Raw genomic sequence first — 144,179 nt, forward strand, 5'->3', positions numbered from 1 at the left:
CTCATCACCATTTTATTAGTAGGTATTGTGCTTGGCATATCAGGTTGTCAATATTTTTGTTTGTTTGTTTGTTTTTTGAGATGACCTCACCTGTTGCCCAGGCTGGAATGCAGTGGTGTGATCATAGCTCACTGCAGCCTTGAACTCCTGGGCTCAAGCAACCCTCCTGCTTCAGCCTCCTGAGTAGCTAGCAATACAGGCACACCACTGTGCCTGGCTAATTTTTTACTTTTATTTTTGTACAGATAGGATCTTACTGTGCTGTCCAGGCTGGTCTCAAACTCCTGGCCTTAAGCAGTTCTCCTGCTTTAGCCTCCCATAGTGCTGGGATTATAGGTATGAGCCACCACACTCGATCGATATCTTTGAAATAATTAATGTGAATATGAATAATTGAACTCTTTGAGCTAGGCTTGGTATTTCTGAGTGTTACTCAAGTTTTCTAGATTTTGCTAGTTTAGCTATCTCAGAAGACTGGATATAATTGTTTTTTTACTGTCTTCATTTTTGCAAACCTGAAGATAGTGGGTTAAGAGGGAAAAGTCACAATTCCCAAGTAAACGTCCTTTATGCTCTCAAAAGCTAAGGGAGGTAATCTGGTTTTAAGATGCCATTTATTTAACTTTTCAGATAGTTTCTTAAACATTTTTTTGCACATATTAAATGTCCTGTTAGAGTGCTTTGGGAGAAGTTGAGATCTAACAAAGTCAGTAATCATATGTAAATTTTTGGTTGTATAACCAACAATCCATTTCTTACAATTCAGATTCCTCAGTGACCATAAATGACTTTGAAAGGAAGAGTACTCATCACCAACTAGTACAGGGAAATCTCCAATGGACACTTTGCACAGTGAAGATTAGAAATGGCTGGTAAATCTTTAATGGACAGTTGGCTTTATTCTTCATGGGTTTATGAGAACAGCTGCACCAAACTTACTAAATTAAAATATTCTGTATTCTGCTGAGAAGGGTCAACTTTTCTTTCCTTTCACCCTCCCTTCTTCTGTCACTCCCTTCCTTTTCCTTCTTTCTTTCTATTTTACCTGTAATATTTCCTTTTTTTTTTTTTCCGGAGACGGAGTCTTGCTCTGTCACCCGGGCTGCAGTTCAATGGGGCGATCTCAGCTCACTGCAAATTCCGCCTTCCAAGTTCAAGTGATTCTCATGCCTCAGCCTCCCAAGCAGCTGAGATTACAGGCATGTGCCACCACACCCAGCTGATTTTTGTATTTTTAGTAGAGACGGGGTTTTGTCATGTTGGCCAGGCTGGTCTTGAACTCCCGACCCCAAATGATCCTCCCACTTTGGCCTCCTAAAGTGTTGGGATTACAGGCATGAGCCACCACCCCGGCCCATTCCCTATAATATTTCTAAGCCAACGTGTCTTTAACCTTCAACTAGATTTGCACAGAAGTAGTTGTTTTTATGACTGGCATATGTGGGGGTGAGAAGAATACTTATTTCTGGTTGTTTAAACCTCATCCATATCCAATTCAGCTATACATAGGAGCAAAATTCTTTTCAGGATAAAGAATAAAATCCAAGAAATATACTTAATAATATGCGACTTCCTCTGGGTACATGCCTTCCTTTCATCAGACACCAAACAGTTATTATATGTCGTCAGGGTAAAAACCAAAATTCATCTAGCGCATGCAATATTTGATCTTTATTAACTTGGATTCATCACTTCAAGACGGCACAGTCAATAGGAAGGGTGAGAGTTAGATGTTGTTCCTTTATGTTAGATTTGGGGAAGTTTATTTAACTATAGTTTTGAAATCTGGGGCAAGCATATATTCAATGTGTTTTTTTATTTCTTCTTCCTTTTCCCTTAGTTTTGACAGTGGATCTTCCAAACATTCGACGAGAAAATTGGATTATCAAAAAAAGTCTATTAAACAACTAATTGCCTATGTCATTGACATACTGACTGCATTTATAGCACATTAAAAAAGTCTCTATTATATCTAAAATATGCAAAAAGGACTGAGGATTTCACAGTGAACTTTTGTGCATGCAAGTCCTAATTTCATTTATCAATTCACAGCCAATTGTAATTTATCTAAACTCTCACCCACTTCCCCTTAGGTTAAATTATTTTGAAGCAGATCCTAGACATTGTGGTATTTCTTTCATCAGTGTTTCTATGTGGATATACAAAAGATAAGATTCCTTTAAAAAAGCCATAATCACCACATCATCATCACACCTACAATTATCAGTAATTCCTTAATATTATCAATTATGATCTCTTCAGATTTACCCATTTTTAAAAACATTTCTTTTATTAAAGATCTAAATAAATCCAAATATTGGAATTGGTTGCTATAATTTTAACTTTTAATCTAAAGATGGCTCTTCTCTCTCTTTTTTAAAAAATGTATTTGTGACAGAAATTGAGTTTTTCATCTTGTGAGTCTCCCTTCGTCTTTATTTTGCTTATTGCATCCCTGCAGTGTCATTTAACATGTTCCTACCTCCCCTGTCTTTCCTGTAAATTGGTAGTTGGATCTGGAGGAGGTTTAATCTACTTCTTAGATGGTGGTGTGTGCTTCTATTAGGTGACGCCTAATGTCTAGTTTTCTTTCTTTTGTTATAGCATGCATTTTAACACTTGATCATACAACTTATTTTTTATTTATTTCATTAATGAATATTCAGTCTGGCAAAGGAGATTTTAAGTGCCTTTAGGGTGAGATTGGTTTCTTTGATATCCTGTGTAGTGCTTTTCTAAGGTTAGACTCACAGAATGTGGGCTACATTCTGTTTACTGACTTGCTGCATGCCTTCCAAACAAGAATGGGGCATACCTGTTGGCAAACATGGCAGATAAGTGGACTTAATTTCACTCATTATTAAGAGGCTTAAGCAGGAAGACAGATGAATTCAACAACTGCTGTTCACTAAAGAGGAACAAAGTGAATGCTACCAAACCTTGCACTCTTTTAAAGAACAACTCTTCTGCAAGCATTCAATGTGCAATTGAGACCTTATTTGTTTCTTTGCATCTATATGTGGTGACTGTATGATGCTCTAACTCCATTTTAAATTTAATTATCAGTGCCAATGAAGAAGAGACTTGTTATTTGTGTATTTGGAGAAATTCCAAATTCCACGGACTGAAGACTTGTTGTGATGAATTGACCAGCACTGTTTGTTCTGACAAATAAGATTTCTGCTGCTTCATCTCTTTTAGCCCTACAATTGGATGCACTTAGGGTCTGGTATCAAAGTGATTGGTATTGATGGATAAAAATTTTGTTTGGAGTAAAATAAATAGAAAAGACAGATGCTTTTAGTTTTTCTCTTCCTCTTTTTTTTTTTTTTTTTTTTTTTGAGATGAAGTCTTGCTCTGTCACCCAGACTGGAGTGTAGTGGCACTATCTCGGCTCACTGCAAGCTCTGCCTCCCAGGTTCACGCCATTCTCCTGCCTCAGCCTCTCGAGTAGCTGGGACTGCAGGCGCCCACCACCACACTCGGCTAATTTTTTGTACTTTTAGTAGAGACGGGGTTTCACCTTGTTAGCCATGATGGTCTTGATCTCCTGACCTCGTGATCCGCCCACCTCGGCCTCCCAAAGTGCTGGGATTACAGGCGTGAGCCACCACGCCCGGCCAGTTTTTCTTAAATAGTAGTAAGAAATACGTTAATAATTAACATATATGGATATGAATGGTTTGGAAGCACAGAAAATATCAAATAAATATTTGCTGATTTAGAAGAGGGAAAAATAGTAAGTGACTAATTTGTATTGCCAGTCTCTATGTCTGAGGGTCTTTGCCACATGTGTTATGTATGTTAATGTACAAAGTGCTGTGATGGGTAGATTTTTTTTTTTTTTTCTTGAGACGGAGTCTCGCTCTGTCGCCCAGGCTGGAGTGCAGTGGCGCGATCTCGGCTGACTGCAAGCTCCGCCTCCTGGGTTCACGCCATTCTCCTGGATGGCTAGATTCTAACTTGTATTTTACAGATAGGGAAACTACAGTTCAGAGATTAAATAATATGCCAAAGTCTTCCCAGCTACTACCTGGTAGAGACTTAGCTGAAATCCGAAGCTATCTGATTCCCAAGCCTATGCACTTTCCACCCTACCAGCTTTTCCAAAGTGTCTAGAGAAGGCCAGTGCTGAGAAATGCTCCCTGAGTAAAGGATTATGTCACCTTATGAATTGAGAAGACTCTGAATAGCAAACCCATTTCTTAGCAAATTCCCAATGCATATAATAAAGTTTCTGAGAAGTCTTATAGAAATTAAACTAAATTAAGTTTGTTAAATCCAGCATTGGATTATGAAAACTTTTCTCTTTTCCTTATAATTTTTTGGGAAATACATACTTTACTGAGCTGGACTGAGAATCAGTGGTCCTGGACGCTTTACCAGCTAAGTAGGTAAAACTGTTTACCTGGAGATAAGTTACATTACCTCTCTGGGCCTAGAATTCGACATTTATAAAATAAAACTCTGGCTAGATATTTTCTAAGATCCTTCTTGAGTATAAATGCTTGATGACTCCAACCCATTTCCATAAGAACAAAACCCATTATGCTTTGTTTAGATTACCAACAAGATACCTGAAATCTCCACTCAATTTCCTACAGACATCTCAAATTCATTATGTACCAACGTGTTCTTATCCATTCCACCTCCCCATCCTCCTGCATTTCTTTATCTCTGTCACATTACCAGGCACTTAAGTTGTTTAATCCAGAAACCTAGTAGTGATCCTGGACTCCTTTTTCCTTTGTCACCATCACATCCAATCAGTATAGCTTAGCAATTAAATGTGTGGGCTTCAGTACTGGAGACTACAAATCCTGGCTCTACTTGCAGGAAAATTAGAAAGCAGCTTGAATTCTCTGTGTCTCAGATTCTTTATAAATAAAATGCATACAATAATTCCAAGATATAAATTTATTGTGAAAATTACACAAGAGATAATCACATGCATAATGGAAATTCAATAAATGGTTCCTTCCTATTATTCTATCTTTAAATCTCTTATGCTCTTCCCCTCTTCTCCATCCTGAGTAATACCATCCTAACCCGGACCTCATTATCTTTTACTGATATTGCAATAGTCACCTAATTGGGCTGTCTAACTCTTGTCTAGTCCCTCCCACTTTATCCTTTGCATTTTTGACTGGGTGATCTTTTTGAAACAAATTCTGTCATATTACTCTGCCCTTGAGTCTTGTGGTCCAGTGACAGCAAATGACTTGAAGTTCCAAGAAGAAGCTGTGCTACTTCATGCTTTGGTATTTTGCTTTGTTACTTCCTAAGGTGACCCGGAGTGCTCTTACCACTGCCCTTTGTTTGGCTAGCAGATATCTATTCATCTTTCAACTTAAATAATGTTTCTGGTCCCAGATGAATTTCTAGAATCTTGCTACTCCTCTGAAGAGATGGAACCTATTTTCTCTCCCTTTAAATCTAGATAGAGCTTTCAGCTTGCCTCAGCAAATGAAATGCAGTGGTAGTGATACTCTTTAGCCCCTGAGGCTAGGACATTAGAGGCAATGGGATTTCAGCCTGGCTTTCTTTCTTTATTGGGATGCTTGCCCTTGCATACCAACCACCAAGCTTGGAAGAAGCTCAAAGTAGCCCATCTAGGGAGACAGTATGAAGAGACCATCTGGGATGCAACTCCCATGTGGAGAGTCTTCTAGATGACAGCTAGCATCAACTGCTGGCTGGGACTTCATATTTTTACACGTGTGTGTATCTGTATTTGTGTGTATATATGGATATATGTATATACACGTGTGTGTGTGTGTGTGTGTGTGTGTGTGTGTGTATCTTCATAAAAATCTCTGCCTTCATGGACCTCATATTCTTTGTAGCCTTGTGGCCATGTATTGGAAAGGTAGTGAAAGACACATCTCTGATGAGGCAAGAGGACATACCTCAGGAAACTGTTCTGTTAGGTAGACTTCCTCACTAATGTGAAAATCCACTTACTACTTAGCATGAATTAGAAGAGAAAGCTTGAACGAGAGGGTCCCTTTGAATTGTTCCACCTGCTTATCTAGCCAGTGAACTTCATGGCCAGTTCTACATTCAAGCTTCTTGGTAATTTAAACGTTCTCTTGTGTGTTGCATATGGCAATCTGGGCTAGCCGTCTGGGATGTGACTCCTGCTTCAAGAGCAATGAAAAAGTTTCTAGCACTCACTGTCGATGTGGGAAGCAGACTGTTGTTGAAGTGTTATTATTAATGAGAATTACTGCTGGACAGCTTGAACTAGAGGATAATTTATTCTCCGTGAACTTCTAATTGCAGTAAAATGGTTTATTCACTGCCATGCTTGTCCATCTTGTTTGTTCTTGTCTTTCAGGCACAGTTGACTGCAATGAAATAAGGCAGAACTGAACAAGTTGCACTAGAAACAAAAATCTGTATTTCTGGAGACACAGTGGAAACTGGTCAGGCAGGGTTAGCTTGTGGAAGAGATGCTTGGGAAAATGGTAAAAAGCAGTATGGCATGCTCAAGGTGGAGCCAGTCATAGTCAACTCAGATGAAGCAAGACACCTACTATGTGTTATGCCTTATGCCAAAATGGGAAATCAGTATTTCCAGATGGCTACTCGCTGCTCTTACTTTTGAAGTTCTCACTTCCCCTCGGCATTTCTGACAGAGAGCTCTTTCACTTATTTTAAAATTTGGCATGTCTTCTCCACTATCCTCATTTTGCTTCTATTGATGGCTTTGGGAAAATAAAAACTGACCATGATGAGGAGATGTAGGTTTTCCTGGTAATATCTTTAATGTTCTGGTGTCTTCCCCCCGATTTTTGCCAAATCTCTGCCTCCCATTGATCTCATTCTTCTCCATTTTGTTTCCCTGGTAGAACCACTGCCTTTCTCTTTGCGTAAATGTCATTAAATGTGCTCCTGATTTGCTGCTACCATGGTAATAGGTGCTTGTCATAGGCTATTGACTCATTACTGTATTTATATGAGATTTGGTCACTTGTGGTTTAGCAAGCTAAAGAAACAAACTGACTCTCAGCCAGGAAATGGATTCGAACCTGTCTGTGATGAACGATAGATTAGGGTTTGGGTGCTATTATTATTTAATAGTTAGTAAAGCCTCTGAGTGGACTAGGGACAGTGCGTTGCCTGGGGAAATGGTCCTGGCTGTCACATAGCATCTATTTTACTGTAGACAGCCTTAGTGGAGCACACAGCCAGAGAGAAGAGGAGAGAGAGGGAGTGAGAGAGAGAGAGAGGGAAAGAGAGAAAGTCTTATCACTATCTTTGAATATCCCTGGAGAACAGGGTGGGAGGACAGGTCTGGAGGAATCCAGGAAATGTCAGGAATGTCTGCATAGATGTTATGGAAACAGAGAACCTAGTTGACCTCTTGATCTAACTGTGACTGTTTCAGATGAGAAACAGAGGGCTTACATTACGATTTGAGGAACACTAGAAAAGTATGCCTACAACAATTCTTAAATAGATGTGCCCACTTGCTGCCACAGAACCTGACGTTTTGCCCCAAGGGCCATGCCTTTGGATCCCTTCTTTAACTTCCTCACTGTACACACCATTTAACAAACTCTTTTCCTTGCCTTACAATAACGATTCCCACCTCAGATCACCCAACCATGCGTCTTCTCTCATCTTACTGAATGTTGCTGGTAAAATATTTCTTCTCAGAATATCTGTCTACTTTCACATGTAAGCAGGAGATAGTAATTATTTTTGACAGGGGAGGAAGGGGGACAATATAGGAATGTTGAGAATCAGTGTTGTTTCAACCTGGTAATTACCAGTGGAAGAGGTCATATTCTTATGTGTTGAGACAGAAAAAGACTGAGATCCATTAAGCTTAGGCACTGTCTTCCCTGGAATTCAGTTCCCCTGGGAGTATAGAAAAACCTCCTATAGATAACAGCTGTACTGAAAGACAGTTATGTAGAGAGGAATGGCCCCCAGATTTTGTAGACAAATGTCCTGGGTCCAAACCTTGACTCTGCCCATACTGTCCGCATAACCCTTGGAAAGTTATTAGCTCCTGTATCTTTCATATTTCTTATCTATAAAATAAAATTAACCATTGTATTAACTCATGGGGTTACTGTGATGATTAAATGAGCATATGCCTTGAAAACACTTAGAACAATGGCTTCAACTTAACAAGTACTACAGAAGTCTTCATAATTTTTAATACTCTTTTCAGGGTACATTTGTTTTCCTCAAATTGACTTTTCTTTTCTTTTCTTTTCTTTTCTTTTTTTTTTTTTGAGATGGAGTCTTGCTCTGTCTCCAAGGGTGGAGTGCAGTGACGCGATCTTGGCTCATTGCAACCTCCGCCTCCCGGGTTCAAGCGATTCTTCTGCCTCAGCCTCCAGAGTAGCTGGGACTACAGGCGTGCGCCACCATGCCCGACTAAGTTTTGTATTTTTAGTAGAGATGGGGTTTTACCATATTGGCCAGGCTGGTCTTGAACTCTTGACCTCATGATCTGCCCACCTCAGCCTCCCAAAGTGCTGGAATTACAGGCATGAGCCACCGTGCCTGGCCCTCAAATTGCCTTTTCTAAGGCAGTTTGCAACTGACTGTAGCACAGCCAAGTCAGTTTGATGAAAAGAGAAATAAAGGATGGTTTTGACATTGATAACACCTCCCTTGCCATTGTCTTCAATCTGGGTAGGTCTTTTCTGGGACCGTTTCTGATATCCTGAGGTCCATGTCAGGAAACTGTATGGCTCCACAGGGAGAGCTGAGTGAGGGAGAAGAGATGCTAAAAAGATGTTTGCTTTTTGTTACCCATTTTGTCAGAGTCTGTAACCTTGACATAATCTTTCCTCCCATTCTTGTTCCCTTTTGAATGATGTAGAGAGTGTTTCACCTAAGTGGCTGGGGAATGATCCAGTGTTGGTGACTTTATGGGTATTGTTGTAGAAGGAGCTAGCACTTTAGCGACACACAGACCAAGGTTCAAGTCCTGTGTGTGCCACCTACTATCTCTGTGGCTCTTGATAAATCACTGAAGGTGTCAAGAGTTGCAATTTCTCATTTACAAAATGGGCATGCTAAAATGTGCCTACCTCCCAGAGTGGTGGTGCTAATCAAATGTGATAATATGTGCGACAGCAACTTGTAAACTATAAAAGGTGACATAGATGTGAGTTGTTACTGTTAGTGGTTCTTTTAATTTCCCTGCTCTCTACAAGCAGACCTGAATTCTAGCAGCACCTGTGTGCTGTCATCACTTGGCTGCTGATTTTATTTGAAGGCTTTACTCATAAGTCTGGGACCAATAATTGTACGCTGGCTTCTCTTGTAGTGAGAGAATGGTAGATGGTGGATGCCTATCACCCGACTGGCTAAGAGTACCAGTGTGGAAGCTTTGTTTTCATAGAACAAGGGATCCTGACAGTTTTCAGAAAGGATTATTTTCTCTCTTTCAATGTGTAAATCGTGCAATGTTATAATAGGAAACTTTTTGGGATTACGAGCTGTTATTTGGTGATATTGTTACTCTGATAGTTGATAAAACACTTTCAGAAACCAAGAGAATTAAAGGTTGGCTAGGGTGGAATGAATGCTATAAATCAAGATTACCTGAAGGGGATATGTATGAGAGATAAGGGATTAAACTGAATAAAGAGGAAATAAGGAGAAATATCCACGGAGCTTGGGAACATTTACCTACTTTCAGGAGCAGATCTCTGAATGTTATTTTGTGCTATTAAAGAAGTCACTCTGATGAAAATCATCTTCACTTATAAATTTGTGTAATGAGAGTATAGTTTTCTTAATTTTGTATATAGGGTCAATGTAGTGACTTTTGGCTACAATGGATTGAAGTGTTACAAGGAAAAAAAGGAAGAGAAACGAGATGTTACTGTCAGATGTGAACAGAATCAGATGGGGTCAGACCTGTGCTCTGCGGGTCACAGAAAACATTTTCAAATACCTTGCGTTTCAGGCCTTGATCATGGACAGAAATAGAGCACAGAAGGTGCTTCTTAGGGAAGTCTTCACTTTTCCAACCTTTTGCCACAAGTAAAAAATGGAGCAAATGAGTGGCTGGGTACAGACCCTTGGCACCAAGTGGCTGGAGTAAATGGAACACTGCAGGGACACAGAACTTCCCCCGCCACTGAGCATATTACTGGAGAAATACAGTACGAAACCCAGCAGGCTTCTGCAAACAACGCATCCCTTTAAGTTAATTGGTGTTATATAGAAGCTGAAATGCTCCGCTTATTTACAAAGCTACAGATTTATGTAAAGCAAAACCAATTACACTTAATGCCTAAACTATTCCAGGTGCTCAATGATAATGTTGCTAGGCAGTAGAGAAGAAACTGCTGTGTGAATGCATCCTGTTCCGAATGGAAGCCTGTGTAGTTACTGCAATTTAGCTAATCACGAGTGTCAACGCCAACGTGAGGATTCTAAGCTCTTTTGGTGGTTGCTTTGGGTCAACTTTATAATTCTGTAGATCTTTCAGCTCTAAGGACAAGTGAAGCCGTAATGAGCACCTTTTTCTATTATGATGTAGAAATTAAGGAGATGAAGGCAAATTTGTGGGGAGGGGGAGAACAAAATAAAGCAGGCTCCTTTTGTATCAGTAAGAGGGACTAGAGCTTCTCACTTGTACCGAGGTGAAGTGTTTAAAGATTTCTTGCTCTTGTGGGTGTTCATTAAACCCAAATTGCAAACTTGGCATTTAACCTTTTGCAGCAAGGAAAGGTTCTAAGGAATATTAGGGGTCTGCCTCACTGTTTTGCCAGGAAACAATTGCTAAACAGAAAGGATTTGAAAAAGTTGCAGGAAACGAATTTATGCCTGTACCAGCAAGTCTTTTCATTTGTCCTCAAACAAAAAATAGTTTGAGTAACAGAAACACCTGGTGCTTTACAGCTCCTCTTTTGCAATTAAAAATGCGTAGCATATCTAATCAAGTTGAGTAAATCTTTTATTCTACAGACCTAAAATATTTTATGTATACACAAGGGAGGTGCATAATTGCAGAATAATTTGCAGTCAGCTGATAAACTCACCTGTCCTATCCAACATGAATTGTCCTGGAAAGCAATGGCTTTTAAACTTTAGGGAACATGAGAATGATTTGGGTGTGCTTATTAAAACCACCAATTGCTGGACCCCAATCTCAAAAAAAGATTTGAGTTAAGGCAGTCTGTGTAGGGGCCAGAAAGATTCACCTGTAGCAAGTTGTCCTCAACCAAATGTTGACAAATACTACTACTGAGAAACAGACTTTAATTTTATTTGATTTTTTAAAAAATGAGTTTCCACATATTTTTGCTTATGAAAGAAGAAACTCTTAGAAGATAATTTTCTGAATGCATCTGAATTGGCAGTGGAGACCGAAAGATGTTATTCGTATAATTCCTTTAAGCATCTCTATTTGGTTTGGTCACTTACCCTCCTCTCAGCCCTCATTTTCTCTTCCCTAATTTCCTTCTTTCTTTTAATTCCAACAATTCCATAACTTACATTTATTTTTCAACTTTTTTAGTATGCGGACATTCTCTTTGTTAAGGACATCTATTTTAGTAATACTGCTTTTAAATTCAGAGAAAATGTCCTTAATGAAGTCATATTTTGATAGCATAATATTAACAGCAAATATAGAAAATCATGTATATGTTTATTATTTACTCAGTTATATACAGTATATGGTCACAATGTAATAAGGTCGCGTGTAATAAGGGATCACTAAGTGTATTGAAAGAGAGTATATTAAAATACTGTCATTTTGCTTCTAATGACTCATTAAAACTCCAAAAAAAAGGCCATACGCTTTCAGTGGCTGAACCATTGTAGAAAGCTGTAAGGTATTATTGGTGTATAGAAAACTGTCATTTTTTTTGTCATAGAGTAATCACCGAGACTTTGAAATTATTTTATTAATTCTAATGCTATAACATGTTAATGCAAAAGCATGACAGTTTACTAGAAAATTCATAATTAGTCTTTGTAAATAAAGTATACAGATGATATTTGTAAAATCACCTCCGTATATATTGGCTTTTACACTAAAACACATAAAATGCTCAACTGAAGAAGAAAACAATGAATACTGTTCTCATAAGACAGGTAGACTCAAACACAGTTGCATAGGGCTGTCTCCCAAAGATCAATACTTGAAGAAAATTCCTGTATACTGCCATAAAATTTCAGAGATTTTTCGTGGAGGAGAAGTGTTTCTTCAAGATTACTTCCACGGATGTTCTGGGCATTAAAATGATTTAGATTACAATATCTAAAAAAGAAAGAAAGAAAGCTTTTCTTAGGACCAGATGTAGATGAATTGATAAATCATTTGCTTCCCTCCTGCGCTTGTCTACCTTTTATGATGGGCTCATAGATACTGGCACAACAGTGACGATTATTTAAGAGCGCTGCTCACCAAAACAGCCTTTTTAAAAGGACAAAAGGAGTTTTTGTGACTTAGTAAAGTGTCTCATAAGGACCTTTAGGTGGCGCTTTTTAACAACCTGCTACGCTGTCTTCAGTGCTGACAGAGAGATGGTGAGAAGGCTGAAAGCCTATTGACTTGACAGATTTCATGGCGGTCAGGATGCATAAGAGGTTTACTGGGAATTTGTAAATTCAGTGCTGAGATTATGTGGAAAGCACCATTGTCAAAGAAGGAGTCTATGAATATATTTCTAGAATGTGCACTCTCCATCCCCAACCTCCAGAAAAACCTGCCTTTCCAGTGTCTTCTAAGTACCAGCCCCATGCAAGGGTGGGATAGAATCATCCCATTTCACAGATTAAGAAACTGAAGTTTCCAAGAGATTAAATAACTTGCTTAAGGTTCATAGAAATAGTAGTTGGCAGAGTTTGGATTTGGAACCAGAACTTGATTATTCTGAATCCTGGCGCTTTTCCTCCATGGCATACTGCCTCTAAAGACAAATTACTTTCTTAAACACTTTCGGGTAAGTTCCAGCAAAATAGGAACTTCAAATTGCTTTATTCACTCCTTTATTCCCAGTGATTGATACATAGTAGATGTTCAATAAATATCTGTCAAATGAACAAATGAATATCGGCTATAAGTTTAATTTTATCACATACACATAAGTTTCAAAAATAGATGGGGTCAGTCATCTATTTTTGATGTGTGAAGGTTTCAAAAGTTAATTTTACCTTCTTTTCCTTCTCAATACATTACTAAAAATAACTGTAACTGTAACTCTAAGAGAATGAATACTGCCTGAACAACTCTGGTCATTTGTCTCTGATTTATGTTACTTTCAATAATTCTTACAGCATAGACACAAACGATTACTGGAATATTTGACAAAACAAGTGCAATATCAACTTTATAACATGTGTTTCACAACACTGGAAGGACAGTGGTGTTAGTTATAAAAACAAACACTCTCTGCCCCCTCCCTCTCAAAACACCTGAAATTTCTTTTTATTTTAGCACCAAATGTGGGATAGAATACATATTTATATAAAGCACTGTAGACATATTTACTTTCATCTACCTACTTCCTTCACCCCTAAACTGGAAAGCCTCGAGTATGACATGTCACTAATGCAGTATTTCAAATTTGATTGTGGAGGGGTTGTTTTCAGTTTGTTTGATGTGGTACATGTGACAGGTAAGTCTGGCCTTATATTTATGGATAATTCCTAGCTTTATGCAGCTGGGGATTTGAGATAATGTCCCAGTAACCCTCACAAGATTGGTTTGGTTCTAGGACTTAACAATAAGATTGTATCAGACTAATATGAACTTGGCTGTGGGGGTGTCTAGGGTGCTAAAACAGACCTCATCCTACCTGTATTTTGGTGAGGATGTTGTTTCATAATTAATACACTGTCCTCAAGATCTTGAGGACAAGAATAAGTTGAGACTGCCTTGTTCTTGATAGATTTGCCACTATTACCTGGCTCTGAACAGATACACCTTTGGGTTTGATAAAAAATGGGATTGTGATTGCATATGTGCTGAGATTAAATATGATTTGACTTGTAAGTAATATGTTTCAATAATGCTGTCCCTGGGACATCGGTACTTTTCCCCATTTCTTTGCATGCTTATTGTTCATTAGTGTTTGACAAAAATAATCAGTATAGAAAAAAATCGGAATCATGGGCTCCTCACTGCAGACACTGGTCTTTCTCTCTCAGGTTTCATACTGTGTCTTGCTTAACTCTTCTGACTTGGCCTGTCCAATCCCAATGGCCAATAGGTCCCCAAGGCAGCATGTGCTTTGGCATTGATGTCATTGGTTCTAGCTGCTTAATCTCTGGAGGCAAATTTTCCAGGATCTCCTTACTTCTGACATGTGACATCCATTCTTTTCCTGTGGGGTGCTCGTCAACAGGTGGTAGTGGGTAGAGTTATTTTAACTGAAGGAAATAGTTTTCTCCAAAACCAAGTTAGGAATTGTCAGAGAGCAAGAAGGCAGCTCTTCTATGGCACCTGGAGGCAGCATAGTATAGAAGTGTAGAAGCATGGGCTTCAGAGACAAATTTGGGGTTGAATCGTAGTTGTGTGAACTTGGTCAGTTTATTTAACTAGCTTTGCACTTTAGTTTTTTGATTTATAATGTAGAATGAGAAGATCTATATGCCAAGAAGGTGGTGGGGAGTAAGTGCAGTTGTTTGTGTGTGTATAGCATGCCACCCAAGAAACACAGGCTGCTCAACACATAGAAAATTAATTTCTTTCCTTCTTGCTTTGTTTCTTCCTCTGTCTCTATCTTTATTCCCTCCCTAAGAAAGTATGCAGGAGAAGAGAAAGTAGATAGGAGATGGAGAAGATTTGGTAAGAATCAGATTTATTTCTGAATGAACTTTACATTTTTACTTAGTCACTTCTCATCTTTGGTTCCTCCAGTCTCTGGTGTGTTGTATATTTTTATTCTTACCTCCTCCTCTGCACTGCACGCCACTATTTCTCACTTCTTTACAGGAACTCACTAGTTCCACAATCAGAGAGATGGAATCACACTTGAATATTTTAATTTGGGCCCTAGATGTTAGCTCCATGTAGACTACAAGTTTGCCTGTTCAACTCTATTTCTCTATTGCCTGGAACAATGCTTAGCATGTTGGTTGAGTGTATATATTAATGAGTAAATCCCTGGGCTAATAGATTCTGGGTCCAGTGCCATTTCTACCTGAACTCTGTCCATGACTGCGGTCATCTTGGCCACACCTCAACGTAAGTCTAGGAGAAGAATAAAAAGGAGGAAGAAGAGAGCATATGGCTAGGCATGAGACCATTATAATTACAATTGCTAACACTTCAGAGCATTTACTCATCCTCACAAAAGCCTTATGATACAGTTACTATTTTTATCATTTCCATTTTTCAAATGAAGTAACTGAGGTTTAGCAAGGTTAAACAGCTTGCTGAAGTTTGTATAGCATGTAAATTGTGAAACTGGACTCAACTTGGGTGACTAAATTATTTTATGAAAGACAAGGATCAAACCTTACCATAGGATACAAAATAAAAATTGAGAGATGGTGCAGGTTTTTGAGAATTGCTGGGTGAGCACCACTTATGTGTCTGGAGGCAGTAGATGGAGGGGAATGAGGCCACGTGAAATCTGTTTTGCTACAATGCTGAGAACATTCCTGTTGGACCTTTCTGCAAAACTTTCTGGTTCTCTAATTTGATTTTCAATCTAAGAATGAGATCAGCATTTAGGAAAAGTATACACTGTGAAGGATCAGTTTGATAATTTATACACTTTGGAGTGTAAGAAATATAAAAATTCAGGGAGCCATTAAGGCTTTTAATTTTGTTATCAATTCTGCCTTGCATGAGGTTTGATTCTTTCTTATGCTGGACCATAAGCCCAATGAGAGCAGAACACTGGTGAAAATAAACCTTTATTGACGTACTGACTTTGACATCTTTCTGGTTTATGACACCACCTATCACATGGCTGATGTTCAAAAAGAGATTTGTTAGGTTAATAAAATAATGACCTAGGCAAAGGTGAAGTGACAATGGATGAGATAATATATGACTAAATGACTAAGGAGATAAATGGATGGAAGGAAGTGAGGAAAATGAAAATCTGCTTAGTTTCTGCTTTGTGACAGACATTGTGATTAGCCCTTTATCAATATTCGTCCCCCTAAAACCCACAAGAGGTTTTTTATTTTACATGTGTAAAAACAGAGGCCCAGAGAGGTTAGAGAATTTTCTCAAAAGTACACAGCTGTACAAGAATATGTCAAGGGGGGAGAGAGAGAAAGAGAGAGAGAGAGAGAGAGAGAGGCTGGCAATGGATGGGTGGATGGATGGTAGATGGTACATATTAAGCCACTCTCAGGTGATCTCAGGTGACAAGCTAAGGGATTTTGTAGTTTTTTTTAATTGACCTTGAAATGGTCACTGCTGATTTAAAAGCCTGAATAGGATCCAGATCTCAAGCATCATTAGATTTCTAGCTATTTGTTTAATGGTATTTGCTTTTAATGGTAATGATTCACTCATTCTTATTATCGATAAGCTTATTTCTAATTCTAAAGTGATGCTACATAGTGGGGAAAAAAATCTTGTGTTAGGACATGTTTTAGAATTTGTAAAGTACTATTTTATTATAAGGATTGATGGAAAAAGTGAAGTTCCAAATTGAAATTTCTTGCCCTGAATAATCTGTTGAATTGCTCTAATATTCTAATTTGTCCAGTCATGGTGTACAGAATTCCCTGGCTCAGTGATGGTTCCCAGACCAATATTTCATGGACTCAGAAATTTTTCATCTTACCACACACTTACTTACCTTTGTGAAACACTCCAGAATCCCAGGACGTTCAACAATGTTAATGATGCCAGGAAGAAGAAGAAGCTTTCTAAATTGCCTTTGTTTAATGTGTTTGGAAACCAATTGCCTGTTTGGAACAAATGTAATTGTTATTCAACTGCAGAGTTGTAAGTTTCTGTGAATATTTTATCATTCCACAATTCATAGAGCTTTGTTCGCTTCAGTAATATCCACAAAGCAAAAAAGCTCATCTGAAACTTGATTGTCAAAATTTATTTAATTCTGTAATTAACAGTAAAATGATAAGCAAAGCACCCCAAATATTTTGAAGGTCACAAAACACTCGTAATTTGCATCGCACAAATATAGGTGTCAGAAGAACTGGGTTGTAAAGGTAATCTTGACTATTCCATTAACTTGCAGGAGCCATGTGTGTATCTTATTTATCCTTATATTTGTAGTATTTAGAACAGTGCCTGGCATGTGGGGATTATTTGGCAAATATATAGTGAATGAATGAAAAGTATTTTCTATGACCACAGAGTCTGTTTCATATGCTAATTGTAAGGATAGTGAGATGATGTATATAGGTGATAGATGTTAGATTATTTTCACAACTTTGATAAATCCAGGGCTACCTTATGATAATATCACAGACCTCATTGGTCAAATTACTTGCAATCTCTGGTTAACATGGAGATTTTCTTTTCACCTAATAAGTAAATTCTTCAATTTGATACCACCAAATATAGGATCTCTACTTCATTATGATGTCATACTGGGTATATATGAGACTATTCAAGATTCAAGGTAATTACTTTAATTTGCTTCTAAGTTTTGACTTTTGCTTTGGATCTGTGCTATAACTCTATCTCTATCTCTGTCTCTGTCTCTGTCCCTGCCTCTGCCTCTGTCTCTATCTCTATCCACATACATACTTTTTATTTCTTCAGTAAATTTTGGGGTATTGTTTAATATATAAAATATAATGCACTATTTTATAAATATTGTATATGTGATACTTAATTTTAGGCAATACTTTAAAAACAGCAAGGAGAACTAGTATTACCAAATGTATTTACATTGCACTACAGAATGCTTAAAAGGGAAAAATCTAACTTAACAGAGCGAATTTAATTTAACTGTAGCTAGCTCTGAATAAGTTGAATTTTTTTAATGTTATGCATTATGAGAACAGGAAATTATCATCTTTGAAGACACCAATGCCAAGGTTTCATCATTTCCTTGCCTTTTTATAGGAACAACTCCTACAATGGGAGGTGAAGAGGGTGTGGGACCAGAGCAATCAGTCTATTGACCCAATAGGACTGGGCTTCACTACCATCTTTGGCACATGGGTTGTAGGGTTGTTTCCTGCAGTAGAAAGTGGTTCTTGGCCTCTCCCTTGACAATGCATACTTTTAAATGGGATTTAACTTAAATATTCTGATCACAGTCAGCAAGTGCATAAGTATGACAATTGTGATTGTGCCACTTCCCATTTAAAGCTGTTTGTCTTCTGTCTTTTACCTACTCAATGACTATTACTATGGATCAACAATGAAAATTAGCTGTGTCTATTATATTCTTGGACCTATATCTGAAAGCTAGCCTAAATAAATTATAGCACAAATAAATAAAACGGTAAAGTGCAACTTACAAAATAGGTATTATTTTGTCAAAAGAACTGGGTTGTAAAGGTAATCCTGATTATGCTATTAATTTGCAATAGCTGTGTGTGTCTTATCCTTATATTTTTAGTATTTAGATCAGTGCCTGACAAATAGGGATTATTTGTTAAAATAATACCAAAATAAGTATTAGGATAGGTATAAATAAGTATTACTATACCTATTTTGTGGTTCCACTTTACCATTTTATTTGGGTTCTATTATAATGAAAATTTATGGTTTTATTGCTACAGTTACATGATGCCTGTATCTGGTGTTTAGATGAGTAAATGAAGTTCACTGAATGTTTCTCTATAAGTCTTGTCTATTGGATATTGTGTAGCCTTTTTGATGTGTATATGTGTGCTTTTGTGTGTGTGCATGTGTGTGTGTGTGTGCCCGTGCGTGTGTGCACACAGGAACTAAACATTTGATTGTACTTGAATGGGGAGAGTTGAGGTGGAGGTCAAGATAAGGTGCAATAACATCCTACTTATTTTCAGGAAGAACTAAACCATCCTTCTAAGCCTATTCAAACAGTGCTATTTTTTCCCCTCTTGAATTAATATCCCAATTGTATTTCTGTCCTTTTCATTTCACATCAGCACTTTGCATGTCATGCGATTATACCTTTTTATCACCATGTTTCTCTGACCAGTGTAAGAGGAGTTTGCACAGAGTATGTGAAGCCTCAGAATTAACATGACATTAATTCTTCTTGGAGCATGAATTCTGGTCCATAATAAGTAATTGAAAAGACGATCTTTATATTATAAGAGAGTCAGATGAGGAAGAAGAATATAAATTCACTAAGATCTTTAAAGGTAAAACATAATATTTTAAAGAAATTGTTTCATTATGGCAAATACCAGCCTTTTGGGGGATACTACTAGATCCCCCTGGGCACACCAGAGCACTCGCATCACTGGGGATGCTGTGGAAAACAGAAATGACAAGTACTGTGACTTGGTATTTGGGAGTTTGTGGGTGACAGGAGAGAAGGACATTTGTACTAGAAAAGTTAGAGAAAGATAGTATAAATCTGTGGATATGGACAAAACATTTTGTGAGTGGGATTATCTTAAAAAAAAAAAAAAGAAAAGAAAACCCCAAACCGAAGATTGCCATATTACGTATTCAAACTTTCTATAATGCTCCTGTATTCATTCTTAAATATCATTTTTAGCATGTGGCTTTCTTTCTAATGCTCATCTTCATTCTAGTCCCACATTTTTTCCATATTTAGATTCATTTAACATTCTCTGTATAGCTAATTTACATGGTAAAGAGAAGCATTGCCTGAATTGATAGCATGGGACAAACACTTGTATCAAGTCAGACAGAAAGATTCTTCAGGACACCTAAAATTTACTTTATTTATATGGAGATTATCTGTCTATGTGAAGAGACAGAATTGGGTATAAAAATATATAGAAAGGGCATGGGCTTTGGAGTCAGGTAGACTGTTAAAGTTAAATCTTGCCTTAACAGTGTAGTCGTTGGGCAAATAACTGGACCACTTAAGCCTCAGTTTCTCTTCTATGAAATGATGATAACAGAATCTCCCTTACTGAGTTGTCATGAGAAGTTAAAGAGATAATGGTTGTCAAGGGCCGGACACAGAGGAGGCACTCCACAAACCTTACATTATCACCTCCTCCTGCCCCCTTTCCAGGTAGCTCATACACCATCATGTAGCCTGAGCTTGATCTTGGGTCTGTCTCCTGTAAGATAGTTCTTCATGTTCTGTATGCCTTTTTTTTTTTTATCATTATCCCAGGACTGGTTGTAAAATGTTCCATTTAACATTGTCAGTTGACTCAGCTCTTAGGTACTATAACTTTATTTTAGTAGCTTATAAACTTTTATTGTCGTAATTCACATTTGTGCCATTTTTCATCTGACATTTCCAGTAGCTGATTGAAATCAGGAGCATCCTTGCAAAGGAGACATAGTGAAGACTTGAGGTCTAGAATGAGACTAACTAAACTTCTCCAGATCGCAGGATAGCTGAACAGGAGCATGAGAAACAGTGTGCCACATAGAGTCTGATGGGTCATTCATTTCCTGCCATTCGTAATGCCCACAGTGCACCCTAGTTAAGTACTTTCATAATACTAACCAGCTAGTTAGTAATAGTGTTCAACTGCTGAAGTAGTAAAGGACTCAAAATATTTAGCATTGCTCAGAATTCCTCCAAATATCTCTTGCTTAGCTAGATGTATTTGTTCATTTGAAAGTCATTTTTTAGAATTTTTTTGTGTACCAGGAAATGTGCATTCCATGCTGCTTAAGAAAAGGAATTCATAAATTAGTAGGGGACAGGCAAAGGGTAATTATTCTGGAGCATTAGGGCTTGTAGACACTAAATAAAATGTTTCTATTTATCTGAAATTATCACAGTCATTTTAGAGACAAAGAATTGTAGAATCATCTAGACTTGTTCTTTATTTTATATATTAATGAGTGAAGGAACAGAGAGGTCAAGTGAAACATCACTCAGCAGAACCCTCATCTTCCTGCTGTTATATCAAATGCACTGCTGTAGTCCACCTCTTGGTGTTTAATGCAACTACCACTTTTATGACTTTCTTTAACATCTTCTCAACAGTTTTAAATGTCTGGATTTCAGTCTTTGAGATCACTTACCTCAAATTCTTTCTAAAATACCTAAGGACAACATTTCTACTCCGGTCCTGAGACTGGCATTCAACCTACTGTGAGATTCTTAGAGCAATTTACACTAAATTTAAAGCTTTTGAAACTGGATTGAGAAACATATATGGTGATACACACATGCTATAACACTATAAGCTACACAAATTTGCTAATATGAAAGAAAAATACAGTTTATTTCTCTTCTATCTAATGCCCTACATTGTAAGGCTCAAAATTTCATTTGCTGCCTTGATGCCTTTGAGCCTCACAGGCCCCAAAGGTCTAACCACATGTTCCCCTGCTTTCATTAGATATGCTCCTCACCCAGAGGGAAGAGCTCCCCACCTGGCTAGTTCCCCTATTAGCCAGGCCAGCTGCACTCCACCCGGGTCTCAACCTAAGAGGTTTCACTTCCCTGCTAGCTCTCAACGTTATTCAAAGCAACCAATCACATTCAGCCGACAGGAACCAGCCTGTCACCACAACCCTTTGTTACTACAAAGCCTGCCCCCCACAGACCCTGCTTGTTCACTGTATGCCTGAGTGCAACCCCAGGTGACCCTGCACATATCAGGGTATTTTCCTTTCCCAGGCTGTGAGTGTATGTGACTAATAAACTGCTGTCAGTCTCATGTGTAGACTGTCTAAAAAAAAAAAAAAAAAAAAAGGATGCATGTTTTCCATAATCTCATACTATTTAGAGTAAGAGGCACCCCCAGGTCACCAATGTGGTGAATAAGAGATGATCAGAACAGACCCTCACCACAGAAATCAGGGTCAGTTCTAGAGAAAATAGTAATAGCTTTTGCTTTAATGCATAATTACTGTTTATTTTTCTTTTGGAAGGAGGAGAAAAGAGAAAGGAACCCTCCCATTCATCCTTCCGTACCACTACTCAGAACCAAGTACCTCTGCTTCTAAACTACATCAGGGAGTGCAACTCCCATGGAATCACAAGACAAGAAGTAATGGGAACAGATATGTAAGGTAATAGATATACAAATTACCTTGATTTGACTATATAAATTTATCAAATGATCACACGTATCTTGAAAACAAGTACACCTAATATGTATCAATAAAAATTTTTTTAAAATAATAAACAAAAGAAGTAATGGGAATAAGACATAGTCATCCAAGAAGTATTGGATGCAGTGCAACCTGCCTGACCAAAAATAAAACATTATAGGTGAGTATGAGTTCTGGGGGGTGCCAGATAGCCATGTATGCTTGACACTGTAGTCTATAATCACTCTATCTAGTCAGAGTGTTAGAAAACCTAAAAATGCTGTAAAGTTCTCATTGTAGCCTAGCAGCCTTGGGTTTAATGGGTCACTTTAACTGTAGACTTTAGCAAAAATATCCACATACACTCTCAGTTAGTAAACACTACTCTCAGCAAATCTCTTCTTTTGAGGATGAATAAACAGAAAAAGGGTCAATATGGGTAAGGAAAAGTGACTACAATACATGTTATAAATGTTGCTTACAGGAAACACCCTGAACACAGAATGACAAAGCTTAAAATAATAATCATATTAATAATAATAATATAATAATGAATGAGAAACTCATAAGACAAAGACAAAAAATACTGGAAAGTACTAATCTCAGCAAAGTTGAATTCAAAGGAAAAACTATTTTAAAGGAACATTGAAAATTTTTTTATATTGATAAAAAACACAATTCAAATTGAAGATATGCCAGTGGATTTCCCTTAAGTAATGAAATCATAAAAAAATCTGTTGTCTTTTGGAAAAAATGATATATAGGTAATTCTTATCAATGACTATAACACACTCTTGCCAGTTTTTGATCAAATTGTCAAAGAAGGGATGTAGAGAATTAAATTAATGTGATTGACAAGTGTTTAATAAAGATCACAACATTGTTTAGTATGAAGAAAGAATATTTCACCCTCTTACAGAAGTTTCAATAACATTAGAAATAAACCAAACCTCCAAGAAATTGAAGATATGCCTCTTGGACATCTAACTGGTCAATGAAGAAATGAAACCCACAATATCAAAGTATTTAGAAAATAAAGAGAATGAGGAAATTGCATTTACACATTTAGAGATACAGATATAAACTCTACCCAGAAGCACATTTAAAGGCACATAGGTTTTCATTTTTAAAGTCAGAATTAAAATAAATCAAATAAACATTCAAGACAAAAAAATTAGGAAATGCATAAAACAAATCTAAGGAAAGTAGGAGTAAGGAAATAGAGATGAGAACAGGAAATCAATATATTAAACATTTTTAGATTTAATAGTTCTAAGAGATGATTCATTGGAGAAAATATGACAAATAAAACTGGCAAATCCAATCAGAATATGTAACAACAGATACAGAGGAGATAACAATGTTTAGTTACGGGTATGCTATTTTACAGTCAAAACTCTTACGGAAATGAGATGAGTACTTAGGTAAACATTAATTGCCAAAGTTGAACCAAGAAGAAATGGAAATACTTAATGACCAATAGTAGTAGGAAAAAGTTACAAAGAATTACATTTTAAAAAGAGACATTAAGATCCCTACCAAAATTCCACTGACACTTTTCACAGAAATAGAAAAAGCAATCCTAAAATTCATATGGAACCACAAAACACTACAAATAGACAAAGTAATCTTGAGCAAAAAACAAAGATGGAGGCATCACACTACCTGACTTCAAAATATACTACAAAGCTATAGTATCAAAACAGCATGGCATAAAAACAGACACATAGACAAATGGACCAGAGTAGAGTCCAGAAATAAATCTGTGCATTTACAGACAACTGATTTTTGACAAGGGTGCCAAGAACAGGCTGATATGTTTAGGCTTTGTGTCCCCACCCAAATCTCATCTTGAATTGTAATCCCCATAATCCCCATGTGTCAAGGGAGAGAGCAGGTGGAGATAGTTGAATCATGGGGGTGGTTTCCCCCATGCTGTTCTCATGATAGTGAGTGAGTTATCAGGAGATCTGATGGTTTTATAAGGGGCTCTTCCCCCTTCACTCAGTATTCTCCTTCCTGATGCCTTTGAAAAAGGTGCCTTGCTTCCCCTTCACCTTTCACCACAATTGTAAGCTTCCTGAGGCCTCCCCAGCCATGCTGAACTGTGAGTCAATTAAACCTCTTTCCTTTATAAATTACCCAGTCTTGGGCAGCTGTTTATAGCAATATGAAAACGGACTAATACCAACAAAGGAGAAAGTACAGTCTCTTCAATAAATGGTGCTGGGAAAACTGTATATCTACATGCAGAAGAATGAAATTGGACACTTATACCAGATACGAACAAATAAACTCAAAATAGATTAAAGGCCTCAATGCAAGACATGAAACTGTAAAACTACTAGAACAGGGGAAAAGCTTCCTGACATTGGTCTAGGTAATGATTTCTTGAATATGACAACAGAAGCATTGACAATAAAAGGAAAAATAGACAAATGAGAATGTGTCAGACTAAAATGTTTCTGCACAGCAAAGGAAATAACAGAGTGAAGAGATAACCCACAGACTAGGAAAAATATTTGCAAATTATATATCAAGTAAGGGCCTAATATCCAAAACATGTAAGGAATTCAAGATACTCAGTAAGAAAAAACCCAAATAGCTAATCGAAAATTGGGCAAATGACCTGAATAGACATTTCCTAGAAGAAGACATACAAATGGCCAACAGGTATATAAAAAACTTTTCAATATCAATGATCATCAGGGAAATGCAAATTAAAACCACAATGAGATATCACCTCACACCAGTGAGAACGTTATGAAAAAGATGAAAGATAAGTGTTGATGAGGATGTGGAGAAAATGAAACCTTAGTACACTGTTGGTGAGAATGCAAATTAGTACATCTATTATGGAAAGCAGTATGGCGGTACCTCAGTAAACTAAAAATAGCATTACCATAGCATTGCCACATGATCCAGCAATGCTACTACTGGATATATATCCGAAGGAGTTGAAATCAGTATATCAAAGAAACTTTTGTAAATTTTAGGATACTCTCAGTTTGTTGCAGTACTGTTCACAATAGCTAAGATATGAACACAACTAAAGTGCGCATCAATTGATTAATACATTTTAAAAAGTGGTATATATACACAATGGAATATTCAGCCTTAAAAAAGAAGAAAATTCTGTCATTTGTGACAATATGGATGAATCTAGAGTACATTATGCTAATTGACATAAGCAAGACACAGAAAGACGAATACCATATCATCTCACTTATATGTGGAATGTAGGAAAGTCAAACTCACAGAAGCAGAGAGTAGAATGTTGGTATTACCAAAGGCTGAAGTGGGGAAGGGGAGTGGGTGGGGGAAGGGGAAATATTGGCCAACAGGTACAAAGTTTGAGTTAGACAGGAGGAATTAGTTCTGGTGATCTATTATACAGCATGGTGACTATAGTCAATAATAATGTATTGTATATATCAAAATTGCTAAAACAGTGGATTTTAAATGTTCTCACCACTAAGAAATGATAATTATGTGAGGTGGTGGACATGCTAATTAGACTGATTTGATCATTCCACAATGTATGCAGGTATTGAAACATTACATTGTACCCCATAGATATATACAATTACTATTTGTCAATTAAAAATAACATGCAATTTAAGAAAAAAGAGAGATATTAGGCATTTTTAAATTTTCACAGAAAAAGTAGATATTTTCTCTGGATCTTTCCAGAACATAGCAAAAGAATCATAATTGCCAACAAGTATTGTTTATTGCACATATATAAAAATGATTTAATATTGAAAAATTTATTAAATGCACCCTAATGATAGGTCCAGTTTCTTATGATTAAGAAATATCATAAGGTGATCTTAATAGCTACTTAAGAAACATTCGATACAATTTAAACTGATTTGTTTACCTCTTAGAAAACAAGAATAAAGTTTTTGTATGATAAGGAATATTCTTTAAGATCACCTTTATAATCCTACAAATATACTTAATAAAAAAATAAGATATCCTCATTAAGATCATGAGCAAGATATGGTGTGACTGTCTTCTGGTATTACCATTGCCCCGTAAGCTCTGGGTCCTGAGAAAGATGCAAAGCATAGGAGTAAATATTGGAAATAAGGATAAAAATTACATGTACCTGAAGATTAATTTTGCTGAAAAAGTAAAAGGGTCAACTGAAATACTCTTATAAATTTACCAAGTTTATTAAATTGGATGCAGATGAAGACATACACATTAATAAACAGTAATAATCTCCCTGTATAACAGTGATCATCTCAGTGAGTTGTAATGAGGGAAAATGAATCAGTTCAAATAGCAAAAAGGAAAAATGTATAAAATGTCTATGATAATTTCAACAAGAAATGATCAGGATTTATATGAATAAAAAACCTTACTGAACTCAATTTTGAAATATTAAATTTAAAAAGTATGTTATATACTTGGATGGACCACTACCTGTTGCAAAAACTTCAGTTTTTCTAAAATTAACTTACAAGTTTTACTCATTTTATTAAAATAAAAATAGGATTGGGGTCTGGGTGCAGTAGCTCACACCTGTAATCCCAGCACTTTGGGAAGCCAAAGTGGGCTGATCACTTGAGGTCAGGAGTTTGAGACTAGCCTGGCTGGCATGGTGAAACCCCGTCTCTACTAAAAAATACAAAAATTAGCCTGGCGTGGTGGCAGAAGCCTGTAATCCCAGCTAGTTGGGAGGCTGAGTTGTGAGAATTGCTTGAACCCGGGAGGCAGAGGTTGCAGCACTCCAACCTAGGCAACAGAGCGAGACACTGTCTCAAAAAAAAAAAAATTGGAGAAAAAATAATAAAAATGTGAAATTCATCTAGAAGTATAAGCCATGGAGAATATGGTTTTCATAAATAAAAGATAACCAAAAAGATAAGTATGAGTAATAACTGATATAAACTATATATCATAAAATTATTATAATAATTAAAAGGAGAGTGATACTAAGCTAAAATAAAGAGGCAGCTGAAAGGAACAGGACAGAAAGCCCTGAAACTCCCAAGATCACCTAAAAATATGTTAAAATATGTAAAACTGATTAGTTTCATTTCACTTACTGTATGGTTGTGAAATATTTAAAGTTTAACCAACTTTTCACAACGTATATTAAATACTGTTGTGAATGTTGGTTATTTGAAGCAAATAAGTATTTTCTTTAATAAAACCAAAATGAAATCCACATGAATAGTAAAATTAATCCAAAATGGGAAACCATTAAAATTATACAACCATAGATAAATGCAATGAAATTAATCATAATGAAAAAGGTGGACAGATTTGATTACATATAGCAGCAAAACTTGTATAAAACAAATTTATGAAATAAAATGTTGAGTTAAAACTGGAAAAATACTAGCAATAAATATGACATAAATCACAATATTCTTAAAGTATCATGAGCATATATAAACTGACAAAAGAAGACCAAAAGAAAAATAGGCCAAGAATATGACTAAGCACATCATAAAAAAGATTAAAATGCTCTATAAACATTAAACATTTCAATTTTACACTCTAAAAAATACAAATTAAAGTAGCAATGGAATGTAATTTTTTCCAATCAAATAGACAAAGATCAAAATATTATGCTAAGGGCTGAAATTAATATCTTGAGGCAAGTATTATCATTTCACAATGACACATAATTGATGCAGTCTTTTAGAAGTCAATTTTGCTTTAATTCTCTATAGTCTTTAAAATATTTATCCTCACTGAAGGAATAATCCCATTTCCAGGATTCTAGTCTAAGGCGGGAATAAGTTATGTACTTAATGATCATAGAAAAGGATGCTTACCTTAGTAATATTTATAGCATGAAAAATTAGAAATAACCTAAATATTCCATAAGAAGGGAAAGGTGCATATATATATATATATATATATACACACACACACACATATATACACATATATACACATGTATATGCACCTTTCCTCACTTCAGCAATATGTCACTCCATCTCCCACCAAAATCAGAGCTTTATCAGATACTTCAAGTGTATGTGGCATTAAGTGCAATAGCATATTGCTTTTGATTCAAGGCAGATTTCTGTTATCTCTCTTTGGAGAAAGATGCAATATTTCCCCTCTTTACAAACTACTGTTTTATTTTGAATGTAATGGAACTATGAAAATCTTAAAATGTGCCTTTTGGAATCTCTTCAAAAGATAGTTGGAGACAGTGAGGAATTATTTCCCTCAGACTTCACTAAATTTTTTTAAGTTATTTTGTAGTGCTGATGTTCTAGCAAAAGTCCAAAATTGTCGAGACAAAACTGAAATGGATTTTATACTCTGCTTTATCTGAGGCATGCCTTCTACTTCACTATGTGCTTTTTGCTTGGGAGCGAAAAAGGGTGCAATTAAAAAGATGTAACAGTCTGTCTCCAGGGTGGATGTGCTTCTGTACCACAGGAAATAAAACTAGTGTAGTAAAAAGAGCTTTGGAATCTGGAATCCACCATTGCTGTGTGATCTGGACAACTTATGCAACTCTCTGACCTCATTTTCCTCTTATATATGATGGGGCTACAAAAATCTACCTCCAAAGAATTGTTGTGAAGATGTAATGAAATAGTATCTTCTTGAAATGCATATAGCAAGGTCTGCATATAACTGACACTTAATAAATGTTAATTTCTTTCCTTCCTCCTTTCAGTAACCTGATTTAAATGCTTCATTTGAGATTCATAGCTCTCCTACCTGAGTTAATTTTTAAAACACATTAATTTTCATGATACCTGAAGGAAATAATACCTAACCACTGTATTCTAACTTTGACTTTTCTACCAGTTTTTCATATTTATCTAATAAGGACTCAAATTTTTATTACCCTCAATTTATAAACAAGAAACAAAGGCACAGAGCGCTGAACTGTTTGCCTAAAGTCATGGAAAGGGGACAGAATAAATATTTGTTGAGTGACTGGATGAGCTGAGATTGGGCCTCAGATCTGTACATGCTCGATACTTTGCTCTAGATAATAATGGCTGCATCACGACTTTAATGTGCATTTCCAGATCTTGGGAACTGTGGATAAAAATGAAGTCAGGTTGCTGTTTCCAGGAAGGAACACTGTGTCTTTCAAAATTGTAGGGAAATTGCTAGGCATTGTTCACCTGAGCTGCAGAGAGAACAGGCATGGGTGATATTTGGCATAACTAGCTTTCTTATAAGGGTGAGTTCATTCTCTTGAAGAGCATTGGGAGGTAAAAACCCATCAAGATAGTGTGTTCTCATGATGATTTCAATGAATTATCATGGAAATGAGTTTTAGAAGAGAGGTAATGCTTTGTGATAATAGCCCGATAATGCCATTAGCTATGAACTGTAATTGTAATAGCATTAGTCAAATGAATATATCTGATATTAATTTGAGTGTCAAATATTTCTATAAGGTTCTTCTTATTAATTAAACATCAGACTTGATATTATTAATTCAGCATCTAGCAGTGCTTGCACATAGTAGGAAACCAATATGTATTTGCAACTGAATTAATAAATCAGTCTATAAGTGGGGTTATTTAAAATAGTAAAATGTTGAATTTAAATAATTTCATGGATATAACAACACTGATTTTTGCCCAGAATCTGCTTATTTGTACAGTCTGTTCTTCATTTGCAACTCTACTAATAGCGAAGATATAATGATTTCATAATTTTAGAAGAAAGCCTTTCTTTTGCATATTTGGAGCAAAATAAACTTTTACCCCAAATTACTTTAAGAGTAGAGTTTGTGCCTTTCATCCTGTGTCTTGTGCTCTTTAGGCTATTTAAAAATCTATCAGACATCTTTATGACTGCATTGAGCTTCTGAATATCACTGGGCAAATTCATGCTTTAGGTAGTTTGGGATCACTCTTCATGATCACCAACATCAACTGGGGCCTTCAACACCACCAGCGATATTTTTTTTTCTTTTTTTTTTTTTTGAGACGGAGTTTTGCTCTTGTTACCCAGGCTCCAGGCTGGAGTGCGGTGGTGCAATCTCGCCTCACTGCAACCTCCGCCTCCAGGGTTCAAGCGATTCTTCTGTCTCATCCTCCCAAGTAGCAGGGATTACAGGTGCACGCCACCACTCCCGGCTAATCTTTGTATTTTTAGTAGAGACAGGTTTCACCATGTTGGCCAGGCTGGTCTCGAACTCCTGACCTCAGGTGATTTGCCCACCTCGGCCTCCCAAAGTGCTGGGATTACAGGCATGAGCCACTGTGCCCGGCCAGCACCAATGATCTTAACACTTGTCTTCTAAATCATCTTTTCATACCTTCATAATAAGTTTGTAATCCTTGCTCTTCCAACTCCCCATTCACATCCTATTCCCTTTGCTCTCACAGATGGCTCACTGCATACCTCATTAAAAAACATGGGGGGTGCCACAGGAAGGCTCCAGGATCTTTCCAGTATCAGAACTATGCATCTGTGTGCACCTGTGCCTATCTTCTCCTTTCTCTCTTCTGTTTCAGTTCAGGAAAGAAGTATCCACCTTCCAATAAGAAGTCACACTCTCTGGGTTGTCCCTGACGGAGTCCAACATTCCTTTCCTCAGGGCATTAGCTCCATAAATTCTCTGTTCTTTCTCTTGCATTTTTAACTTCTCCATTTACACCAGGTATTCTTATCAGAAAAATACACTCAAATGTCTCTCAGAAATAAAGTATTAGGTGTGGTGGCTTTTGCTATATTCCCATCTACTGGGGAGACTGAGGTGGGAGGATCTTTTGAGGCAAGGAGTTTGAGACCAGCTTGGGCAATATAATGAGACCCACATCTCTAAAACAATGCAAAAAAATTAGCCACGCGGTGGTGTGTGCCTACGGTCCTACTCCGGAGACTGAGGCAGGAGGATCCTTTGAGCCCAGGAGTTTAAGGCTGCAGGGAGCTATGATCATGCCACTGCACTCCAGCCTGGATGACAGGGCAAGATCCCATCTCTAAAAAACCTCCCAAAATAAATAAAATGATAAAAAAGTATCTTGAACCCACACTTAAGGTTTTAAATACAAGGTTCCCACTTAAATTTTAATTTCAGAACGAGGAATTATTTTTTAGTATAAGAAGGTGTATGCATTTTTTAGTATAAGGAGGTATGTCCTCAATATTGCATAGGACATTCTTAAAGACCAAAAAGTTATTTGTTTACCTGAAATTCAAATTTAACTATGTATCTTGTATTTTTATTCGCTAAATCTGGCAACTCCACCCACATCCCCTTCTAGCCATCATGCTATCTCTTAAATCTTCTTCAGTTTCTTGTTCTTCAAAAGAGTTCTTTAAACATGATGCCTTTTTTTTTTTTCATGTACTGGACTTCCATCACCCTAATCCAATCGAGTTTTCATTTCACCACTGAAATGGCTCTTATTAAAGGTATCAGTGATCATAGTGTTGCTAAATTTTATGAATACCTTCCATTCTTCATCCTACTTGATTTTATAGTAGCATTTGACACAATTTACCATTCTCTGCTTGAAACCATCTTCTTTCTTATCTTCAGTGAATATACATATGTGCATATACATATATACATACATATACACACATATATGTGTGTATATATACATATATAGTTCCCTCCTTCCAGCTTTCTGGCTGCTATGTATTTTCTGTGGCAAACTAGTTCCTTTCCATCCAACCTCTAATGTTGGGGCTCCTTTTTCTCCTCATTCTTAATACTCACACTATGTAATTTTATTCATTTCCATGGTTTCAAACGTTATTTTTGTGCCATAGAGTTTCATAGTTATATATCTAACAAAGACCTTTTTTTCTGGCCTCCAGATATTTCTATTTGGATGTCTCACAGGTATGTCAAACAATGTGTTAAAAAGCAAATGGATGGCAACTTTTAAAGTCTATTCTTCTTCCAGCTTTTTCCATTTAGTAAATGGAATCTTTGCCCACCCAGTAGCTCATGGCAGAAACTGGAATGCTTTCCTGACACTACCTCCTCCCTCTTGCATCCTACTGTCTCCTGACTTTCTCAAAACCATTGCTAAGACATTGATTCTACATCTAAAATATAGCTTATATCCATTCACTTCGCTCCATCTGCCTACTTCCTCTCTAGTTCATTACTATTCCAGACTTCCCTGGATTACTTCAATTCTACCTCCTTGTTTCTCCCAAATTATTCTTTCTTCCCTCAAAAATCATACTGGATCCATAATGATCTTCCCAAAACACCAGTAGATCATTGGTGTTTTGAATGTTACCATTCTTATAGCATTCAAGTAAAAGTAAAATCCCTGTATTCAAAGATCTCACGTGATTTTGCCCCTAACTCTCCAATGTGACTTCATGCCATTTCCTCCTTTTTTGAATATTTTCAGCTTACTGGCCTTCTCTGGGTTCCTCTTATGCACCTATCAATTCTTTATTTGTGGGCCTTGATATATGGGCTCTCTACCAGAAAAACCTCATTCCTAGGCTTACCAAGCTAAATTGCACTCATCTTTCTAGTTTCAGCTTCAATACCATTTCCAGGTACTCCTAGTATGCGTGTGCATGTGTCTCTAACTCCACCTAGACTTAAAATTTGCCATGCATAGGAGGCTTCATTAATTACATGGGTCCGTGAGGCCAAGAAGAATCTCAGAGCACTTTCTAATTTCTTCTTCTCCCAATCTCCACCTGGAATTGAAGTTGAACAGGACAACTGAACTCTGCAAATATGGAATCTATTCTTTTCTGGAGAATTAAGTGCCATACCAAAACATCATATCTATAATACATCTAGTCCCCCTGGAAGATGTTGAGGTCCCACTCAAATTAAGATAACAACAAAATCATTATTTTTTGTGCACCTACATTTAGCTGGTGATTTTTATCTATTTCTTCTAGTCCTCATAGAAAGCTTGAAAGGTAAGTTACTAGTGAAGACTAGAAAGAGAAACAGCCTCCATTTTAGAGAAGGATAAACTGGGACTCAGTATGGTTAAGTAGTGAGCTCAAGACCTAGGAGCTCATTGAGAGCTGAGTTGAATTGAATTCAGGTTCATCTGACTCAAATGTCTGCCTTTTCTACCTCTCGTGAGCCAATAGCAATGGACTGTTGCTTTCCACAGTCTAAAGCTGGCTCTTTCCTGATGCTATTATAAACTCAAAGTCCTCTGTGCAGCATCAGGGGTTTCTGTGGAGTAAAAGGTTAATGATATAGAACAAATTGTATCTGAAATACATAAAACCATTGTATGAGGGGGGCTTTGCATCTAATTCTGACTGAGGACCATGAGCAGGGTTTGCCTATGGGAGTTATTGGGGCCCTGCTGACTTAGCCACAGGAACAAAGGCACTAAACCAGTTGACAAGTAGAGTGTGGGCCTGGCTAAGGGTGAATTATGGCAGTAGGCCACATATTTTCCCCTCTGAATCTGAAAATCTCTAAACCCAAATCCCATATGAAGTTGGACCCGAGGCATAGATCTGAATTTGAAGAAGCGTATCTCTTAGATAATAGGTATGAGCCCATGAAATGCAGTTGGAATACTTTTCCAGATGCATAAATATTTTCTTCAAGTTTACTGCAACTGCAAATTCCTATTTCAAGAGTGACTCAGTCATTCGTGCCGACATAACCGTCAGTGGCCTCAAAAATCATAGATATTTAAATGAGTCTTTTAGGAGATCTCATTTTTAATTTAAGAGAATCTTGATGGAAATTAAACAGCTACATTCTTTGCCCCTTTCCTGAATTTTGAGGAGAAGGAACTTGTAGGGACAAGAAGATATACCACTTGACTTCTTGATTCTGCCCAATTATCCCTTTTTTTCTTAAATATTTTGCTTCGGATCTTTCAATCGCCTGCATGTCCATAACTAAGATGTCATTTTTTACTGAATTCTGTTTTGTTATTTTTATGAAAAGGTTTAAGTTCGAATTCATGAGTGTGAGGAAATTGATCTTGTTGCTAATGGGATAGAGTCAAAATAAGCAGTCTGACTGACTTCTTCATTCCCTTATATTAGCATTGCTACTTTTAGATAAACTATTCCTGAAATGATTAGTGTAGGAGGATGAGTTTAGTCTTGTATCTTCTCCTTTAAAGCACTCAGAGTTAGAGATCCCAGAAGGATCAGTTTTCTCACTTGTACTGAAAATGTCACTCTAACAGTTATCTGTCTGCACAGTCAAGTTTTGAGAAATCTTTTGAATTTACCGCATTCACACCATTCTCCATTATGGTGCTAAAAATGACTAATGCAGCTTGGAGACTGGAAGACTGTGATAGCTGATCTTCTTTTCCAATCGGGTATACTAACACTCTCACACACTCACATGCACACATGCTCAGCTGACATGAATCCTTAAAGGTTGAAAATATCCTATATACTAAATGAAATGCTGAAGGATGTAGGGTGCCTAAATGTATAATTATAGTGTTTGTTTCATTATGGTCACTTCTGTCAAAAAAATTTGTCTGATTGTTTGAGTGGCCTGATCTTGTTTTTGGCCAAATGAACCATTATAACGTATGACAATTTTATATTTAAAAATAATCTCTGGCATAGAAAATTTTCAAATATCTTATTTAGTTTTATTCTCTCATCCTGTCTGAGAAAAGTGAAGTACAATTTCCTTTTTTTATTAAGAAAAACCAGTTTTAGAGGGATACTGACCTACCCAAAGCCATGCTTATGGTCACTCTCTTTTAGGGCCTTTATTTATTATACCAGTATAGGATTACTATAACCAAATAATCTAAAGGAACCTCATTTCTTTCATTGAGGAATACTATTCTGATGGCTAAAGGGATTGTCACAAAGAGACTTATCCTATTTCCAGAAAAACATATGAAAAGTCTCTTGTGATGTCATTTAGTGAATGATGAAGAAGTATGTGGGCTGAATGATAGTAATTAGGTGAATTGGGAACTGATTATATCCAAAAGGAGAGGATTAATGGGTTGTCATTAACTTGCAATGAGGTCTAGGAATTTTCTGTAAGACTCTTTTTTGGTCCTGTCCAATTCAAAAATTTTATCAATTACCTGGAAGAAGTCTAGGAACTTGCTTACCAAATTTGCAGATGACACAAAGCAAGTAAAGAAGTAAAGATTAGTAATTCCCTGGATGACACAGAATCAATTTTCAAAAATGTCTATTACTTAGGATGATGGGTTGACATTTATTAAAGATAAAAATAAAGTGCTGCATCTAATTAGAAAAAAGAACTGTGAGGAGTAGAACTGAGCTGAAAGCAACTCCTGAAAATTAAAAAAAGTTTCAAATTTTAATTGACCATAAGCAGGATGCAACTGTGAGAAAGTCAGCAAAATCTCCGTTGGCATTCAGAGAGAGAGAGAGTCCAGGTTGATAAAAGTAACATACTTATCCTGATTGTACCCATTTTGTACCCATATTATGTTTGATTTTGGAAGCCATATTTTAAGAAAGATACTGACAAGTTGCTATTTGTTTAATGGATGGAGGGGCCTTGATAGAGAAAAATCAAGGAATCATGCAATATGAAAAGACTGGGGGAGTTTGTCTATGAAATAGAAGGGGTCATGACTGCCATCTTTATTGAACACTTACTATGCATATTAATTGCTTAATCTTCAGAACAACATAATATATTATTTATTATCATTACTGAAATAGAAACTGAGAACACATAGCTAGACTACCTGGATTCAAATTCAGGTGGTCTGACTCCAGAACCTATTCTCTTAACCCCTATACCATATTATTTCTCCAAGTATTTATCAAATGTTTGAAGAGCTGCTATGTGAATGGAGAACTGGACTTACTCTGTAGAACGTAGTGATCAATAGATGGGCACACTCAGGTTATATCTCAAAGTAGAGAATTTTTCTGAGCACTAGATTATGCTACTACATCTTCTATTTTTGGTACTATGTTAGACTAGTTGAGATCTAAGGCAACATTCAACTCTATGATTGTGATTTATTGGGATTACAATTTGATATAACACAGTATTATTATAAACCAGAAAGAATACACTTAAAATAAGATGTAGCTTAAATTGATGAGTGGTAATTTAAATGGTGTTCTCTTGAGCACAGTTTGGAAAGTGCCCCACCCCACAACCCATCTTGCTAAGATGTCCTCACCATATGTCCTTGGTAAATTTCCTTTCATGGGCACCAAATTGTGCCAGAATTATATAAACTTTTGTTTCTCTACCTTTGTACTGTATCTAGAATATTATCAATATTATACAGACCTCTATCCAAGGAGGTTATATTGCAAAAGTAACAAATGTCTTTAAACACCCTTACATCTGGGGATTTCTACAAGTTGCTTGGTGTATTGAAATCAATGTTGGAACTGGTTTCAGAATGCTGAGAAGATTAGATCTCTGTCAGCTACCAGTTGTGATGACTAGAGAACTTGACTTTATTTTTTCTGCCCTAATCGTTACATTTTAAAAATCAGAATAATAATGTAAGGTTGTTGTAATAAATGCAATAATGCATGTAAAAGCTCCTACTATACTATATAGATTCCCAATAAAAATTTAGATTTTCAGTGAAATGCTTTTGTAGGAATAGTTGTGTGATTAAAAAATTTGCCTGGACTGATTCCTGGGAGGTAATCTAAATCCTTTCAACTTCTTGAGTGGTTGGAATGTCTGTTATTTATGGTGGGACCCTCAGTCCCCACCTGATAGTATATGCTAATAAGGCAACTCAGAATGGAGAGGGCCTATAGATAATTTATGCTAATCAGATGACCCGGAATGGAGAGTGGGCAGCCAGGAAGACCAACCACATGATCAGACTTGGAGCTTTGAGCCACATATACCAGCCCAACTTCTGGGGAGCAGAAGGAGGGTGGAGATTGAGCTCACAATGATTTAATCAATGGTGCCTATGTGATAAAGTCTCAACAGAAACACTGGGCACTGAAGCTCAGGTGAGCTCACCTGGTTGGCATTATTCTTATATTGATGTGGTTAGCACATACCTGGGGATGAAGGAAGCTCCACTTTTGGAACCCTCCCAGACCTTTTTCCATGTGCCTCTCCCTTTAGCTCATTCTGATTTGTATTATTTTGCCATAATAAACAGTAATTATAAGTATTGTACTTTTCTAAGTTCTGTGAATTTTTCTAGCAAATTATCATACCTGAGGGAGTCTGTGGGGATCCCCACATTTATAGGCAGCTTGTCAGAGGTGATGACAGCCCTAGGAATCTCCAAACTTGTGGCTAGTATCTACAGTGAGGGTAGTCTTGGCCGGGTGCCGTGGCTCACGCCTGTAATCCCAGCACTTTGGGAGGCCGAGGTGGGCGGATCACGAGGTCAAGAGATTGAGACCATCCTGGCCAATATGGTGAAATCTCATCTCTACTAAAAATACAAAAATTAGCTGGGTGTGGTGGTGTGCACCTGTAGTCCCAGCTACGCGGGAGGCTGAGGCAGGAGAATTGCTTGAATGTGGGAGGCGGAGGTTGCAGTGGGCTGAGATCGTGCCACTGCACTCTAGCCTGGGTGACAGAGTGAGACTCTTTCTCAAAAAAAAAAAAAGTGAGGATAGTCTTGGGGAGAACTTAGCCAAGATTGTTTGGTCTAACTCTGGGTAGGTTGCTTAAGCATGCATATGAAACATTTAGATTTATATAAAAGATAAACTGGTAGTAATATTTGACTTTGCAGTTCTTCCTGTATATGTCAAATGTGATTTGATTCTAGAAATTTTGTTTTAGTAAATTTTTGGAAATATCTTCACTGAGTAATGTAAAGAAAGGAAATATGTTCAACACTGAAAATGTTTCAGGTGTGAATATAGGTAAGACTTCTCAAGGTTATCTTACAAAACCTTAATGCCAGTGCTTTGTCTCTAGCTTATGTATGAAGAATCTGAGCACTAGAGAAGTCAGCAACTTGCTGCCGTTCACACAGTTAGCTATCGCAGTTTGAATTTGAGTTCTTTGAGAACTGGACCATATCTCACACAATTCCATGTAGCACACGGCCCGGTACACAGTAAATATTCAACACACACTTCAGCTTAATTTTCTCAGATAAGTAAGGAAAGGGCAGAGTTTGACCTTGTCAGTCGTCAGTCAAGGATTAGTAGGTTTCTTCCCAAGAACTCTGCTGCTCTATCTATCATTGGCTTTTTCACTTTTAATTTCATTGCTTCCTTGTACCCCTGGAAATTTCCTGAGGGCTTGCAAGTGTTTATTTTGCTTGCCATGGTATCACCAGTGCCCAGTATGGTGCCTGGAACAGAATGGGTCCTTGATAAATATTTTTTGAATGGAGGTTTAGTGTTAAAAGGAGTGTCTCATTCATATAAGTTGATTTTTTCCCATAGTTTGAAAGCAGGTAAATTAAATTTGTCTGTTATAAGAGAATATAAACTAACACTTTCTTTACATCATTTTTAGTGCACGACAATAAGTATTTTTGAAAGTAGAGAATACACTTGTGATCATTTCCATAAAATAAGCAAAAGTACATTAAAATTAAAGATATATCGACATTTTAGAACAAAATTTCAAAAGTCCAGATTTAAAATGCAGCCAAAGTCATATCACTGTGATGACTTATCATTATTGTCATCCTATCTGGCTGTTGTTTTTACCAACATGTGCAACCAAAGAATAGTTCTTTAAAATTTGCTTTAGTCTAATATTTGCTTTAGTAGGTACTTTAATATTTCAAACAATATTTGAATTTTTCAGATTAGTTGTTTCTCCTGACCAAAATCTCTACTGGGAAAATTTTAAAATATCATTTATTATTCACAATTCACAATTTCTCTTGGATTGCATAGACAAGAATTGTGGCAAATCATGAGAAAAATAGATCATTCAGGTACCCTATCCCCTATATTTACACAGGTCTTACTTTTTCTGAGGACTGTCTATGCCAGCTGTGAGGCATTATTGCATATGGTCTCACTGAAAGATCTAATAAGAATATAATGACCAGTTTGTTTTAAAATACACTAAGGACAGCATGACATTCTGTAATTACCTCCTCCTATCAAAAGAAAAACAATTCCCAGAAATTAATGAATACAGCAAGAGTGTACTTCCTATCTTAATTCTATCTTAATTGCAAAAGTGGATCAATTAAAAAAAGACTGCACTGACAAAGCCCCTTTCTTAAGGTTTGGTCTCCCCATTCCCTAGTCATCAACTCAATGTATATAAGCATGCCACGAACCTATTTTTACCTTCTGAGATGAGATATACCAACTTCACCAGCAGTGCCCCTGTGAAACAGCCAAATCCATTGAACAGTGTCAGAAAATTCATGGAGGTTCCTCTGACGTTGCTTGGAACAAATCTGTATGATATTACAGAGACTGAGAGAAAAAGAGAGGTCAGAATTTAGAACTTTCTCCTGAAAATGCTTTCATAGAGACTGTTCAAATTGATGTTGATCATGTATCAAAGAAAATTTACTGATACAGTAAAAATTTGGGTTGGACTTTGTTAAGGTTACTATAGTAAGATATACTGTGTTACAATTTACAGATGTCTTCAAGGAATAAAATATGACAAAAATATACCTTGACCCAGCTACAAGGAGAATTTGATTACTTAGTAGTTGAGTGTCCTAATGTATTCACCCTAATTTCACTCCAAATTGAATATTTCTGATAAATTTTGGATAGAGGTGTGGCCTCTATTAGATAATATCATGACAATCTGTCAATTCTGTGATTCTGTGTAATTCATTAGGTTCCTTATAGAAAACTTGTATTGTATAAAATTTGCATCAAGGTTAAGAGCATGAGCTCTGGAGTTAGACAAGATAGTATTAAAATACCATGTCAGCCATCTACTATCTCTGTGATTTTAGGTAGGTGACTTAAACTTTCCAGCCTCAATGTCCTCCTCTATGAAATGGGAATAATATCATTATTCACTTGCAGAGGTGCTGGGACAGTTACCTGCAATACTACATGTAAAGTGCTTAGTACAATGCTGACTCGTAGGTCCTGGGTCCTGAATAAGGGTTAGGTATTTTTGACAGTATTAATCTTATCAAATTGAGTAGTTCCTACTTGTGCAGGCACTGTACAAAGCCCTTAATATGCATTATCTCATTTCAGGAGAGGTGCTGAGAGAGAGAGAGACAATAGCTTAAGCATTGGTTCTCCAAAGTGGTTATCTTTCCTTCCCAAGTCATTTTTTGGATGCCAGTAATGATAGTAACAAGAGGTTAAAAAAACCACGAAAAAAAATTTTTTTAATTTTCAATTAAAAATAACTTTCTTTTGGAATCAGAAATAGATGAAAATAAGTATATGAGATTTTGTACATGCCATATAAACATAATATTTTAAAATGCATGACAATCTTAGGGATATGTGTTAAAATGTTTGATGTTTATTATAATATGATATTTGGGATTGCTTCAAAATTATACAACCAGAAGGAAAAAAGATGTGAATGAGAGTAGAAATGAAACAAGTTTTGGCTATGAGTTGAAAATTATTGATGCTAGAAGATGGATACAGGGGAGTTTATTATACTAATCTCTATTATATATGTGTGCCAAAAAAAATTGTAAGGAAATACACTAAATAATATTAACAGTCTTAGCTTTGAGTGGTTGAATTACTGGATTTCTAATATTCCTCTTACTCTTTTGTGCTTTGCGAATCTTTCCACAATGAAATCATAAGTAAATATTACAGCTCATTTTAAAAAGAAAAGTGATGATAGAAAACAGATATGCAGTCATGCATGGCTTAATGATGGAGATATGTCCAGAGAAATGTGTCATTAGGTGATTTTGCCATTGTGCAAACATGATCGAGTATACGTACACAAACCTATATGGTCTAGCCTACTACACACCTAGGCTATATGGGTAGCCTATCACTCCTAGGCAACGAATCTGTACAGCGTGTGACTGTACTGAATACTGTTGGCAATTAGAGCACAGTGGTAAGTATTTGTGAAGCTGAACATATCTAAACACAGAAATAGTACAGTAAAATATGATACTATAATCTTATGAAACCGCCGTCATATACGTGATCCATCATTGATCAAAATGTTGTTACGTGTTGCATGACTGTACTGTAAACACTAAACATTTAGTTTCCTTCTCTATGAGAAGTAAGAGATCTTATTATCTCCTCCTGCTCCTCTCGGGAATATTTACCCCTGGTTTTTTGTTTGCTTGTTTGTTTGTTTTTAATAGTTTGCTGCAGCAAAACTCCGCATTTACCAGAACTTTTCCATGATCTTACTAACACATGATGTAAATGTATTAATGCTCCTTCCTTAATGTAAAATTTCTGTTTTACTTTCGGTGTGTCCTGCACATGTCTTGATTTATTTATCCCATAAAGATTTAAAGGAATCCCATTTTGCGCTTCAGGAAAGTGCTCAGTGCTGGAACTGAGAGGTGGGAAAAGACATCAGTTTATCTTTCCTGGACTTTAAATTCTGGAGCAGAAACAGCACATTATTTAATACAAAGGGCAGTGCTAAATGTGCACTTTTCCCACAAACGCTGATTGGAGATGAAGATAATAATGGTGATATGTAAAATACTGTGGAGAAGGGCTTCAAATATTGGTGGCACGGTAACACAGCTCTTTGTGTAGTACCAATCACCAGCAGAAACCTTGGAGTATTTTCAGAAAGGTCCAAATGGGAATATGAGAGGAAGCCTGAATAGGCTTTGGGAATAAATGATTCACAGTTATAAAAAGGATTTGGCTTATAAACTTTCCTTTCCATAAGTACAAGGAGACAAGCAATGAGCAGAAAGAGTAAGTAGGCCTATTTCTTTCACTAAGAAAAAGCAGAACATACAAGCCCATTATTACTCTGCTAGTTAATTATTAATCCTATGCTTTTCTCCTGCTAGAACTTCTGGTACGGTATATAATTCATGAACACACTTTGCCAGCTCTCTGCCTGCTGGTTAATCTCTCTTTGGTGTCATTTTAGTCGTTTTTGAAAACCTCCAGTTCCCTTTTATAGGACTTAGCTTTTCAAGTCCTCGAATCTTCATTTTTAGGCATCTACTTGCATGTTCTGATCTTTTGAAACTTTAGTGATCATCAATTTGATTTTTTTTTAGGTTCCGAGATATTTCTTTTAGCCCATTACAAGGTAGATAATATCAATAAGTCTGTCACTATCGTAAAGTTCCCGTTTTTCTATGAAGACACAATAAAAAATATTCAATGGATACGTGAAAGCTGGTCTTCTTGCCAATGAGCGCTAAAAATGTGCCTCCAGGTAGTAGCTGGTTAGTGCTTGCAAAGATGCCACATCACAGCATATGAGGAATCTTCAAAATATAGGGCCATAACCACCTTCCTAAGGCACCTGGTACTGGGGACTTATTGCTGGAAATTTTTTTTACTCTAGTTGTTCTTAAACAGTTAAAATGTGTTTATTGTGTTTGGTGAAAAGTTATTTTGAACATGTGGAGAAGAAGTACCACAGTCCCAGAAAATGGAACTTTATCCTGTTGCCATTTTTAGACCATTATATCTCCCTTAACCCTAAAAAAGCTTCAGCTTTGAAGCTCATGTTATCAGACTATATCATCTACTTCCCTTTCATGCTGTCATCTGCCAATCTATAGGACATTTTCCTCTTTTTCTCAGAGTTGTCAGTTCCTCTCTCATTGTCACACTCTCTGGTACTACTTCTGCCTTAATACTTGGCAATTTTACTATACATATAGATCATCCTTCCCACCTTGCATCCTTTCAATCTTGGTTGTCCAGTTCCTTGACCTCCAATGTCCTTGATCTCCAATCTACCTCAGCTTCCACTCCACTCACACCCAAGGTCATGGCCTATGCCTTGTACCTCAGACCAGTGGTTGGCCAGCTATGGTCCGGTAATTTTCAGTTTGCCACCTATTTTAATAAAGTTTTATTGGAACACAGCCACGCTCATTTATTATATGTTGTCTATGGCTGCATTCATACCACAATGACATAGTTGAGTAATTGTAACAGAGACTGGCCTGCAAAACCATGTCTTGGATCAATAACTCTACCCACTCCATAATCACAATTTTGTGCACCTTTCTCTGATTAGAGCCTTCTATCTTCCCAACTTACTCTCTACTATTCAACCACAGAGATGCTATAAGCTATAATGGCAGAAATTTTTGTCTTATTTTTTTTAACTGATGTGTCTAAAGCTTCGAGAGCAGTATTAGGCACATTGTAGACACCCACACAGTATTTTTTGAATAAACAAACATAGGGTATGAGACAGCTGAGGTGTACGCTGCTACAATTAAAACATAATTTGAAAAGTTTCCTACTGCTTTTTTTTTTCTAGCTCATCTCCAATGTATAACATGTCTTAGTAGGGTAGACTATGTCTACTGTCATTTATGGAGTGATTCACTGTGTTTCCTTGCTCAATGCCATCAATGTAGGACACTGTCAAAAGTTTGAATAATACATTTTTATTGTACCATATAGAAATAGCCGTAGATTTCATTCATTTGTTTCTTCAATCAAAATGTATTTATTGATCACCTATTTTGTATATGTACTTTTCAGAAAGGAGAAACATACATTGATGTCAGGAGTGTATATTCTTACAGTGAGAGGCAGGCAATACAAATATAAATAAAGTAATTTCAGATTCTGACAAGTGCTATTTAAAAAACCAGGGTAATTAAGTGGAAAGTGATGGAATGCTCAAGGAAGCCCCTCCAAAGAGAAGACCTTTGAGAAAGCTCAATAATGAGAAGCCAGTCATTTGAAAACAGAGGAAAGGGAATTCTGAATAAAGGATAAAGCAAGTACAAAGGACTTGGGGTAGACAGAAATCTAGCATCTTAGAAACACACACATTTCTGGGGATGTGGTCAAGGGGCAGATTGTAACCAAATGTAGATGGAACAACACGTGGAGACCAAATCATGTGGAATATTATTCACCATTGTGAATAATTTATCTCTAAAACTCTACTGTGGAATTTCAATCAGGGGAATGATAGAACTTATGTTTTGAGAAGAACACCACAACTGTTTTGAAGAGAATGGACTCATGGGGCAGGAGAGGAAGCAGGGAGAAAAGTTCAGAGGCTCTGGTCGAATTGGGGCTGGAGATGATGGTGTTGTACACCAGGAGAACAAAGGGGATAGTGAGATGTGGCCAGATTTAAGTTCTATTTCAGAGTAAAAACGAGGACTTGCTGTTGGATTGGAGGGGAGAGGTGAGAGGAAAGAGATGGATCTAGGATGAATCAAGTGAGAGACAGTTCTGCTTATGCTTCCAGGTCTCCCAGCTGTTCAGGTGGTTTATGGCAGAAAGAGCTGGGAACAGGACACCTGTGCTTCTGTTCTGAGTCTGACACTATTAATTCATGTGAAACATGATAATAATATTAGGTTGGTGAAAAAGTAATTGTGGTTTTTGCCATTACTTTTAGTAATGATAACAACACATTATAACTACTAATTATTGAATGCTGTCTATATATGGGGCACTGCGGTTTTTGCTTTACATAAAATCTTCCACTTAGTCCTTTGAACAACTCCCTGTTTTATAGATGATGAGAAAAGCCCAGAAATGAGGAATAATTTTCCCAACATCACAGTTAGTCAGTGACAGAACTGGGTTTGAATTCAGATCTGTCTGACTTTAAGACCATAGAGCCTAACCTCTGTGCTGTACTGTCTCCCAGAAGGGTAATACTTGATTTTATAGTTTGAAATACCCTTTCATATTTTATGTCATTTGATTTTCAAGGAGTAGTCTCTCATTCCCATTGATTCTTACCCTATCAATGCTGTGATATAAAGAAGAATACAATTATTTCTATTTTAAATATCAGAAAAATGAGGATTGGAGGTTAAATGAGTTCCCAAGTTTATGTAGGTAGTAATGGAAAAGCTAGATATCAGACCAAATTCTTTCAGTCCCTGGTCCATGATCCCGATAGCAGATGAGTCAAGTGACTTAGACCTCAGTTAGGCCTGATTTCCTGGAGTAAATCAGGGAGTGGTGGAGTAAGTGATGTGTAGCACATGATCTGCCTTTTTCACAGTCATTGGTTTTCGGTACCTCTCTGGCTTCTGAATGTTGAACCACTATTGCTAAGCTGGCTAGCAATTTCCTCCACATATTCACTCATTACTTTTACTCATTATTTACTCTATACCAGCCCAGAAAATTTTGGCTAACACTTCCAACACATTTTTCGGAATAACATCAGAGAAGATCACAAATATTTGTGTAGTAGCATTGCTTTACACTTCTTTTGTCTTCCTTGCAGTGTTAAACAGTGAGGTCCCCAGTATAAAATCTCATAAAGTAATTTATGTATGCAAAATATATGGAATGAAATGATATACAATTATAAAAAAAGAAGTCTGAGACACACATATATATGAATATACTCCAACTTAATTTTATTTTCATTATTTAATGAATTGTCTTGGTATCATAAGTATGTGTGTGTATAAATACATATTTATTAAATATTTTTCTTTAAGGAGTTTGGAAACAACTTTTAAGATAATAGAATCATTGAAGATTGTAGACACAGATGGAATGGTTAGAATTGTTATTTAGGATGATTACTCTAAAATCCATGTGCCAGTTGATAGAATGGGAGAGATAATGGAGGTCGGAAGATAGTTAGAAGTTATAAAAATATTATCCATAAAGTATAATGGGAGCTTGAGTTACAATCAGGACTCCTACTACACGAAAATTTAAGGAGGATAGAAACATAAGATGTAATCAATTACACAGATAAATAGATGTACACACACATTACTGTATTGCAAGAAGTCACTGAAATATTGTGATAAATTGTAAAGTGGCTAGTTTAATTAATATAAGCAATCTAGATAATTCAGAAACCCTTGATATTTAATAAACTTATTTTGAACCTGTCTTATGAAACATTAGTGATCTCATTTAATCTAGTGTAATTTAATTCAAAGACATCAAGTTATCTGGAAAATTGGCTTACATTTTCATTTCATTTGCATGTTTATATACTCTCAAAGAACATTAAGTGTCATTTTTGGAGGAGTATAAATGAGCTTTTTTTTTTTTTTTTTTTGAGATGGAGTCTCACTCTGTCGCCAGGCTGGAGTGCAGCGGCACAATCTCGGCTCACTGCAACCTCCGCCTCCCAGGTTCAAGTGATTCTCCTGCCTCAGCCTCCTGAGTAGCTGGGACTACAGGCGCCTGCCACCACACCTGGCTAATTTTTTGTATTTTTAGTAGAGATGGGGTTTCACCATGTTGGCCAGGATGGTCTTGATCTCTTGACCTCGTGATCCACCTGCCTTGGCCTCCCAAAGTGCTGGGATTACAGGCGTGAGCCACCGCACCTGGCCTGTGAGTTTATCTATGAGTGAGAGTTGGGGAGGTGAGAGGAGGGAAGGGAGAAGAGAAGAGGCTTTACATCTTAGTGTTCTGGAGTTGTCTTCTGGGTTTTAGCAGAGGTTTTCCTCCTGTGGTGCGTCTGACAAAATGGTTATTGCCTTTAACCAGATTAAAAATCTTTTGTTCCATCTGCATCCAGGCAGAATTGATAATTGTTCTGTGCATGGCAGAGGAATGAGGAGAAATGAAATGTTTGTAAAAAAGTAATAAATAAATTTGCTGGAAGTATTGTGGGAACTCTCTAGGAGGTGAATAGATGACATACCACTTTAATTGTTCTGGTTGAGGTGATGTGTTCTGTGTAAAGTTTCAGTATGTTCTAACATTAGTTGAAAAGGTGTTTACTCACGGGCTGGGTTTACCAACGTTTCTGCCACTCCAAGTAAAACATACTGAAGAATCAGGTAGAAACAGGGCATGGAGGAAACAGTGAGAACTTTTCCTGAAAGGGGCTGCTCCACTGGAGGGAGATGTTTTCGGTGTATTTCAAAGAAGCCAGCTATCATCACAGACAATGCAGCAAAAAGATTTCCAGCAACTGAAGGAAAATAATGCAAAAGAAAAAAAAGTTAAACGAAGAGCTAGAGATTCATGTAATAAGCCATAACATTTCTTACCCATTGACATTAGATGTTTCTTTTTTGTTTGTTTTTATTTTTTTTAAATTTTTTTTATTATACTTTAAGTTCTAGGGTACATGTGTACAATGTGCAGGTTTGTTACATATGTATACATGTGCCATGTTGGTGTGCTGCACCCATTAACTCGTCATTTACAATAGGTATATCTCCTAATGCTATTCCTCCCCCCTCCCCCCACCCCACAACAGGCCCTGGTGTGTGATGTTCCCCTTCCTGTGTCCAAGTGTTCTCATTGTTCAATTCCCACCTGTGAGTGAGAACATGCGGTGTTTGGTTTTTTGTCCTTGCGATAGTTTGCTGAGAATGATGGTTTCCAGCTTCATCCATGTTCCTACAAAGGACATGAACCCATGATTTTTTATGGCTGCATAGTATTCCATGGTGTATATGTGCCACATTTTCTTAATCCAGTCTATCATTGTTGGACATTTGGTTTGGTTCCAAGTCTTTGCTATTGTGAGTAGTGCCGCAATAAACATACATGTGCATGTGTATTTATAGCAGCATGATTTATATTCCTTTGGGTATATACCCAGTAATGGGATGGTTGGGTCAAATGGTATTTCTAGTTCTAGATCCCTGAGGAATGGCCACACTGTCTTCCACAATGGTTGAACTAGTTTACAGTCCCACCAACAGTGGAAAAGTGTTCCTATAGGCAATACCATTCAGGACATAGGCATGGGCAAGGACTTCATGTCTAAAACACCAAAAGCAATGGCAACAAAAGCCAAAATTGGCAAATGGGATCTAATTAAACTAAAGAGCTTCTGCACAGCAAAAGAAACTACCATCAGAGTGAACAGGCAACCTACAGAATGGGAGAAAATTTTTGCAATCTACTTATCTGACAAAGGGCTAATATCCAGAATCTACAAAGAATTCAAACAAATTTACAAGAAGAAAACAACCCCATCAAAAAGTGAGTGAAGGATATGAACAGACACTTCTCAAAAGAAGACATTTATGCAGCCAACAGACACATGAAAAGATGCTCATCATCATGGGCCATCAGAGAAATGCAAATCAAAACCACAATGAGATATCATCTCACGCCAGTTAGAATGGTGATCATTAAAAAGTCAGGAAACAACAGGTGCTGGACATTAGATGTTTCCTCAACATTTGTTTGCCCTCCGGAGATCCAGACGCCAGTGATCTGTGCTGTTTGGCCATCCAGTGCTTAGGCTGTGGCCTCACAAAGGGCTGAGTTGACTTCCTCTTCCCTGACTTCCTACATATAGAACCTCAGGCCAGTAATGTAACCTCATTATCACTTTCCTCAGCTCCAAGGTGGAGTTAATGATGCTTACTTTGTAGAGTGCTTGTGACATTTAAATAAGACAACTGATATCTGCTGGGGATTGGTTCCAAGACCCCAAAGACACCAAAATTCCTGCTGCTCAAGTGTATTATATAAAACGGCTTTGTATTTATTTGCACATAACCTATGCTCCTCTTCCTCTATTCTTTAAATCATTTCTAGGTTACTTATAATCCCTAATACAATGCAAATAGTATGTAAACAGTTGTTACACTATATTGTTTAGGGAATAATGACAAGAAAAAAAGTCTATACATGTTCAATACAGATGCAACCAACTACTTTTTATTCAAGGTTGGTTGAATCTGCAGGTGTGGATCCCTTGAATTAGTAGCAATTATTATTGAAGATAAAGCAATGTTTTAAAACTTTTTTTCCCAGAAAAGAGATATCATCCTAGATAACTTTCATAAAAAAGATATATGAGTCAAAAATTATTTGGAGGAAGTTCAGATATAAGATTATCTTTATATATAGCTTTAATTATTATTTTAAACATGTTTTTGAAATAAACTTAAAGTATTATTGGTCCTCAGTTGTCTGGCATTTCTCTGATTTTCACAGAGAAGGTAAAACAGCTATTAGAGAATTAAGGACTAAAACTTTTGTTTAGAAAAAAATTTCTTAAAGAGATAAATTAGCTAAGTGAAGAGTGTAAATGCCAACAATTATAGTGGTCAAACTCTTCTCTTCCTTTTACTTTTAAGGAATTATCTAAAAGTTTTTTGTTGAAATTGAGTAGGATTTTGTTACCGAGTCTATATCTACTCTAACCATTCCATTTCTCCATTTAGCATTCATATTACTGGACTTAATCCTTTCGTTAGAGTGGAGGCAAACTTTAGCTTGATGGAATTTATTTGAAATTTTCAGATAGTCACATTTTGCTAACTTGCATACAATTTTAGATAAGGCAAAGCTTTCAATTTAGAAAAATCAATCTAATGTTTAAATAGCTTAGTGTTTGTTTTGGTTGATAGAGAAACTGGTAGGTAATTTTTTTGATTATATCTCAGAATTTAAATATATTCATAAAGACTGCTCTTTCCAGGGTCCCCAAGAAATCAAAGGTGTAAAAAAGGAGGAAACCTCAGTTCAAAAATTTGAGGAATTTTTAATTTATTACTATTTTAAATTAAGGACTATAAAGGCTTATTCATAGTAAAGTAGAGATTTTGCTTCTGTAAACGGCTCACATAAAAAATATACATTTCACATATTATCTGACTTTAAGACCAAATTCATTATATAATCACCTTTATCAAGATTATTGGACACATTACAGACTCATCAGAAAGAGTGCTAATATGTCAATTCAATTTAATATTTGCTCTGTTCCTGCTATATGCAAGATAGTATGCTCAGCACCGTGGGGGATAAAAGATGAAAAGAGTCTGTTCCATTGCAGACTCATATTCTATTGGGGAGTATCAGGAGAAGAATTTATTGCTAGTTGGAGAGGTGAGAGACATCATTTTATGCTTTTAAGAAAGAAGGGTTTCAGTACGAAAAGGTGAAAGCAGCACACGTGGCATGAGCAAAGGGACAGCGTTGTGAAAGCATCAGACAGATTTTCAGGATGATGAGACGTTCAAGTTATTTGGGAATCAAGGTAGACGATAGATTGGGGTCAGATCATAAGAAGCATTTAATACACTTTTAAGAAATTTGAAAATTACTCTGAAGATAAGAGAATGAAGATAATAGAATCATTGAAGATTTTAGACACAAGTGAAATGATTACAATTGTTATTTAGGATGATTACTCTAAAGGTCATGTGCTGGTTGGTAGAGTAGGAAAGATATTGGAGGTAGGAAGATAGAAGTGATAAAAATAATCTGGTAACGTATAATGGGGGCTTAAGTTACAATCAGGGCTTCCACTTCTGGAAAATATAAGGAAGGTAGAAACATAAAATGCATTAGAGTGCACTGATAAAACCATAGCAACTGACGCAAAGAGCAAGGAGGAAGCAGAAGTTAGTTATGAATATGAATCCAGGTGACTGGAAAGATGGCAGTGGTAATATAAGTAAGAACTATAGTAGATATGGGAATAACATGAATTTAATTTTGAGTTGAGTTGGAGGTACAAAGCGGTCATCTAAAGAGAAACGATCAGAAGACATTTGAAAATGTGTTATAGCTCAGGAAATTGGGTGAATCAAGAGAGAAAAAATAATGAGTCATCTGCTTAGAGTCAGAGTTTAGGGCCAGATGAAACTGAAAGAGGATTGGGGAGGGACAGCAGAGAATATCTAAGCAGTGCCTTCAAGCATGTTTGCATTTGGGGCAAGACAATGAAGTAAAAGTGCTGAAAGCAAGGTCAGAAAGATAGGTCATGTGTAAGAAAAGGTTTCAAGGAGGAGGATATACAAAGTAGAACTTTTGATCTTTCTCTCTAATTCTTCTCCTTCACTCTCTGATCTCTTCCACATCTGTGGTCCCCTCTCTTCCCCCTACCTCCAAATACATCATTAAGTCCTGTAGATTTTGTTTCCAAAATACACTTGACCCTTGAACAACATGGGTTTGAACTGCTCAGGTACACTTACATGCGGGTTTTCCTCTCCTTCTACCACCTCTGAGACAGCAAGGCCAACCTCTCCTCCTGCTCCTCCTCAGCCTACTCAGTGTGAAGACAGTGAAGTTAAAGACCTCTGTGATGATCCACTTCCACTTAATACAGAGTAAATATATTTTCTCTTCTATATGATTTTCTTAATAACATTTCCTTCTCTGTAGCTGACTTTATTGTAAGAATACACTATGTAATACATATAACATAAAATGTATATTGATTGTTTATGTTATTAATATGGCTTTCCATCAACAGTAGGCTATTAGTAGTTAAGTTTGCAGGGGGTGAAAAGTTACACGTAGATTTTTGACTGTGTGGGGCTTGATGCTCCCAACCCCTGCGTTGTTCAAGGGTCAACTGTGTATTATAAATCAGTTTGCTTCTATCCATAGCCACTGCCATCATTCCAAGCCAAGCCATTCTCATTTTTAACTCAGATTATGTGCAGTAGCATATTAACTGGTCTTCTTGTTTCCACTCTTGTCCACCTCTAACCTATTAAGCACCCAGCAGCCAGATTGAGCTTATGTAAATGTAAATTGAATATTACTCTTCAGCTTAATTCCTTCTATGGGTGTCCACACAGTTAAGAAGAAATCCATAACTTTTAACATGGCCTGTGTGATCTTGCCTATGCTTGTTACTTCAGTCTAATTGCCTGCTACTTTCTACTGTCTGACCAGGTTTCAGCCACAGTAATCTTCGTCTTTCTTGAATATCTTAAACTCTTTCTTTTCCATCTTAGGGACTTTTATTTGCTCTTCACTCTGTCTGAAACCATCCTGTCTAATGCCTCTTTGTCTTTTAGATATGCACTTTATAATCTAAATTAGATCCCATAACATCCATTTTTTTCACTATACTTACTACAATTTGAAATTAAATATTTTTAGTGTGTTCATTTGTACCATGTGTTTCAATTACTTCATTGGAAGATTCACAAGAATTGGATCTAAGTTTGTCTTGTTTATTACTCTTTACTACCAAGAAAAGGGCCCAGGTTCAGAGTAAGCAACACACACACATACACATACACACACACACACACACACACACACAATCTTAAATAAATAAATGACCACGTTTAATATTTTTAATATTTTAAGAGATAGAGGATAATGAAACATGTGACAAGTCTACTGTATTGAAGAATGGATTAGAAGTTACTTTTTACACTCAACAGGACTCCCATGATGAAATCAGAAAGCAAGGGGTTGAACAATGAGTGGGTGGTATGTGTAAGTAGTGTCATCTAATCTTCTAAGAAGTTTGGTGTGCAGAAAAGGAGAAAGCTTTACAAATTGCTTAAGAAGTTAGCAGGATCACAGGAAGCTCTTTTATAAGATGTGAAAGGCTTAGTCATGTTTGTATAGATGGAAGAGGAGTCAATGGAGATGGGAAAAATTAAAGATACATGAGGAAAAAATAAATAATATAGAAGCATCCTGAAGTAGATGAGAGAGAGAAAAGGATTAGGGGCCTAAGTTTAATCCCAGCAAGGAAAGAAAAAAGTTATCCTCTAAAGGAAAAGAAATGTATAGAATGTTTAGAATACGGAGAATATTGACAAATAGAAAAGTGAATTTGAGGACGTATTTATCATATAATCTTATTCTTGCAACTTAGAGAGGCTAGTCACTTGGTGAGAATGAGTAGATGGGAATGAAATTGAGAGGATAGAGAGGTAAGTTTCAACAACCCACTGTTGATGAGTTTAAACAAAAGATAGAGTCTACAGTAAAATTAGAGCTGGTTGCTGAGGTTTGCAGCTTATTTTACTGAGCTCTTTTTTTTTTTGTCCTAATAGTGCAAGAGCTGAACTATCCCAGACAATAGAAGCACAATTTAATACTTGTCCCATAGGCTTTGCTTTTGACATTACAGTAAACAATTAGAATGATGTTAAATTATTCAATTTGTTTACAAAATTTAGATGAATTTTTAATTATTTACACCCAGAGAATAAGGCACTTGAGTATTTTTTATTTTTTAATTCTTAAAAAAGACAAGGCCGGGCGCGGTGGCTCACGCCTGTAATCCCAGCATTTCGGGAGGCCGAGGCGGGTGGATCACGAGGTCAGGAGATCGAGACCATCCTGGCAAACATGGTGAAACCCCATCTCTACTAAAAATACAAAAAAAAAAAAAAAGTAGCCGGGCATGGTGGTGGGCACCTGTAGTCCCAGCTACTCGGGAGGCTGAGGCAGGAGAATGGCGTGAACCCCAAAGGCAGAGCTTGTAGTGAGTTGAGATCGTGCCACTGCACTCCAGCCTAGGCTGCAGAGCAAGACTCCGTCTCAAAAAAAAAGACAAAAAAACTTTACATAATTATGTTCTTCAAGGTTTAGGACCTAGATAATGGCCAAGTATTTTTCTAATTAAATAGTCTCCACCAGTATGATTCTTATTAGTTACATAACTGTGGGCCAGTCACTTTACCTTAAAAATTCTCAAGTATCTTTTGTACAAAATTTGGTATTAGATAATGCATAATCGTGCAAATTCTTTGCAAGTTGGAAAAGAAAGTTGGAAAAAACTATGCAGATTTAGAATACTTTTAAGATCCTATTCCACTAAAAGAAGATTTTTATCTACATTCCAATATCTAGAGCAGTTTAGGGACTTCCAGTTAAGGTGGCTGATTGACCACACAATTTTAATTTTCTTTCTCATGATTCTAGTTAAATGATGGCAAAGCAATTTGGAAAAGGTAAAAAGTCAGAGAAAGAGAAAACAATGGTGGACAAAAATTGAAAAAAATGTAGAAATTGGAAAGAGAAGTGATAACTGATTTAGAAAAATAAATGAGGGAGCTACAATCTAAACTGACAGCTGAGTGAGAGACTGAAGAAGCATGACCCTAATCCTCCTAATCCCCTGAGGAATCATTTAGAAGCTCATGACTTGAAGGCACCAGGTATTTCAGAAGGTGGGGTAACACTCAGAAGGAAAACTGCAAGGACTGGTTGAAAGTCTGTGCACTGAACAGTGAAATTGTCAAGTCTCCAATTCTATCCCCATGAAACAAGGTGAGTATGTGTTCCATCTCCTCCTCTGGTAAGAGACTGGAGATTACTTTGCAGAATTTAAATAGGTGTGACTTTGGATTCAGAGAAGGCTGAGGCTGAAAATGGAAAATGGGTAAAAACTAAGATTTTGAATGATGAGACATCCTCCATTCCTATCTGCACACAGCCACACCTCACTTTCAGCACTAGGAAGTATGCCTCAAAGCAGGAGGCTGAAGAAATCTTCTCTCAATAAGCTGAATAACTCCATTAAAAGATTGCTGCATATAATAGCTGAGGGGAGATTCTCATAATAATATGACTGGTTCCCTTGCCAAATGGCATTCTACAGAGAAACCCCATAAGTCTCACTTATGTACAAAGTCATATCATCCTGAGTAATACTATTATTTTACAATCTATAAGAATAGATATCCCAAGATCACCAGACAGTGGAGAAAAGCTTCCCATGTGAAAAACAAGGAGACAAGCAAACAGGAAGTGGGGGTAATCTGTAGTTAATGCAATCAATAATAAGTAGCTATGAAAAAAGAATAATGGAAATCTTAGAAACCAAATATGACTTCTGAAATACAAAACTCAGCAGAAAATTTGCAGGATGAAGTCAAAGAAATTTCCGAAACAAATAGAGAAACAACAAACCAAAAAAGGCAATAACAATAAAAATCAAACACATTTATAGATTTGAAGAGAAAATATTGAGACTTACTGAGTTATTTTAGGAAGGTCCAACATCTGATCAATAGGAGTTCAAAAGGAAATACAAAGAAAATGGAAGAAAGGAAACTTTTTTAAAAAATAAAATTTTTCTAATTGAAAGAGCCCACCTGGGTCAAAAGTACAATGGTTGAAAAAGACCTTTACCAAAGTACAATAAGATGAAATTTTAGAACAGCATGGAAAGAGAGAAGAGCTTTCCATTTAGGAAAAAAAGATTGTAACACAAGGATAAGCATCAGAAAAGCAATGGACTTCTGGCCAGGTGCAGCAGCTTGTAGCTGTAATCCCAGCACTTTGGGAGGCCGAGGTGGGAGGATCACTTGAGGCCAGGAGTTCAAGACCAGCCTGGGCAACATGACATAACCCCATCTCTACTAAAAATACCAAAATTAGCTGGGTGTGGTGGCACATAACTGTAATCCCAGCTACTCGGGAGGCTGAGGCACAAGAATTGCTTGAACCAAGGAGGTGGAGGTTGCAGTGAGCCAAGATCATGCCACTGTACTTTAGCCTGAGCTACAGAGCTAGACTCTCTAAAAAAGAAAGAAAGAGAGAGGAAGAAAGAAAGAAGGAAAGAAAGAAGAAAAGAAAGAGAGGGAGGGAGGGAGGGAAGGAAGGAGAAAGAAAGGAAGAAAAGCACTAGACCTCTCAACAGTAATTTAAGTTGCTTTCTTTGGTTTTCTTTCAGAATTTGAATTCTGTGAGTATCTTCTAAGATACCCCTTATCCTGACTAATTTGAGGTAATTTAGATTTTAAAACTATCATGCACTTTTATTTTTTTGATTGTTACTTGTGCTATGTAAAAATGCTTATATTTTATGAAGGAAAGTTTGTGGCATTATCAGCAAAAGTTTAGACAAGCATCACTATTTTTTTTCTCTGTAAAAGGCCAGTAATAAGTACTTCAGACTTTGTGAGAAAAACAACAAAATTGAGGATAAGTAGGTACTTATGTAACAAGAGAGAAATAAATTTCTATGATTTTTAAAATTGATAAAATTTAAAATTATTTCTTTTGGAAGGGTGATGCAATTTCAATTAATTAGAGTTCAAAGGTGTTTTCTATTATCAAATCAGTTGCAAATGTTCATCTGTGTAAACCATTCTTACCATGCAGGTCATACAAAAACAGACGGTGGGCCAGATTTGGCCCATGAGCTGTAGTGATTGGCTAACCCCTGGTTTAGTCATCAGCTTTTATTACCTGTTACTGAACTTTCGTTCTGGCCTAGAGAGAAATTATGGCATTTTACCTGGGCCACTGCTGCCTATACACATGCATGAAACTTAAACTATGAGAAGCACTGCTCAAGCATATAACACTGTCAGGCCTGATCTAGCAAAATCCAATGAAAGACTGTTCTCCAGAAAATTTCAAGCAAAGCACACATATTTAGTTTATTGTCTTAGTTTGCTTGTGCTGTTATTCAAAAAAAGTGTGAGACTGAGTAATTTATAAAGAACAGAAATTTCTTTTCTCACAGTTCTAAAAGCTGGAAAATTCAAGGACAAGGTGCTGGTAGGATTGGTTGTCTGGGGAGGGCTGCTTTCTGCTTCCAAGATGGCACGTTCCACATGGCAGAAGGTAGAAGAGCAAATGGAATGAATTCTATCAAGACCTTTTATAAGAGCACCTAATCCCATTTATGACAGTGGAACACTGATGACTCACTCTCCTCCCAAAACCAACACCTCCCAATACTGTTGTACTGGGGATAAATTTCAACATGAATTTTGGAGGGAACAAAAACATACAAACCATAGCACTCTTACCTAGGTATTTTAGGGCAAAGCATATTTTAGAGTATTTAAGGATCTATGTTTGCTTCTTATTTGCTACTGCACTCTGGTGCCAATGAAAACTAACTTTCTTAAAATTTAAAGCAAACTTTGATTCCGACCTAAATTTAATCCACTCCATTTTTAATTCTTAACTTGTATGAGATAATAACACACCCAAAGCAGAGTGCAGTTTATCAGAATGTACACATTTTAAACCTCTAGCAGATCTGTACTTACAAGATAAAGCACAATGGTTGCATAGGAGATATTATATTCAGATAAATAATGTGTGTTTTAATACTGCCTGTGTGGTTGCAGACAAGTCCACAAGAGTCTTGAAGTTCTTATAATTTATGCTATTATTGAACCATGTAATAATTTTCCAAATTAGTCTACAATGAAATAAAAGACATTCCGAATTTATTGAAACATTAGGGTTGCACTTGTGATTTCATAATGAAGCTGAACTTATACTAAAAAAGTGGGCATGTTAAGATTCTTTAGGTATTGGTATAAGATTCTTTAGGTATAAATTTATTTGCTGAGAAAACTATGGGTTTCTATGTGTAGTGTGATGTTTGAGTTTCTGATATGTAAGCTCACAGCCTTAAGTATGAAATTCTATGGAGTCCTTGAGAAATTCCCTTTGGATCCATGATTTTGGCAAATTCCCAGGATAGGAAATTTGCTCAGTGTTAATATATCATTCAGTGTTCATGAACTACTCTCATAAAAACAGCTATAATTTTATTGTCTTATGTATCTGCTGCCTTTGGGGAAGATATTTGTCACTCACTTTTTAGGGTGGCATATGTTTTTTATTTTTATTGTTTTCCCCTATTTGTGGCATGTTTTTATACATAATATATACAAAACACATGACATGTTATAAGTATATATGTGTATATATATGTATATATGTATATGTATATATATGTATATATGTATATGTATATATATGTATATATGTATATGTATATGTACATATATATGACCTTCTATCTTTTGTTTCTCTGTAGACCATTGGAATTCATTTCAGAAGACCCAGCTTCAGTTTATGTTTTATTTCTGAATGTAGAACAGGTAGTCATTTACATAGAGATAAAATATGCAAATGTATCTCTATAAGGCATCAGTTATTTGCTTCAGATTGCATATTAGATGATCTACCTCACTTCTGATTTAATTCCAACTTGATGTTACATTTAAGAATTGAGAATACTAATGTGCTTATATCAAACAAATGTGCAACCGAATGAATGACTTATTCAGGCTAGATGTTTACAATTCATGGTTTACTTCTTTTGGTGTTTACACAGTTCCTCCTATCAAGTATTTTACAATGGGTACATACCATGATGTTTCTTGGGAAAATATATCAGTTTGAAAGCTGTATCAAAAAAGAATTTTCCCTGAGATAATTGTACTTGCAATGAAAATAACTGGATCCTTGACTTGGCTTTTAGCTTAGCAACCACTTTGGTTTCAACCACAAAAAGAACTTTATACAACTGCAAATTATTAGAACTAGTTGAGGTTACTGGTTATGTATACAGGGACCTACACTGACTGTGACTACATCATAAAAGACTTTTAGCTGGAACTTGAATTTTCATGTTTTTATTTTAAAGAAAAAAGGTATTGCAGTTATGTGAATATATTTCATCTACATTTAAATTTAAATGTTATTTAAAAGCCAAGATAATTGCTACCTACTGTGTTGTACACTTCTGCTTTGTGTAAGCCTTAATAACAATCTTAATTAGGCTGATTTTGGTCAGATTAATACTTGTGTGTGTCAGCACTAACTACTGAATGCTCCATACTGCAGGATTTTAATTAATGCTAAGGAAAGGAAATACTCATAGTGTAAACATTTGTGAACTAAAAAAAATATAAAATGAAGTAAACCCAATTATGATAGAAGATAAATTACAATAATATCATTAGTTCTGGATTTGTAGTGAATTAAGGTTGACTTAAACAGATAAATCCACACAAGTGTAATATTAAGAAAATGCAGCCCTTGATAAAACACTCTGAGCCTATGAAGTCTTTGCCTTTCACAGTCTTGGAAGACTTAGAGGTTTTTCTTTTTAATAGTTGGAGACCCTGACATATTTCTTGACCTCCATAGGTGATGAACTCAGGAATGTTGCTTCTTGAATCAGAAACACCTTTGTTATTGCATTGTTTATGAGCTAGATAAAAAAGTAAGTTTATTTTTTCTTTATAAATTTCTAGTTTGACCAGCTGGGTAAGATTTCCCCATCTCTCACTCTTGGTCTGGGCTGTGATTTTGCATGTAAAACATTAGGCGTTGTCATTGACTTTACCATCTGCCTCCTTAAACATGACAGTCCCTGGAAGGAGAATACCTGAATGTGGAAGGGCATGTGACAGTATAAGGAGTAACTGCCCATTGTGATGACAAAAGGAGTTTTTCAGGTATTTCATGGCACTAACTGGAAATATCAATAAGGATGCCAAGCTAACATCAATACATTAACTTCTATAATCTAACAGCTACGTTTAGCCGCTAAGCAGAATAGTAATAGTAATAATAATAATGATAAAGTTATGCGCTTAAAATTAGAAAACCTGTTCAAATGACACTATCTTTGTGACCCTGATCTATTAAATGATGGTTTATCATGAGATTAAATGTAATATGTGTATGAAGGTTCCTAAATTCAAATTAGGAACTCACAAATATATGTTCATTCATAATTCATATACCTATATACTTCACCCACATTTTCAGGCACTTGAGTTCAAAGTGAAAGGTAATTTTAATATTCGACTAATTCAGTTATGTAAATTAGTATCAAAAAGTACCCCAGGTTGGTACTTTTATGTCCTGATAAAACTTGTTAATCTTTCATAATCATAACCAGAATATGGAAAACTTAAGCAAATATCTAGTTTAAAAGACGCATATCATCACACTTTTATATTCCCATAGCAAAACGTTATGCAAATAAACGTACAAGTATGCAAATCAATGAATGAATGGAGTGGGGTTCAGAAACAACTGAAATCAGTATTCTGTACCCAGTGGAACGTAGCTTAGTTTCTTTTGAAGTGAGTCTAGTTTTTCCTTTTTCCTGTGCAATAGGTCTTGTTACCAATCTTGAAGGGGAATATTTAATTCATTAACAACATCAAACAATATACTAAATAACTCTGTCTAACTTTTCTAAATCCAGAAAAAAAGTACTCTTCTTTAGGAAGAGATGTGATTTCAAATATGCAGGAGTAGAGAATTGTCCAAAAGAAAGTTGCTTAACTTTAAAGTGAATTTAAGATTTCTTATTCTCAGGAAGAATTTATTTTAGCCATGTTGTATAGAATATTTTTCTAGGGTACCCAAAATTTTAAAATTTGTGGTAATTAAGCATGATTTGGAAGCTCAGATTGGGGTGTTTCATGACACTGTACAAAACTGCTGAGATTTTTGGCATTTCACAATATGATTTTACTCCTATTTTGTCCTGCATGCATTATGTTTCAATCATGGACTTGCTGAAGGTATATACAAACCATGTCTTACTTTTCCTTTTTTATCTTTATTTTACTGCTAATCCTGGACATTCACCAAATATGTGCTGGCTTTTGGATTTCTACATTGGCAGACAGAAAAGCACTTTTTAAGTCTTAAGGATTGTCAAAACCTAAAGATTTATAGTTTGCTAAAGCCTATTACAATAAATAAAGATGGGGTTACTGGCTTAAGAAATACATCTCAAAAGGTTATATACTAAAGTCCTCCTCTATAATTGAAGATGATAAAATAAACTAAGGTGAGTTTAGTCACTCTTAGTTCTAACCAAAAATAAACCCACTCCATGATGTGATCTTGAGTGATCTGGTAGATAAAGAACAGGAAACACACACAATGAAATGTAACTTCTGTAAACAGAGAAGCAACAAAAAATATCTGTGACTAGAAGACTCCGCCATAGTCTCCTAAGTCTCTTAAGAATAAGAACAGGTTGGCCGGGCATGGTGGCTCACGCCTGTAATCCCAGCACTTTGGGAGGCCGAGGCGGGTGGATCACGAGGTCAGGAGATTGAGACCATCCTGGCTTACACAGTGAAACCCCGTCTCTACTAAAAATGCAAAAAAAAAATTAGCCAGGCGTGGTGGTGGGCACTTGTAGTCCCAGCTACTCGGGAGGCTGAGGCAGGAGAATGGCGTGAACCCGGGAGGAAGAGGTTGCAGTGAGCCGAGATAGCGCCACTGCACTCCAGCCTGGGCGACAGAGCGAGACTCCGTCTTAAAAAAAAAAAAAAAAAAAAAAAAAGAACAGGTTAACCGAGAGAAGAGAATCTTCTATATGCCTGACCTTGACTATTTCAATAGAATTGTTTCTCAAGTAGAGGATAAGACATTAGGTTACCATTGCATGATATTACTTAAGAATTTCAAACTTCCTTTGCTTTCTGTTTATGCTCACCAAACAATTAAATGTGTCCCCTGCACATAATGACTCATAATAATAGCTAACATTTATAGAGCTTTTGCTATGTGTCTGGACTACGTTCTGGGCACTGATGTCATCCTGAGTGATTTCAAAAGTTTTACAGAACAAAATGATCCAAAATTTATCTAGGGTATGTCCCTCAATGAAAAAAAATAAGCAAACTAAAACAAGGAAGTTTCAGTGGCTTTTTAAAAGTCACCAGGAGCAGTTCAATGTCAGAGTTCTCTGATTCTTAGATTGAAACTTGTTTTACTGCACCCCCACTGTTCTCTTGTTCCCTGATGGTGTCGAAGGAAGACAGGCAGAGGAGAATATGATCAGAATGGACTTCCATCCTCTCCCATTTCAATCAGATAAATTTTATTTTATGTCCTATTGATTATGTTCTGAGAATGATATCCTAAATTGCACTTACTATTTGATAAAGTACTGTATTGAAGCTGTAACTTACAATACTAATCCTTAATCAATTTTGTTACCGATTCAGAAATTAAAATGATCTTTTGGAATTAATTAACTGTTTATTTTTAAGAACCTATTTGACATAGACTTAAGGGGTAAGGACTGCCTGACTTTAAGGATAGGTCATTTGGTAGTGCTGGAAATTTCACCATCTCTTTATATCAGGTGTGTCTTCTGAGGAGACATAAACATAAAAGGATGGGAAGAAGATGGGACACATGTCTGGCTAGAGATTTCGGAAGATGGGTGTTATCAGTCACAAATTCACCTGTTTTCCATATTATCAAAATCTGACACTACTCAGGAGCATATAGCTAGTTCGGATCTTAGCAGAATGTTGTTTTAAAAAAGTTTCAAACGATTCGCATGAAATGGTTAAATTGTACTTACTGATGCATGTTGACAGAAATGATCCAACTCTCTTAGAGGGAAACAGGCAGGTGCTGAAATACTCCAGAAAAGGAGCCAGAATTAGTAATGGTAGGCTGCTGATGGCATTCATTACTGCAATCGGCAGAAGAAATCCATCCAAATTCAGGTTGGAATTCATAGTTTGCAGATAATATCCTGAAGGAATTTGTATTCGAGAGGGAAACATCCATGCATTAAGACAGGGGTTTAACTTTGAAGAAAGCATCGTCCACCAGAGGCCTACCCTCTTGCACATACTCTGTGATGGATGAGCTGGATGTTCCCTAGTTTTTCAAGTTCCCAGGTATGAACTGATAAAGGGTCTTCATCTGTGGTGGTAGGAGCTCTGTCTAGTCTATTGACAATAGTACTCATTCCTCATCAAAGACTATCATCATTTAGTCTCTCTTAATTTTTCTATGAAAAGTAATGATGGCCCCAATTTTGTGCTTAAGATGACACATAAAAAGCCAAATAACTTAAATTCTGTAGATAAGCAAAATGACTTTTCTTCATGAACACTAATACAAAACCAGTAAAAAATACTAAAGACGTCTGTTTTTACCCTGATGAAAAAAATGAGGCTAGAATAGATTCTTTAAAAAGCATCTAGTTTGGTGGCAATATAGAAATGACTTTTTCCTAAGAAGAGGGGCCCAATGTGGACACATGTCAATTGCTGTAGGCTGTCTTTGAGGGGGCTATTTAGAGAGGTTTTGTTTCCATTGTGAACTAAGTAACAGGGGGAGGAAAAAAAAAACCTTGTGTCTTTGCCCTCCCTTCAAACTAATTACATGATGCTAGAATTCCACAAAGGAAACAACATGAAAAAGGTTTGCATGATAAAGTGAAAGATACAATTTTTTTTAAAAAAAACCCTGTGCTCCACCCCAAATCCTCAATGTATTGTTAGAATTTCTTCATTTTAAAAATAACCCCAATGCTAACTAAAACTCTAACACTGATTTGGAGCCTCTTAGTGTATTCCAATCCTCTTGGCAACCGGGTGTGATATCAGAACCAAGGGATGATGTCACATGAAAGAGGTGTCTCTTCACTTTTCTAGTACATGAGCTTTGTTACAGCTTCATCAGCTTCATCATGATCTTTTTTATTTTTATTTTTTTTGAGACAGAGTCTCGCTCTGTCACCCAGGCTGGAGTGCAGTGGTGCGATCTCGGCTCACGACAAGCTCCACCTCCCAGGTTCACGCCATTCTCCTGCCTCAGCCTTCCGAGTAGCTGAGACTACAGGCACCCGCCACCACGCCTGGCTAATTTTTCTTTATTTTTAGTAGAGATGAGGTTTCACCGTGTTAGTCAGGATGGTCTCGATCTCCTGACCTCGTGATCTGCCTGCCTCGGCCTCTCAAAGTGCTGGGATTACAGGTGTGAGCCACCGTGCCCGGCCCATCATGATCTCTAGTAGCGCATAGTATTTCTTTAATTCCCAGTGGTACACAAAGCTATTGAGTGTCATAGACAGAAAGTCAACCAAGTCTTCTTGAGGAATGGATCCTCCAAACTCTTATGGTACAAGAGCTGCATTAGGATCCCTGCTTCACCACAATCCTGGGAGAGCAGCCTCGCTCAAATATCCAGATGATAACTTCTCATTTGAAACATTTGCTAACCCCTTCTCTAGACTCAATTGTACAATTCAAGAGGGTATATATGGAGAATCAGTATTATGGTGTCAGTACAGCTGTTACCAAGTCCACCAATTGTAAAATGAGCCTATTGCCATGTTAACTGCGCAAACACAGGACAAGACCACATTTTCACTGAGATTCTTTCTATAGACAACGTGTCCTGGTGATCATTATCTCCCAATCTTTAATTTGACCCTTAGTGTAGTAAACAAGGATTGTTTTGGCTGAGTACAGATGGCAAGAGTTAAAGGAACATTAGTTAGTTCTGCCCTCCTTCAATAAAATTATTAAGCATGGATCCCCCATCGGAGGAAAATGAATGATGTGTTTTAACAAAAAGTGCTGGCAGCGGAACAACTCTAAGACTGAAAGGCTCCCAGCACAACTTGGAAGTTTCTGTTACTGATTTCAAATGAGAATTATTGTTAATAGGAATAAAGTTATTATCGGCATGAATCACAGACACAGAAATCTGTTAACTTAATAATGTGGCAAATGTACTATTAATCTTTAGTGAAGCAATATTAATATATTGCCTAATCTTAGAAAAGGCTGCAGTGTCTTGAAAGCTTGAAATCATTTCTGCCTCTGCCTCAAGTTCTGAAATCATCGCCCTGTAAAATTTTAAATACTTTTATTTCATCCAAGCCTTTGAGTATTCAGAAATAATTGCTGTCAATAGAGATTCATTCTCACCTTTGACTGGCCAGTAATGTCAAATGGCAACCTCATCAGCCGTAATATCAACATATTTTAGATGTATGTCTTGCAACTGAAGGTCAATAATGGCTACTAAATTTAAAATATGTATGAAATTCTATGATGTTTTATTCTTGGTACTTTGATTGCCTTTGTACTGGTGATTATTTCATCTGGGGGCAAAAATCTAAACCCAGCCTATCCTATTGGAAATTCCTCTGCCTTCCTGGCGAAGTATGATCTAAGCATTTTCTTTGAAGTTTCTATCATAACATTACTGTATATAATTTTGGAATCTATGTAGTTTGTATCAGGGACTTTTAACCCAATGCAAGAGTGATATTGAGGATAATAAAGCATGGCGCTTGACACTAATCCTGAGGTGGGATGTTGCTCTGCCACACATTAGCAAGGTGACTGGGAACAAGTTGCAACTTAGTTTCTGAGCCTCAGATTTAGGAGAGTAATAGCCATGTAGCCTTGCTGTGGGGATTAAATTACATACTGTGAAGCCATCTTTTAGAAGCTATGGCACTTAATAGGTGATCAGTAACTGTTAGTTTCTGTGCTTTGCAATAAGTTGCACATCTAGATTTGGTGATATGCTTAAAAATTAGTTCATCAAAATTTATTGTAATTTATGTTAAATTAAAAAATATATGACAGTGTGCAAAGAAGGGTCCAACTTAGTGGAAAGAAATGTCAGGTGTCATTGCATTATGAAGGTAAGGAACTGGTATTCTGTGCTACTTGCACATAAGCTTTTGAGGTTAGCTATGGGCCATGTAGTAATTTTGTACTGTTTATCAGTTCCTCCAATCTAAGATGTTTTATTATATTAATGCTTACATATATGGGTAATATTTCTGCTGTATTCTGTTTTTGTGCCTACTGCTATTGTAGAGTCAAGAGGGAGTTTGAATCTCCTAAATCAGACTAGCTTTCATGCATTATTTAGTCTAGAGGTCAAGAAATTTTCTGTAAAGGGCCAGATAGTAAATATGTCCACATATGGGTTCCGTGGCAATTACTCAACTCTGCTATTTTTGTGCATAAGCAGACATAGATACGACAAAACAAAGAGCATGGCTATGTTCTGATAAAACTTCATTTATGGACACTAAAATTTAAATTTTAATATTTTTCTTTGCTTTTTCTTCTTTTTTTTTTTTTTTTGAGATGGAGTTTCATTCTTGTTTCCCAGGCTGGAGTACAAGGCATGATCTCTGCTCACCGCAACCTCCGCCTCCTGGGTTCAAGCGATTCTCCAGCCTCAGCCTCCCAAGCAGCTGGGATTACAGGCATGGCCACCACACCTGACTAATTATGTATTTTTAGTAGAGACAGGGTTTCTCCATTTTGGTAAAGCTGGTTTCGAATTCCCGACCTCAGGTAATCTGCCTGCCTCGGCCTCCCAAAGTGCTGGGATTACAGGTGTAAGCCACCATGCTGGGCTAAATTTTATATAATTTTCATGTGCTAGAAAATACTATTCTTTTTTTATTTTTTTCAAACATATAAAAATGTAAAAATCTTCTTAGCTTACAGGATGTACAAAAATAGTGGACTGGATTTGGCCTTCAGATAGTGGATGGCTAACCCCTGGTTTAGAGGGGCAGGCACTGTACTGAGAGGCAGAGGACAGATTCCGCTTTCCCTTACACTACTATTAACTGTGACCTACGGTGCCTCACCTCTACCAAAAGAAAGTCACTTAATTTTTCTGAGCCTAAGGTTCCTGTTTAACAAATAAAGTAGTTTATGAAGTTAATCTCTAAATTTTGTTGCAGCTCTATTATTCTATGAGTTCTAAATGTAACTCATTCATGAGTCTTCTAACTTCCAAGTTGGGAGTTAGCAATGAACAAAGTCCCGGATTTGTTCAAAGACTTTTGTAATCATTTATTTTTCTCAGTAAATAAGTTAGTCTTTAACTCTAACCACAGTAAAAAAAAATTTTAAATCACATATATCTATAAAAGGTACTTTGGGCTTAGCATTTTCTCTTGATTTTCTCACAGCACAGGAACGAATTCCCCAAGGAACTAATAGAGTGGGTGGGGAGAGAATCACTTGCTCATTAGTACTTATATTCAAGAGTACAGTGGAGGTGGTACTCAAATCAGTCAATTTAGCTACTCGTTAGTACCACTTTCTAAAGGTTTAATGAGGCAGGAAGGCAAAACCTTTGGCTAAAGGGAAGTTTGGTAATTGCCTACAGATCTGATATGTTCGTGCACTGCTCTTACGCCTTACGACTATGCACTCTGAAGTACTGTCTGCACCTACTGACAGACATTTATAGCTCCACAAAAGAAACACATCCCAGGGTCTCCTCAGGTATGCCTCTGCCTGACCCCGCTTAGCTCTGGAAATCAGAGCCTGTAATGATGAGAAGCTTCTGTGGGATAACTGCCTGCCGACGTATATGGAAAGCGCTCGTTGGGGAGAAAATTCACCTTGACTTGCACTGTTGACATGCAATCACTTTCCTGTTGTTGGGGTAGTACTCATCACCTGTCCTTACCTGCATAATGCACATTCTGTATAGGAGCTGAAAAATGAAGAGAGGGAGAAGGGTGAGGAAAAATGTTGTGTCTTCTACATGGAGCTCACTGTAGCAGCCACCATTTTTTTCTTTGGCATGGTCTAACTGGCTTGTCACGTCTCTGCCAAGATGGCAGTATTGCAGGTGGCATGTTTTCAGTGCACTAACCAACACCCCAACGCTTGTCAGGAGAGAACAACCTGCAAGTAATTGGAGATATTATGTATTAGTATAGGAATTGTTCTCCAGTTTTTCAAGATGCTGATCAGAAAGATAACGATTCAAGGATTCAGGGCAGTGAAGTGTGAAAGTTTTTAGCACCCAAGGGGTCGGACTCAAAGGACCACGCTTCTGACAGTGATTCTGGCATCCTGATGGCCAGCCCATGGTGGCATCTAGCAATTGATGTCAAAAGTATAAAAGGTAAGATCAATGAAAACATATTAAAAGGGAAAGAAAGGTGACAAAATAATACGCCAAAGTTAAGGACTTCAGAATCTCTCAGAAGTCTCTAACTTTAATGCATTAATGAATACAATAAACTGAACTTTCTTTAACATCCTTAACACAAAGAACTAGTACTATTTTTTCATATAAATTATTATATAAATAATCCTCATTTTACTTGGCAGGTAGAGGGTGGCTTCTTATTGTGACATGGAGATGAAGGGAAATGTAATCTCTGCTTTGACTTTATCCTTGGATTTAGAAATAAGGTTAGACTATGAACTCTCTAAATGATTTTATGCATGTTGATAGTGTCATTAAGAGTTCAGATTAGATTAGTTGGCTTTTGACTTTTCCAGTAGTTTCTTCTAGGTTTACATGGCTGTTGCTGCACGATCAGAAGCGCTTTATTGCTTCAGATGGCAGCAGTCACTGCTAGTGATTTGCAACCTCATTGTTGCTTCTTTTATGATCTTTCAGTTCCTACCTTTTCTTTGACTTCATTAGGATTTCCTGATACAATGACAGATAAGAGACCCCCGTTTAGGCAGCAGTTCAGCTGTGCTATCATGATAGTTACAATTTTTCATAGCACTCCCTTTGACCAGATAAATCCCCCCAGAAATTATGTAGACACCAAACTACTGTTGCCAGGTAAATGGCATAATAAATGTGAAAATGTTTGTGTTTCTCCAAAGAAGGCTGCTATAGAAACTCAAAGTATAGTTTGAAAATCATTTTGATTATGTTCAAGTTTCCTATAATAAAATTCTAGATAAAATGCATTCTAATGAAATTCATTTATATGCCATAGAGTCTTGGTTTTTATGTTTAAATAAAGAATATGTATTAATATATTTTTATAGCTATAAAGTGGTTAGATTGATTTGATCTGGTCTTTTCTTCAAGAGTTGTAATAGACCCATTATGTCAGCCTTTGATTAATTGAGGAAGCTGGGGGCCTGGTAATTGAATATGGAGCCTTTCACCTCTAAGTCACTGAATCAAATCCAGCCCAAATTGGTAGTGACCAAGAATGATTACAGCTGTAGCTCTTTGGTGGCCTTTGTGAAGTGTGTTTAGGTCATCTGGGAGTATGTTGGGATACTTGCTAACAGGAGATAGGCTTATATGTATGGTCACTTTTGCCTCTTCTTAGTCACTATTGCCTGAAGTAGATGAAGGCCCAGGTACTGGTAAGGCCAAGAAGACAGAAGCCCCTGTGAGAGGCCAAGATTTGTTTCTCTTAGGAAAGAAGTAATAGGGACTGCTCTTTATTATTAGAGAATGAACTGCTCTATTATGAGACTTTCCTAGCTATTTCAATTAGTTTACTTAAGGTTTAAGTAAGATGAGAACAGAGAATGTGTTGATGAACAGTCTGGAGACTGAATTTGAACAAGCCTGGGCTGGGTGGCTTAACTTCCTGACATTTCCTTACAATCTTGTCTCTATTACTCATCAACCTGTTCTCTGCTAAACTCTTGCAAAGTGGTGCTGGGTAGATAGTAGGGTTATTATGAACACTGATCCAAATTACTTTATGCTTTCAGATAGGTTTGATTATTAAATGATAAGTACTTGCAGGATGAAAGATTATTTCCAAAGATATTTTCCCCAGTTTCCCCCCAATTTTTAAAATTCAGGAATTTGTATTAAATATAATATATTTTAAACTCACTAACCTTTTTTTTTGTATAAACAATCACTATTTTTTGCAAGATAAACTTGGATCTGCTTCTAATACATGACAAATTGATACCTGCAATCTTATTAAATTATTAAATATTGCCATCATTTTATTTCTAATGAGAGGTAGTGGTAGTTCAGATTAGTGCTTTTCAACCTGCGTTAAAAATGAGTTTTTAAAAAATTTCTCAACTATCATGGTCAATTCATTTGTGAAATCCAATAAAAATGAAATATCTAAACATAAAATAGAGACATACAAAATATAAGCCCTGATATTTTTATTATTAGATTCAACAGACATAAGATGTCACTGTCCATAAATATTTCTATATGTTTTCTCTTAGTGTCTGTATTTATTTTGTTGTATACTGGCAACAAGCAGTTCAGAGACCAGCACTGCTCCATGAACCATGCTTTGTGTGAAGCACTGGCTTCAGTTGAATATGTACTTTGAAAAATGAACTTGTTTAAACAAATAAAATTGTATCAGATATAGTGATATGAAGCAACAAAAACAAAATGGTCAAGAAACAAGAAATGAGAACATATGAATGAGGTCTAAAACTCTAGCTAACACAGCAAGGGCATATAATTGATGCCAAAGAAATGTCATTACAATCATTGATTTATTCCACATACTTACTGAGAATCTACTAGGAGTCAGGAAACTGTTTTGGGCCCTGAAAATATAGCAGTGAACGGTACCTACAAACTCCTGATTCTTCTTTGTGGTGGGGGAGACCCTAAAAGCAGGAAAATATTAGGCAAGTTCTATGATGAAAACACAGTGGGCTGTTATGATAGAGACCCATTGTGGGGTAGAGGAGACCTCCTAGAGAGTTGACATATGAACTGAGGATTAAATGACTAGAAACAGGCAAAGAGACCTAAGAAACATACGCCAGGCTTATCATGAAGTAGAAATTAGCCAGGAGGGGTTCAGAAAGCATAAAGGCCAATAGGCAGGAGCTCAGTTAGAGGGAAGATTGCGGGGAGATGAGGTCTAGGAGGTTGTCAGGGGGGTCAGATCATATAGCTCAAAGTAAGGAACTTGATGTTTATCTACAATATTATAGAAAACCATTAAGAAGTTTTAAGTATACTAGAGAGATCTTATGATGTATATTTTAAAATAGTTACCCTGGAACCCGGGTAGCTGCATGGATAATGAATTTTAGGGACCTGGGGAACAGGCAAGAGACAGTGGTGACCCAGACTAGTACAGTAGTAGCCATGAAGAGATATGAAGAGAATAGGATGGTTTTTGAACAATCAGTAAAGTTTTCTGATGGGGAAAGGGGTGAAGAAGTGAGAAAATTTGAAGATGTCTACTTTTTTCCCCCTTAAACAGCTGGGTGTTGGTGACTTTATTGAGAGGGAGAAAACAGGAAGCCAGTGTGTAGTTAGCTGAATCAGGAGTTGTGTTTTGGTCAAATTAAGTTTGAGGAATTATTAGATGATAACCAAGTCAATATGTCAAATAAGAAGTAGAATATATGCTTTTCAAGGTCAGGAGAGAGGTCAATATAACATTGAGTGTTTGGTGTATTAGATGGCATTAAAAGCCATGAGTCCAGAGATTAGTTAAGGAAAGAGGGCAGGAAGAGAAGATTCAGGGTCCCTGGAATGAATCCTAGGGCTGCACATCAGTTAGGAAATTATCACAGGAGAAAGGTTGGTTAAGGAGACTGAGAAGAGGTAGACAATGTGCTAGATGGGTTGTAAGAGGGAAAGAAAGTGGTGAAGTAATAAACCTAAGTTGATCAACTGGACTGAGAGAGACCCAGTAAGTCAGCAAGAGAGTCCAAGAAAAGGAACTGTACAATAATCTGTCTACCCAAAGGGAGTGGCCCTTGTCCCATGAAACTGTAGTTACCACTGAATGTTAGGATGGATACCTGTTGAAAACATTTACATCTAAACATCATACCACTTCCTTGGATTAATCCATTAGACTTAATAGAAAACTCATGCCTTCTATGCAAATAATTTTGGGTGTCATGTAGGCTCAGCCTTTAAAAAAGTCCATTATCATTACAATTCTCAAATTGATTTTCTGTACCAGGAGCAGAAATGGGAAGTTGACGAAAATACTGAAATGAAAAATTCAACTGAGACTTCAAGCTCTGGTTTAAATGTGCATGGCAAACACACCAGGCGTGCACATTTTAAAATAAAACAGATGAGCTATTTTAAGTGTTTTATTGCAAAACTTAAAGATTGTAGTTATTACTATTTTTTTAAAAAAACTTTTAGAGAGCAGTTTTCCTATTCTTTGTGCCTTTAAGTCCTTGGCTCTAATATTCTACTCTTCTGACCTTGATCTAATCATGAATATCTATGCTACTTAATTATAATTAAAAAAAAGCCTACATTGCACTCTAGATGGTAGATGCATATTTTTTCTTCTTTGGTCACCTGCCAGTTCTCAAAATTATAGCAGTGGGAAGAAATGCAAATGAATGCCGTGCTTGACAGCTAAACATAATGAAATGCATGGTCCACATTTGAAAAGTTACCTTAAAATAAAAGGTAGCATATAAAAAATCATTTCTTTAAGGTCACCTATGGCTTTGAATTACAGCTTTGAGGAATTTCCAATTTAGTCATCAGAAAGAAGCCAAAATAAGGATTATACACCTCACTAAAGGAAAGACAGAGTTCTACTTCATCATAGTTGGGTGAGCTTAGAAATAGTAAACAAAACAAGCAAAACAAAGCACAACCCTCAAATATTCATTTTATAGAGCCTTGTATAAAGTCAGCCACTTGAGAACATTTTCTATGCTAATTGTTCCTGTAGCTAATAAAGTTTTTTCTTGTTAACATCCAAAAATAGGTTACCTTATCACATGTTAAAATATGTAATATATGGACTGCAATAGGCTGGCAGTAAACAGAGTTTATTACATAGATCTGTATTAGTTGAAAGAGAATTGTATTTCTTGATTCAGATGAATGTATATTCAAATAGTAGATTAAGAAGCAAATGAATGGATGCTGAACAGTTATTTAGAAAATTTGAATCCAAAAATAGTATATATGAATATATGTATACATATGTGTGCATATGTGTGTGTGTATTCACAAAACTCCAAATTATTTGATAATTAGACACTTGAGAAAGTGCCAAAGTGGTTTTTAGGAAAAATCATATACTTTACATTTTCTTCTTTTTTTGCTATTGGGGACTTTTTGCATATTGACCGCATTCTATAGACTACTAGGAGGATATGTACTGCTAAGTGTGGTCCACAGGCCACAGAGCTCTCAGAAACAGGGCAGAGGCTTCTGTGTATAATATTTTCCATGCTTCACTGCCTCAGTATGTGGTGTAACAGAATGAGCTCCAGCCTAAGAAAAATAGGCTTGGGTTCTCGTTCCACTTCAGCTCTTTTCTGTGACATCTTGAGCAAGTCATTTAATTATATTATGTCTCAGTTTCTGTGCTCAGCTTAACAATAACAAACACTGATTGAACACTTACCATATTCAAGTATTTATAAGACACAGGAATTTCTAATTGTGTTTATAAATAGATAATTTCAACGTATGTGGTAAATAAAATGGTAAAGATGTGTTCAGAGTGCTACAGGAGCAGGGGCAAAGCATCCAGAGTCTAGTCTGCAAAAGGTGCCCTTCCCCACTACATTGTAGGTATATGATAAAAATAAAATAACATTGGTGAATGCGCTTCATTTTTAAAAATGTAACTCATTGCATTACTATTGGTAGTAGCTGTATAGAGAAATAGCAGGAAAAGAAAAATATGTTACGAATTAAGGTCTGAGTTAAACAAGACGAATAGAGAGACTTAACAATGGAACAGAATAGAAACTCCAGAAGTGCAAGCGAAAGTACGCAGTGAAGATGGCATCTAAAATCAGTTTGAAAAACATAGACTTTTTAATAAGTAAGGTTAGGATAAGTTGGTAATAATATGGAAAAAAGATACAGTTGGGTTTATTCTTAAAAGATATTCTAATATAATTTATGAAGGGGTCAGAGAGGTAAAGAAAAGAGGCAATAAAATGAATACTAAAAGAAAATGTGGGTTAATTCTTTTATAACCTGAAAGTGAGTAAAACTTTTTGACCATGACTCAAAATTTAGAAGCAATAAGGGAGAATATTGATGAATTTTATTACAAACATAAGCCCCAATGAAAGACAAAACAAACACATGGAAAACCCTGTGCATAAAAAAATAACACAAGAAGCAAGTTAAAAATATGTGTGATAAATAGGGAATAATATTTGCAACTTTTGTCATGGACAAAGTGTTAATACTCCCAAAATATAATGCTCTAAAAATTGACAAGAAATGAATACAAAACAACCTATTCTTAACAAATTGGACAAAGAAGAAATCACAAGGGAATTTAGAAAATATCTGGACACAGATTAAAACAAAAACACACTATACCAAAACTTATGAGATGCAGCAAGAGTGGTAAATACTAAGAGGAAAGTTTATAATGGCAAATGTTTACATTAATAAAGAAGAATGATCTCAAATCAATAACTTAACCTTACACCTCAAGGAACTAGAGAAAGAACAAACAACACAAAGTCAGAAGAAAGAAGGAAATAATAAAGATTAGAGCAGAGATGAACAAAATAGAGAATGGAAAACAGTAGAAAAAACTCAATGAAAGCATGTTGATTTTTGGAAAGATAAAAAAATTAACAAACCCTTATCTAGACTAAGAAAAATAGAGGAAAGACTCAAATAATTAAAATTAGAAATGAAAGGAGACATTACAAATGATGTCACAGAAATAAAAAGGATTATAGAGGAAGAATTATACACCAACAAATTATATAACCTAGAAGAAATGGATAGCTTTCTATAAACATACAACCTACTAAGACTGAATCATGACAAAATAAAAAATCTGAAAAGACCTAAAACTAGTGAAAAGACTTAAACAGTAATCAAAAACCCCCTAACAAAGAAAAGCCCAAGACCAGATGGATCCACTGGAGAATTGTACCAAACATTTAAAGAAGAATTAACACCTGTTTTTCTTCAACTCTTCCAAAGACTCTAAAAAGAGAAAACATTCCCAACTATTCTGAGGCCAGCATTACTTTGATACCAAAACCAGACAAAGACATAACAAGAAAAGTACAGATCAATAGTTCTGATGAATATTGATATAAAATAGAAACAAACCAAGTTCAATAGCACATTAAACGGATCATAGACCACAGACAAGTGGAATTTATACCTGGAATTCAAAAATAGTTCAACATACAAAAATCAATCAATGTATTACATCAATGTATTACATCACATTAACAAAATGAAGGACAAAAACCACATGATCATCTCAATGGATGCAGGAAAAACATTTGACAAAATTCAACACCCTTTCATGATAAAAACATTAGACAAACTAAGAATAGCGGGAAACTACCTTAACATAATAAAAGTCATATATGAATATCCCACAGCTGACATCATACTCAATGGGAAAGACTGAATGCTTTTCCTCTAAGATTAGGAACAAGGCAAAGATGCCCACTCTTGCTACTATAATTGAACATAGTGCTGAAAGTTTCAGACAGAGAAATAACAAGAGAAAAAACTAAAAAGCATACAAATCAGAATAGAAGAAGGAAAAGCGCCTCTGTTCACAGACGGCATGATCTTATATGTATCAAACACTAAGAATTTGACACAAAAGTCACTAGAATTAATAAAGGAGTTCAGCAGTTTCAGAATACAAGATCAGCACTCAAAAATCAGTTGCATTTCTATAATTAACGATGACTGATCTGAAAGTAAATTAAGGAAACATTCCCATATACTATAGCATTGAAAAGATAAATACTTAGAAATAAACTTAACCAAGAAGGTGAAAGACTTGTATAGTGGACACTATAAAACTTTACTAAAAAAAAATTGAAGAATATACAAATAAATGGAAAGATATCCTGTGCTTGTGAATTGGAAGACTTAATGTTGTTAAAATGTCCATACTAGCCAAAGTGATCTATAGATTCAATGCAATCCCTGTCAAAATCTCAATAGCATTTTTGCAGAAATAGAAAAAAATTCCTGAAATTCATATGGAATATTAATAGTGAAAACAAACTTGAAAAAGAAAATTGAAGTTGGATGTCCCACACTTCTTGATTTTAAAACATACTACAAAGTAACAGCAATTAAGAGTACAAGGTTCTGATATGAAGATAGATATAAGACCAATGGAACAGAGTAGAGAACCCAAAAATACACCTTCGCATATGTTGGCGAATAATTTTCATCAGGGGTGCCAAGACTACGTAAGGGGGAAAGGACAGTCTCTTCAACAAATAGGGCGGGGAAAATCGGATATCCACATGCAAAAGAATGAAGTTGGATCCTTGCTTTAGACCATGTACAAAAATTAACTCAAAATAAATTAAAGACCTAAAACCATTAAACTCCTACAGGAAGAAACTATAGGGCAACAGCTTCAGAAGATTAGCAATGATTTCTTGGACATGACAATAAAACACAGGCAACAAAAAAATTAAAAATAGACAAATGGGGTGACATCAAACATGAAAACGTCTGCATTTTAAAGAAAACAATCCACAGAGTGAAAAGGCAACATATGGAATGGGGGAAAATAATTGCAAAACATATGTCTGATATGGGGCTAATATCCAGAATATATAATGAACTTCTACAACTTAACAAAAATCCCCCCAACCTCAAATAACCTGTTTAAAAAATGACCAAAGGACTTGAATAGAATTTTCTTCAAAGAAGATTTACAGATGGCCAATACACACATGAAAAGATGCTCAACATCACTAATTACTAGGGAAATGCAAATCAAAACCATAATGAGGCTGGGTGCCGTGGCTCACACTTCTAATCCCAGCATTTTGGAAGGATGAGGTGGGAAAATCCTTTGAGCTCAGGAGTTTGAGATCAGCCTAGGCAACATAGGGAGACCCTGTCTTTGAAATAACAATAAGAAGATATCACTTCATAGCCATCATTCAAGGTGGGCAATATTAAAAGATCAGAAAAATACTGCATTGACGAGGATGTGGAGAAATTGTGGGTAACCCTTGTGCACTGTTGGTGGAAATGTAAAATGGTGCAGCCATTGTGGAAAGCAGTAAAAAGAGTTCTCAAAAACTTTAAAGTAGAATTACTACTATATGATTCAGCAATCCCACTTCTGAGTGTATATCCGTAAGAATTCAAAGTGAGATTCTGAGGAAATATTTACATACCCTCATTCATCTCAGCATTATTTATATTTGCCAAGAGCTAGACGCATCCCACATGTCCATTGTTAGACAAGTGAATAAAGAAAATGTGGTATATACATACAATGGAATGTTATGTGGTATTCATATCCTAATATTCTCAAGGTATATCCATGTTGTAGCATGTGACAGGATGCTACAACATGGATAAACGTTGAGGATATTAGGCTAAGTGAGTAGTCATAAAAGGACAAAGACCCTGTCTTTGAAGTAATAATAATAATATGATTCCACTCATATGAAGTAGCTAAAGCAGTCAAAAAAATAGAAACAGAAAGTAGAAGAGCATTTACCAAGGGCTAGGAGGAGTGGGGAGGAGGAATTAGTGTTTAGTGGGTATACAGCTTTAGTGTTGCGGCAAGATGAAAAAGTTCTAGAAATCCAGTGCATAACAATATGAATATACTTAACACTACTGAACTGTACACTTAAAATGATTAAGATGGTTTATTTCACTTAACACAATGTCTTCCAGTTCTACTGGTGTTGCTGCAAATGACAGGATTTCATTCTTTTTATGGCTGAATAGTATTCCATCGTGTATAGATACCACATTTTCTTTATTCATTCATTTGTTGTTGGATGCCTAGACTGATGCCATATCTCAGCTATTGTGAGTAGTGCTGCAATAAATATGAGGGTGCAAATGTCTCTGATGTATTGATTTTCCTTCCTTTGGATAAATGAATGAAACTGCAAGGCATTATGTTAAGTGAAATAAGCCAAGAGAAAGTTAAACATTGCATGTTCTCATTTACACGTGGAAGCCAGAAAAAGCTGATCTCAAAGAAGTAAAACGTAGAACAGAGGATATTAGAGGCTGGGAAGCATAGGGGAAAGGGAGAGATTTATTAAGTGACACAAAATTATAGCTAGGTAGGAGGAATGTGTATTAGTGTTCTATACCACTGTAGGATGACTATAGTTAACAATAAAATATTATATAGTTTTAGATAGCTAGAAGAAGGATATTGAATTTTCCCAACACAAAGAAATGATGTTTGAGATGATGGATCTGCCAATTACCCTGATGTGATTACTATACCTTTTATGTATTGAAACATCACTATGTACCTCGTAAATATGTACAATTATTATTATCAGTTAAAAGCTACAATAAATAGTCCTGATAGCTGAATGCCTGAGCTGAAAATTACATGTTCATCTTATACACTCAGAAAAAAAATGATAAAGATGGTAAATTTTATATTGTATGTTTTTTTACCACAATAAATACCACAACCCTATAGAAAAGTTGAACTAGAAACATGAACAGGTAATTCACTGAAAAAGAAATTCAAAATGCTCTAAGGCAATGAAAAGATGCTCACCTCTTCTCAAAATAAGAAAAATGCAAATTTAAACCACAGCAAGATACCATTTTCCACTCTCAAATTGGCAAAAATCCCAAAGTTTGACAATATACTTTGTTTGAGAGGGTGTGGGGAAAAAGGCATGCTTGTACATTTTTGGTAGAAATACAAAATAGTGCCACAACCACTATAGAAAGGAATTTGGCAACATATAGAAAAATTATATATGGACTTACTTTTGATTTGGCAATATTACTTCTAGGAATCTATCCTAAAGATACACTGGCAAAAAAGAAAAGCAAAGAGAAACATGCACCAAGCTATTTGTTAGAATCTACTTAATATGGCAAATGTAAAAAAACAACCCAAATGTCTATCCATATGGGACTGGTAAAATAAATGATAGTTTGTTACACGGTGAATATACAATTATAAAACGATCCCTAAACTATACTAAGTAAAAAAAAAGTAAGTGAGAAAAGTGTGAATTATATGTTACTTCTTACATCAAAAGGACAGACAATATATATGCCTACATGCACCCACACATATTTTAATATTTGCATTTATTTAAAAATGGAAGGATAATCCATAAAACAAAGGAAGCAATGAAAAACAGCAAGAGGCTTATCTGAACGACTAAGGTACCAACATGAAGGGGACTTCACTGTCCAAATATGGAAACAAATTTGAGAATCACTAGCTGTAGTAGATTAAAATACATAAAAAACGCTTAAGAGCATAAATTCATAATCATAGTTTTTTTAAAAGAAATCCTAATAGTTACATTAGCAGAATGTTGAAATTCAACTCAATAATTTGCAAATCTATAGATAGAAGGAAATAATTAAATGTTTATCTTCTTTTTATTACATATACTATACCTCAATGTAACTAGCTGATGAGGAGATACCTGTCTTTATGAAACTATTTCAGCTAGTAAAAGAGGAAGAAATATAGAATATGATCACCTTGCAATCCTCAATAAAATATTGGATTTGGGCAAAAATCATCAATGAATGCTAACTCTGCAAAAACAGACATTATGCCTCTTAATTAAAGTACATAATGCCACCTATGAAGAAATTTGACCAAAATAAAATCTGAATCTGCAAGTATCTAGGTCTATTAGAAAATTTACAGGAAATACAGAGGGAAAGCACTATGCGGATGCAATTCACAAAATCCCGACTATGGGAAATGCTCTAAGAAATGTTAAGATTTCTTTTTAAAAAATAATAAATTAGGGGCCGGGCGTGGTGGCTCACGCCTGTAATCCCAGTACTTTGGGAGGCTGAGTCGGACAGATCACGAGGTCAGGAGATCGAGACCATCCTGGATAACATGGTGAAACCCCGTCTCTACTAAAAATACAAAAAATTAGCCGGGCGTGGTGGCGGGCGCCTGTAGTCCCAGCTACTCGGGAGGCTGAGGCAGGTGAATGGCATGAACCTGGGAGTCGGAGCTTGCAGTGAGCGGAGATCGCACCACTGCACTCCAGCCTGGACGACAGAGAGAGGCTCCGTCTCAAAAAATAATAATAATAATAATAAATTAAATAGAGATAGAGATGCATGGGGAATAGATAGATAGATAGATAGTTAGTTTCTGGACATATCTGGCATTTGGAATGTTTAAACCTTTTTTGGATTTGATTTGAACAAACTATAAGACAAAAAAACAAATTTCAAAAAGGAAACAATCAGGGAGATTTTAACAGTGACTAGATATTTGATGGTGTTAAGAAATTTTCTTCCTCCACAAACACATGTGGGTGTGTGTGACAGAGAGAGACAGATTGATAATGACATTGTGGTTATGTTTTTCAAATGGAATTTAACTTTTATGTATGCATACACCTACATAATATATTACATATTAATAAATATAACAAAATACAAGAATAAGAAATGCTATAATATTTAGTTTTTGCTTGAAAATTACCCGGGTGAGAAGAAGAAAAAGTGAGTGAAGATGAGTTGATAATTGCTGAAGCTCAGAGCTACCTAGGTGAGGTTCATGTATAGTCTTTATCTACTTTTGTTTATGCTTAAGATATTCCATTATTAAAACTTTTTCAACCAGGGAAAAAAGAAAGATGGGGAGAAGAGGAATCTCTACCTCTCAACTTTTCATTGGGTCTAAATCTTGCCATTAGAATCCAATTGCAAAGAAGCAGTCTTAATTTTTACTTAAAAATATTCTTGCAGACCATTGCTTTATCAAGGGTAATATCTGACACAATTTTCAAATTCTGAGTTGAAAGAGAAGTTATAAAGAATCAAAGAGAAAGGAGATCTGTCAAGAAAACAATATAAACCCAGAAATTAATGTAACGCATAATTTACTTACGTTTTTCTGACTGATAAATTAGATTGTAGTGTATCATATGAAGAGTTATCACAGCCATAAGCATAGACATAAAAGGAATAAGTAAAACAAGGGCCCAGGCCTGTGAGTGCTGGATGTAAGATATTCCCAGAAACACAATAGTTGCATTTAGGTTCATGAGCCAATAAAACCTGGGGTATACAGACAGACAAAAATAAAAATACCATTGAATTGCTTTAGATAACTATTGCTAATTTTAATGCTTCTAATCAAATGTAAACTACCAAATGATGGCATGTTAACTGAACCCAACTTTGCAAATATTGTTTATCAGATTTCTTAACAAGTATATAAACATCAGCCCTGACTTAGCAGTTTCATTATCTTTGTTTTATCCTTGTTTAGAATCGATATAGAAAGAAGGTGCTCTCTTTCATCTAAATCAGAGGTTGGCAAAATTTTTCTCTAAAGGGCTGAATAGATAGTAAATATTTTAGGCTTTGCAGGCCATACAGTCTCTGTAGCACTGTGGTGCTAAAGAAGCTATAGACAACACTTAATCATTCATATACCCCTAATGAAACTGGAAGGATTAAAAAGTTAATCCTTCCTGTATATTCCAGTTTTCAAAGTATAGGAAAACACAAATACTCAGAAATATCTGGGTTATACTTAGAATAGCATGTAACTGAAGAAATGAGTGACATTTGAATAAAACTTTCCATTTTTCTTCCCAATGATTAGTATCACAGAGAGGTACCTACCCCAGTAGTCTGGTTTGCAAGTTCTGGGAAAATCATCTCTACCTCTCAACCTTTCACTGGGTATAAATCTTGCCATTAGAATCCCATTGCAAAGAAGAGATCATAACTTTTACTTAAAAAATTGACATAAAATTAAATACAATAAAATTTACTCATTTACATATATAACATATACATATTAGTTTTTTTAAGTGTTTCAGTTGTGCAAGCCTTAGTACACTTACACTATCATTAAAATTTTAGATAAGGCTTAGTACACTTACACTATCATTACAATTTAAAGGGCTTATGTGATTAGATGAGACCCACCCAGTATAATCTGGGCTCTGATCAACTCAAATCAACTGATGAGAAACCCCAATTATCTCTGCAAAATCATTTCACCTTTGCCATATAACATAATTAGGGGAGTGATATCCCATAATCTTTCCCATATTCTATTGGTTAGAATCGGGTTACAGGTTGTGCCTGCACTCAGGGGGATGGGTCCAAACAAGTGTGGTCCACTGGGGGTCATCCTGGGGCATGTCTGCCACATCTTCTTTTTCTTTTTTTTTTTCTTTTTCTTTTTCTTTTCTTTCTTTCTTTCCTTTTTTTTTTTTTTTTTTTTTTTGCGACAAAGTCTTACTCTGTCACTCAGGCTGGAATGCAGCGGTGCAATCATGGCTCACTGCAGCTTTGACCTCCCAGGCTGAAGCAATCTTACTGCCTCAGCTTCTCTCAAGTAGCTGGGACCACAGGCACGCACTACCATACCTGGTAATTTTTTTTTTTTTTTTTTAGTAGAGATGAGGTCTCACCGTGTTGCCCAGGCTGCACATCTGATTCCTCTCTCCTCTCCTCTCCTCTCCTCTCCTCTCTTCTCCCCTCCCCTCCCCGCCCCTCCCCTTTTCTTTTTCCTTTCCTTCATTCTTTCCCTCCCTCCTTTCCTCCCTCACTCCCTCCCTCTCTTCTCTCCTTCCTTCCTTCCTTGTTCCTTCCTTCTTTCCTTCCTTCCTCCCTCCCTCCCCCACTTCCTCCCTCCTTCCTTCCCTTATTTCCCTCTATTTCCTCTAAGTAAAAGGAGAAGTACAGACAACAGGTAGAACTGGCTATGGAAAGGGAATATTGAAGGTTTGAGAAGAAAGAAAATGTTTAGAAATTGTAATCTGAAGGAGAAGGAGAGAAATTGGGCATCATATACTTGCTAGGCAATGATAAGGAACCAGTTTGGTGGTCATGAACTTAATGCGATCATAGTATAATTTTGCATTTTTCTCAGACTTGTTGCTGTGTGAGTACAATAATGGAATATGTGGAGAGTTGAATTTTAACTAAGATTATTTCCTCCATCACACAGGAGAGTATGACAAAGTAAGCTGGGGGGATGGGGAGGGAAAAATAATTGAAGACATGGAATATTATTGCTAATTAATTGGAGACTAGCCTTGCTGCATACTTTCTGGTTGAGAATGGAGGCTCAACTCCCTGCTGTACCCAGCTGACACCGCCCAGGGGGGTAAATTAGAGCACTTCCAGTTTCTGCTGGGCAGGAGATCCAAGACAAGCTCCTCACTTGGCCTCAGCAACATCACCGGACTTGGGAATCAGAGTGTTCCTGTGTGATTCTCCAAGTGTTTATGTAAAATATTAAGTCTTGCTCATGTCTGCTGAAACTATTAGGCCAGGAATATGCAGGGGAGGCAGTGTTTTTAATAGTGTTTGGCTACAGAAGGACAGATATTGTCAAAAATATTTTCTCCTGTGTTAGTCTACCTTTTCCCTAATACTTTGTGTAAGGGGAGCAGGACTTTTTTTGGAGCTGCCCATTACTTGCCACACCTCGGCTCTTACCCGTCTGTACCTGGTTCCAGGTTCTAGGTTTCTCCATAGCCCTACTGATAACAAAAGGAAAACCCAGGAAATTCATTATTGTCCTTCCTCAAGTTCAAAGGCCCCTAGGAAGAGACTGTCTTCTTTCCACCTTTTGGAATCTCCCTACGTTCGTTTGTTGTGTTAAGTTCGGGTTTTTTCAATGTAAGAAGTACTTGGGAGAAATAGGGCTCTTCTCATATTGGCTAATACTGGAAATCCTCTTATTTTATTTTTTATCGGGTAGTTTCTTTTCCTATCATTGATTTGTCAAAGGTCTTCATATATTTTGGATGCATGTCATCTGTCAGATACATGTTCTACAAATGTTTTCTTATAATATGAGGTTTTCCTTTTCATTTTCTCAATGATATCTTTTGATAAGAAAAAGTTTAAAATTTTAATAGACTTTAGTCTATCAATTTTTATCTTTATTGGTTCATACTTTTTGTGTCCCATGTAAAGAATACTTTCTAAACCTAAGTCACAAGTATTTTCCCTTTTTTTTAAAAATCACTTTTATGGGTTTTGATCTCATATAAAGTTAATAATCTAATTTGAATTAATTTTTAGTAGAGTGTCATGGGGTAATTATTTCCTATATGGATATTCAGTTATTACAATACCATTTATTGAGAAGATGATCTTTTCCTCAGTGATCTTTTGACACTTTTGTTGAAAATCAATTGACCATACAAATGTAGGTGTATTTTCTGACTCTCAGTTCTGTTCCACTAATCTATCCTCATGCCAATACCATACTGTCTTGGTTACTGTTACTTTCTTTTCTCTTGTTTTTTTTTTTTAAGAGCTTTATTGAGATATAATTGAGATGCAGTAAACTGCATATATTTGAAGTGTGCAATTTTATGTTTTGAATATGTATGTACACACAAAATAATTACCACATTCAAGATAACAAACATATCCATTGCTTCTAAAGCTCAGTCACATCCCTTTGTCATCCTTCCTCTTACCCCTTCTCATTTCCCCTTCCTCATCTCCAGGAAACCACTGATCTTTTTTCTGTCACTATAAATTAGTTTGCAATTCATAGATTTAAAAAAAATATTAAATTATCTGTATTTTTTAATCTGGCTTCTTTCACTTAGCATAATTATTTTGAGATTCATCCATGTTAGTATATTTATCTGTACCCATTCCTCTCTGTTGCCAAGTACTATTCCATTATGTAAATGTACCACTGTTTGTTTATGCATTTATCTGTTAATAGACTTTTTCAGCTTATTGCTATTACAAATAATGCTGTTAAGAACATTCATGTACAAGCCTTTGAACAGACATAGACATTAATTTCTCTTGGTTAAAACCTAGGAGTGTAATGGCTGGGTGATATGATAGATGTATATTTAATATTTTAAGAAAATATCAAATAGTTTTTAAGTAGTTGTAACATTTTTACGTTATCACAACATGTGTATGAGAGTTCTAATCTCTTCATATCCCTGCCAAAACTTGGTATAGTACATGTGTACTGGTATATCATTGTGGTTTTATTTTGCATTTCCCTAATGACTAATGATATTGAGCATCTTTTCATGTGCTTATTGACCATCTGCATATCTTCTTTGGTGAAATTTCTGTCCTTATGTATTCTGGCTATAAGTCCTTTCTCAATTATGTGATTTGTAAGTATTTTCTCCCAGTCTATGGCTTGTCTTTTCATTCTATTAAAAGTGTCTTTTGAAAAGCAGAAATTCTTAATTGTGATGAAGTCCTATTATAATTTTTTTCATGGATCGTCCTTTTAGAATTGTTTCTCAGAAATCATTGCCTAAACTGAGGTCGGAAAACTTTTCTCCCTCTCTTTCAGAGAAGAAATCTGAACTTGGAGAACTGAAATGACTCATCCAAATTCACACAGCTGTGTTGCTTGTAGAGCCATGAGCAGAAGCCATCATCCTGGTACAGGGCTAATTGGGCTAAATATCCTGTTAATACTTCTTTCTGCATCTTTGCAGTTATCAATTTCATGACACTATCATTGTCTTGTTAATCCAGCCTTTAACATTTGAAATTACCTTTCATTCCTCTCATTCCTCTCATCACATTTTGTATATCAACCATTAACTGTAAATGTTGTCCTGCCTCTTCAGACTGGTAGTCCAAAGACATGAGTTAGAGTCACAAAATCTGAAAATCACATGGTCTGTGATCTTCTACTCTCTGGAACTTTAAAAATTGGAATCACACCCTCTAAACAAGGTTTTTTGTTAAGAATTTTAATGAAGAACATTACATGAAGAACATGGATTATAACTACATGGTGCTAAGCAAATGTCATCATCAAATGTTCATTTTTCTCCAACCCTGATTTCAGGAACAAAAAAAGCAGTGAAGTTGGAACATAGTGAGTGATGTGGTTTAGCTCTCTGTCCCCATCCAAATCTCAACTTGTAGCTCTCATAATTCCCACATGTTGTGGGAGGGACCCAATTGGAGATGATTGAATCATGGGGGCGGGTCTTTTCTGTGATGCTCTCGTGATAGGGAATGGGTCTAACAAGATATGATGGTTTTAAAAATGGGAGTTTCTCTGCACAGCTCCCTCTTTGCCTGCTGTCATCTATATAAGATGTGACTTGCTCCTCCTTGCCTTCTCCCATGATTGTGAGGTCTCTCCAGCCATGTGTAACTGTAAGTCCAGTTAAACCTCTTTCTTTTGTAAATTGCCCAGTCTCAGGTATGTCTTTATCAGCAGTGTGAAAGCAGAATAATACAGTAAATTGGTACCAGTAGCATGGGGCACTGCTGAAAAGATACCTGCAAATGCGCAAGTGACTTTGGAACTGGGTAACAGGCAGAGGATGGAACAGTTTGGAGGGCTCAGAAGACAGGAAAATGTGGGAAAGTTTGGAATGCCCTGGAGACTTGTTGAATGGCTTTGACCAAAATGCTAATAATGACATGGACAATGAAATCCAGGTTGAAGTGGTCTCAGATGGAGATGAGACACTTGGAAGCTGGAACAAAGGTGACTCTTGTTATGTTTTAGCAGAGACTGGCACCATTTTGCCCCTGCCCTAGAGATTTGTGGAACTTTGAACTTGAGAGAGATGATTTAGGGCATCTGGCAGAAAAAATGTCTAAGCAGCAAAGCATTCAAGTGGTGACTTGGGTGCTGTTAAAGGCATTCAGTTTTATAAGGGAAGCAGAGCATAAAAGTTTGGAAAATTTGCAGCCTGACAATGCAATAGAAAAGAAAATCCCATTTTCTTAGGAGAAATTCAAGCCCGCTGCAGAAATTTGCATAAGTAACAAGAAACCAAATGTTAATCCCCCAGACAATGGGGAAAATGTCTCTCCAGGGCATGTCAGAGGTCTTCATGGCAACCCCTCCCATCACAGGCCCAGAGTTCTAAGAGGCAAAAATGGTTTTGTGGGCCAGGCCTAGGGTCCCTGTGCTATGTGTAGTCCAGGGACTTGGTGCCCTGTGTCCCAGCTGCTCCAGCCATAACTAAAAGGGGCCAAGGTACAGCTCAGGCTGCTGTTTCAGAGGATGGAAACCCCAAGCCTTGGCAGCTTCCATGTGTTGTTGAGCCTGTGGGTGCACAGAGGTCAAGAACTGAGGTTTGGGAACCTCCACCTAGGTTTCAGAAGATGTATGGAAACACCTGGATGTCCAGGCAGAAGTTTGCTGCAGGGGCAGGGCCCTCTTGGACAACCTCTGCTGGGGCAGTGTGGAACAGAAATGTGGGATCAGAGCACCCACACAGAGTTCCTAATGGGGCATTGCCTACTGGAGCTGTGAGAAGAGAACCACTGGCCTCCAGACCCCAGAATGGTAGATCCACTGACAGCTTGCACCGTGTGCCTGGAAAAGCAGCAGACACTGGATGCCAGCCCGTGAAGGCAGCTGGGAGGGAAGCAGTACCCTGCAAAGCCACAGGGGCGGAGCTGCTGAAGGCCATGGGAACCCACCTCTTGCATTAGCATGACCTAAATGTGAGACATGAAGTCAAAGGAGATCATTTTGGAGGTTTAAGATTTGACTGCCCTGCTGCATTTTGGACTTCCATTGGGCCTGTAGCCCCTTTGTTTTGGCTAATTTCTCCCATTTGGAATGGTTGTATTTACCCAATACCTGTACCCCCATTATATCTAGGAAGTAACTAAATTGTTTTCAATTTTACAGGCTCATAGATGGAAGGGACTTGCTTTGTCTCAGATGAGACTTTGGACTGTGGACTTTTGAGTTAATGCTGAAATGAGTTGATACTTTGGGGGACTGTTGGGAAGGCACGATTGGTTTTGAAATGTGAGGATATGAGATTTGGGAGGGGCCAGAGGCAGAATGATATTGTTTGGCTCTGTGTCCCCATCCAAATTTCATCTTATAGCTCCCATATTTTCCACATGTTGTGGGAGGGACCAGGTGGGAGATGATAGAATCATGGGGGCACATCTTTCCCATGCTGTTCTCGTGATAGTGAATAGGTCTTACAAGATCTGATGGTTTTAAAAAGGGAAGTTTCTTTGCACAAGCTCTCTCTTCGCTTGCTGCCATCTGTGTAAGACATGATTTGCTCCTCCTTGCCTTCCACCATGATTATGAGGCTTCTCCAGACACATGGAACTGTAAGTCAAATTAAACCTCTTTCTTTTGTAAATTTCCTAGTCTTGGGTATGTCTTTATCAGCAGCATGAAAGTGGACTAATACAGTGATTAAGGGATGAAATATTAGAAGAAAAGATAAAGCAGGAAGTGTGGTCCAGGTCATTTAGGGCCTTGAAGTTCATGGCAAGAAGTTTAGGTTTTATTTTCAGTGCATTGGGAAGTCATTTGAAGGGAATTGAGCAGGGGTCTCATATGATCTTGTTTTCAGTGGAAAGATTATTGTGTCAGCTTCATGAATTGCAGATGCGGCAAGGTAGGGAGAAAATCACAGCTATTGTAGCAAGGTATGGAGAAAATCACAGCTATTGTAAGTCTGGATGAGAGCTAAGAGCAAACTGGGCCATGGTGGTAGCAAAGGAAAGAGATAGAAGTGGATAGATATGTGGTATGTGTTTGGAAAGAAGATGTGTGAAGTTGAGCTAGTCTGCTCACTGTCCCAGAAACAGACCTACTCATGTTTGTCTCCTTAACTTGTCCTATTTCTTGGCTTGCCCTGTCTCACTTTCAAAGTCCTATATTCAGTCTCTTTTCCTTCATTAAATACTTTCTTGAATATTCTGCTTGTTCTCTCCTGTAAACTTTTTTGTTTTTTGAGACATTATCTCACTCTGTTGACTAGGCTGGAGTACAGCAGCATGACCTTGACTCACTGCAGCCTTGATCTCTTGGGCTCAAGTGATCCTCTTGCCTCAGCCTCCCGAGTAGCTGGCACCACAGGTGCACACCACCATGCCTAGCTATTTTTTTTGTATTTTTTGTAGAGATGGGGTTTTGCCATTTTGCCTGGGCTGGTCTTGAACTCCTGAGCTCAAGCAATCCACCCGCTTTGGCCTCCCAAAGTGCTGGGACTAGAAACATGAGCCACTACACCCAGCTTCTTCTCTGAACTTCTAAAGAAAATGCTCTTTCTTCAATTATTTCATTTTTGTCAGTTTTGCTTTTCATTTATAGATTGTGAAGCTCCTTGAGGATAAGATTTTATTCTTTATTTCTTTATCTCCATGAGACCTAGCACAGTACTAGATTCAAAATAAATGGAGATTAAATAACAGATTAATAATATGGCATCTCATAAAAATCAATTAATCAAACAAACACAACGTAAAAAAACTAAAACCTCTCAATAATTGGCCTAGAAAGTAATAGAACATGGAACGTGACCACACTGAGCAAACTGATTTACTGTGATCCACTAAATGTATTTATCATAAGGTAGGTGAGGTACAAAAACTTATAATTTTCTAGGATAACTGGGTGGAGTCCCTAGGCTCAGCCACAGGTTGTCCTTTCTTACTGCTGCAAGCTGTACACTTGACTTGTGGCTGTAGCAACACAGAGAATCTGGAGCCAAAAGCACTGTTACAGTGCTTTCAGTCTTTAGGAAACTCTTTTTAAAATGTTAAGCATTGTTGAGAAAATCTCAGAGAACACTGTGTGACTCTTCAGTATACCACATGGTGATGTAAACTGCATTGCTCTAAAGAGGGTCAAGGAAAATTACAACTATTCCAAGACTTAAATCTTGTGAAATGTAGTTAGAAACCAAAAATTATAGTACTGAATATCTATGTCTAGGAAGAGATTTTACATGAAGTACTAAATGTATTTTAACAAATGCCACCCAACATATTTGATTGTGTAATTTTCTGAAAGAATTACCTAGTACAGTCATGTTTTATATATGTCTTTGTTGATCCATGGACAGGACAAGCCACAGATAATTAAGGATGAAATTGTATATGTATCATCTATAAAAAAAAGAAATAAAAACCCACAGTCTTCAAACTTACCATTAAGACTCCTTTCATCTCATAGCTCACTAGCAAATTGAATTTATAAAGCACCTCTCACACAAAAAGTCAGAGAGCAAAGCACTAAAGCAAAACAAATACCAGTGATTAAGGAAAATTGAAAGCAGCAGTGAAAATATGTTTCTTTAGCCTACTTTTAAATACAGACTGGGAACTGCAAATAATTGGGAGTATATATAAGTGGTAATTTTTTTGTCTTCATGATTGCATGGTATTGAATACAAATGAGAAAAATTGTTGCTGCAAAACTCAGCAATCCTTATGAGATTATTTTAAATATTCACTTAATTAATTTAGTAATAAATTTAAATTACTCAAATATTTTGTCATTTCTTAGACTGGCCAGTTTTGATGTGCTTCATGTTTACTTTTGGTGATTTGAAGAGAAATTATTTAAATGGTCTTTCCTAATCTGAGACAGTATCAAAGAAAGAAGGCAAATTTTCTGTAAGTTTCAGGTCTTCATAGCATTAGTGTACCATTTAAATATTCCAGAGAAAGTATTTTATTTTACATTGATCAATGTTCAGATAATTTTCCAGGGGATTTGTGACTCTTCAATGGGATAAAACTGAACTATTTAGAGGAGTCAGTGAAATAAAATACTTGGGCACTGATTTCATGGTGGATGGCTGTTGTCAATCATTGCCTCTTTTAGCATAACCATTGGCCACTGAAGTACTTCAAAGAATATTCTGGCAGCCAAACATTTGGAGAAAGAGGGGGAAAATAGAAACTTTAGAGTTCTTTTTTATCTGTAAATACATATTTTTTTCCCAGCAAAGCTGTTAAAGACAATTTAACAAAATATTGATTTTGGTAACTAGACATTAGGATTGAAGAAGTTAAGTTTTTAATTTAAAAATTTGGGGGACTGCTTTACTCTCTCTCCCAAGCTCTCCCTACCTCTCTTAAAGCTGTTTCATTCCCTTTCTGTCCTTTCCCATTCCCTCTCCCTCCTTTCCCATTCCCTCATTCTTTTGCCAACAACCGCCGCCCACCCCCTACCTTTTTTTTTTTTTTTTTTTTTTTTTGAGATAGGGTCTCACTCTGTCACCCAGGCTAGACTGGTGCAGGGTGTTCATAGCTCACTGTAATCTCAGCCTCCTGAGCTCAAGCGATTCTTCCGCTTCAGCCTCTCAAGTACATGCGACTACAGGTTCACCCCACCATGCCTGGGTAATTAAAAAAAAATTTTTTTTTTGGTAGAGATGGGGTTACTCAGGCTTGTCTCGAACCCCTGGCCTTGAGTGATCCTCCTGCCTAGGCCTCCCAGAGCCCAGGGATTCAGGTGTGAGTCACCGTGCCTGGCCAACACCCAAATTTTAACAGTTGTCCTGACTCATGTACCTTTCAAGCTTAAAAGAGAACATGTGCCCGGCTCCGTGGCTCACGCCTGTAATCCTGGCACTTTGGAGGCCAACGTGGGCGGATTGCCTGAGCTCAGGGATTTGAGACCAGCCTGGGCAACATGGTGAAACCCCATCTCTACTAAAATGCAAAAAAATTAGCTGGCGTGGTGGTATGAACCTGTAGTCCCAGCTACTTGGGAGGCTGAGGCAGGAGAATTGCTTGAACCCGGGAGATGGAGGTTGCAGTGAGCTCAGATCGCAAAGGTAAAGAAGGAAGTGCTTGTTGTTATTAAGGTGAGAGGGTAGCATTTGTTAAACTTGGCTAGAGCCAGTGCAAATAGAATTTGGGAAGGTCTGGTGATTTTTTCATAGCTATTTACAAGCTACTACTCCTCAGGATGCAACTCAAAGGACATTTTGAGTATTAATAAGATTATTTCATGAACTGCTTTGATTTTGTTTGCTGAAATGTACCTTATAAATTACGATTTTACGATTGAAGAATATATGTAGATTTATATTTTTTTCTCTCTCTTTTCAGAATTATGTTGAATTTCTCAATCAGGCAGATTTCTAAATGTGAGATAATTGCTATAAAATTGTCAGAAAGTTCCAAAGCAGTCTGAAACACAGTAGTGGGTTCAATCAATGATTAGTTTCATTTCTTTTCAAAGGCATCACTAGATTTTCCTTATGGCTCTGGAATTGTTTTCAAACTTTGTTCTTCTGAATCACCTGAAGTACTTGATATGGTAGGAATATTTCTGTCCCCTCAAATTTCATATGTTGAAATCTTAACTTGGTATTAGGTGTTATACCTCCTATAACAATGGTATTAGGGAGTGGTGTATTTGGGAGGTGGGGCTTTTGATCATAGGGGTGGAGCCCTTCTGAATGGGATTAGTTCCTTTATAAAAGAGACCTCCGAGAGCTCCTTTGCCCCTTCCACCATGTGAAGACACAGTGAGAAGCCAGCAGTCTTACAGCCAGGAAGAGAACCCTCACCAGAACCCTGATCTCAGAATTCTGGCCTCCAGAGCTGTGAAAAATAAATTTCTACTATTTATAAGCCAGCCAATCTATGCTGATTTGTTATTGCAGCCTGAATAGACTAAGACAGTACTTGTTTAAAATGTGCATTTCCTACCTGTCCTCCCAGAAAATTCTGATCCAGGAGGTTCGAGGTGGGACCTGGGAAACATTTTCAACAAGGTTCTCAAGTGATAATTAAAATGAGCAACACTGCGTTGGAACAGTGGTTCTCAACTCTAACTGGGCAGCTTTAAAAAATCCTGGTCCCTGGGTCCTACCTCTAACCAATGTAATCAGAATCTTTGGTGGCAGGATCCAGGCGTTTGTACTTTTTAAAAAAGAATCCTCAGGTGGCTTTAATATGCACCTAGGATTGACAATCATTGTTCTCAATGTTCTTGTGAATATTAAAATAGATTCTGGAAAAATGCTGTGGGATAATACATTTTTACCTCTAGTGCTTCCCTAAGATAAAATATATTTAATTTGAGTAAGTGTTAAAATCAGAATATTTCAGATACCATGTAGAGTCAATTTGAGTACCAGATAGTCAACATTTCTGGGGTGAAATAAGTCAGTCTCTAGACTTTCTTCAAGAACTTTACCAATATTCTATTTGGGCTTTTAATCATGTATATAATTCACCCTAGTAACCCCTTAGCAACAGACTGTGATATGCAGATAGGATGCAAATTATCAGGTGAAGAAAGTAGAGAAATGCAGAAGCAAGATTTGAGGTTAATTGTGGTAGAATTTAAAATTGTGGCCAGGAACAGACTTCGTTATCCTCCTTCTTTTTGCTTCCAGAAAAGAATCTGCACAGGTGTATTTACCTAGGTGATCTCCAGTATGGCGATTCTTAATTGTCCATCTCAGCTTTTGGAATATGTGGAAAGCCAGGCTCTGATCTGGATAATGACACAAGGATGTTGGCAGATTTTTATGTCTCTTGATTTCAGGGAGTTTAGCTTTATTTTTGTAGTGAGGTGCATTAGTTGAGGAAGATCCAGTACCAGATGGTAATGTTGGCTGGGAGTGGTTTTCTCACCTACATTTGGCAGCTTTACTCGGAAGTGGTGCTTTCAGTGCCTGAGACTTCCAGTCTATGCTACTTAACATGATCATTGGGAAGCTTTAGGTGGTATAGAAGCAATGACACATCTCATTAAAGGTCCCATAACTATGAACATCTGACATCTGTGCTGCAAATAGGACTGAATAAAGCCTTCAAGTGGTTACAGATTCAAGGGGTATGTTGTTTTTTAAAGGCACGGCTGAAATTCGTTATATTTACCAGTCTTGTAATTTCTAGAGGCATTTTTGACTGGAAGACATAGATTACACATTAATAAACTGCTCCTTTCAAAGATGACCTCCTCCTAAATGGGTTCCCTCTTTCCCAGCATTTAGACAATGGTTTCAGCTGATGGCTTATCCATGATTTAGCAATAATCATAACAATAGCTATCATAATTTGAATACCTATAATATGCTAGGATACTTCATATATAGGTGATACAATAGCTCTCCAAGATATTCCCACTTTGTGGATGAGGAACCTGGGGCTCTGAGGAATTAAGGAACTTGCCAAAGACCACAAAACTCCTAAGTGACAGAGCCAGGATTCTGCCAGCTGTCTGGTTGCCCAGTGGAGTCTCTGTCCATCTTGTCACCAGCCCCCGCACTGTGTACAGGAATGGAATCAGCATTCATTGCTATAAACTGCAGTAAGGTAAGTGAACATTCATAAAAGTTGGCCTGTAGTTTAGTATTTAAACTGGAAAAATAAAAAAGGTAAGACAACCAGATTCAGCCTTCAAGGCTCTTACCATCCAGTTCTTTTATCACATTAAAAAATCACAGCCTGATTCTTTATACACATTTCTAGATGCTTTAAATTTTCAAAATACTGAGCTGTTTAGTGAAATCAGAAAATAATTTTTAAAAATCTAAATATGTTCATCCTAAATTTGTCCTGGTTCCTTACAGCTGCAGAAATTCATTTTCACCCCATTCCCCATCCCCCTTCCTGAAGCCCTAAAGCACAAACCCAGTGGGAGTCCCCTCTGTTTCCCAAAGGAAATATTTCATTCATATAATGTCTCCTTTGTAATCAACACTGAGAAATGTCACTTTGATTAAACACAACTCTGAATGACTAAGACCACAGTACAATAAATTCTCCAGAGCTATCTTTCAGAACAACTGATTGCTCTCCAGTCTTAATCCTCCAGAGTCTTATTTAATCAAAATGATGTTGCTAATTAAGGATTAAAACCTCCGAATAGAATAAAAAAGAAGGATTTTTCTTTCTCCTTTGGGCAGGTCAAGGAGGCAGAATTTGCTGCAAGGAAATAAAGAGTCCCTTCTACCTTTGGTAAGACTGCATTGTTCTCTGACATTAGGACTTAATCCAAAATAGGGCTGAGTGCTTTGTAATATTAATATAATTGGAGAAAGAAAAAAGGGGAGCAAGAGAAAGAAAAAGAAAGAAAGAGAGAGAAAAGAGGAACTGCCTCGGATAGCTACATATGCCTATACATACACATATAGACACTATTTACTCTAAAAATGGACAATGTAGCTCACATCTGTTTGACATCCACTGATAGATAGATAACAAAGAATAACAAAGAAGTTTTATACTAAATTCTTAACTACCCTCCCTTAAGATCCATATATTAATTTGTTTTCTTGAATTTGTATTTGGTAATATAAATTGTTTCCTTAAAAAACACAAAAACCGACGAACTCCATAAGAACTCGTTGGGAGAGACAAAGATTCACAGGAAGGCTGTTTGATTTTCATGGAATATAAACTCTTTTAGGTGTTGGGAGCGAACTGGATGAGAAACAGAGATGCTGGGTGATGCTTTAACAAATTGCAAAATACTTCTTTCATCTTTGCATCTTCTCTCTGCATTGGCCTAGAAATTTATAATCTCTGCCAAATTAGTCTATTACAATACAGATATACTAACAGCTACCATTTTTTGATCACTTACTATGTGCCAAGTTCTTTGCCAGTAATACACATGGTGTTACCTCTAATAAAACTGGAGAAGAGGAGGTATTATCCCCCTTCAGAAATGAATAAACTGAAGTAGAGAATAAATGACTAGGTCAATGTCAGTCAGCTTGTGTTAAGCAGAGTCCAGACTTCCACCCAGGTCTCTTTGGTTCCAAAACCACGTTCTATTCTGCAGGACAAGGCACTTCAAATCTTTTTACCTGGAGGATAAATGTATCCGCGTGTGTTGGGAAGGTGCTGGTGAGCTGTACTGGTCTGCATGAGACTTAGAAGCTCCTGTGATTACTGACTGAATCATCATCACAGATTCATCACATCATCACTTAGCCCAATTCATCACAAAGACTGAGCAACTACTACCCAAGTGGAATCAGAAAGTAAACAGTGAGAATGGTCATAAGCCTCTTTTCTCTCCTAGCCAGTGCTACTTACCAGTTAAAAAAAGACATCGTTTTTTGTGATCCATACTCCTGAAGGCCAAAAGCACCCAGTGGACAGACGATGGCTCTTATGCCTCCAACCCCAAGGCAAATGGTCAGCAGTGCTACATAAAACAGCCTGTGCTGCTCTGTTTTTGGTATGTTGTTAACTGCATGGTAAGTGCCCAGATAGAAATCTTCCAAGGGAAAAGCCACCACAGATAACAAAGCAGTGCCTGTAGGTAGAGAAAAAAAAAAGAATAAATGTAGCATAGAACAATTGGATCACCAAATCACATTTTAAACAGGGTTTTTCTCTGACAGTGGCATCATTTTGTGATTGTCTTATCCAAACATTTATGGTAGTCATTGCAATTTCAGGGATAGCCTGATGTTTTCCAATTGTAAAAACTTCCTTCAATATGTGTCTTAACTAATCCGGAGTTTTAGGTTTTTTTTTTCCCTCAAGCTTGAACTATGTTTTCTCTCAGAATGTATGAGCAAATCATGTTTATTTTGCCAAAATTAAAATAACTCAGGAAAGCATTGTATAAAAAATGAAGCTGTTAATATTCCCACCCCCAGAGAAAACCACTGTTAATAAAGGTTATTTGTTCTTAATCAATCGAGTGACAGAAAACACCATGATCTCACACATCTCAGAAGCTTATTACCTAAAAGCTTTGAAGAAGAACATTATCATAGTTAGAGGAGAACACAGCCTTTTTTTTTTCTTTCCTACTTCTGTTTCTCCTTGTAATGTCTTTCTTATTTCTCTTATTTTTCACACAGCTGGATGGAGCCTTCTTTGCCACAAACAGAGTTGAGAAAGCTGGGGACAGAGGAGTGTGAGTGGAAGGAGAGGGGACCTAAAGTGACAAAAGAAGGTCGAGTATCCTTCTCTCTTCCACCTTGCAGGGACCACACTTGATGACTTTCCTTGTCTAATAAAAATTACTATACAATTCCATGCTTTTGCTAAGCTCTTTATATTTTGCCAAGCATGCTCATGGACTATATTGTTTCATCTTGGAAAAACTTTGTGATGTGAGTGGATAGATTTTCTTATTCAATTTTTTTTTTAAAGAAATAAGTTCAGTGAGATTAAGTGGCTTGCCCAATGTTATAAAGTAACCCAGTTGTAATCTCCCTCTTCTTGGACCTCCTACCATCAAGTGGTCAAATAAATTTTTTTTTTTTTGGAAATAGCATTCCCCCCTATCAGATTACAAAAGTAATACATTCTTACTTCAGAAAATTTGAAAAATAGAGGAAAGCACTCAGAATAATACAAAAGGCCCATGATCTCATGACTCAGAGATCATCTTTACATGTATAGTTTTACTTTTATAAAATAAAATATTTTATAAATATTTATATTTTACTTAAATATATATAAATATATTTTATAAATGTATTTTACTTAAATAAATTGAGGTTACACTGTTGAGTTTTTAATGTAACCAAATAATATGAACAATTTTTAAAATACCTTTATACTTTTCCAACATGATTTCTAGTGATGATGTGATATTCTAATCATAATGTGTTTTAAAATACCTTTTCAGTTATTTTAAATGAATACCGTAAAATACCCTGACACATAAGTTTTGTGCACATCTTTATTAGCCTAAGTTCTCAGTCAAAGGCATTCCTATTTTTATTGCTTCTTAATACCACTGGCAAATGTTGTTTAACAATGCAACAAGTTAATCTCCTACCATCATTGTATGAGAAGATCTTCATTCATACTGGTTACCATCATTAATTTTTTTGTTTTGATGATTCGATTAGTGAAAAATGTCTCCTCCATGTTCATTTTGCTCTTCATTTTATTAATTTGGCATTAATGTTATTTGGTATAAATGTTTATACAGTTATTTCATGTGGTTTGTTTTCTCAATTAGATTATAAATTCCTTACAGATAAAAATTTGGTCTAATGCTTCCATCTCCCCTACAGAGGCTTTCACAATGTAAAGACTATATGCCCTTAATAGCTATTTGGCAACAGATTCATTTACCATGAGGTGAGCCCTTTAAATTATTGAGTTTGAAATGTTCCCTTTTAAGGTTAGCCAGATATGAAACTAACTGCTCTCTTTCTACCACTTAGTCTTCTCTTCTGTAGATGTGACGTGAGGCCTGGCTAGACAAAGGGATGGCCAAAGAGGAGGGACAGGACAAATATTTCATGCAGCAACTATTTACTTAGGAACAAGGCACTTTTATTTGAATGATGTATTTGTGTAACTTAGAAACACACTCTACTACCATCTTTTGAGAAAATGTCATAATAGGCTGATTGTGTTACATCAAAACTTTATCCCTATCTGTTGTAAAACGATGCAGTAAATAGACAAAACAATGACATATATGAAGAAAAGTCTCCTCTGTGATGTGTGCAATTGTGTATCTCATCATCAGTATGCCTGCATTTAGTAGCTCTGTAGAAGCACCATGATGTGTCATACCCCCTGCCAGGTGATGGGGGTCCGCTGGCTCTTCTCTCCAGGAAATGTTGAGTCCATCAGAGAAGTCAGCCATGCAGGTGGACAATTATATTATAAAGTGATGGATGCAATCGTATAAGTATTATATGGGTGTGGTTGAACACAGAGAAGCTAGCAACAAACACTATTTGGTTCTTGAAAGAATAGCAGGAGTTTTCCAGTCATGGATAAGGGATGGAAAGATAAGGGAAGGTGACAATTTCAGAAAGAGAGAAGAGCATGTACAAGATTAGAAAACTAGGGAAGGAGGCCAGGAGAAGTTAGCAAGGTTGGGGTTGCATGTTGAACAACAAGTCTAGAGAGGTGAACTTAGAATAGGTTGGTAAAGTTGTTGTATGCTAAATTAATAAATTTGGATTTAATTTTTTAGATAATAGAACCAATATAGAGATTTATTTGTTCAGGAAGTCAGTGTTGTTGGTAGAATGGAGTACAAACTGGAGACTGACTGACAACTGGCAGCCGAGTAAGTAGGCCATTGGAATGGTTAAAAACAAGAAAGCTGCATTTTTTCAGCTAGGGTAGTAGCAATTCAGACAGAAGACTTTTTTTTATATATAACCTCTGATATTTAGTGACAGTTGGAATTTGATGGCAGCTGTAAGTGGAGGGCAACAAAGAAATAACTTTTAGTAAAAAAAATGAATGGATGTAGAGTTGACTTAAGTCTTTTGTTTGCCAGATTCCAAAGTTGGGATTTCCATCCTGTCTGATGACTGACCTCAGAATTTAGACTGATAGCAATTACCATGTTAAACAAGAAGTCAACAAATGCTACTGGTGTGGCCTGTTACCAAGGTAAGCAGAGTAAATTAGTCTGGGATTTGCTTAAATGTCTTCTTATCAGAAAACTTTTTCTCGGTACCAAGTAGCAGCCTCATCACCATCCATTCCATCCTGTCCCCCTACCCAGCTTTATTTTTCCATCCTAACTCATTGCCACATGACATCATATCTATTTCATCTTTTATTTTCTCTCTCCCTGCACCAAAAAGTCAACTTTAGCAGGAACAGATGACTTTCTTCTCTATTGCATTTCCAGACCCGGAATAATGTCTGGTACAGAGTAGTCAATAAGAAATATTTGTTGAATGTTGAGTGATTATTTGCCATGCAGTGACTTAGTTTTTATTCCACAGAACTAAAGCTGCAAAGTTTCCAGGTTTGACTTAAACTCCAATGGATTCTCTAAATGGTAATTTACTACCTGCCTGAGATTGTGTGATATGTTGAGTACCTGATATCTATCCATCTCTTTCTCATCTGTCCCCCTACCAACACTCATTTCGGCTGTACCTCTCATTATTGGTGAACAGCATGCTATATTCCCAAGTTGCTCAGATCAGAAACTTGGAGCTAATTTTTGACCCCCGTCACATTTGTACCTTTATTTAGTTGCCTTATAGCTTTTCACTTGTTCTCTCCTGAATTGGCACTTTATTGCTTAAACCATCATCCTGAGATTTTCTGATCTCTCTCTATTTAATCCCTCACTGTGGTTGTCCATCCTGTATTGCAGAATAGCATTTCTCAAATGTTGTTTTCATGATATTTTCAGAGACTTCTTGTTGCTTAAGAAGAATAACTTGAACTTTTCAGTCTAAAATTCTAGTCTGTTCTTCAAGTTGCTCTCTATTCCTTATTAAACTATCTTGGTATTTTCCCAGCATTTCTCGCAATCGGTCCCAAACTTTTGCAGATATGTATTAGTATATATGTAAAGACGCACACTGTAGTGTCCAATTTACTCATTTCTAAAGCATATAATCATAGTTAATAATACAGAAATCATGACATCATATGCAATCTTAATTACTATATGACTAATTAAAAGACCACCTTTGGATAAACACATTTCTCAATTATTTTACATGAACTTCGAAAACCTTTTTTAGCACATTTCATCTTAGTTGTGAAGCAGATACATTTCACGTTTCTGAGGGAATTTGTCATGAATTTGGGCTTGAGGTAAAAAGGTTTTGGGAAAGGAGGGCATTCTAAGGAGTAAGATAGATATGTAAAGGAGTAATTATAATAAAATATAAATGCAATGATATAGGCATCAAAGCATTCTCTAACACACACACACACACACACACACACACACACACAGACTTACTAGCATTCTTCCAATAGTACAAAGAATGAAATACATTGAAACCACATTCTTACTTCATTTATCACATTTTATGCTAAGAGCAGAGTGAAGATAATATAAACTAAAAATTCTAACAAAAATCTACTTAATTAAGTCACAAAACAATCCAGTCAGCAGAGGACACTCACCTAGAAAATGTAGAAACAAGCAAATATACACCAGTTTGTTTCTTCCTAAATAGACATCAGTGAGCCATCCGACAAACACAGGGGTAAGTATTGAAGTTCCAATAAAACACAAGTTTAAGATGGCTGCTTGGCAATTGTGATAGCCAAGCTTGATAGTGCAAAAGGGGATCATGTTGCAGACGACTTCAAAGAACGTGAACCTCTCACACAGCTCCACCAGAAGCAAGCAGATTCCAACCTGAATTTTTTTCACAGAGTGTGAGGAACACAAATCGCCAATATGTCTTACAGTTTTCTCCTTCTCAATGCTGTGATGTAAGTGTACTTTCTCATCAGTTATGGTAAAGTCTGTAACAGACATGACTACCCTCCTTGAACACAACTTATGTTAGCGGTTTGAACTTGGTGATATTTTGAGCCCCATCCCTCTGATGAAAAAATAAGAACGTTGCTTTGAATTTCACATCTCCATGCTAGAATTTCATAAGGTTTGTTTTTTGCACATGGACGTTGTTCCTTTTGATGATCCAAGAGCATGAGTATTTAAATGTTCACGGTAGCTCAGTGTAGCCAAATCTGATTTGTTTGCTTAATTACTTAGCGGCTAAATTAGGATCGTCCTCCAAAATTGTATTGAATTACATGAATCCAGTTGCAAACATGTGGAAACTCATCTGCCTCATACTGATAAAGGTTTAAATATTGAGGCAGAAGAAGCAGTTTTTCGGGAGAATTTGAGCACTAGATCAAGAAATAATTTGAGTCTAATAATTTCTGATACTTTAATTAAACAAGCCAGAACAGTACCAAGAGATAAAGCGCAAAAGGAAACCTGTTTTGAGGGGCACGATATCTTATCATTATTACACTTCTTGTTATTTTTGGTTGGAATTCTGATAAGAAACTTAATTAGGTAACAAAAGTGCTAGTACATTTAGGTAACAAGCAGAGTTTACAAGAAAGTAATTTAAGTGCACTAATGAAAGGAGAAAATATTAAACGAAACCCTGCTTCCTTTTAGTTGACCCCATGCTTGTAGAACAGCCTCTCAGAGGAAATCAGAATCAAAAGGTGCTATTTAACTCCTTTATTATTAATCAGTAGTCAGGGATACAGCAACCAGCCTACACAGGCTTTGGGGAATATTGGATCTGGTATCACCCTGACCCTTCAGCTGGGTGAATGGGTGTTAGCATTCTATTTTGGAAAGCAGGAGGGCCAATTAAGCTAAAAAAGCAGCAGTGAAAGAGAACACCTTAACATTTAGTGGCTTAGCTGCAAGGACATAGAAAGAAAAGGGACCGGAACTATTGGGTCAAAGTCATAATTCAACACTTGAGTATAGGAATGTTATTCTCATGCTGGAGTCAAAACCTAAAGACCAATAGGGACTTTTGACTCTGGTTCTCATCTTTTGGTTGTGAGAGACTGGGGGCAAAATACTCTGTTTTGACCCCTTCTAATAGCCTCATTGTAATGGTAGCTATTTGTCTCTGCTCAGCATTGCTACTTTGGTAACAATGCCCTAAATTTCCTTTGTGTAAATTGATCATGCAATTTATGATCCAAACTTGGACAGTTTTGTGCAGGTGAAAAGTGATGCTATTTATGGTTACTCCTAAAAAAAAAACAGTTATAAACTGGGACTGTCCAGGGCAACATTCTAACACGTGTTCACCCTACCTTTGGAGAATGACTCCTATCTATTACCTGAGATCATGGTGGGGCTGTTGATCAGGATATCCCTTTTCTTCTAGCCAAGGGGGTCAACACCCAGTCTAAGATAGTCCTTTTACTTTTCTCCTGTGGAATTTTAATCTTGAGTGGAATGACTTAAGAATGGGCATGGTGGCAGCTGAGTTATTCAGATGGCAGTGTATTAGTCTGTTTTCATGCTGCTAATAAAGACATATCCAAGACTGGATAATTATAAAGGAAAGAGGTTTAATGGACTTACAGTTTCACCTGGCTGGGGTGGCCTCACAATCATGATGGAAGGCGAAAGGTGTTATCTTACATGGCAGCAGGCAAGAGAGAAAAATCATAGCCAAGCGAAAAGGGAAACCCCTTATAAAACCATCAGATCTAGTGAGACTTATTCACTACCATGAGAACAGTGTGGGGGAAACTGCCTCCATGACGAAAATACCTCCCACTAGGTCCCTCCACAATACTTGGGAATTATGGGAGTTACAATTCAAGATGAGACTTGGGTGGGGACACAGTCAAATCATATCAGCAGTACCCAAAAGGGACTGCCCATGAGGCCCTGATAAACTCAGCACCTCCCTGATTCTTTTTCTTCTGGAGCCACGATTACTTTTTCCTTCTGTAGAAGGCTCAAAGAATTCCCATTAATTTTAGTTTGATTTAGTTAGCCCCATTTGGCTTCTGTGGCTTACAAAGAACCCTAAATGATACTTTACTTTTTTGTCTACCTAGATGCAAGGGCAAGCTGTTCTCTAGCCACTGGCTGATTTCTTTAGACCCTGACAAAGTGCTCCTTCCTAGGCAGAGTAGCACTGCTCTTTCCCAGGGCCTGATGATGATCCCATCTGGATTGTTTGGCTCCTCTCTGTATACTTGCTCAAGATCAGGCTCCATTTGCATTGGAGCCTGATCTTGAGCAAGTATACAGACAGGAGCCAAACAATTCAGACTGGCCATCAGAGAAATGCAAATCAAAACCACAGTGAAATCTCACACCAGTTAGAATGGTGATCATTAAAAAGTCAGGAAACAACAGGTGCTGGGGAGGATGTGGAGAAATAGGAACACTTTTACACTGTTGGTGGGACTGTAAACTAGTTCAACCATTGTGGAAGTCAGTGTGGCGATTCCTCAGGGATCTAGAACTATGAACACCATTTGACCCAGCCATCCCATTACTGGGTATATACCCAAAGGATTATAAATCTGCTGCTATAAAGACACATGCACACGTATGTTTATTGCGGCACTATTCACAATAGCGAAGACTTGGAACCAAGCCAAATGTCCAACAATGATAGACTGGATTAAGAAAATGTGGCACACATACACCATGGAATACTATGCAGCCGTAAAAAATGATGAGTACATGTCCTTTGTAGGGACATGGATGAAACTGGAAACCATCATTCTCAGCAAACTGTCGCAAGGACAAAAAACCAAACACCGCATGGTCTCACTCATAGGTGGGAATTGACCAATGAGAACACATGGACACAGGAAGGGGAACATCACACACTGGGGCCTGTTGTGGGGTGGGGGGAGGGGGGAGGGATAGCATTAGGAGATATACCTAATGCTAAATGATGAGTTAATGGGTGCAGCACACCAACATGGCACATGTATACATATGTAACAAAACCTGCACGTTGTGCACATGTACCCTAAAACTTAAAGTATAATTAAAAAAAAAAAAAGCATTACAAATCAGCAAGAAAAAAAAAAAAAGATCAGGCTCCAGGTGGTGGTACCTGTGGTTTGGGGACACTTGAGTCAGTAAGAGCAACAGCATTTGCCTTCTTTGGAGGGGATATTTTGGTAACCCTCCAAGAGAGCCACCTATTTAGAAATAAAGTTTATTTTAGTTATCTGTAAGGGGGAAAAATCTGACTTCAATAGGGACATAATAGTTAGCAAATAGGATATTCATTTAAGTGGGAGTTAGGAGAACTAAGTTATATTCCTGCCCCTTTATCACTTAAGGCAAATTTCTTCCTGTCTATGAGCCTATTACATTAACTGCAAAATACAAACAGTAAAGCCTGTCTCAGAAGATCATTTCTGAGGCTTGGTATAAAAAAGGGCTTATGAAATGTCAAGAATTGCACATGGAAATGCCTTTGTTATTACTTGCTTCTATATTCCTGCATTTTCTAGCTACTCTAAGCAATGAGCCATAAAGAAATGTCATGGAACCACTTCCAAATTCCAGTTTGCACAAGAGACAGACTTAGGAGGCCTGGATTATGCGGAATAGAGTTGAAGCAATGGGAAACCACCCCCTTTTTATTTGTCACATCCCTACTAGTTCTCAGTACAAAGTTCACAGTGAGCTCAAAGGACAAGTAGTAATTCCATTTGAGAATAATACTTGGCAGGGTATATTGAATGTCATCATCTTTATCAACAGACTTGGGCCCTTGAGTAAGACTTATGCATACTTTAGTTTTATGTAAACCCCTCCCCCATTCCAACCCAGGCTTGTTCTCTGTCCCTGCCTCTTCTCTCTGTTATAAAGTGATATTTTTCTCCTTTATAGAGGCAATGTATGGAATGTATGTAAATTGGATACAATTTGGAAAATATCTAAAAATAGAAGAAAAACCATGGAAGTTTTTGAAGCATTTTGTTGGATGTTTTCTCCCCATGGCGTGTTCTCTTTATTAGTAGATTTAAAATATTTAAATTGTATAATTGTATACAATTATTGTTCAATACATTTTCTACCCCATTTGTAGGTACTGTTAAAAAGCATTTTAACCTGCCATCATGAACTCTTTGTAAACATAGTTTTTTATGGTTGCATTAATGGAGACATAGTTTACTTAACTATTCTTCCATCGTTGGTTAGTTATATTTGTTTCAGATTGGTTATAAGCCAGCCTTTGTCAAACATTTGACCATGAACCCACAGTTGAGAGAAAAAAAAACCTTTATAAATAATGCTGAAATGAATATTTGTGCATAAAGCTTTCCCCATTCCCTGATTATATCCTTAGGCTGGTTTTTCAGAAGCAATATCACTGGCTAAAAGTATGAGAAAGTGTTTCGGTTTCTTGATATATAATGCAAAATTACAATATAAACTTCAGGAATTTTTTAAAATTGGAAAGCCTACATTGTTTTTGGAAGGCAAAGACTATACTTATCACTAGAATTCTTCATTGGAAAGACAAAGTCACAAATGAAACATAGGGAGTAATAATGTTGACCATACTTGTACATGTTGGCAAATGCATCTTATTTAATAGAGAAAATTAGTCAGATGCTCATTTCATGAGCTGATGACATCCATGTTTTTTTCTGAGGACCCAGAGCATGGATACATCAGATCTTGTAAGGATTGTTTAGGGAACACACTAGGAATGCAAGCCCTGCTTCTAAGGAGGCTATTTTTAAATATTCAGGATTAGAAAGAATCTCTATAAGCTACCTCCAATATGATTATACATTCTGAGAAAATGGTGGTGCCTTTTAAAATGTTTGTACAGTGGGTTGCTGCAATGCTTTTCCATTTGTGTATGTATTTTCAGAATAACTTTTCATAGGTCCTCTAAACAGTAAGTATTTTTAAGGGAAGAGCTTTTCTAGCTCAGTAATTCTCTGTAAATGGTATACACAAAGGTCATTTGAAGATATTTATTCTTTTAGGCCTATCGATTCCATTTAATTCCATTGACTATGAGGTTTGGTAGCTGGTTTGAAAGCTTTGTCAAGAACATGAGGATTGGCTTCCCTATAATTTAATTGTTAAAAATGGCACATCAGAGGCTTGGAGTGAAATTTTTGCTTCATTGTTCAAGGTGTAAAGCAGAAATGAAAAGGTAACATATTGGGCTTTACTTTTTGCTTTGTAAAGAAGATATTCTCTGTGTAAACCTCTACTCGTCCATTATAAAGAGGCTATGGCAATTATATGATATCTATACCTTGATCCTTCTGTCCAGTGTGAAAGAGAATTACTTCAGCCCTGATACGGTTTGGCTCTTTGTTCCCATCCAAATTTTCTGTTGAATTGTAATCCCCAGTGCTGGGGGAGGGACCTGCTGGGAGGTGATTGGATCATGGAGGTGGTTTTCCCTTGCCTTTCCTGTGACAGTGAGTGAGTTCTCATGAGATCTTATGCTTTAAAAGTGTGGCTCTTCCCCCTTCTCTCTCTCTCTGTCTCCTACTCTGTGATGGGAAGATGTGCTTGCTTCCCCTTCACCTTCTGCCATGATTGTAAGTTTCCTGAGGCCTCCCACTCATGCTTCCTGTTAAGCCCGCAGAACTGTGGGTCAATTAAATCTCTTTTCTCCATAAATTACCCAGTCTCAGGTAGTTTTTTGTAGCAGTGTGAAAATGGACTAATGCAAGCCCCTAGCAGAAAATAACTCATATAGTCCCAAGAATATATAAGATATTCAATTCTCTAATATAGTGTGTTTTTTCCTTTTTCCTGGGGACAATTAAGAATGAAGGGTATTTTTCTCCTGTTTTTCCCTCCACACTATGCAATGACCATTACAAACCTTGCTATTTTGTTGAATTCTACATGCAAGATAAATCAGTATAAAGTAAGTAAAGTGGGAATGAGTCATCACATGAACACCATAATGATTAATTTTATGTATCAACTTGGCTGGGCAATAGGGCCCAGATATTTGGTCAAATATTATTCTGGATGATTCTGTGTGTTTTTGGATGAAATTTGCATTTAAGTGAGTGGACTTTGAGTAAAGTAGATTGCCTCATCTAATTGATTGAAGGCCTGAATAGAACAAGAGGCTGAGGCTGAGCATACCCCCGCTTTCAGCAAGAGGGAATTCTCCAGCAGACTGCAAACTTCCTTTGCAACATCAGTTCTACCTGGTTTCCTAGCAGACTGCCTTTGGACTCAACTGCCGCTCTTTCCTGAATCTCCATACTGTCAAACTCACATCAGATTTTGGACTTGCCAAGCCTCCACAATCACATGAGCCAATTCCTTAAAATCCATTGATATATACACACTAGCATATTCTGTTGGTTGTTTCTGTGGAGAACACGAATATAGACACTGCCCATATCATCCCTATTGTTCATTCTGTTCATTCTTTTTTTTCTCTATTTGATCATAAAGGAAAAAAGATTTAAATACAACACTGGTAGCTTTCACATTGATGTGTGGAATTGAGACTTCTTGAGTTTTTGGTAGGTGGGTACACACTTCCACCTAGCTTTCATGTCGAAAATTCAAACTCATCCTGTTCCAAGCTTAACTCATCATCTTCTTGCCTGATCCTACTCCTCTTTTTCCTTCTCTTAATGGTTCATGGCATCACCACTTATCCACATATTCAAGGTAAAAAACTGAGATGGCCTAGTCTCTTTCTTCACTTCTTTGCCTATTATATTTACCTTTTTCAGGAAAATATTTATTGGGTCCCTAACATGTGCTAGGCTATTTTATACTTGGTGGTGGTGGGGAGGGGCAGTGCTGTCAGTTCAACATTCTTAATATTTTACAAATCCATCCTTTTTCTTTGCCTTCTACTCTGCTGTAGTTTGAGTCCTTTAGCTTGTCTCCTTTGCACTGCTGCCTCAGGCATTGCTTCCATCTTTCTTATACCTTAGTCACTTGTACATCATTTTCATCAGTTTGCCCTAGCTGCCTACCTCTTGCCCCTCTGACTGGCCTGATTTTTGCCATATGTTATATAGTTTTCTTTTTTTGCCTTATTTCCTAAATAGTGTTATTTAAAATGGCTTACTTTTAAAAATCAAGTAAGTTTATTTAACAAGGAAACTTTTATTTTAGATGCGGGGGTACATCTGCAGGTTTGCTACCTGGCCATATTGCATGATGCTGGGGTTTGGGGTACAAATAAGCCCATCACCTTGGTAGTGAGCATAGTACCCAATAGTTTTTCAATCCTTGCCTTCTCCCTCCCACTCTCCAGTAGTCACCAGTTTCTATTGTTGCTATCTTTATATCCATGAGTACCCAGTGTTTAGCTCCCACTTACAAGCGAGAACACACAGTATATGGTTTTCTGTTTCTGGGTTAATTTGCTAGGGATAATGGCCTCTAGCTATATCCATGTTATTGCAAAGGACATGCTCTCATTATTATTTTTTATTTTTATTTTTTCCCAAGACGAAGTCTCGCTGTGTCGCCTGGGCTGGAGTGCAGTGGTGCTATCTCGGCTCACTGCAACCTCAGCCTCCTGGGCTCAAGCAGTTCTCCTGCCTCAGCCTCCCTAGTAGCTGGGATTATAGGCATGCACCACCACGCCCAGCTAATTTTTGTATTTTTAGTGGAGATGGGGTTTCACCATGTTGGCCAGACTGGTCTTAAACTCCTGACCTCAAGTGATCCACCTGCCTCAGCCTCCCAAGCTCTCATTCTTTATTGTGATTTCATAGTTCCAAGGTATATATGTACCACATTTTCTTTATTCACTCTACTGTTGATGGGCACCTAGACTGATTCCATGTCTTTGCTATTGTGGATAGTGTTGTGATGAACAGGTGAGAGCATGTGTCTTTTTGGTAGAAAGATTTGGTTTCTTTCAGATATATACCCAGTAATGAGATTGCTGGATTGAATAGTAGTTCTAAGTTCTTTGAAGAATCTCCAAACTGCTCTCCACAATGGCTGAATGAATTTACATCCCCACCAGCAGTGTCTAAGCATTCCCTTTTCTCCACAGCCTCACCAGCATCTGTTGTTTTTTTGACTTTTTAATAATAGCCATTCTGACTCATGTGAGATAGCTCATTGTGGTTTTGATTTACATTTAGCTGACGATTAGTGATGAGCATTTTTAATGTTTTTTTTGGGGGGGGGCCACTTGTATGTCTTCTTTTGAGAAGTATCTGTTCATGTCTTTTTGCCTTTTCTTTAATGGGTTTGTTTGTTTTCTGCTTGTTCAGTTGCTTAAGTTCCTTATAGATTCTGGATACTAGACCTTTGTCAGATGCGTAGTTTGAGAATATTTTCTCCTATTCTGTAGGTTGTCTGTTTACTGTGTTGACAGTTTATTTTGCTGTGCAGAAGATCTTTGGTTTAATTAGGTCCCAATTGTCAATTTTTGTTTTTGTTGCAATTGCTTTTGAGGACTTAGTCATAAATTCTTTCCCAAGGCTGATGCCTAGAATAGTGTTTCCTAGGTTTTCTTCTAAGATTCTTATAGTTTGAGGTCTTAAATTTAAATCTTTAATCCATCTTCAGTTAATTTTTAATATAGTGAATTGTAGGGGTCTAGTTTCATGCTTCTTCATATGGCCAGCCAGTTATCCCAGCACCATTTGTTGAATAGGGTGTTGTTTCCCCATTGCTTATTTTTGTTGACTTAATTGAACATCAACAAAGGTGGTTGTAGGTGTGTAGCTTCATTTCTGGGCTCTCTATTCTGTTCCAATGGTCTATGTATCTGTTTTTATACTAATGCCATGATATAAAAGCCTGTGCCATGCTGTTTTTGTTACTGCAGGCTTATAGTATAGTTTGAAGTCAGGCTTATAGTATAGTTTGAAGTCAGGTAATATGGTGCCTCCAGTTTTGTTCTTTTTGCTTAGGTTTGCTTTGGATATTCGGTCTCTTTTTGGTTCTGTATGAATTTTAGAATAGTTTTTTTTTGGTTCTGTGAAAAATGATGCTGATAGTTTGATAGAAATAGCATTGAATCTGTAGATTGCTTTGGGCAGTATGGCTATTTTAACAATGTTGATTCTTTCAAACCATGAGCATAGAATGATTTTTCATTTGTTTGTGTCATCTGTGATACCTTTTAGCATGTTTTATAGTTCTACTTGTAGAGATCTTTCACCTCAACAATGAAACTTTAATTTACTATCATAAATGAAATTACTTGCCATAAATGGAAGGTAACGATAAAGAAAATAATACTACTTAAAAATAATTGTTAACATTTACTAACTGCTTTTCTTTGGCCAGGCTGTTCTAAGAATGAATTCATTTATCTTTGAAACTATCTTATGAGGAAGATACCATTTTTATGAGCCCCATCTTACCATTATGGAAACTGAGGCACAGAATGGGAATAACTTATTCAAGATCAGTTACAAGTAGTAGAGCAGGGACTTAAATTTAAGTGACCTGATGCCACCACCTCCACTCAACATATGCTTTTTCCTTTATATAAGAAAAAAATTAAAAGATAGTACATAAACAACCACTTTTCTTACTGCAGGATTCTACATTATCTAATGCCCAAACCACATATCACTTAAAATCATTTCAATTTCCAAGATATTGGGAAACACTTTTCTATTTAATCCTCCCTAAACCTCCAGAGATTTTTTTTTGTTTGTTTAATCTAAACTTGTTCAATATGCTCCCCTGCTTACAGTCTGTAAATAATCCCTTTAAACTGTGAGATCAAGTTAGAAATTCTTTGCTGGCACAAAGGGCCCTTTATGATCAAGTTCCTGCCTTGTGATAAGAGTCTTCCCTTGCTGTTCTGCCATGGAGCTGGATAACATGCTCACAGTCCCAGGACTATGCCATGTTCTTTTACCTTGTCTTGGTTTTTCACATGCTATTTCTTGTTCTTGGGACACTTTCATTTTCCATTCACTTTGGGAACTTCTCTTCATTCTTTAAACTTCAGCATAAATATCACGTCTCAGTAAATGTTTCTTTGATTCTCAAAGATAGTCTCTCTGGGCTCTTAAAACACTGCTTATGTTTCTGTCTTCTAATACATAGTATATTATATTAATTAGTTTGAATGCCCCTTTTCTTGCTTACCATGAGTTTTTTTGATAACAGGGGGCAGTTTCATATTTATCTTTATAAGCCTAGCACAGTGCCTGGAATGTACTAGTTATTTCAGTACATGTCGAGTGGCTTACATGGCTGTGCCATGTGACATACCCAGACATAAATTACTTTCGTTCAGACAGAATTCTACAAGAAGTGCTGCTTACTAAGTTTTCCTCCCAATTGACTACCAGGATCTTGACTCTAATAACCGGGTAAAATCCACTTGCTACCTATATATTAAAACATTGTGAATGAATGAATGCCTGGTTGATTTTCTGAATGAATGAATGAATGGTGTAGGTTTAGACACTCAGACTGTTATGAATGAAGTAAATGTATTACTATGCAGCAAGTAGACTGTATCTGACTACTAAAAAATATTTATTGAGCACCTAATAGAAGCCAGGCACCAAAATGCTATGATGACAGAATACCTATCTTGGTTTTATGGATCTTACAATCTAGTGAGGGATACCAGCAATTAGCAAGAACTACAGTCCAGTGAGCTAAATGCTATGATGGAGGAAGAAGGAAATATCATGGAGGCATATAGAAAGGCTTGCATCTCCACCTGAGAAAGCCCACATAAACTTTTCCATGGAAATAATATCTGTGCTTGGATCTAAAGGAGGAATAGAATTCAGCTGGGGGAAGATATATAAGTCTAGGATTGTTCTTAACAGAGGATGTGCTCTCTGTGATAACGAGCATGCTACTGTTTAAGGATCTAAGAAAAAAAACTTTTTATGATTCAAGGCAGGAGCAGATTTGGAAGTCCGGGGTCAGGGACTGCAGGAGTTGGGGGAGAAATGAGGCTGAAGAGTAAGAAAAACCAGATCATACACAGCTTTATAAGACAGAATTTTGACTCATTCTTGAAGTCATTCCTGGACCTGTCTACATAGAGTGAATTTCTACAATAAAGCAAGGTATAAAGAGCTAAAGTCTTTGCCTGTTTAAGGTCAGAAGTCTGGGTGCCAATTAAGAGGGACTGGTGAGATTTGATAATTCTTAGCTATTTCTTTTACTACTACCACCACTCTACTGCTGTCATCATCTAAGCAAAATGTACAGAAACAGAAGTACCAGGATTTGGCAGAAGTACCAGAATTTGATAGAAAATTCTAGGTAGAATCTTTTCTTGAGACGGAGTCTTGCTCTGTCGCCCAGGCTGGAGTGCAGTGGTGTGATCTCGGCTCACTGCCAGCTCTGCCTCCCAGGTTCACGCCATTCTCCTGCCTCAGCCTCCCGAGTAGCTGGGACTACAGGCACCTGCCACCATGCCTGGCTAATTTTTTTTGTTATTTTTTTTGTTATTTTTATTTATTTATTTTTGTTTTTAGTAGAGATGGGGTTTCACTGTGTTAGCCAGGATGGTCTCGATCTCCTGACCTCATGATCCACCTGCCTCGGCCTCCCAGAGTGCTGGGATTACAGGCGTGAGCCACCGTGCCCAGCCTCAAGGTAGAATCTTAATGACAGAAGCGAGAGCATCAAAAATGCTGTGCAGGTTTCTAGCATAGGCATCCTGGTGGACGGTGGTGCTATTCACGCAAGGGAACAGACCAGGAGAAAGGAACATGACTTTACCATTTGACATTTTGAGTTCGAGGCACCTAGGGCATATCCAATAGTTGACGAAAGAAGGGAATCAAATTCATTTTCTCTCTCTCTGTCTCTCTTTCTTTCTCTCTCTCTCTCTCCCTCTCTTTTTTTCATAGGAAGTCACTTTTTCCTTTGAGTGGAGGTGAAATATATCCCCTATTGTGCAGAAAGAACAGAATGACATTTTATGTAACAATGTTAAACCTTCCCAAGCCAAAAGCAGCTTAGAACATTACTATTTAATTACCCTCTCCTGAATACCATTTGGATTTCATGAAAATTTATTGGGGCACTGTGCTATTCCTTTGCAAGTTACCTAGGAAAGGCTATACAATGCTAAACATAAACTGTAGAATAGCAATGAATTTGAGAAAAAATTAAAGTTTTTATTAAAATAGGAAAATGGACAGGTTTTAGTTATTTTGAAATTAATTGCAAAATACTAATCAAAATTTAATTTTAATTTCTACACTTGTTCTTAGCCAAAAGGCCAAGAAGCTATTGAATTAAACTAAATTAAATTTAAATTTTAAATCAAATTTAATTTATTTGAGTGTCTTTTTTATTTCTTGGAGTGAACTAAATAATTTGGCTACTATTTTAATGCAAGATTGTATTTTCATTATAAGTAAAACATAAGCATTTGGATCATGTACTGTTAGTCAGTGTCAAGATAAAACTAATTCTTTGTCATTCATCTGAGATTTGAGTTTTGCCTGCAAAAACTTTAGGGAAGGTGTGGAGGAGGAAATTCAATTGTTGATGAATGTTAAGCCCCCCACTTTTAAACCTATCATTTGCTTAGAATATGAGTTAGTAGACATGTTTTGAGGAAATGGCTACCTTCAGGAAGGCATCTTACCATGGAAGGGGGCAGGATTGGTGAGATGGATAAAGAGTTAGGACGGTGATATCTGATTTTTATAATTCATCATTTTAGACCGATTCTCCCCTAATTTCAAATTTATACAACATTAGACTTGAAAGAGGGCATTTTGGCCAAGTCCTTTATGTTACATTGTTATACAGCTGAAGATCTGAGAGGTAAATTGACTGGTCTAAGCTAACTTAACTAATTAATAGGTTGTTCTGCAATAAAATTCACGCCCCTTGGCTGCTAATCCCATTTTTTTCTTCAACATTGTAATTGGATAAAAATCTGTCCTAGAGCTTTGAAGTTTGAGTATCTTAAAAACTAGAAATTGACTTGGACCAATAGAGTGTATGCCTAATCAAATCCATAATGCTATAGAAATGCTTTTAGACTTAGTTCTTCCACTATCTACACAAATTCGCACAATTAACTTCTTAGGACCTCAGTTTCTTATACAGTGACTTAAGGGCTTTGGATTAGATGATATTTAAAACACTCCAGTTTTCTGAGTCTAAGTTCCCTTTCTAAAGACCCTGGAAATTTACAAGAAATAAATCTTTTTCACAGAGTAATAGAATCATCTTCCTATAAATTTTACTTTTCATATATGTAAACTATGCACAGGGCATAAGTAAGATTTAACCATTTTGAAAGATTCAATTACCATGGTTATGGCTAGATTTCTATCTTTGTAGTACCCTCCCTATGGATCCTATTTGAGAGATGGACACAGAGGAAAGCAAAGGAAGAGCTACTCCATCTTTCTCTCTTCCTGCACTCCATAGTTCAAAAATTATCCCTGGCCTTTCAAAATGTATACAGAAGAAAAAAAAAAAACAGAACATTTAAAAATATATAGTTATAAATAGCTCTTTGGTTCTGATTTCATTGTTTCTTCAAACTCTGCACATTTTATTCTGGGGACTTTATTCACACACATGTAATTACCTGAGCTAAGCAATTTTTCATACTTTTCAAGGCTCTTGCATTATTGCACCTGTACGACGACGGCTTTATAATTCAGTAGTAATTGAACAGCAATTATTTTCCATGATGCATGTACATTTTTATATCAGATTGTTGGCAGATATTCTTTATGATGTCGTTTTCACTAATGAGGAAATTAGAGTAAGTTATCTCATAGAGTGAGATGTCTTTTTCTGACTCATTTCCCAGCTCTTGACATGGATTTTAGAAAAGTTTGTATATTGTAAAACAGCATATACGAATGGGAGCAACGTTGGTTCTGGATCTATGGGGGCCAGGAAGAGCAGTGAACTATTTTATAGGTCTAGTAAGGTCCTGTCTGTTCCATCCATATGATGGACTCTGACAGCAAATTTACATATGCATGAATGTAAATATTTAGATTGTAAAATTCTAAGAGAACAAAGACCAAGCTTTGTACCACTTTTAAGCTTTTCATCATGCTCACTCAGCCTAGTATAGGTCCTCAGAAGGCACAGACTGTCTTAATAGTTTGGCATAAGGCAAGAGAGCAAAGAGCTACCATAATTATCCAATAAACTCAGGCACCAAATCATTTTGATCGAAACCATTTGCAGCCAACAAAATTCAACATTTTTTGAGCACTTGCTATGTCAGACACTCTGCTCGGTGGTGTGGTTTCTAAGGTGAATAAGACCTGATTAACTTTCATTTTATTTAAGCAAGTATGTTATGTTTTAGATATGCCATATGTATACATATAAGTATGATAAGATTACTTCATTCATTCAAGAAACATTTATTTAACAACTGCTGTAGGCTAAAAAATGTACTAAGTAGGAGGGACCCAAAGAGAAAGACATGGATTTTGCCTTCAAGGAATTCATAGTCTCAGGGTTGAGACAGAAATAAGTACATATAAATACAATTAGAAAACCGTGAAAATTGTTCTCAGAGAGGTACACATGGGCACTGTGGGATAGCGGATGAGGTGCACCTTAATGAGATTGTACAATAAAAACTTTCTGGAGAAAGTGATGTCTGCATGAAATCTCAAGGAAGAACAAAGGGTTGTCTAGGACAAGAAGGTAAAGCACATTCCAGGAAGAGGGGAGAAAGGGCAAAAGGCAATGATATGTGAAAGCAAATAGAAATTGAGAACAGTAGATACTTTTAGCTAGTTCTAGAGCATAATGTGAAGAGAAGGAGTGGTGAGAAATGATTTAGATGGGACAAAATTGTGGAGAGCCTTGCCAGTCATGAAGAGTTTAGATTTTATTCTCAGCTCAGTGGGAAGCCATTAAAAGTTTTCAGCTGAGGATTAGTGGGGTCAGAACTACATTCTAGAGAACAAAGGGAACATTTTTCTAGCAGCAATGGGAAGAATGGACAGGAGGTCATAGTAACCGGGTAGTATGGAACTAATCGTAGTGATAAGTGATAGGAGCCTATTAACAGGCATTATAGGAAACAGTACAGATTGGTGAGTCATTAAGGAGGGAAAATTTACAAAAATTTCTGACTGATTTAATATCTGTGCTAGGGGAGGGAAAATCAATCTTGATTCCCAGATTTCTGGCTGGAGAAATTTCACAGTGCCATTCCCTGAGACGCAGATGAGTGAAGACGGTGGTGGGTGGTAGGAGATTGGGTGGGGGTGAGGGAAAAAATGAACCAAGTGTTGATATATTGCTTTGGGAAGCCTATGGGACACAGAGAAAGAGATGCCCAGACAGTTCATGTCTGAAGTTGGGGAGACCAACCTGGGCCAGAGATACAGATTAAATAAGAATCATCTGTTTACTGATGGTAGAGGGAGCCAGCCATAAGAGTGGTCGAGGTCACTAAAGGAGGGTGGGAAGAGTAAGACAAGGGAAAAGCAAGGCTTCTTGGAGGATTTCAATATTTAAGACAGAAAAAACATTGCTTATGTGGGAAAGTAGGAAGAAATGAGAATGGCAGGAGTGGTATTGCCAGGTAGACTTAGGAAGAACTGAATAGTCAAATGTGAAGTTGATAATTATTAAAATGTACTTATTTGATTTAATAATAACCAGGATATTGATGTCTTTGGTGAGGGATAAATTTCATTGGTACATTCAGTACTACACTCAAGGTATTTTTTAAGTGCTCAGGAAGAGGGAGAAGTTGATGAATTCCCCTGAGATGAGGAGACATTCAGGTGATACTTGAGCTGGACATGAAGAAAGTGGGAATTTGTTACGTGGAAAAGGTAAAAAAGTGAATTCCATCCAGAAAAACGACCTGAGCCTAAGAAACGTGATATATTTGAGTCGAAGTTTGGCTTGAAATAACCTGACCCTACCCCTTTCTCCAAGCCTCCAATTTTCCATGTGTACCCCATTGATCAAAGTTAAGTAGAAGGAAGTTGTAAAAGAGTTTCAGAAACAGTTTGCAGAGGTCAGCCTCCCAGTTATAGATAGCAAAATAGAGGAAAGGCTGGGAATAGACCTGAGAGAAAGTAATGCTGGAAATAAAGAGAAAAAGGTAAACTCAACAAACATGTCGTAGGTATCAACATCTAAATATGTTAATTATGTGGATAGGGCCAGGAATATTGGGCCTGGAGGGATATATAGACAGTGACTGCATATTCCCCCTGTCTCTGCCTCCTCTGCCATCCCACACTTATTTGGGTGAATGATGTTTAACTGGGATGGAGAATACAGAGGAAAAAGCAGGTTGGGGTCGGATATTTAGCTTGAATTTAGGCATGCTGGTTAGTTACTGAAAAAAATTCAGATCATGTTAAAAATACATCCTGGGGCACAAGAATATGAATGATAATGATGTTCATTTGGGAATCATCAATGTATAATCATTACAGCCAATGAAATAAGTGAGGTCATCCAGGAAAAAATGTGTATAGTAAGAAATGAAAGGCCACCAACAACAAACCTTGTGAGAGACCCACACATTTTGGATTAGATATTTCTAGTATGTTTTCATTACTCACCCTTCTAGATTCTGATGTCACTGTGGCCAAAGGTATTCATAAGTAGCTAAGGGAAATGGAAAATCGAGTCTGTTCTAACATTGCTAGGTATTCTAATGTTTCTTTTAAAAATGAAACTTCTACTACTGAGAGAAAAAAAGGTTTAATTCTTTATTTGCTGTATTTTTATTTTTCTTACATAAAAACCACAGTAATGATTTGAGACACATCATTTCATCATCTCATTTCCAGATACCTCCTTTTTTGGGGCTTGTGTACATCTAGTCATACCCAGTTAATCTACTTTAAAAAATATACTTTGGGCCTTACTTTGGCCACCTCTACTGAGAGAAATCATTGACTGTTTCTTGAATCTCTTTATGCTATGCTGACAGTCTCCATTTAACACCCAGAGAGCACAGAGCATTTAGTTGTTGCATTCCCTTACATTTGCAATTCATTTTCTGTGTCAATTCATGTGGTTGATATTATAAAAATCATTTTAAACCTAGTTTAACTTTTCTTTTTTAACGTTTGGCTTATTCATAATTTTATGAGCTATAAATTTTATTGCATTGTGAATTGCTTTTCCCATCTGCAGATAATGCTGAGGAAGTCCTTGGAGGAATTGCTTAGGATGTGGTAAAAAGTGAAAAGAAAGGGACTTCTGTTGTGAATTGGTACATGTTAGGCCAAAATGTATCCTTGAGTAAAAAATAACCAAAGAGGAAAGATTTGGGCTTTGTAAATCTGGTTTTATTTGAAGTATTCACTCTAGTTGAACAGGTACACTCTGTCCACAACGTGCAAAATGAATCTAAAATTTAACACAATTGCATGCTTTACTGAAATAGCTCTAACTAATTCAAATAAAGTCCTTCTCAGCTAAGGATTTTCTTTGGTGTGAATTATCCAGAGAAGCTGTCAATAAGAATTAAAAAATTGGGAAAATGCAAGATTCTATTTTTCTTGTGAAATGCTGACTTAGTCTTGGTACAGATTAAGACTGGGGTTATTAAGGTCATACCAAATATTTATCGAGTGTTGCAGGATTCTTCATGCCCATATTTTATCATTAAGACAAGGCAGAAACTAAGTGCCAGAAATATGTACGAAAAAATTATATCGATTGGTTTCATGTTGGGTTTATTTATATTGACAAAGTCTATTAATGACTCAAAGGATACTGAAGAAAAAGTGCGATGTATTTTAGTTCCAAAGTTCTTCTGGTTCGTTGATTTGGTACAAATGTAATTTTATTAAATCCCTTTCCATTCACTGACTGTCCAAACTTGGTATTTTTATTATTTCTCACAATGCATAATTGTGCCCTTAAGGAGTTTGGAGAAATCCAGTATGAGTCTTGGGAAGTAGAAGAGCCTAAATTTGAACGCTGTTCTGACTCATACCTCAGTCTTTTTATTTTGCTGCCTTATAGACATAATCCTTCTTAATATCTACTTTCTATGTATTAAATTGGTGCAAAAGTAATTGTGGTTTTGCTCAATTACTTTTACACCGACCTGATATATTCACACCAAGCGTTCTCTCACCTTAGGTGCTTTTCTCTAGCTCTTCCCTAGCTAGAATGCTTTTCTCCCAGATAGCCACATGTCCAGCTTCCTCACCTCCATCAAGACTTGCTCAGATAATATATTCTCAATTAAGCTGACACCGAGCTTCCTCTTTAAAATTGTTTACCACTTGCCTTCTCCACACTGTAGGATGGCCAACTTGTCCTAGTTTGCCTGACACTTTCCCGGTTTTAACACTGAAAGTCCCACATCCCAGGAAATCCCTCAGTCTGATATCCTTTACTGTGCCCAAGTTTTAATCTATCTGTGTAATCTATCTTTACACACACACACACACACACACTCACACACACATTTAATTGAATATTTTCCCATACTAGGATTAAGTTCTATAATGGCAGAAATTCTTGCTATTTTTTTTCCCAACAGAAGCATTTACAAGGGCCCCAAAATGGTGCTCAAAGAATATTTGGTAAATGAACAAAAAAATATATATGTCAGGGCAGATTACTAACAATTAGAATAGAAAGGCCATGTTGACATTTTTCTGTCTGTCCAAATAACTACCAAAATTATGTTTTGGTTTTTATCATTTTCTTAACTCATACTTACAGGTAAACTCTGATTGAGTCAGAGATTCCAAATAGCAGAAAATGTAATGCCTTATGTACTTAGTGGTTTGAAATGAAAATTGAGATTTATATAATGAAGATGCTGATTCATAGCAGAATTGTGCTTCAGGATGATCAGATGAAACACAAACTTTCCGTTGTGCCTCATTATTTAGAAGACACTGATAGAAAAATGAAGAGAAGTAAATGATGGGCCTAAAATAGCATTATGGAACAGGCTTGGCAACTGACTTTAAAGTAGGTATGGTACACTTCAGTACTAGCAGATTTAGATTGAAATTCAATCAGCCAAAATATACTCAGGCACTTTTATATATGGCATACAGATATATGTTATCTAGTAAAAAATAAAAACTAGAAAACAAATATAGACCTGGATATGTTATTAGAAGGCATCTAATCAAGTACTCCAAGTAAAAATGAGGTCATTAGCCCAGGGAAATGACATAATTTACCAAGGATTACTCAGATCTCTCTCTCGGTGCCATCTTTATCACCATTTCTTTGAGCTTCTTACATTCTGGCCCTATGACCAAGTGTTAATGTCTTTTCTTACCCCCTTCCCCTTTCTCATTTAAAATTCTGAGGTTTCAGATACTTGTCCTTCTCCCTCACTGTCCTCCACATCCAATCATCAGGCTCTACCCATTTTATCTTTAAATATTTTTCACACTGCCTTCTCTTTTCTACCTTGGGGCTCAGAAAATGATAGCTCCACATGAAGGCCTCAGAAGCAGCTTCAAAAGCACAAGTTTCAGGCCGGGCCTGTAATCCCAGCATTTTGGGAGGCCGAAGTGGGCAGATCATGAGGCCAGGAGATCAAGACCACCTGGCCAACATGGTGAAACCCCGTCTCTACTAAAAATACAAAAATTAGCTGGGCGTGGTGGCGCATGCCTGTAATCCCAGCTACACGGGAAGCTGAGGCAGGATAATCACTTGAACCCGGGAGGCAGAGTTTGCAGTGAGCCAAGATCGCACCACTGCATTCCAGTCTGGCGACAGAGCAAGAATCCATCTCAAAAAAAAAAAAACAGTACAAGTTTCTCTCTGACCTTCTCCTGCTCTCCTGTCTCTATCCCTTCATTATCCCCTGAGGCCAGCCATAGAAACTAGAATCCCTCTCCCCAAGGTGGGCCATAGAAACCAGAATGTCTTTTCCCCAAAACCAGCCATAAAACTTAAAAATATCACTCTAACTTCCCTCTTCTCCCCTCCCCACCTTTCTGTGCAAAAAAAAATGGCCAAAAAGAAATGACCTGACAAGCTTTATTTGATTGTAGGTCATGAAACTCTAATTTCAGGATAGATTCCTGCCCCATACCTAGAAGGAAGGAATGCATGCTCAGAGAGGCCAAGAAGATTCCAGACAGACAGGCCTGGCTGGGTTTCCCATCCAGTCTATTGCATGAGGTCGTGGTCTGTTTGTCCAGTCATATTTCTACATGACTGTTCATACTTGGTTGAATCTAAGCATAAAACTGGACAATTTCCTTTGTATCTTTGGGTCTTCATTCTGAAGGTTCCTGTGTCACATACAACTGTGATCAAATAAATGTGTATGCCTTTTCTCCTCTTAATCTGCCTTTTGTCAGCTGATCTTCAGCAACCCTTCAAAGGGCAAAGGGGAAGTGTTCCCTTGTCCCTTCCTTACACTACCCATACTGTTCCTTATTCAGGCCATCATTATTTCTTGCTATAATTATAATAAGAGATTCTCTACTGATCACCTTGCCTCCACTTTTGTGTCATCATAATCTCTCTTCTACTCAGCTGCCATCGTCTTCTGTTAGCATCTCAGTCTCCAGAATAAAGCCCATGCCCCTTGAGAAGGCTCATACTGCCCACCATAATCTGCCTCTGCCTGTTCCTCATCCTTCAATTTTCTTTCTACTTCATCAGCACTGAACTACCCGTAGTTCTCAATATAACCCTGGTGTTAGTTTCTTTCTTTTAACTCATGCTGTCTATGATTTCATAAATATTACCCTCTGTAGCCAGGCAAATTTTATTTTCATATTTCAAGATCTATTCCAGGGGTCTTGTCCTCCAGGAGGATGTCCTCATGTCTCAGTGGGTGGCAGGTAAGATGTTGTTCCTCTGTGTTGCCATAACACTCTCTGTTTCATCATATTACAGTGTAATTATCAATATACATCTCCTTTCCCTGCTTTCCCTTTATATTTTTCATACATGGACTGAGCCTTACTCCTCTTTGTATTGATGGCATCTGGCAAAGTACTTAGTGATAGACACTTTGGTTGATTCCATATCTTAGCTATTGTGAATAGTGCTGCAATAAACATGGGAATGAAGATAGCTCTCATACTGATTTCATTTCCTTTGGATGTACACCAAGAAGTGGGATTGTTGGATCACATGGTAGTTGTAGCTAAGCTAAGCGCTCATCAATGGATGAATGGATTTTTAAAAAATGGTATATATACACAATGAAATGCTATTCAGACATAAAAATGGATGAAATCCTGTCATTTGTGAAAACACGGGTGAACTTAGAGGACATTTTATTAAGTGAAATAAGCCAGACACAGAAAGACAAATACCACATAATGTCACTCATACGTGGAATCTAAAAAAGTTGATCTCATAGAAGTAGAGTGGGACAGCGGTTCCCTGTAACCACTGGGGAGGGTAAAGGAGAGAGGAGATTGGAAGAAGTTGATCAACAAATATAAAGTTATGGTTAGATAGAAGGAATCAGTTCTGGTGTTCTATTGCACAGTGGGGTGACTGTAGTTAATAATAATGTACTGTATATTTAAAAAGTAGCTAGAAAAAGGAATTTTGAATGTTCTTACTACAAAGAAATGACAAATGTCGAGGTGATAGATATGCTGATTATCCTGATTTGATGATTATGCAATGTATACATAAATTGAAACATCACATTGTGCCCCATAAATATGTAGGATTATTAGGTATCAGTTAAAAACAAAACTTAAAAAGTACTTTGTGGTAAAAACAACGATTGAGTGATTGAATAAATGAATGTGTACATGACTTCACTGTAAACGGCATTATATCAATAGACACATTCAAGTCATTCATTGATCAGCAAAGAACTTCCTTTTATGCTATTTTGAAAGGTGTCTTTTTGTGTCTCTTATGGAGAATCCTCTTTTATTTCAATACCTGACAAATGAGTCACACCTCAACTGTAATGAAATTTTTCTTTTACTGCCAATTCTCTGTTCCTGATGGAAGGATCCATGTTAAAACTTTTTATTTTACTCCCTTTGGACTATTGTAACAATATTTTGGCTGGCATCCCAGCACACATAATGAGCAGACTTCAGTTGCTATGAAATGTTGCTGCTCAAATCCAATCCAACACTCGATCAAATAAGCACATAACTCTGGTTTTTGTGTCATCAAAATTAGAAATGGAAAATTATTATTAGTTTCACATAGACCCTGTGCCTCTGGGAGTGAAGGCAAAATTGTTCCCCTCTGGTGTTTTGTCCACTGAGTTTAAGAGAATCAAGCAACAGGTCCTCTACTATTTCCCTCGGGAAAGTCTTTCACTGTCGAGTGGAAGTGATTTTTTAAAAAGAAAGAAAAAGAAAAAAAAAATCTCTTCAACTTGTATTAGGTTTTCTTTACTAGTTTCTTTCTAACCTCTGCTCAGTTGAACTCCAAAGCATCTCTACATGATGGAGTGTTTTTGTTTGTTTGTTTGTTTTTGGCTAAAAGGTTTATTTTCCTTTTTGATGGTTGTTGAAGATATTGCCTTTATAATGACCCATTTAATCCCAGTCACTTGGAAATGAGTTGAGTACTCCCTCCTTCACACAATCTAAATTGGTTTAACATTTTTCATTGCAAGTTATTTGTGTAATTCCCTGCACATGCTAATATATACACCTCAATCTGACTACATAGACATCAGGTCCAAACAAATGATTTCAGGGGCCCAGGAACGAATTACTGTATTGATCTATTAAACAGACCTAAAATGCTTATTTGAATTTGGAAGTCACTTGCAATCAACAGCGTTTTAGTGAAAGGCATTTCCTGTGAATGACTTAGTAGTAGGAGGCAAAGCCATGTTGCTTAATGACCTACAGGGACTGGTATTCCAAGAAGTTTCCACAAAGGCCTTTACTACTAGCAGCCTTTGGTATAAGGCTTGATGTCAGTTTTATTTTTATTTTTATTTTTTATTTGAGACGGAGTTTCACTCTTGTTGCCCAGGCTGGAGTGCAATGATGCGATCTCAGCTCACTGCAACCTCTGCCTCCCGGGTTCAAGCGATTCTCCTGACTCAGCCTCCTGAGTAGCTGGGATTACAGGCACCCACCACCATGTCTGGCTAATTTTTTGTATTTTTAGTAGAGATGGGGTTTCACCATGTTGGTCAGGCTGGTCTAGAACTCCTGACCTCAGGTGATCCACCCATCTCGGCTTCCCAAAGTGCTGGGATTACAAGCGTGAGCCACCGCGCCCCGCCTGTTGTCACTTTTCTCTATTAAAAATAACCCTCAAAGTTAGATTTGGGGAATAGGAAAAATTTTTTCCATTCTACCTCTTCACAGTTGCATAAGACATTCACTAGGGAGGGTTTTAACACAGAGGAAAGAAAGCTTGCTGGGATTTGAAGCCAGATGGGCTACAATTCAAGTACTGATTCTCCCACTTCCTAGTTGTGAAACATTAAAAATGTTATTTGGCTTTTCTAAATCTCTGACTTCTCATTTATAAATTGAAAATAGTAATATAATACTCATATGATTATTGTGGGGATTCAATGTTGCAATGTACATAGTATGTCTTGGCACTGGGTTGACAATAAAATTTAAATATTTTTCTCCCTTTCCCTTTTGCTAACAAAACTATTCTGCTATGCGAATTGATGAAGGTATGTTGGCAAATGTGAATGAACATCTGGGATGAATTTAACATGCATTTTACGAAGATAGGAAACCAAGGTACACTTTGTATTTAATTATTAATAAATTACCACAAATGATATTAAATAGAAAGTTCCATGTAAGTTCAACATACCACTGGTACTGCTAATATTATTATCTACTTAGTGATCAGCTGTCAGTCACATCCACTTAATAGCCCTCTCTTGACCTATAAAGCTCTTTAAACAATTTTTTCCCAATGTATCTGTCTATATAGCTGAATATTATTCGGGGCATCTCAATCTTGCCTGGTTTTGTCAATAGTGTGTAAATGCATTACACTAAAAAGTTATTTCAGACATTCTGGAGGCCTTTCTTTCCTTTTGGTTTACAATTAATTGATCAAGAATGTTAAGTTTTCAAAGCAAGCAAAGTGTGTGTGTATGTTGGGGTGAGAGGGATAGTGATAGAAGCATTATGCCATTTGACTGGATCCAGTCTCTCACATTTCTATATCCTCTGGGCTGATTTTTTAGGTCTCTGAAGCATTATTCTTCATTTTGTATTATTATGTATCCTACTTTGTTGCCCAAATAATAAAAGCAGTGGAGTCTTTGGATTTAGGATGTGCGTGTGCTATGTTGGATGGGCAGCAGTGTCCCAGCCTCATGCTTCCTGATGGGTTTCTGGCTAGTTCCAAGTCAAGGCTACAGGAAGTCAGTTTGACCAAGGTCGTGTAGGAAACCCAGGAGAGGATAAAGTGCTTTGTGGATTGCAGTCTTGTGCAGATGATCTGTAAAAAAAAAAAAAAAAAAAAAAAAAAGGTGGTGGTGACAAGGACTTCTAGATTGTGACACAAGCTAAGTTATGATTCAGTGAGAAGAATCCAACCTTTTTTTGTCCTCTAATTTGTTTTTCAAAAAAAGGAAAAAAAAGGATTTTTGTTGCCTTAGCATTTAAGTTGCGCATTATATTTTAAGACGTTTCTTCCTTTTTTTCTTTTTATGGAACAACTCTCTGTGAGACAGATCAGTCTGTGAAAGGGGTTGAAGAAAAACAGTTCCTAAAGGCAGGTGTTTATGTTAACTTGTTTCTCTTTAGAACTAGACTCCTGTCCCATTAAAATCAGTGCCAGAAAAGATAAATACCCTGTGTTCTCACTCATATATGGAAGCCAGAAAAGTTGATCTCATAGAAGTAGAGAGTAGAAAGGTGGCTTCTACTCTCATAGAAGTAGAGAGTGGGAAGCTGGGAAGCCTCCTACTTTTATAAGAGAGTAGAAAACTGGGAGGGTTAAGGGGTCAGGGAATAGCCAGATGTTCGTTAATGGATACAAATGTACAAGTAGATAGGAGGAATAAGGGCTCATGTTCTACAGCACTATAGCGAGACTTATAGTTAACAACAATGGATTATATATTTTCAAGTAATTAGGAGAGTGGTTTTTGAATGTTCCCAACACAAAGAAATGATAAATATTTGAGGTGATGGATATGCTAATTAATTTGATTTGATCATTACACATTGTATACATATGTTGAAATATCACTCTGTACCCCATAAATATGTACAATTATGTGCAAATTAAAAATAATAAGTGCTAGACCAGTGTTAATTTGGCTATTTTTTACATAAATCTGCATTAATATCTGAGACAATTAGTGGTACCTCTGTCAACTATATTTAAATCCAAGATTCAATGTGTTGAACATGGCTGAAAAGCACAAATATTTAAATCAACCAGTGCTTATTCGTGCTTAGAGGAGACACACCAAGGAAGTATTCGGACACACACACAGGAAGATGCCATAGATACCTTCTTTGCATTTATAACTAGAAACATGCCCACTTTCTTCCAAATCCTCCCTCTCTCACCACCCAACCCCTGTAAAAAACAAAAAAAACAAGACACAAAACCAAAATCCTGCCACAAATAACATCACACACACAGACGGGTGGGCCAGAAAGCCTTTGTCAAGAACGTAAGCCTCCGTGTATAGTTTTTAAAAAATTTTTTTGCTGAGGTTTTAGAGATGCTTCACTCTAAAAAAACAAGGTATAGAATTAAAAATAGAGGTTGTGGGTGGGGTGTGGAGAGAACTGAATTGCTCTTCATGGGCAAATGGTGGTAGGAGTTGGTTTTGAGAAGAGGGAGGAAAGAAGGAACAAAGGAGGTCTGAGTAGGGAAGGCAGACCTGAACCCGAATTGCTCCAGTAGCTGGCTATCTACTTTGATTCATTGGAGCAGATGATATTATATAAGGAGAGACTGTCAAACAAAAAAAAAAAGGACAAGACTTTGCAGAAAACAAACATTTAAGAGGAAGAAGACCTGCCAATGAAGGAGATTAAAAACAAGTTTTCCTTCTTCCAAGTCTGCTGTTTTCTTAATTTTCATAATCCAGACCTTTCCTCAGGGCATAACCATTTCCATCCTGGACTTTCTCTAATACCTTTTCTCTGAGCTCCGGATCTTGGAGAAAAGTGGGAAGCAACCTAATTTTCACCAACAGAACTGATAAGCAGCTGTATTCCATTCACCTAAAGAACACTATACAGCAGGCAAATTGACTAAGCTACGTGTATTAACAAGGAAAAGAATCTCAAAAACGTAAGATTGAATGGAAAGAATTTGTAAAATGATAACATCTAGTACGATAACATGCTTTTCAAGGTTAAAACTAAAAAAAAATCGATAATTATCATAGAAAAATACAAATGAATGGGCATGGTAAATAGCAAATTCAGGATAGATGTTATCTTCAAGGAAGAAGTGAAGGGAACAAAACTGAGTAGATGTTTATAGAGGAGGCTACATCTCTATCTGTGATCTTATTTTACTCTATTTTGTACAAGAATAGAAACTTTAACCTGAGTTTAACAGTGCATATGGCTGCCTAGCTAGAGATTAGGTTTTCCAGTCTCTCTTGCAGCTGCTTAACGATCATTTGACTAAATCCTTGCCAACTTAATGTGATTAGAAGTGATATGTGTGACTTCCCACTCACTTTCTTAGAGGAAATTGCTTGTCTTTACCTCCTCTCATTCCCCTTCCCCACGTGCTAAAATACCTACAAACTGCTGGTAATCCAGTCTCAATCCTCAATCTTGAAGGCACAGACTGTACCCTGGGGCACGGATCATGGTCCTTGGGCCAAAGGTCTCATTTCATATGATCTTTGAGCTAAGATTCTGTTTTAAAATAATTTTGAAGAGTTGTGAAAAAAAGAAGAAGAATATATCACAGATACCATAATTGGCCAGCAAAGCCTAACATATTTATTATTTTAAAATATTACAGATATTTGCCAACTCCTGTTATGGAGGATGTTGAAACAAGAGAGAAAGGACCTGAGTCCCTGAGACTTCCAAAAGCTGAGTTGCATATCTACTCTAGGTCCTCTGACTCCTATTTTTGTACTGGTACATGTGTGCAATATACATTTCTATCTTATTTGAAGTACTGCAATTTTGGGGGGGATCTCTTTATCAGCTTAGATGATATATTAATATTAACTAATATAATTGAAGAGTATTATTCTCAGTACTCTTTGGTATGTTTAAATAGAATTTAAGGGTCCTTCATGGATCCAATCTGCTATAGTACATAATGTGTACATTCATTCATTCATTCATCAAATATTTACTGATCACCTACTATGTGTCATCTACTAGGCCAGTTGTTAGAGATATACTAGTGAACAAAATTTATATGGTAATGACCTTGAAGGAGCATGTTTTTGCTCCTAAAATCTCTCTGGATTTGATCTTGCCAATAATTAGCCTCTATGTTTCTACTCTACACCTCATTTCAGTTGAAGGAATACTGCAGAGAGGTAGTTATTTCAAATGACCCTCTACTAAAAGAGTCTGAACAAAGATTTTGAAGAGGACTTCTGGGAACATTCACGGGTTTTGAAGTTTTACTACTCTGACTCTTTAAAAAGGTGTTTGATTATTGTAAAATATATCATGCATACAAAAGTGTGTACAACCCATCTGTATGGTTTAAAGAATAATAATAAAATGAATACCCATGAGACCATCACATAGAATTAGAAATACAATGCTAGGAGTGCCTTAGAAGTCCTCTGTAGCTCCACCTTTATTGAATTCTGCTCGTTCCTCACCTTCCCAAGCAATATATACTTCCTCAGTAATATATCCCATTACATGCATATGTTGATGCGTGTAATCGTTTCATTCATTAACTTCCACTCCTATGTCTTATTTTATTATGTAAATACAACACAGTTTGTTTGTTGACCTGTTGATGGAAATTAGATCATTTCCTATTTAGGCTATTAAGAACAAGACATCTTCCCTCATAGTTAGAGTTTCCCTATGGTATCCATTTAGAAATGAAATTGCTGAAACATGGGATATGCCTATGTTGAATTTTCCTTAGTCATGCCAAGATAGACTTTTTTTCAAGTGGCTGTAACAATTTATATTATCACCAGAAGTGTGATAGAGACCTTCACCTTGTTTTTGGTTGAGTTTTAGTTTTAAAATTTGTCATCATTTTAATTTTTTTTAATGTTATTTAAGTTCCAGGGTACATGTGCAGGATGTGCAGGTTTGTTTCATAGGTAAATATGTGTCATGGTGGTTTGCTGCACCTATCAACTCATCACCTAGGTATTAAGCCTAGAATCCATTAGCTATTTTTCCTGATGCTCTCTCTCCCTGCACCACCCACCACCCTGACAGGCCCCACTGTGTGTTGTTCCTCTCTGTGTTTATGTGTTCTCATTGTTCAGCTCCCACTTATAAGTGAGAATATGTGGTGTTTGGTTTTCTGTTTCTGCATTAGTTTGCTGAGAATAATGGCTTCCAGTTCCACCCATGTCCCTGCAAAGGACATGATCTCATTCCTTTTTATGGCTGCATAGTATTCCATGGTGTATATGTACCACATTTGCTTTATCCAGTCTATCATTGATGGGCATTTGGGTTGATTCCGTGTCTTTGCTATTGCGAATAGTGCTGCAATGAGCATATGTATGCATGTATCTTTATAGTAAAATGATTTATACTCCTTTGGGTATATACTCAGTAATGAGATTGCTGGGTCAAATGCTATTTCTGGTACTAGGTCTTTGAGGAATCACCACACTGTTTTCCACAATGTTTGAACTAATTGACATTACCACCAACAGTGTAAAAACGTCCCTGTTTCTCCACAGCCTTGCCAGAAATCATCATTTTAATGTTTATGAAAGTTAATTGTTTTTCTCTGTAGCTTCAATTTGTGTTTTTCTGATTTGCAATAAGTATTCTTCCATATACACAGGGCCATTTTTTTGCCTTTGCTATAAAATGTTCATTCACACTTTTACTTATTTTTCTATTGGGTTGTCTTATTTTATTGATTCTACATATAAATCCTATGTCAAAAAAATATGTATAGCAAAATTTTTTCATTCTGTGGCTTGTCTTTTTAACTCCTCATGTCTTGTGATGAACATAAATTTTTAGTCTTAATGTAGTGATATACCATTTACTTTACCATGTGCAAGTTTTACTATTGTTTAGGAAATTTTTCTGCATTTGCAGTTGTAAAGATATCCTATATTTTATTCTATAATTTCTAGAGTTTTACCTTTTATATTTGCCTTAAATATACAACTAGTGGCCACGTGCAGTGACTCACGCCTATAATCCCAACACTTTGGAAGATGAGGTGGGGGGATCACTTGAGCCTGGGAAGTCAAGGCTGCAATGAACTATGATCACATCACTGTACTCCAGCCTGGGTGACAGAGCAAGACACTGTCTCAAAAAAAAAAAAAAAATATATATATATATATATACACTATATATAATAGTTATATATATAGTATATACATATACAGTTTTATTTATTTAATTTATATAAATTTATTTATTTATTTATATAAATATAAGTACAGTTTTATATATTTATAAAACTGGTAGTTGATTTTAGGGTATGATATGGATTAAGAATCAAATTTATTTATTCCCTTACGGATAACCATTTGTCCCAGGCCCGCTCATTGAATAAATGTTATTCTCCCCAGTGACTTTTAATTTCTGTTTCAAATTATTTGTGTGGGATTATTTTAGGATTCTTTATTCTTTTCCATTATTCTGCTTATCTACTCTCATGCAAATGCCACACTGTCCTAACTATTATAGATTTAATAAAAATGTTGAGTGTCAGGTAGGACAAATCTCCCACTCCTTGTTGTTCTGATTGATGATTACCTTGGATATTCTTTTTTCTTTGTTACTCTATCTTAACTTCAGAATCAGATGATTGTGCTGTTCTACTGTCTTTGTAGATTTGTAGATTTCATTGCCTTTATAGACGAATTGGAGGGAGAATTTTAGCTCCAGTTCTTTGTTTTTAAATTTACTTAAACATAATTCTTTTATATAATTTGACTTAAATCTGACTTTAATTCTTTTCTGTTTTTATATGATTTAAGTCTGACTTTAATATTTTCCTGTGTTTACATGATTTGTAATTTTGGTTCAAATGTAAACAAAGAAAAGTAAAGAGGTAACCTGGAAGGAATTGTTTAAAAAAGAAGAAAAGGAGTCTTTGCTGTTGCTTAGACAATGTCTATATATTGTTTCTTAAAAGACAAATCCATACATTGAGAAAAAAATAACTTTAGCTGGAAACAAGGAAAGTGTGAATCATAAAAGAGAGAGTGAGGATCAAAGCATATGCCTGACCTCCTTGAAGAGTGAGGTGAGGAAGAGGAGGCTGGGCTGTCTCCCGGCTGGCTCAGACTGGCTTAGGAACCTCTCAGCTGTATTCTGGAGCAATCCCTGTGGGAGAGAGCTGAGGATCTTGAGATAAATAGTGAGGGTAGGGTAGAATGAATTCATTATGTAAATAATAGTTGCAAGCCAGATGTTCATAGCTTGGGTAGCTTGGGTATACCTGACTTGCCTGAGGCAGTTGTACAATGCATTTTGAGCTAGTTTTCATATCCTCAGGGGCCTTGCTATCAAATTCCAAAATTACTCCCTCTCCTTAGACAGCTTGCCTCACAACTGCTGAAAAAAGAAACCGTTAGCATGGTCTCATATTGAGGAAATTTTGGTAAAGTGTGTTACATGCAAACAGGAAGAGTGCAGGAATTAAGCAATCCAGATAATTACTGTCATGAATGCTGGATGGTGTGAAAAAGAGAAAAAATACTGCTTTTTAGTGTTTATACCGAAGTACATAAAATGAAAAAGGAATGCCACAGAGCTAATTTTTTTTTTTTAACCCAAGCAGGCTTTTAACTGCTCAGATCCCATAAAAATCAAAAGGACGAATGTGACTTAAACTTGCTTTACTAAAGCACATTTTCACAACCTGGTATTTAAGTTGAGCTTTGGGGCACTCAAATAATCCCACAGGCATGTAAAATCTGATACTATATCTGCATCTAAGTATACTGCTCTGGGATTTAGAATCCCAATTGGCAACCTGGGAAAACCATATTACTTACACTTGCTCAAATAGTCTCCAATTAGTTCTTCTGACCTTCTTGTATACTAATAAATGGCCCATTACAGAACATTAAAACTGAATCCTTTCTATTAAAAAAATGATTTCCTTGCAAGTGAACATGATCTAGGTTTAATGTACAATGTTAGTGAACATTAGGTTTTTCTAATGTACAGTGAATGCTTTCCAGTAGGAAGTGATTGTAGCACTAATTAGGCTTTCTGGTTCAGTCAATTAGCTGAGAGGGGGATGAGTCTTCCTACCATGATCTAGATATTGCTTATATTCTTAGTTTGTTTTTGGTCTATTACTTTGTGATTGAAAGAGCTGAAAACGCTAATGTGAAATTGTATAATGAGCCTTAGAAAATTATGAGTCTGAAGAGACATTTGGATCACCTCATCAGATCAATTTTCAAGTTTTATTTGGTTGGTGGCATGCACAGGCTGATTCGACAGAACTTCTTTTGGATTCTGGCCGCACCCTCATTCCATCCAAAGCTCCCTTAGTACATTGTCACACATAGTAGGGGTCCAGGAGTTATGTGTTAGATTAATATTGTTAAATACTCTGGGTGACCGTGATGAAAATTTCTGAAACATTTTCCTAAGAAGTCAGTAAACACATATTTATTGAGCACCCATATGTGGCCAGGATTGTGCATGAGCAGCTTGAAGGAAAATGCGAAAGAAGCATTAAATCTGTTGGTAGGCGACAATACAGGGAAAATATTAAATATTTATTTGAAATTCCTATATTTACTCCCACCGACCTCAGGAGGAAGTGTCCTTTGCTTTTCAGCTATTAATAGTTTTGGAGAGGGATACTGGATAAACTGAGAGTGGCCAAGTTACTTAAGAACAGGGAAAGCTGTTCGTAAGTTTCCAATGAAAGAGTAGGATGCTGAGAATGAAGTTTTTGGTGTCGCAAAAAAAAAAAAAAAATTAACACAGGAACAAATGATCTCAGCAAGGTGAGCTTTACTTTCTGCAGAAAGGGTGCTACTCAATAGCTGTCCAGCCATGAGAGCACACCAAACAAAGGAGACAGAGTTATTCATAATCTGACGCGTCTGCCCTACTGTTTTGTCCAATTTCCATTGGCTGGAATAGGACCTCACATTTTACACATTACCCGATTGGCTATTAGTTTAAAACTTTTTTAATTGGGTAAGGGGAACAGAACAAAGAAAGAAAAGGAAGTTGCCCAGGGATAGTTAAGGAAGCATCTCCAAATAAAGAATGGCATGCACTATGGGCTGTGGCTTGTCTAGTTCTGCCCAGGCATGCTGGAGCGAGCTAGGACAGCTGATTTGGAATATATACGTATATATATATATATATACATACATACATACATACACACTAATAGTGGATAGCAATGTTATAGTAAGAAATTGTGACTTTTTGTAATCTTTGAAGAAGAACTTTCCCATTTCTCACAAGGAGGCTAGAAGTGGCCAGAGAGTGGAGTGAGAAAAGCCAAAATGGTGATGAACTTTGCATGAGAAGGCAGAGCATGGAGCAGAAAAGAGAGAGAGAAGTTGCTCTAAGGAGTGGATCTTAGAGTACTCCTACAAAGTCAAAGAGAAATATTTAGTGAATTTTAAATAAATTCCTACTTGGTAATATGTGAGGTAAACAACTTCCTTGTCTTTCCAGGAAACCCTCAGTAAAAATATCTCTTTATGAAGTTTTTGGAGTCTGATTTGTTGAGAGGTTTGGAAATAGGACTTACACTGGTCTTAAGAACTGGTTACATTCAAATATAGTAGAAGCATAACAGGATATACTCAAGTACTCATTTATCTAGCATGAACTATAAATATAGGAGTTGTTTTTGCCACCAAATTTGGACACATGATTTGAAAAATGTGATTTACCTGTGCTTATTTAGTTGATTAGTCATTAAAATTTCTGAAATGTTTATCTACTGAATCAATAAACATATCTGTTGAGCACTTATTATGTGTCCAGAATGAACTGTGCATAACAAGCCCTAAGGAAAATTTAAAAAGATGTGCTACTTGTGGCTCTTTGAAACAACATAATAGAGATTATTTTAGGTAATTATAAACTGTCTTAGACTGGGGCTATCCCAGAAAACTCAGGCCACAGGCTCACTAACTACATGCTATCAGGAAGTTAAGCAGGAGATCAGAGAAGATTTTAATAAAGTAACCACTTTTTTTTTTCTGAGTTGCTATGGTGGGAATTTTACTGAATTAATATTTATTGAGCACCTAGTAGGTGCCAGGTGCCCTGCTAGGCCCCAGCACATAGATAAGGCATTAAACATGCCCTTCAGAAAAGCGTGGTCAAAGGAAGAAAGAGAGAGAGCAAGACATACAAACAAATATTATGGTAAATGGAATAAAGGTCATGATAGCTGTTACTGCAAGTTTAGCCTGACTGACCCCATGACCCTGTTGAGCTAGGCTTTGCCCATCCAGGTGCAGAGATAGGAATCCTGATGATTAGGCAGGGATAGCAAGTGAGGTCAAAGGAATTGGTGAAAGATGTTGAATAAATAGAAATGTACAAGGGACAGGAAGTAAATGGAGGAAAGAGATATTCATTCAATGGCATGAAGTCTAGTAGAGGTTTGGGGACTTAGTTGGTACCCAGTATTGCAAGAGCTTCCCAATTGCACTTCTTATTTTCAGTCCAAGCTCATAATTAGCAAGTGAATCTTCTTTAAAATATGGCACATACATGCTCTCCTCTCAAAAGTCTCACAGTTGTTTAAGAGCATAAGTCCCGACTTTTTCTGACATTCAAGATCATCTACAATTTAGCCCCAACATACAATTTTGACCTACAAGAACAGCATTTTTATATATTTCAACGACATAAATTTGTCTCTCTTTACTCCTCCACAAATATGCTCAACTTTAGTCATGTTTGACTTCTTTATTGTCTCTGTGTCTTTTTAAAAAATTCCTAATTGCTAAAAACCTTTTTCTAATACTGTTCTTTCATGAAGTTCCTCCAGGTCCCCCTTGACTCCCACCCACAATATGCGATTTCTTTCTCAGCTGAATATACATTGTAATTGGTTTCTCTCTATGGTATATTCTGTGTTACATTATTATTATTTACATATATCTATGTTTTTTAACCTCTGATTATGAGATTCTTATTGTAATCAACTTTTGATCTTTCCTCTCCTCATACTCATAGCAACTAATATAATGTAAGACTATCGATTACAGTTAAAATAAACAAAATTGAGTGTTTGATGGAGTTGATAGTGAGATACTTGAAGATCCAAAGCAGAAATGCAGGAGAGATACTGAGTTGTGATCCACTGGAGGGCTGATTGAAGAATCTCTCTTTCTCCTTTCCTCTTTTGCCCATGCTCTCTGTTCAGAGAGAGAGAGAGACAGAGAGAGAGAGAGAGTGTGTGTGTGTGTGTGTGTGTGTGTGTGTGTGTGTTTGTTTGGGGGGGGGTCTTCTTAATATGTAAATGGAGGCTAGGAAATCTAAAAGTATTAGTAGCTGTGAGTAGGCAAAACCACTATAACCTCCTTATTTATTGTGTAATGAGATGGACAGCTTCATTTAAACACTGTGAATAATAAAAAATGCTTTTTGGGGGGATTTCAATATACAGTTTTTCAACAGTTTCAATTAGTGGATATAAAGTATTTTCAATGCCAGCACTTTCTGAGAATGAATTTTATCCTAAAGACTTTTGTCTCCTACTTGCATGAGAATTTTTTTAACAAAAAACTACTATTTTTGTTTTGGCCAATTTTTCCCACTTGGAATAGCTGTGTTTACCCAATACCTGTATCCCATTGTCTCTAGGAAGTAACTAGCTTGCTTTTGATTTTACAGGCCCATAGGTGGAAGGGACTTGCTTTGTCTCAGATGAGACTTTCAACTGTGGACTTTTGAGTTAATGCTGAAATGAGTTGAGACTTTGGGGGACTGTTGGGATGGCATGATTGCTTTTGAAATGTGAGGACATGAGATTTGGGAGGGGTTGGGGTGGAATGATATGGTTTGGCTCTGTGTCCCCACTCAAATCTCATCTTGTAGCTCCCATAATTCCCACGTGTTGTGGGAGGGCCCAGGTGGGAGATAATTGAATCATGGGGGTGGGTCTTTCCTGTGCTGTTCTTGTGATAGTGAATGTGTCTCATGAGATCTGATGGTTTTAAAAACGGGAGTTTCTCTGCACAAGCTCTCTCTTTGCCTGCTGCCATCCACGTAAGATGTGACTTGCTCTTCCTTGCCTTCAGCCATGATTGTGAGGCCTCCCCAACCAGGTGGAACTGTAAGTACAATAAACCTCTTTCTTTTGTAAATTGTCCAGTCTTGGGTATGTCTTTATCAGCAGCAGTAAAATGGACTAATACAGCATGTATCATAGTGAGAACCAAGTGTGCATGGAGACTGGCTTTCCCAGCAGCTTCTCAGAGGGGCCAGGTAATATAACTAGAAGTACAGAGGAGTTAACACCAATGGGATTGTAGCCAGTTGAAGACAAGAGACAGAAAGGAGCACAACAGATGAACAGTTTCCTCTCTTTGACAAGTTCTGAGCAGAGACTATTTAGTCCTGACAATCAGCTGTGGGTTTTTGTTTGTTTTTGTTAGATATTATAACAAGCTCACCCTATCTTTGCTTTGTGTCATATCCTACTTCACTTTTATTTTCCTTCATTCCTACTTTCCTAGGACTATCCTGCCTTACCCCCATAAAACAAAATGAAACACTAACATATATGTTTTGCCTCCGTCTCTGGGATAGGCTAAGACAAGTGTATGAGGAGTGATTCTAGCAATCAGACCCTCAAATAGTATTTTGAAGTTGAGTCAACCACTGATTTCAAGGCATTAGGATCCCTAGCATGCAATAATATCACAGTTGTTAAAGTTTACTTTTGCATGTTCATGGATATGTCTATGGCCTTGATGGTGGTGATGGTTTCATGGGTGTATGCTTGTCCCCAAACTCACTGAATTAGTACACAGTAAATATGCATGTCAATACCTCAATAAAATGGCTTTAAAAAGCTTACTCTTATAGTTAATTGGGAAAAGGCTTAGGGCCCCTACTTGCCAAGTTAAAGCATATTGTTAAAGCCACAGGCGGGTTTAAAGGAGATTTTTATCTCATATAGCCATATGGCTGACTGTGCTAGAAATCAGGCCTAGGATCTCATTACAAAGTAGAGCTGCAAAGAAGACTAAATGCAGAGCCATTCCAGGTGTCCTATGTCAACACTGAATGCCTGATAGGGAAAAAGTAGGACCCTTGACATTTGAGTAGACAAGTCTAAGAACAGAAAGCCCTGAAGTTCCTCCGAGTGCTCCTGGGTAGCAGAAGAAGCCCCTTCTCCCTTTGTTAGAGGAGAACAGCCTCCATTTACCTGATGTCTCAGTCTGTTCAGGCTGTGATAACAAAATACTATAGACTGGATGGCTTATAGACACTAGAAATTTATTTTTCACAGTTCTGGGGAGGCTGGGAAGTCCAAGATCAGGGTGAAAGCATAGTTGGGGGTCTGGTGAGGGCCCTCTTTCTGGTTCAAAAATGGTGGCATCTAGTTGTGTCCTCACATGAAGGAAGAGAGAAGACAGTCTCTGGGGCCTCTATTATAACGGCACTAATCCCACTTATCAAGGTTCTAACCTCATGACCTAGTAACCTCCCAGAAGCCCTGCTTCCAAAATCACATTGGTGATTAGATTTCAACATATGAATGTGGAGGGGAGACAAATATTCAGACCATAGCACCTGAACACCACTCAATAGCCTCAGCTTAGAAGATGCCATGTGAGATGATGCCTGCTCTTCTCAAGATGTGCCACCAACACCATTCAACGCCTGTAGCCCAATATCAGGATACAGTCTCAACACAGACTCAGTGGGGAATCGAAATCCCTATTTGAGACAGGCAAAGCCTACAACAGAAAGAAATTATAGAATTTGCTATTATATGCCAACAGGAATTGGGAGAATATATATGAGAGTGGATTTTATGTGTTGGCATGGGAATGTGCAATGAAAACTGAATATGAAAAAAAAACCCATTGACATGGTGGGCATTCAACAGTGACTCAGGATTCAGTGTTGTGACAGGTTCACTTGGGGATTGGTTCTGGTATTTTGTTGGAATGATTTATTGAAGCTTGGTCATGATGATGACCTATGATGAATAAAGTAGAGAGGCTAGAACTTCCCAGAGAAGGCTCAGGGAGGTGAGAATGTTAGACTAGTTTTGTTAGGTAAGACTAACCACTTGACTATGGTCCCTGGGAAGGTTTCAGAGAAGTAACAGGGAGGACTCTCCCTTCATGAAGGCAATAAGGAATGCCCTGAGAACAAGACACCAAAATCTTTGAGATGCTTATTGGTTGTTGTGTGCTCTCTGCAGGTTGTGGTTGACAGTCAGATATGCCACGGAACTAAGATCCCTATTATCTGTAGGGATGTTGGGATTTCATTATGCCAGGGGTCAGATGATAGTACTTAAACATCAGAGACAAGATGAATTTTATTACAGAATTGGAAGTAAAGGTAGCACATTGTGACAATCAAGGTTCCTTTACCTGCAGGATTCTGTGGCAATGGTCAATAGGTCATGGTATGCCTAAGAGTGAGATGGAGGAACAGGTAATGTATTGCTCAATTTGTGTATAAAAAATAAAAATGAAGACAGTGGCAAGGAGAACTTAGTTGCTAACAAGGGAAAATTGAGTTATAGGCATTGAGACTCCTGGCTAGTGGTTGGTTCCTGGACTTGTCCAGCAAATCAGAGGTCAGAAAGGAATAATCCTAAAAGAATAAGGAGAAGACATTGGGAGGTGGGTCTTTGAGGGTGGGCATAAGGTGAGTAAACCTTTGTTTCTCATGCTCACTAGAAAGCATTACCTCAGCACGGACTGTAAGTACCAAGGGGAACAAGTGGCCCTGTCCTGTAGTTATCATACAGCACTGCTCTTAGTACCCAGTACTTCTCTAGTGGGCCTGTAACATGAGTGGCCACGAGGCAGAGATGGAGTCTAAACATGAGTTCAACAACACGGCCTTCCTCTTAATGAAGGCTAGTCTAGCTACTGGCAGTGTGGAATGCACAATTTGCCAGCAGGAGTGACTGATACTTAGCCCTGGATTGGCACCATTTTTTGGAGGGAACGGCCAGCCCACATAGTGCCAGGTCAATTACATTGATCCTTTTCTCTCTTGGAGGGAGCAATTCATCCTTACCAGAAGCAACAATAGATCAAATAATGTGAATTTGTAAATACTGGACGATTTTGGACCTATATTAGTGACTATTTAAGACCAAAAACATTATTCTGGACGTGGATATGGCAGACAGAACAATGCTCCTCTCTTCCCCAAACATATCTACATCCAATCCCCAAAACCTGTGAACATATTAGGTCCTGTGGTTAAGGAGAATTAAGGTTGCAGATGGAATTAAACTTACTAATCAGCTGACCTTAAGATGAGAAGAGTTGACCAGGTGTGGTGGCTCAACCTGTAATCCCAGCACTTTGGGAGGCTGAGATGGGTGGATCACCTGAGGTCAGGAGTTCAAGACCAGCCTAGCCAACATGGTGAAACCCCATCTCTACTAAAAATACAAAAATTAGCCGGGCATGGTGGCGTGTGCCTGTAATTCCCACTACTTGTCTGGGATTCACTGGATTCATTCCTGAGGCAGGAGAATGACTGGAACCTGGGAGGTGAAGGTTGCAGTGAGCCAAGATAGCACCACTGCACTCCAGCCTGGGTGACAGAGCGAGACTCCATCAAAAAAAAAAAAAAAAAAAAGAGTATCCTGGATTTTTCAGGTGGCTTAATAGCTAATTATTAGGGTCCTTAAAATTGGAAGACAGAATCAGAAGAGAGATACCAATGCGAGGACTCAGCTCAACCTTGATAGATAAAGAAGGGGATCATGCGTCAAAGAATGTGGGAGGCCTTTAGAAGCCAGAAACGGCAAGGAAACAGATTCTTCTTGTAGAGAAATGCAGAAAGGAATGTATCCTATTGACTTGATCCTAGACCAGTGAGATCCATATTGGACTTCTGATCTATAGAACTGTGAGATAATTAATTTTTGTTGTTTTAAGCCAGTGAATTGTGATAATTTGTCATAGCTTTAATAGAAAACAAATATAGTGAGTTTGTTTTTTCTGCCTGCAGTGCAAATCTCAGCCTTACATTCCAAGCCTTTATAGAAAGCCTTATCCATTGACATGATATGCCACACAACATTGCTTTGGGCCCAGAGATCCATTTTTTTTGGCAAAGGAGGTGCACCACTGGGCTCATTCACATGAAATTGATGTGTGTTCCTCATAACTTGTATATAGACAGCTTGATAACATGTGGAATAGGCTCAGTTAAGGCACCAGCTCAGGGGCAACTTTTAAGAGGTTAGTGCAATATATGTGCTGCACCTACAACCTGAACATGGAACTGTGTCCCTGATAGCAAGAATATTTAAGATGAAGAAAAAAGAGAGATACGTAGGATTTGTTCATTCTCGCTGCACTTCCATTCTCTCACATGCCTCTTATCCTGGAAAAGTTAGGCTTTGTTAGGTTGGAACTAAAATCTCTACATACTGCTTGGCTGCTTTAGGATTTCCCTGCCAGTAGATCATCAGGCAAAAAGGAGTTACCCTATAGACTAGGCTAATTGATCCCAACTACTGTCAGGAACTAGGGTTTCTACTACACAATGGGGGTAGGATGTGGGGATTCACTGGCTGTTCCCTTGGTGCTTCAGTGCACTCTGATATTTGTTAACAGGCAATCATAGCAATAACAGCCTGACAATGACAAGGTGACTTAGACCTCAGATCCTTCCAGAAGGAAGGTCTGGGTCACCTTATGAGACAAGAAATCCAGATCAGCTGGAATTCTGGCTAAGGACAAAGAAAATCTAGAATGGGTAAGGGAAGGGAGAGGTGATGAATGTCAATAGGGCTTTCGGATCAGCTAAAGCAGCTAGAAGTGCAGCTTGGGTTGCTAATCCTCTATATGTTGTTTTAGAAGATGGCAACTGGCTCAGTCTTGGAAGATTACAATTTTTTACTTCCCCTCCACGGAAGAAGTAAGGACACCTTGCTCACATATAAGATTCATATGTTATTAGAGAGTGTAAGCAGAATGGAGTGGCACTCAGTGAATTTTATCAGATTCAATTTACGTGTCATTTCGTACCAGCCTGACTCCCTTGCCTACCCACTCCAACTTCAGCCGTTTGCCTTGCTTTCTATCTGGATTGGTCCCAAAGAGCAACTGCTCACACCGTGCTGGGCTGCAGCCTCAGTCATCCCATCTCCTAATACCTCCCATTGTTTGTATCGTCCCCGGGAATTTAGGGCTGAGCTTTAGGGCAACCTTCATCTCACTCACTACAATTCTATGGAAAAGCTATAGTAGCTCAGTGCTTAGGTCCTACTTGCATGCATGCCTGGAGACTCTAATTTCTTTGGTGGCTGTCCAGGGTGGGAGAAAGAAATTATAATAGAAGTGTAGGAAAAATAAAGCCCCAAGAGGTGGACTTTGACCAATGAGAGATAGAAGACAGGATCAGATCATCTGCTTACTCTTCCTCTCTCATTGATTTTTTTCTAGCAGTGCTTTCCTTCCACCTTGTGGAACTGAGGCATTGTCTAGGCTTCCTCAAGAAGCTGTGGCCAGTTCAGTAACAGATCATCTTATTTTTGCTTTTCCTCCTTTCTTGCCTCACTTTTCTTTTTCCTTCGCTCTTCCTCTCAATAACATTTTAGCACTGATGCTTTGCCTTAAACTCTGATTTTTAGAAAACCAGGGCTAAGATAATTTGCTTGAGTCATGCTGAAGACTTGAACTATAGGAGTCAATGAAGATGGTAAAGAGGGGTAGGTACATTTGTAAGACAATTAAGGGAGATGAATTGTCCATATTTGCTATTGCGTGGGATTGGAATTAGAGAACTGAATGAGGGTAAGAGAGGTGATTATGAAAACTTTGAAGTTTATAGCATTGAAAACTGATGAAATGATATGTTAACTGGGATTTCAAATATTAGATGTTTGGAGAGAAGGTAATGAGCTGAATTTTGACTATATTCTTCTTGAGGTAGCTGTGGGACATCCAGGTGTTGAAATCTAGGTGCAAGTTGAGAATGTGTGCTTGCAGCTAAGGTGGCGGCTTTACTAAATGAAGGGCTGAGGTCAGCTTGCTACAGTGTAAATTTTTTATACACATAGATTTTTTACGACCACATTTCTGGCAGACATGTAGGTGTGTTTCAGCAGTGAATGTAACACCTTTTGGAAAATAAATCATCCAATAGCATTTATTTGAATGTCCCTTGCCCTAAAACATTTTAACGCTCCTGTCATTTATTTCTTCCAAATCATCTATCATTTATCCTTTCCTGGCTAAGGCCACATTTATCCACAGGGCTGGCTATGATGTGCTATCAGAGGCACAAATAAGGCTGCTGTGTTTCAAGAAGTATCTCTTCTACTGCCTTGCTTAAGCTTGATTTTCACAATTAGTGATTCTACTGTTGAAAGATGTAATTTATCAAAACTGGGTAGATCATTAGTGGGTTTGGAGAGACTGAGAGTAAGCTTCTCTCTGAGTGAAGATTTTGATTATAAGGAAACGTGGACGTATATGTGCTTGTGTCTCTGTGTGTGTGTGTGTGTTGTTGGGGGAAGCAGGGTGCAATCAGTGATGTAAAAGGGAATAATAGTGTTCTACTTAGAGGTTAAGAGCTCAGGCTGTTGGGTCAGTGACCTGGGTTCAAACCCAACTGTGTGTTACCTGGCTCTAATGCCTTGGAAAAGTAACTTCACTGAGATTCAATTTCGTTGCATCCATAAAATTGGGGATAATTATAATAAATGTCTATAGGGCTGTTTTGTGAATTAAATGAGAAAATGGATGAAGGGTACTTAGTATACAGCAAACTCTCACAAATTATTAATAATTTTAAAGGTGTGGATGGTAATGCTAAAAGTAAACATTACCGTCTTTATAGTATTGTCCATAAAAGACCTTTTTGGTAAGGTATAATAATTTGTAAATAAGTTCAGATTCAGGATCCAATTTTTTTCTCTTAATTCATTTACTTTATAAAATAAATATACAAATCAATTTCAACCACCTCCTTCCCCACCCGCTTGGGTGACTCATCTACCTACCTCACTTCCTGGTTCACTGGGAAAATAGCTTCTCAGTGTCACGGTGCTCACCCATTTACTTGAAAGGTGCACTGTCTGCTTTACCTCAAGAATACATCGTAAATTGTCCACCTATCTCCTCTACATGGCCTTCACAATGGCAGTGGCCTCCTGTTGGGACTCCTACTTTCACTTTTCTCCCCTGCAGTCTGTTCATCTCCTGGCCCAGAGACCATATTTAGACCCCTTCAATGGATTCCTGTTTTTTTTTTTTTTTTTTTTGAGGAATTCTTTTTTGCTTTTATTATTATTTTTAGTTGACACAGAACAATTGTACATAGTTATGGGGGTACAGTGTAGTATTTTGATACATGTATACAATGTGTAATGATCAAATTAGGGTAATTAGCATATCCATCCAAACATTTATTATTTCTTTGTGTTGAGTACATTCAAAATCCGATCTTCCGGCTATTTGAAAATATATAGTAAATTGTTCATTATAGTCATCTTACAGTGCTATAAAACACTGTAGGGTGACTGTAATAGAACTTAATCCTATTTAGCTGCAATTTTGCATCCGTTAATAAATTTCTGCTTATCCCCTCTCCCCACTATCCTTCCCAGCCTCTAGTAATCTATTCTACTCTTTACTATTCTACTCTTTACTTTTATGAGATCAGCTGTTATAATCCACATGAATGAGAATGTGTGGTGTGTGTCTTTCTTTTTTGCTTTCATTATTATTTTTAGTCAGTTTATTTCACTTAATGTCCTCCAAGCTCATTGTTGTTCCTTCAAGTGACAGGATTTTGTTCTTTATGGTTGAATAGTATTCCATTGTGTCTATATATTTCACTATTCTTTATCTATTCATCCATTGATGGACACTTAGATTGTTTCCATATCTTGGCTATTGCAAATAGTGCTGCAATCAACATAGGAGTAGAGATATGTCTTTGACATACTTATGTCCCTTTTTTTTTTTTTTTGGATACATACGCAGTAACAGGATTGCTGGATCATATGTTAGTTCTGTTTTTAGTTTTTTGAAGAACCTTCAAATCATTTTTCATAATAGATGAACTAATTTACATTCCCACCAACAATGTGTAAGAGTTCCTTTTTCTCCACATCCTTACCAGCATTTGTTATTTTTTGGTCTTTTTGATTATAGCCATTCAAATGGGGATGAAATAACATCTCATTGTGGTTTTGATTTGCATTTTCCTGATGATTCATAATGTAGCACATTTTTTCATGGGCTTCTTGGCCATCTGTATCGCTTTTTATGAGAAATGTCTGTTCAGCTTATTTGCTCACTTTAAAATAAGATTATTATTACTATTTTTATTTATTTATTTTTTTTGAGATGGAGTCTCGCTCTGTCGCCCAGGCTGGAGTGCAGTGGCGCGATCTCCGCTCACTGCAAGCTCCGCCTCCTGGGTTCACGCCATTCTTCTGCCTCAGCCTCCCGAGTAGCTGGGACTACAGGCGCCCGCCACTACGCCGGGCTAATTTTTTGCATTTTTTTTTTTTTAGTAGAGACGGGGTTTCACCGCGTTAGTCAGGATGGTCTTGATCTCCTGACCTCGTGATCCGCCCACCTTGGCCTCCAAAAGTGCCGGGATTACAGGCAAGATTATTATTATTATTATTATTATTTATTTACTTTTTGCTGTTGAGTTGTTTGTTTCTTGTATAGTCTGGTTTTTAACCCGTGTCGGATGAATAGTTTGCAAATGTTTTCTCCCATTCTGTGTGTTGTCTCTTCACTTTGTTGATTATTTCCTTTGTTGTGCAGAAGCTTTTCAGTTTGACATAATCTCATTTGTCTATTTTTGTTTTCTGTGTTTTTGAGGTCTTCTTCATAAAAGCTTTCCCCTGACCAATGGCCTGAAGTGTTTCCCTTATGTTTTCTTCTAGTAGTTTCATAGTTTTGGGTCTTATATTTAAGTCTTCCGTCCCTTTTTATTTGATTTTTTGTATGTGATGAGAGGTAGGAGCCCTGTTTCCTTCTTCTGCTTATGGATATCCAATTTTAATGAATTCCTGTTTTGGTTAGAGTAAAATGCAAACTCCAAACCATGATCTCCATTTACTCACATAAGTAGATTTCTTGCCTGGTCTCCCATCTCATTTTATATCATTCACAGG

The 144,179-nt window shown here is 37.0% G+C and overlaps 1 protein-coding gene and 1 long non-coding RNA gene across 2 annotated transcripts; one reads left to right on the forward strand and one right to left on the reverse strand.

Moving 5' to 3' along the window:
- Positions 1–12,045: 12,045 nt before the first annotated feature.
- On the reverse strand, positions 12,046–99,869 carry SLC15A5 (solute carrier family 15 member 5). The gene is made up of 9 exons (XM_034935426.2): positions 99,509–99,869; positions 94,724–94,946; positions 79,833–80,002; positions 66,721–66,951; positions 61,833–62,009; positions 46,764–46,952; positions 39,236–39,367; positions 16,761–16,869; positions 12,046–12,250 (listed from the first exon to the last, which is right to left on the reverse strand). The coding sequence occupies exons 1-9, from the start codon at positions 99,867–99,869 to the stop codon at positions 12,091–12,093; spliced, it is 1,752 nt and encodes a 583-aa protein (XP_034791317.1). The 3' UTR covers positions 12,046–12,090.
- Positions 19,182–86,552, forward strand: LOC117975386 (uncharacterized). Its single transcript, XR_004665626.3, has 3 exons — positions 19,182–22,057; positions 55,398–55,451; positions 84,261–86,552. It is a non-coding gene; the product is annotated as an uncharacterized LOC117975386 (long non-coding RNA).
- Positions 99,870–144,179: the final 44,310 nt, after the last annotated feature.

Source organism: Pan paniscus, chromosome 10 (assembly GCF_029289425.2).
Source record: "Pan paniscus chromosome 10, NHGRI_mPanPan1-v2.0_pri, whole genome shotgun sequence".
NCBI lineage: Eukaryota > Metazoa > Chordata > Mammalia > Primates > Hominidae > Pan > Pan paniscus.

Excerpts from the sequence above, each read along its gene's own strand:
- SLC15A5 (XM_034935426.2), bottom strand. The coding sequence starts at position 99,869 with ATGTCTGTTACAGACTTTACCATAACTGATGAGAAAGTACACTTACAT. Across the intron at positions 94,947-99,508 it reads CTTGTTTCTACATTTTCTAG|GCACTGCTTTGTTATCTGTG; the intron begins GTGAGTGTCCTC and ends CTCTACCTACAG. Across the intron at positions 12,251-16,760 it reads TTCTGGAGTGTTTCACAAAG|ATATTGTAATCTAAATCATT; the intron begins GTAAGTAAGTGT and ends TTTCTTTTTTAG.